Source organism: Sebastes fasciatus, chromosome 1, assembly GCF_043250625.1.
Source record: "Sebastes fasciatus isolate fSebFas1 chromosome 1, fSebFas1.pri, whole genome shotgun sequence".
NCBI lineage: Eukaryota > Metazoa > Chordata > Actinopteri > Perciformes > Sebastidae > Sebastes > Sebastes fasciatus.
Genome location: NC_133795.1, coordinates 30,450,486 through 30,563,318, shown reverse-complemented (window position 1 = coordinate 30,563,318; position 112,833 = coordinate 30,450,486). Strand labels below are relative to the sequence as shown.

The window sequence follows — 112,833 nt, the reverse complement described above, 5'->3', positions numbered from 1 at the left end:
TGGCATATATGCCATGTGTGTGCGCTAATGTAAACACCCAAAATTATATTGTTTTTAACTGTTTACCTGAGGACAGGTGGAGGGAAAGGAGAGAGTGTAAGAGGAGTTTCTTGCCAGGCTATCCTGCCATGATACAGCAGGGGACGAGTCTGACTGACAACTTAACCCTCCCCAGAGGATTTGTGGGATTGCGAGTGGAGTGACGGATTAGGGTTTTAGCAGCACACAGAAAACAGTGGGTCTGTGGGTCAGTGTGTTAGTATATCAGTGAGTCAGTAGGCTTTTATTTTTCCCAGAGTAGGTCAGCTATCTGTTTTCCATTAGCGGGTCCAATGCTTTTACTTCCTGGTGTCAAAGAGTACTCACCTGCTCAAATGTTAACACAAATTGTCCTCTAAGAGCCACACCTGCAGCCTTTTCCCAAGTTGTTCTCGTAACAAAAACAAAAGGCCTCTTTTCTTCATGGACCTTGTTAGCAGGGCTCTGAGATTTATTATTATTTATTCACGTTTTTTACCAGATACGGTGACTCGCTTACATGTCATCATTCAGTCTTAGACATTTGGAGTTGCCAGATGTTTACAAGCACATGTGTTATCCTGCAACCATTCACACAGATTGCACCAGCAGGACCCAGGGAGCAGAGATCAGTTAAATAGTCACGTCATCCTCACCACAAAAACTATATTTACCCACTTACCTTTGGGGGTATGGAACCAGGCAGACAGTCTTGGTTTTATTTGCCCAAGTTTTTGTTTTAACATACCACTCACTGAAACATCTTCCGCCACCCAAATACATGAAATGGAAATGGAAATGTTCATGTGTCACCCAAAGCATTAAAATAATAGTTTAAGAAGTTAACATCAGTGTCATTCTCTGAATAATCTACAGGCATCACTGTGGAGCTGGTTTTCACTACTTTTTGCTTCTGCTTCTAGTTCCCAGTGAAAACCAGTAGGACTATTTCTCTGATCGATTAAAACTGTACTACATCAAAGTGTGGGAAAAGTATCCCTGACATTGTTTCTGGAAAGATATCTTGAGTTTTGCATTTTTTGAGTCATTTTTTAAAAAGGAGTCATATACAACATTCAGAACATTAATTAACATTAATATAACTGCAAACAAGTAAAGATATAGTGGAGTCCTGAGCGTCCTGAGCAGAGAATGAAGTCGCTCTCCCTCTGTGTGTGTTGTAATCAGAGCATCTCAGTTGTTGTTTTTTTGCCAAGGTAATCGACGCCACTCTGCACTGCACTCATATGGCGGTTACCGCTGATGACGGTGTCCTAACCCACTTGGAGGTACACTGTTGTTGCGGAAACAGCCACCCTCAGGTTTGACCTCAGGTTAACCAACACATTCTCATTCAAACTCGTCACATACTGCCGCTTTGTCACGTGCCTTGGCGTCACTTTAGGATTAGGCAACAAAACCACGTAGTTAGGTTTAGGAAAAAAACAACATGGTTGGGCTTAAAACTACTACGTTTGTACAGTGCATCTCATACTGGCACTAAAGGATGCCTTTTGTGGCGATATCTAACGCCGACGGCCGCAACAAAGCATCGGTATTTGACGCCCTTGGAAAGAGAACGGGCTAGGTAAACACTGTTAGCTCGGCACAGACTCTGAGTCACGTTTTTAGCACCACAAACAAAATTCCATACACTTCCATTGTATTGGGGTGGTGACAGGAACCCCAGGAAGAATATCTAAAAAAAAACAACAACAAAAAAACAAGCAAATAAAACTCAAACTATCTGCATTACTAGAAACCACCAGCTGTAAGTGAGAAAATTACTTTTTATAGGTTTATTCTGTCCCAGTTCCGGGGCCGCCTCCTTCGAGGTCAAAATTTCCTATCCAAATACATCACAACAGGTCTTGCCATTAAAACGTCTCTCTCAAATTGCTGCTAAGAAATGTGTCCTTCATTCACCCAACAAAAGTGTCTGTTGCAGCCCTCGCTAACCCCAAATCTGCTGTGTGCTGGGCACTTTATTTATAGGTGACCTCTGAACTGGAACACAGTGAGGGTGCGTAGTATCGAGCAGTCTCAAGTAACTTATTAACTCCTATAGGCTACAGTTCTTTCAGAGTTATTCAAGAACTACAAACAGTCAAACAGTCAAAGTTAGCGACTAGCTGGTGAACACAGTGCATTTAGCAACTAAAGAGCCAGATAAGCAATCATTAATTAGCAGTTAGTTTCCGATTAATTCCTTACCTGTTCTTTCGTAACTACTCAGGATTGTACGTAGCATGTAGTCAAGTATTACCGTTATTTTGTTCGGAACTCATCTTTTTCCATTAGAAAAGCGAAGATGATGCTAATTCACATTTTTAGAACAGTTCACCATCCCCCCCAGAAGGGGGTACCCAATACCTGGACTGTAATAAACTTAGAGGTCTCAATTTCTAGCAGTAGGCTAGTTAATGAATGGAGAGAACTATATCTGACTTTTACAGACTCCCTATTAAACAGTGCCTTTGGATATGAGAAAACCCAAATGCTAAAATTACCTTAAAGCTATTATCTCTAAAGAGTTTCTCATGCTTGTATTTGGTAGGCATGACTGGTAGGCCTATTGATAAATGTGTTTTGTAGTGAGTTTTTAAGATGTATTGTACTGATTAGTGTGTCTGTGGTGGGTCAAGATAGACCACTGCTATTTGGATGAAAGGCTGTAACTTCCAAGTATAAGCCCTTTTCACAGCAGACATTTTGACATTAATTATGGTCCTGTTCCATGTTGGTGGGCCAGGTTCCTGGTATTGTGCATGCTGGTTGACTGGAATGGCTCTGACACAATACAGTAAATAGAATGGGACAATAATTCATTTTATCAATTACACTTGTGTTTACCCTAGAGATGCACCGTTCTGGCTTTTTCAAACCAAATACCAATACTGATACCTGGGCTTTGGGTATCGGCCGATATCGAGTACCAATCCGATACCAGTGTTTAAAGGGACTATTTGTAACTTTCAGAAATGCTTGTTAACAGCGACACCTCAACGAAAGTCAGCGTCGGATTCGCGCTTGCTCGCTCTAAATATACTGAACGAGCATCGCTCAAAACAGTGATGCGACACACGTCAGCTAAAACCACAATATCACTCTATATTTCAGCTGCTTGGCAGTAATGTTAGCTGACCAGACGAAGGTCTCTCCATGAACATGATTTAGATCTGATCTTAGTGTTGGCTTTTCCTGCCTAAGTGCAGGCTGAGGCAGCGGGGCTCTGCAGCGTATCTCCCTGCTCTCTCCGCCCGCAGCCGGAGAGAGCAGAGGAGACACCGGCACCCAGTCGGTAACGAGAAGACAACGTAACTCTCTGCACAGCTCCGTCACTTCACAAGACATGGAAAACCTCTGTTGGTCTGGAGGAGATGCAGCAGTTATTTCTGCACAAACGTCCCCTGTGCATTCACTAAATATTCTCAGAGCTAAACTAACTCTTCTACAGTGTGTAGTGAGCGCGCGTTCACGTCTAGAGGTGGAGCGAGCTGATCGAGAATGCGCGCGCTGTCTGAGTGAAGGCGAGCAGGCAGAGGAGGAGGGTACAGCGGCTACACGCGAACGCGCATATGCGAGCGCGCATGTGTGCCGACCCGCTACATTTATACGCTTACAAAATTACAAACAGTCCCTTTAATTATTAAGCTGTATGTCTCACTGTGCGGAGGTAACTGGGATCATTCTTTTATGTGTAAGGCACATCAGGCTTGACCTAAACATTGCTTCCTTAACTTTGTAAAACAAAATATAACAAATAAATGCATAGATATAAATTTAGTGAATTGTTATTTATTATTAAAATAATAAATTGTACACAAAAACGAATAGGAATTACAATTCAGGTGTAAACCTTTTTAATGCAGCAACAAATTGGTCTAAACTTAAACATGCATTTAAATTGCAGTATATAATGTACAGTATATGGTATATAAATATAGAATTGAATAGAATAGATATCCGATCCAGCTATTATAGTCAGTATCGGCCCGATATCTGATCCGGTATCGGTGCATCCCTGGTTTACCCTGCTATGACATCAAAATCTAAATGGCTGCTGTGAAAAGGGCATATTCGTAGTGATGTGGAGCTAATATTGCTGAATAAAAGATAACAAACCCACACTATATATTTTTATGTGTGTTACTTGCGTTTCTGCCCAGCTGCAACCATCTTAACAAAACTTATCACAACACACAATCATTTTGTTTTCAAACTCATCCTTTAATCAGCTGAGAGTAGACAAGAGGGGGTTTTGATGTAGAACGGAGGTCTAATGTAGATGGGATACAGCTGTAATGTATGAGGTGTCCCCTCACATTATTTCCAGCCTGATATCAAACTAATTGTCTCAACATGATACACCTTACACCTATGTTTACATTTCATGTCTGCATATACGTGCTCTTTTAGAGTGTCAGACGTTGAGGTATTGTTCCAGTTGAATTTCCACACTCTTTATGAAAAAAAGATTTTATAATCTGAACTTGACATGTGATATCAATTAGATTACTATTGAGTGTAAGATTTACTGAACCCTAGAGCTTCTAGCTGGTGTACACTTTAAACACAAAGATCCAAGAGCCATTTATTGAGTGAGGGGAATGGTTGATTTTTTTCCTTGTACAATAAACAAACATAAATCAATAATTGCCATGCATACAATTACTAAGAATAATAAACAAAAAATTCATAATTTAGCTTACATTATTAATTTCTTGTGATCAATTCTTTTTTTATCAAAAAAGGTATAGAGAAGATACGTTACATATCATTAATTTTACCCCTTTATATGTCCCCCTCCCCCCATACACATGTACATATCATTCCAGGCAACCACCCTTTTTCCCGTAGACATCCAAATAAAAACAAATAAAGCAAAAAATGAATGTCGATCACGCTGTGTCTTATCTTAACTAAATTGTAAGCCGCCTTCCACGCTCTGAGAGTCTTACAGCTGGCCCCGTGCATTCGGGCCACGGACTCCTCCATCAAGACAATTTCTAGTAATGAGTTAGCCCACTGTTGCCTATAGTCAAGGAATGTGGTGGTTAGCTTACATTATTAAAGGGACTGTTTGTAACTTTTTAAGCGTATAAATGTAGCAGGTCGGCACACATGCGCGTTCGCATATGCGCGCTCGCATGTGGCCGGACCCTCTTCTCCGCTGCCTGCTCTCCTTCACTCAGACAGCGCGCGCGTCCTCGCTGTCTCACTCCACCTCTAAACGTGAACGCGCACTCACTACACACTGCAGAAGAGTTAGTTTAGCTCTGAGAATATCTAGTGAATGTAGAGTGGACGTTTGTGCAGAAATAAATGCTGCAGCTCCTCCAGACCAAAAGAGGTTTTCCGTGTCTTGTGAAGTGACGGGGCTCCTCAACGAGTTACGTTATCGTCTCGTTACCGACCGGGTGCCGGTGTCTTCGGCTGCCGGCTGCGGTCGGGAGGCGATAACGTAACTCGTTGAGGAGCCCCGCTGCTGAAGCCTGCGCTGAGCAGGAAAAGCCAACACTAGGATCAGCATTGATTCATGGAGAGACCTTCGTCTGGTCTGCTAACATTACTGCCAAGCAGCTGAAATATAGAGTGATATTGTGGTTTTAGCTGACGTCTGTCACTGTTTTGAGCGATGCTCGTTCATGTCTATGTAGAGCGAGCAAGCGCGAGCTCGACCCTGACTTTCGTTGATTTCAAGGCCACTTTTTAAAGAAGGAATACTTTAAGTCATCATCAGGATCCTAAAGAAAACATTAGTAAATATACCGGATTACAAAATATACAACCACTTTCTCCTCTAAATTTTGTTTGCCTTAATTACTGGTTTCGAATTTATCTCAAAGGAAACACCGCTCCATTATGATCTATCATAATCTGTTTGGAAGTCAGGTACACACATTAAATTACGATGTGTAGCATGTATAACTCTAAGGACATAAACATAGTGATAAGTCATCTAAAAAAATGGCAGAATAATTTCAAACAAACTTACATGTGTGGCAGCATAGTCTCAGACAAACGATTTGAAGTGGACACACCCAGCCCTTATACAGTATATAACCTCCGCTTCTCTGATCTCATCCCCTGTGCATTGACGGATGAATATCTCCACGTCTGGTCTCGCAGAATTGGCATTCAAGCTTTTTGAACACTTGACTCTGAATGATATAATTTAACATAGTCTGTGTTGATTGGTGATAAAACACCTGCATTAAGGTCCTTCAGTTTTTGTGGCAGAGGTGTTGCCCTCTTCGAAAATCAGGTCATGAGTGCGGATGAGGACAGTTAAGGCTAAGAAAATAGGTGATATGTCATGATTGAGTCCACGTACCAGTGATTCACAACAACAGAACTAACCCAGAGTCTATGTGGTTTTCCTGTTGTTCTAAGTATTGTTAATTATGACAGCATCCAGTAAGAAGAATAACCACATTGTACTGAACATACTGTATTTAAGCATGTCACTGCTGAGTTATCAATGATAGATTTGACCGCCAGTGACTTGGACAGGAATATGTATAAACAGTCTACCTGATCAGATTATAGTCCATTTTGAAGGTTGTAACATCAGCACTGCTGTTGGCTGTAGAAGAGGCGGTGGCAAATTTTAGCAGGAAAGGACATTTTGATTTGATGTACTGGTTTGAAAGTTCAAATCAGGCATTTTGGCTATTGATCTTTTGGACATTCACTGTGAGATGGTTTCAAAAACATGGAACAGTGGTTTTACTTATATGCTCGAGTTTGTGTATTCATTCTCTTCAACACATATAAATCGTTATAGGTCAATCATGGATCACCATATAATGTATGTGATGCGTGGTTGTGTTCTATTAATAGAATAAAAAAAAGTAGGAGGACACACATTCTATACAGTTCTTAAGCTTGCCAAATCAAACATTGTTTGTTTATAATAATGTATTATTTACTTATTGTCTCGGCTTTAGATCGTGATCTAAATGCAGAATAGATGCAAATGCGTGATGTGAAAATGACAACATGCCAATGAATGTGACATTTGTTTACACACCAAACACAGACGGTCCATAAAGCCACTTCTACTATTTGTATGAGCAAACATGCCCTTTGCCTTACAGACGGTGCCAATGCAGGTGAAGTGTTTCTTGTGTTGGCTAAAATTGGAAATATGCTTTATGAATAATACTGCTGACTCATGTTTTATCCTTTATGCACTTGCAATGTATATTCATACAGCTTGGGGGAAAAGAAACATGGGGGGTTCTAAAATCTTTTTAAAATCGAAATGTATGCTCACTGTTAAACCGAAAGGTAGAGCCAGCCAATACATCGTATAGCCACAACTGTTGAGGGACTAAGGAGAGTATTTGTGTCTACAGATTTGATCAAGTTGTATAAATGTTTATACTGACCATTATTGTTTCTGCTCTAAGGCGCAGTTGGTTGTCATTGTGACTAAAGAGGAGAGATCATGATAATAAGAATATATAATGAAAATAACCACGTTGATTTAAAATATTCATTTATTTATTAAAAATATATTTTAAATGTAATCATATCATTTCAGCACATTGTGACACACATTTTTGCATTTAACTGATTTTAAATTAGTTTGTTATGCATAAAATATAGTATGATATAAAAATAAAGAAAATAATTACAACTTTAAATTCACACAAAATTCAAATCCTGGCTCCATTTCCACCAGTTACAGTATACAGAAATTTGTGTGCTCTGCAAACACATGCAATACAGCGCATTCAAACACAACTAGAGCTTTAGAAAATAAGATGATTGACATTTGCTTTCTGTAGGCCTACGACATCAGCTACACGTTCCAGGTAGTGCCCACCTGAGTTAGAAGTAGTCGACCCTTCAAGCAAAATTAGCTCTAAAAATACAGTAGGGTGATAAAGTGCTTAATAAGTTATGATGGTACACGTACACAACTGCACAATACAGTTTACCAACACAGTAAAGACAAACCCATGAAACATCTTTCAGAAAGCAGAACGTATCTTTGGCTTTTACACCGCTTGGTGTAAACAAATAGACAAGGCATGGGTCTCAAATCTATACTACAGACATATTTGGTACTAGCAGTGTCATCCTTTTTTAGTTGGTATACAAGATTGTACTACATACAATCGTCCTCACATATAATTTCACAAGGCGTGTGCTCACAGATGTTTGAATCTTTGCCAATTTCAAATTTGAAAATCTCATAAAAAGTAGTTTTCCAATCATTTATTACTATGCTTCTTTGTTTTGCGAGCTGCACCATCTTTCCCTCATCTGTGAGTAAATCCTCCATTTCTGTTATGTGTTGCGTTGTGTGCCCATCACACTTTAATTTTTTTAGTATGGATGCTGCCATTTTAAATATAGTTCAGTTGATCATTTATCAGGTATGAACATAGCACATACTCACTTATAAATTATAGCCAGGACTATAAATTGTGCAGTTGGGATACGAGGAAGATGTTTTTTTCCAAGTCCCCAAAAATGATTATCAGATTGCCTTTAGCTTGGAAAGCTACATTTACATCATAAATTCTAATTTTACAACATCCAAGAAAACTTTAGACTTTGAGAGATATAAACGCCAACGTGCAACACTGCATGCTCATTGACCCACCTGCCTCACAGACCTTCACACAACCTGACACTGAAGCAATAGCTACATGTTTGCTCACGCCGCTGAGGAACGACCTTGAGTTCATATGCTGTTAGAGACATAGTTACCCAACTGATGAGCCGACTTGTGTAAATAATACAGTCGAGATGCTGATCAAACATATTTCAAGCTGCGTGCAGCATCAGCTGTGCTCAGACTGAACTCAGGGCACATTGTACCTGTCCAAACCCTCTCAGGTCAATCACAAAACTGCTGTGTGTAATTTAAGAAAAGGTCATATAGTGAATACAATAAAAGTCCATATGAACATTGTGTCACAGGTCGACATAAAAAGACTGCATTAGTCAGCAATAATACTCAACTGGTTCTCTTTGGTATTTAGCCCAAGATGACTTTATAGTTGCACTTTGTCATCATGAGTTGAAGAAGAAGGCACACTTTAAATCAAGGATCTCTTTCATTGTTTTAAAAGCCTTGCTTTAAAATGGCATTATTTAGTTAGGCTAAGAAAAGGTGCAGAAAAGTCATAAAAAAATATATCTGCTCCGTAAATTAAAGTATTTCGAGTATATATTGAATGTGAACACAGTGACTATTACATAAAAAAGCGGTCAACTCTGCTCCTAATTTCCGGAGAGCCAAAAAACATTTTACCTTGGACTGAATCCCAGCAGCAATTGTGAAATACAAATAAATAACCTACATATGACGAAAATGAAAATAGATTGCATTTAAATCTGAAACGTACGCTACAGTGAAGGCTTTACATTAATCTCTTTGTATGTTTTGTGTGACGTATGACGTAGTCTGCCATATGTTAAGGTTGCTTAGTTTCTATCCTCTCTTTAATTAATGCCTCTGACATTTGGATTAAAAAGAAATGCGTCTGTATTCAGACTCAGTGTATAATCTCATTTAGATTCACTCAGTTGGCTCTAGGCACTCAACATTTTCTCTCCAATCAGCTCATTACTTTACTGCATATTTCAAGACTTTAAAATTAAATTAACAAAATATGATGAGTGACAAACTGTGATTTCGTAAAATAGAATACAAAAAAATATCTTTGTGTCTACTATTTCCCTCATGTAATATTAATTTTGAAACAATGTTAACAATATAGTCATTGTTTCTGTGTGTGCAAACTGCTAAATGTCTATTTCAACACATTTGTGTGTCTAATTTGGGACAAAGCAAACTTGTTACTTCTACTTTTTAAGTAGAAGTAACAAGTAACAAGTGTTAATTCTACTTTTTAAGTAGAAGTAACAACATATTTAGAGTTGGTTGTCCCAATTTAGACATAAAAATACTCACATTTTCATCTCCTCTGTTCATGTGTTATCTTTCTGTCTGTCTACACACAAACTTAACTCTTTAAAGTGTTAAAACAAATCAATGTCTTTCAATTCTCTGTCCTTTTATGTGCATCCACAGGACTCCACTATCATATCAGGGACGTCCGTTTTGACAATGCTGTGCTGGGAGTTGAAGTACACCATGGAGAGTGGCCTGCGCTCAGTGGGAACACAACATGAAGATGCAGCTGTGTTGATGCCGTTGACTTTCAGCTGGCTGAAGACAGTGGCGTGGAAAGAGGATGCTATGCCCGGAGAGCCAGCCAGATGCTGTGGGCACTGACCCATGCAGTAGTTCATATGATACCCCTCAGGTGCAATGATCCAGTCGTGCCACTGGATATCCTTGAATTTGATGTAGAAGTCTTTCTTGCAGCACACGCTCACGTTGTCGCCGCAACTCAACGAGCGCTTCCTGAGCGTGTGTTTGGAGCGGTCGTCGCGGAGACGCACCTGTGCCACCAGGAAGGGCTGGTTGGGGGAGTCAGAGGAGCCAGCTCCGAGGGAGCAAAGGTTCTTCCCGTCCTCATCGCAGTTCACCTCCAGCCGCAGCCGGCGCTGGCCTCCATCCAGGAAGGCCTGCAGGGTGCGAGTGATAGGGAAGGTGTGCCAGTTACTCTCCTGGACCTCCAGCATCTTCTCCATCACCAGGGTGCGGTTGGAGGAGCCGGACACCCCGCCTTCTGTAGAGAGGAAAACCCGGGCCGAGAGGCGGGAGTCTCGGTGAGGGTCCTCAGAGGAGCGGGCGTAGATCCACAGAGAAGACTGGAGCACCTGGATGCTTTGGCCACGTTCCTGCAGGAACTGGAAGGTAAGACCGAGGCTGGTTGCATCACCACCCTCGGTTTCATCATCTATGGAGCAATGACAAGAACAACACAGACAGTTAATATTTGGGAAATTTGGAGTCACCTTTGTCACACAAGCACACTGGGGAATCATTTCAATATAAGTTCAGAACAAGGCAAGTTTATTAATACAGCACATTTCATACACAAAGGCAATTCAAAGTGCTTTACATATATAAAAGCAAGATAAAATAGCACAAAGTGCATAACATAAAAACGAATAAAAGAATATAAAAGTACAAGTTAAAAGAAAAAAATCAAAAGGATAATAAAACAAGCCCTGCAGAGATGTACTTATGATTAAATCTAAAAGGTGATGAGAGATACTGTAAACCTAAGTTGTACATTCTATGGAACAGTACAGCAACCTAAAGTAGTTAACAAGGTACACTGAGTCCCTGACCTAATTTCTGTCCATTTTACGCACTGACTGTGCGTAAAGCTCACATCATGCACTGTTTAAGGTGCCATACAGGGAACAAAAACAGCTTTACAGTGTAAAAATGTGAATACCAAACTTACTTAGATCTGCAAAGCTCACTATTTCATAGCCTTGATCTTTGGTAGTAGGTATGCTGTTTTCTAGTTCAAGAGTGCCATCCTGTCTGACGCGCCCTGAGTGGAGTTTGCGCAGCGCAGTGAGGAGCGCCGCCCGAGGAACCGTGTGAGTGATGTTTGGTCTCTCCTTCAGGTGCAGCTTGTCCAAAAGTTGGCGCTTGACGATTTCTATCATCAGCCTTTCCTCTGCGTCTTTCTCCATCGGCGGCAAGCCACAGGACGCGCAGCCCGGAGAGCCACTGACCCAGAGACCCTGAAACACCACGGGGGCCAAAAACAGAAATAAAAAAGACGGCTTCATCTTCGACTCTGAAGTAAAATAAATGCACTTTTGTGCTAAAGCAACAAATAAAAACTCTTCAAATCCTTCTTTTCACGAGTTGTTCTTTGGAAGGAACAAGTTTCCCCAAGTGTTGTCAGAGGTCCTGTACTGTTGACAGCTGGACAACGTGAAGACAAGAGTTGAGAGAAAGGAATGGTGTTTTCACGCTCCCGATGGTGAAGATATCTGGGGTAATCCACCGAAAGTGGTGACACGTTGGAGGGATGCACCAATGAGCGCATCGGGGCAAACGAGGAAATTACTGGCAGAGCATCAGTGCGCACATGCTCTCACACACAACACAACACACTCACACAACACAACACAACACAACACGTACACAACACGCACCACACGATTACATACACAGAGAAGAGATGACTATAGTGGCGCACGGAGTCATTAAACCGTATGACAGTGACACGCCTACAGGACCTCGCTCGTTGCTTTGCATTAACAAGGACGTCTTTGATACATTTCATGATAAACCGGGTATAATAATATTGTCATCCAAGTTGATCGCAACAAGTAGTTTCTGAGCAGGATAGGCAGCATGCCAACACTGCCGATCAAAGTTGAAATGCAATGCCCTTTAACCCAGTTACAGAATATACAGGAGCCACACAAGAGACACCAAACTATTGTAGCTCCAAAACGTGCAAAAGTGCTGGAGGCTGCGAGGCGGGAGACTGGTATTTGAAACACGTTCCGTCATGTTCCCTTCAAGGTGGCATAATATATTATAGGCTACTGTAAAACGATGCCTCCTGTGTGTGTGTGTGTGTGTGTGTGTGTGTGTGTGTGTTTGTGTGTGTGTGTGTGTGTGTGTGTGTGTGTGAGAGAGAGAAGAAGAAGAGGGCCAATGTCTCCCTCTACAGTTGCCCGTACAAGTCTTGTCTGTTCAGGTTCTCACGGTTTGTGCGTAAAATAGTATCCAAAATAGACCAGTTCACCCAAGTTGCACAGCCTTTGATGGGCTTTAATGTAGGCTTTTACCACTATGAGTTTGCTGAAATGACATGGTTGCCCTTGATATACAGCATGCTAAAGGTTTACAGCACACAGACTGACATACAAATGTCCCATTTATACCTGTTATTATTTTTATAAATCCTTTGTCTCCCGAGCCATCAAACTGTACAACACCTCTCTAGGGTGGGGACAAAGGAGGACGGTCTGCAGGACGGATAATAATGCACTATACTCACTTTTAACTGTCTCTTCTGCACTATATTCACTTTTTTAATAGTCGTGTATCACAGCTGTTACCCTGCACTATATTCAGTTTTAACAGTTTTCTTCATCTCCTTGTATTTTTATATCTGGTATATTTTTTTGTACTTTGTACTTTGCACTGCTAACTTTTTTTTTACTGTCTTTTTGCTAACATGCTTTGCACTATGGAACTGTGATGCTGGAAACTTGAATTTCCCTCGGGATTAATAAAGTTACTATCTATTTATCTATCTATCTATCTATCTATCTATCTATTAATAATATAAATAAAAATATACATAATATCATAGTAAGTGTTCTGAAGCCATATGTTCAACAATACAATACGTTATAGACTACCATTTCACAAACTTAGGTAAAAAGACCTCTACAGCTATGCACCCTAGGAACAAATAATTCCTTTCGAAATCAATTAAAAGCAAGCTATGCCTTCGGAAATGGAAACATATAAGACAAGCTGCATCGACAATCAAATTTTTGCAGATCTTGTCCTGAAAGTGTACCATTAAAATATACAAGTTATACCAGTTGTAGGTTATTTATAGTGCATATACTGTAGGTTGTATGTTTGCCTTAGGGTTGAATATGAGGTTGAGCAGACAAGGTCTTACTGTGGCAGAGAAGTACTTGCCTGCCGACATGTGGGGAACTTTTAGAACTACAACAAACTTGTATTGGTGCCTTTGAATAATGTGTAAAATACAAGTGTACAAATTAAAGGTATAGAAAAATGCATTTCACTCAACAGCCACCTAAGGTTGAAAATAAGGTTGTATTTTTGATATTCTATATTCATTAGACCTGGTGAGATATTCTGTAGAAAAAAATGTGCCTTCATAAAATGCTGCAGTGGATTAACATTCATAATGCCAATAAACCTTCATTCCAATCAATGAGGAGTATTGTCATAACTGGAGACAAAAATGTCACCTTAATATATATATATATATATATATATTAAGGTGACATTTTTGCACTGTCAATATATAGTGCTATATATATAAAATATATATAATATTAATATATAAAAAAATATATATATATATATATTAATATATATATATTAAGGTGACATTTTTGCACTGTCAATATATAGAGCTATATATATATACACACATAGCCCTATATATTGACAGTTTATATATATATATTAAGGTGACATTTTTGCACTGTCAATATACAGGGCTATATATATAATATTAATATATGTAAATATATATATATATATTAAGGTGACATTTTTTTACTGTCAATGATAGAGCTATATATATGTAGATGTATACATATATATACACACATAGCCCTATATATTGACAGTTTATATATATATATATATATATATATTAAGGTGACATCTCTGCACTGTCAATATATAGGGCTATATATAATATTAATATATGTATAAATATATTGATATATATAATATTAATATATATATATTAAGGTGACATTTTTGCACTGTCAATATATAGGGCTATATATGTAATATTAATATATATAAATACATTAATATATATATAATATTAATATATATTAATATATATTCAGGTGACATTTTTGCACTGTCAATATATAGAGCTATATATACATATGTATCTATATATAGCCCTATATATTGACAGTTTATATACATAGCTCTATATATTGACAGTTTTTATATTTAGAGTCCAGAGTAACATTAGAGAATAGGTAAACAACTATAAACGTTAGAGAATAGGTAAACACAACTTTGCTGGATCGTCTGAACGTCTCTCTGTGAATGTGAATAGTGAATGTGCAGTACGCCGCTGACGTAAACTGTCGGTTGAGGGGAGAAAAGTGACGCTAACACACACACACACGCGCCAGAGCCGAGAAGAAGAAGGGGGAATAGCGTTTTGTTTCTTTTTTCTTTAATTTGTTCTCCTTTTATTCTTTGGGCGTTTTGTAGTTGTAATTTCGCTGTATTCTCGCTGTAAGGAATTCAACTGCCCTGCTCCTCTGAGCTAGTGCTATCTATCTATACCTATACAGTTAACGTCCCCATGCCGCTGTCCCCTCAAGCGGCGCTGTTTTGACAGTCCGGGTCTCAGTGAACCAACTGAAGCTAACAGCTAGCAGCTAGCTGCAGCTACATCACATACTAGCATCGGTAAGTCATTCTGTTGGCTAACCGCAGATAACACCTCATAGTTAGAGAGCTGACAGTGCTGGTGCAGGTTCATAACAAGGCTCGCATCACTGTAAACACATATGTTACTGTGTTAGGCGAACTGGTTGTCATATAAACGTTAACGTAGCGTTGCTAGCATACATTAGCTAGCGAGCTAACATTAGCTAGGTGCTGTAGGTGGCTAATTATACTCACCGCAGCTAAGCTAAGCTAACGCCGTGAGCTAGCTATTGTTAGCGTTGATTTTCAGTCAACTGGCTCTCACCATATACTGCCATCTGTTCTCTACAGACACACAACCTGAAGGATTCTTCTTCCCACGGACTCAAGACACACACAACGGTGAGCTGAACCTTTATGATCACTTTAATCGATGATCCATGATTTCTAAGTCAAGACACATAACAGTGGCGTTTAAAGCACCATCTTTAAAGTCCGCGTTTGTCCATGCCTGACACGAGATGGCCATGTTCACATTTTATCCTTCTAATCTTAGTAGGGAGAGACGATACTGAAACTGTGTGAATGAAGTGATTAGCTCATTATCTGGTTGAATTAGAAGGAAATGATTGGGAATTGTTTGTGTTGCAGTCACGCTTAAAGAAGCCCACCTTAGCTGGTGACAACAATGTGTTATTTAAGCCAGTACACCCCCATGGTGTGTGTATGTTTGTGTCCATTGATGGTCAGAAACGACAGCAAACAAGGTGTAGATGTGATGAAACCCGATGTTGAGCTGATTTTAGGAAGCATTAGAAATAAACTACTACTGTACAGACTGCACTACTGGCCTGACACGAGATGGCCATGTTCACATTTATCCTTCTAATCTTAGCTGGTGAGACCTTACTGAAACTGTGTGAATGAAGTGATTGGCTAATTTATCTGGTTGAATTAGAATGAAATGATTGGAAAATTGTTTGTAGCTGTTCGCTGCAGTCACGCTTAAAGAAGCCCACCTTAGCTGGTGACAACAATGTTGTCTATTGCCATTACACCCCCATGGTGTGTATATGTTTGTGTCCATTGATGGTCAGAAACGACAGCAAACAAGGTGTAGATGTAAACCCATAGTTTATATTAATTATTGAATGTTGAGCTGATTTAGAAAGCATTAGAAAACAAACGACTACTGTGCAGACTACACTACTGGGCTGTGTTTATTGCACTATTGCATTGTAGTTTACATTGTGTTCTTAAACTTTCTTATCCATCCTCCAAACTATAAGGCAATATTTATTGTCTAAGGCCTTGGCTCAGTGAGCCATAATTCTCCTTTGACTTATTGAGATAACACAGAAACAAGCCTGTCATTCATTTTGAGTTCTAATCCATAGTTTGTAAAACACACATTTGCAAATAAGAAGTGAGGGTTGATGAGAAAACCATGACAAATGGCCATTGGTCTTTATGTCTTGGCTTTAGATCCACATTTTGATACTCAAGCTGTAAATAGATGGCAAGACTGTTGTGTCAAACTAGGTGGGATCACAGCACAGACTGTCAGAGCTGTGATTCAAACATCTGCTCTGGGAAAACAGCATGTGTGTCTGAAAAACATAAATATTCATTACAATTGGCCTGTCATGTGATGCAGTGAGTGAAGTGGCAAGTGGCAGGCAAGGGCTGCCAATATACTCACATTTGATGTTGAGATTGTCTTGAAAATGTCACAATTTGTCGGTTCCTTTGTAGACTGATCTGAGTGAGATTAAGGACTAAGGTTAAGGAGGTACCCTTCCTGAGCAATGTCAAATTGTTGGTGTTAAGGGTAATATCATTGAGAAAAGGCTTATCCATAGTAAGATCTGATGGAGGTGAGTCATTGAATCAACAGTCTGCTGTTGCTAAGGCCAGCAATGAGAAAGATGGCGTATCCCGCCTCCATGTCAACATGTTTCCCCTTCCCTGCAACTTGCAAATCTTTGTGTTACTATTTATCACATTGTGAGGCATCAATTGTTGAAAATAATCTTTTGTGTTAAGTGTATGAATTGATGAAGAGATTTCATGAGTGTGCTTTTTCATTTTTTTTTGGTTTGCAGCATACATGACTATAAACAATACTTTATTCATACACCAGTAGAACATGTGAGTTTATGTGTCGGATGTAACCGACTTGCTTTTACTGTATTCACTTCCTACAATCAAATATTTATACAAGCCAAGATGGTCGATGCAAAAGCGATTTTAATACTGTATTTTACATGGGGATGTAATTGAAATGGGCAGCTATTATCCGATAAAACATGATCCGTTTTTTTATTTGTCGGCGAGATATCCATATCTTCTTCTGTCTCTGAATCTCTGTTTGCAGCAGCATAAGCAGAAGAGTGGCTTTTTCTAGAGAGATTTGAAGAGCTATTTATAGATCTCTGCCAGAGCACCAAGCGTGGTGCTGTTGCTGCTGCTCCCATCTCTCTTCTCTTAACCACTCCTGTTTCTGTTTCTCTGTCTCTCTCCATCTTTATTTGTTATCTCTTCTTTTCCTGTTCTCTTTGTTTTCTGAGCTCCCTTTTCTCTTGATGTCTTCCTTTGTCACTGTTTCTCAATCCTGTTTCCATATCTTTCCTTCATTGCTTGCTTTGATGTAAATTATTGATCAGGGCAGAAGGGAGGCGACTGGTTGCATGGCCGTAAGCCTGGCCTCAGACTGGGTATAGCTGCCTGACAGAATTAAGTGTAATTGCTGCAAAGCTGGAGGGTTTTCGCATTATAGTTAAAAGGGAAAGATAACAGAAAATTTGTCACATGTTAAAGTTCACCATTGGATTATAGGATCCAAGCAGGGGTTGAGAAAGTGTCGGTTTTGTTAATAAATCAACTAACACTTTTAGAATTAATATCTATTGACATAATGCAAGAGTTGCTTTATTGTTTTGGGTCAAAATAAGCCTCGTTCAACTCATTCTAAAACATAAATTAGTAAGAAACTGGTTATGTCCAAACATCATATTTAGTGAAGTCCTGTTTTGGCCTTTTTGTTTGTCTGCTGTATAAATAATAACCATTTTCCTAGTGTTTCCTTCAAACTCTACCTCAGTTATACGCTGCGTGTAGAGACTGCAACATCTTGTGATTGTGTTCACGAATGGTTTATCTGTGGTATCTTTGGCAACTGATCCTTGCGCCGCTCCTCCCCTTTCTCCTTCCTGCTTTCTAAGCCCTTCGCTGTCTTCTCTTACTGTCCTTTGAAAGAGGCTACCTGACTGCCCAAATGCAGAAGAAGCTGCTGGACTTGGTTTGAAGCAATAGGTGGCATTAGTGCATAGTGGGGGTGGAACGGTTCACAAAATTCACGGTTTGGTTCATATTACGGTTTTATGGTTGCGGTTTTTGGTTTGGTTCGGTACATTTATGTTACAGCGAGGAGGTCATGTTCTGATTTCAACATGCATTCATTTATTTGGCAAAAAATAAGTTAACAAATGTTTGCCTTAACAAAAGTATGGCTTACATAAGGAACATAAACACTTCTTCATTGTCAAATCTTAATTGAAAGAATAGCTCTTCAACAGTAATTAATGCAAACAAAAAATGCAGCTTTGTTATTTTCATATAAATATGATGTAATTATAGACTAAGGCCATCAAGATAAATTGAAGCATAAGCTCAACCAGAACTATACTAAGAATAAAAAAAAGAACAGTTTAACATATGTCTCAATTCCCTGATTATCAGCTCTTAATTGAAAGATTAGTTTTTCCACTCAAAGTTCAGTATTTGGAAAGGAATACGGTTGGATTTCTGTGCCACTGTGTTATTTAAAAATTATTAATAAATATAAAACACATCACGGGGATTGTGCTGCTGGAATTACTGTGTTGCTTAAGTGTATAGCGCGGCTCAAGTAAAGTTACGTTAATCATATGCTGAAATCCAGTGTCCTCCACGATTGCATAAGGCTGCATATCTTTCGCTATAAACCTCCCCAATGCTTTAGTTATGTTTTTTACCCTATCTGAGTCTGCTTGTAGAGGCTGTTTAAATGCTGCGGGGAGAAGGAGTTGCTCTTTCCTACCCGATTCTCTCCTCCTTGCGCTATCAACAGACACACCGGGGTGATGTCTCCATAAATGGTTCATCATATTAGAAGTATTGCCGCTAGCATAAACCACACGTGTTGCAGAGTGCTTACACAGTCGCCGTTTTATCCACCACTTTTTCCCCATCATTTTCATAGGTAGCACTAAATCCGTAATGCTCCCATACAGCAGAGCGAAACGATGCTGGTGGATCCTGTACTTTATCTTGTCCACTTGCCATTTCCTTAACTGACTGAGAGCCGCACTCTGCACTTCATCTGACCCAACTGAGAAGGAAGCTGGGTCACGCTTCATCAACGCGTCATATCTACAACACATGCGCAGTAAATCTGGTCTGCCCTCGGCGAAATTTAGCCAATAGCAACGCACGACCGCAGCTTCAGTTACACTGCGCATGTGTTATACCCCATACCTCAAGACCCATGTCCGCCCGTGTCCCAGCCTCCTTCCGTAGGCCTTGATTTCTAGTGTGACAATAAACGGGAGCCTAACTTACCCGAACGGTTTGGATTTTTTACCTGAACCATTCCATCCCTAGTGCATACCATCCCCTTTATCCCAGTCATGAGGCCAACCTGAGACAAACCTTTTTCCAGGGCCCTGCTAGGATTGCAGTCATTGGTTGGTTTCTCGTCTTAACTTGGCTAGGTAAGATAGGTCAGTTGTGTGCTAAACGTCCATCCATCCATTTTCTGTACAGAACTCTAATGTCTTGCAGGATCCACAAATCTTGACTGTCAATTTGAACCAAAGACCTTCTTGCTGAAAGGGGACCGTGCTAACCACTGAGCCACAATGCTGCTCCTAGGCTATGCTAAATGTATATAATTTAAAGTGATATATACTGTACAGGGCTGTCAAGTGATTAACATATTTAATCGCGATTGCCCATAGTTAATCACAATTAAGTGTAAATTAATCGCACATTTTTTATCTGTTCAAAATGTACCATATAGGGAGATTTGTCATGTATTTAATACTCTTATCAACATGGGAGTGGACAAATATGCTTGCTTTATGCAAATGTATATATTTATTATTGGAAATCAATTAACAACACAAAACAATGACAAATATTGTCCAGAAACATGCTAAAATCATGAAAATATGCTCAAATCATAACATAGCAAACTCAAACCCAACAGGCAACAGCTGTCAGTGTGTCAGTGTGCTGACTTGACAATGCTTGCCCCAAACTTCATTTGATTATCATAAAGTGGGCCTTACTGTGAAGGGGAGATTCGTGGGTACCCATAGCACCCATTTTCATTCACATATCTTGAGGTCAGAGGTTCATGGACCCCTTTGAAAATGGCCATTTTTGAGCTTTACCTAACCTCCTTCTCGACAAGCTAGATAGTTGGTACCAATGGATTTCTTATGTTTTTAGTTTCATATGATGCCAGTATCTTCACTCTAGCTTTAAAACTGAGCCTGCTACAATCTATAAATTGCAAATTGCGTTAACGCGTTAAAGTGGTTAGTGGCGTTAAAACAAATTTGCGTTAACGCGTTACTAAGGTGCATTTATTGGGATGTAGGCCTGTTTCTGCCTCAAATTGTAGTGCTTTAGAGCAGTGTAGTGCCCTTGCAAATAAAGATGGGAAGATTGACATGCTCAATTATCCAGTATTAGTATTAGGTCCCAGCACCCGGAAACAGGATTGTGAGAAAACAAGATTTTAGTGAAACTGCAAGAGCTGAAAGCTTAAAGTATTTGCACCATGTGCACGTCTTTACTTTTTTAAACAGGCTTATGCATCTACCAGGCATTCATACCAGAGATGTGCTGTCACAGATAATGGATTTAAAACAATGAATATGATAAGGTTCAACTCCTGTTCTATTTCTATAATTTTGATGTTCGCCTAAACTGCAGCACGCAGTGTGAGTGTACTTCTCCATCTAATCTTCAGCTCATGGTGGCTCCTTATTCTTTTACTGCTCCTTTTATATTTAAAAGTGATCTGCGACAAACTTTTTTTTAAAATTGTCTATATTTTAATATGGACAGAAGAGCTTGTAGTTGCTAATGGCATTGACTAAGGCTACAGGAAGCTGTAGCTGCTAGGGATGTTAATAATCAACCGTTTAACCGTTAACCAACATTAAGAATTTTGACCGATTAATGCTGTCAATTAACCGGTTAAAAGGAATATTAAAAAGTTAAATAAAAAACTCAGATGAGCGGTTTGTCACTTCAAGGAGAATAGCTGGTCTACCTTAACAGCCCATCTTAAGTGAGTCTCAGCCGTTGTTGTTGCTGGCTTTGGGGCTAACCCCCTTCACTTAAATCAGCAGGTGGCTGGCAGGCAAGACACAGGATCTTGGCCTGGGTCTTGAGGAGTTGTAACATTTATTTACCAACAAATAAACTGTACACACATTTCACTGCTACGTTCACGGCTATAACATTACTGACAACTTCGGGTGAACTGGGAACTCAGTTGATAAATGATGGATTTAACCTGTTTGTGCATCAGCTTATCGTTGCAGCTGGGCGGCTTGTTAGACACTACAACCACAGCACTCATGCGTGCAAGCATTAATTTTGTCGGTTAACGGTTAATGATTGGTTAACAAAGGTCGGGGGTCGGCTATCAGTCAGAAAAAAAATTCTAAATTAGCATCACTAGTAGCTGCTTCACAGTAAAAGCTTTGCGTTGGTTGGTTGCTGGAAAGCTTTATTCTGCACCAAAAGTGAAAAAGTTGATGTACAAGAGTAGCCTTGAGTGTGGGAAAAAATTCAGCATTTCTGAAGCATCAACCAACATCAATGCTGGAAAAGGGAACAGTGACGTGTTCTGTTTCGGCATGTCCACCTGTGCTGAGGTGCACCTAGAAAAATAACTGTTTTGCTGCAGTTTGTGCTCTTCTGATGTGTTTTGGACTTGTGCACCAGTTCATCCCTAAGTATAACTGTTGGTCTGGTTACCTTACACACCAAAGATTTTCTTCGTTATCATACTGTGCAGTGTTGAGATGGTTTAGTAGTCATCCTGGTTACAGTTATAGCCAAAATATTCACAACTACTGATTTAACAGTAAAAGACTAGCTTGGTCACTGCTACTTAAATGTAATTCAAAGCTGGAACAACGTCTAACTTTGCCACACTGGGTTCAAATTTTGCCCTCCGGTGCCCAATAAAGCCTGGTTACATGTTGTCAACTCAAGAACTCAACCATCTATGGGAAAGACATCCCTAGACTTATGCTACCTTACCTAGAGTTCCCTGCTTACGCTTCCTTTGATGCTGAACTTTTGACTGCCTCTTTTCCACTGCGTCTTTGAGCTGCCGTTTGCAGTGAGGGGGCTGCAGGGAGAAGATGCAAATATGTTGTCTTGTGGGATTAAGTTTTTTCCGAGCTAATGAGGTGGTTTCATTATTTTCCCCCACCATGTTTCCTTCAAAACCCCCGTTTCTTTTATTATTTATTTTTTGGACATTGCAGCAGTGCTCAGTTTCACCAGCAGCTGTCAGTACTTTGAGCTCATTCAGTTTTTCCAGACACAGGCTACAGATAACGACTTCATGTATTCCCATGAAATGGAGATTGATGAATGGTGACTAGAGTGTGCCTGGACTGTATCCTCTGCCTACCTGTGGATGTAGATTTATGTCCTTTCTTGCAAAAAAAGAGTACCAAACCTTCAATAGGAGTTGTGAAAGAATAAATGTATTTACTGTAACCTCTCAGCATCTTGCTGTTGTATCAAGTGACGTACGGACTGATCCAAGTAGCCCTTTAAACAGCTGGACTTCTTGCTAGCCCTGGTTTGACTGTCATTGCAATTATATTGTTACACAGAGGCAGAGAGCAAAGAAGATATGTAAGAGAGAGAGAGAGAATCCACACGAAAGGGAGGGTTGGAGGAGAAGGGAGCGGTGCAAACTGTGCGCATGATAGCATAAGAGCAGTAGGGAGAGAGGGAGCCAGCCAGCAAGCAAGGCTTTCTGTTTCCCTGTAGTGCGTGCGCTTCATTCAGAAAAAGAGAGGAGGCAGTCAAAAAAAGAGTTGCCTGTCCATTTTCACGAAACTCATTAACAAAATAGCGGTTGGTACCTACAGACAGGGAGGAAGAGAGCAAGCGTGAAGACGAAGAAGGTAGAATGAGCTTCAGAGAGTGACAGAGGTAAATACCCCTGAAACTCTGATATTTACATGCTGCAGGAAATGGAATTCATTCATCTGTACTACTTAGCAAGAAATAACTAATGTTAGCGTTGTCTTGGTCCAGAGCTGCTGCTGCTGCTGCTTCTCCTGCGATAATGTGCTTTTATCTGTGAGACACCTGATCCGACTTGGCTGGAGATCCACAGAGCTGAACTCTAAATACAGTAAGCATGTGCTGTGTGTGTGTGTGTGTTAATAATTTGTAGGTGTGATGTAGCTTTTCATGTGCCTTTCACAACTCTTGATATTGGGTTTAACATGCAGCCATTGCCGCTGTTATAATTGCCTCTTATCTTGGCACTTTTCATTGTTGCTCTTTGTAAAGTTCCTCCAGCAATTTTATTTAATGATACCTTAATAACAATGCAAAAATGAAGCTTGCTAGAAGATAGTTTGATATGCTATGCATACCGTTTCAACTTCTATGAGTGCAACTCATTTTATCGGTGTGTTTAAGTGCAACTCATTTTATCCGTGTGTTTAAACTGGAAGGAGAATCCTGATTAGTTTTACGTAAATGGATTTTACACATTACGGGCAGAAAGATGCTAGTGGTCAGTTTATGTTCGTATATGTTTGTACAGACGCACAAAAAATGTGTTTAGTGTGGCAAATGCTGAGGTAATGAGGAATTCCCTTCCACTGTGTCCCTGTGTGGGAGGAGGGTGGAAGTGGCCTGGTGGGGGTGGAGAGTCACTGAGAAGTAGGCGTCACTCTGCAACACTGTCATACTGAGGAGGGAGGGAGGGGTGCAGTTAAAAAGGACATCCTATGGGCTTACATAAGGCTGCATGTGGGAAGTCCTGTGTTATGAGACCCTGAAGTTTATCCCTCCATGATCCTCTTGGCTTGAAGGCGCAGTAATGGGTTATGATCGTGGCTGTTTATGAATGCATCAGAAATTAGAACTCTGCTTTTGATCTCTAAAGACAATATACATTTACACAGTCACTGCTTTCCCCCTTTATTTGTCGAACACAATGTGCAGGAATAGAGAGAGAATAGAGAGGAGGTGAGAGAGAGGCAGCACAAGCGTGAGAGAAAGCACAACAGCAGAGCCCTCTTGAATAAAAAATCTGCCGCTATTAATAGCAAGCTGTCCTCATGGCCTCAGCACTGTTTCAGGTTTAGAAGACTTGACTTTTCCTTCTCTTTTTCTGTTCTGATGGTTTATAGCCCAGCAAAATCATACTCGCAATCCTTCTCATTGCTTCTTCCTTTTATTCTTTTTTCGTTCACTCGGCCCAGATCTGTCTTGTGCTGGATATGGGCTATTTATGTAATGATTCCCCATTTGTGTACATGTGTGCGGGTGCATGTCTTTCAGCATTACAATAAATCAAAATGCATCAGTGTCCTAAGCGATGCAACCTAATTCAACCAGGTTGATGTTGGCTCATAAAATGACAATGATCCCATGATTCTACCCTCTTGTCAATTAGAAATGCAAAAGACAGACAACAACCACAGCAACCCCCAAATTAGATAGAAGCTGCCTATTTGGTGTCAGGTTGCTGGAGCTAATGCTGTTTTCTTCCTGATGTCTGCTAGTCTACATGTTAGCCCCCTTTCTTGTACTAGAATATATTTGGATAGCTGAGTGGCTAAAGCCAGCTGCTTAGCCCTGACTGACATAATGTTGTCCATCTTAACTCGCATTAAGAAATTGTGTGTGTGCATCCTTGTCTGTGCATATGACCATTACCTGTGTTGTTTGTTTGTTTGTTTGTGACTTCGGAGTTCTGTTCCCCAGGTAGCTGGTGCTCCTGCTGCCTCACTCCTGAATACTAATTGCCAATGCGTGGGAAAAACACTTGAGTATGAAAGAGAGTAAGCACGAGAGGCAGAGGAAGAGAAAAAAATCAATAGCAACCCCTGGAGTAACTGCTGCTGTAATTGCCTTTAAGTCAGAAGGTTCACACTTTCTCATCTGGAGCTTTTAAAAAGAAATCCTCACATTTTTTGTTTAGATTAACAAACAGAGGAAGAATTGGTGACAAAATGACAACCTCCATACTCTCTTTCATAGAGAGCCCATCCCCTTGTCCCCTCTCATAACCTCTTTCCACCATATTATAAAATGCTTTGCTTCGTCAACATCCACTATGAAGTTATTATGGTGTTTCTAATGTATGTTTGTGTGTGTGTGTTGAATGTTTATGTAAATCCCAGTGCCTTTATTTTGTTAATGCAATACCATCAGTTTACTTTCATCAGAATTAGAAGTTTACAGCAATGCAAATGGATGAAGTGGACACAAAGCAGATGTGACATATAGGTACCAAACTAATAATAGTAGCTTGCAGGATTATGTGTTTATTAAACCATTAAAGGAGCAATATATGGTGCTGACAGCGAGCGGCTAAATTGGTTAACAGCAGTCCAAATTCAAAACATTGGAGCCGTAGCCTGTCCACTGTTTTCGCAATTTGACGGTTACCTTGTAGACACGACTGCGTTAACCTCTGGCCAGCAGCAGTAGTCAGAATCACCTCGCCGGCTGTGTGTCTCAAATACTCTCTGCCTTGATAACCCAGCTGCACACGGACCACAGAGAGATGTGTCGAGGCTTTTCAAGTCGGGTAGAATCTAATTTTATGTTATCTCTGTTGATCCAGTCCGCTTGCTTGCTTCCATGGCTGCAGAAGGCTGTGTCTGTATGCCAATTTGTTTCATATGTGGCAAAGGCGTGACGAAATGGGCAGTGGATGGGATCACACTGATCCAAAACAAAAACAGATGTTCCGGACTGCACGGGAAATTTCAAAGGAGAACATACTGGCTGTTGCATTGTTGTCGGAGAAGCAAGTATTTCAATTTATCATGTTTCCTTAGTCTCTGATGACATGTAATGGTCATTTTATGATTGAGTAAAGAAAAAGGTAACGCCTGCACACTACTCCATGCCACAATAATTTTGTTGATTACGTTTCAATACTGCTTGGATCTTCGTCAGGTCAAAATGTTTAACATTATATCATGAAATATTGTGGCTTGGAGTAGTGTGCAGGCGTTACCTTTTTCTTTACTGACACTGTTCTGATAGCCTCGCACCTATGTGCAAATAATTAATCTTCATTTTATGATTTATTACAGTAAATATATAACATTTGTCCTTTTAAAGGGACTGTTTGTAACTTTCTAAGCGTATAAATGTAGCGGGTCGGCACACATGAGCGCTCGCATATGCGCGCGGGCATATGCGCGCGGGCATATGCGCGCTCGCGTGTGGCCGCTGTCTCGTCTCCTCTGCCTGCTCGCCTTCACTCAGACAGCGCGCGCGTTCTCGAGGTTTCCCGTGTCTTGGGAAGTAACGGGGCTCCGCAGAGAGAAACGTTACCGTCTCGTTACCGACCGGTTGCCGGTGTCTTCCTGCTCTCTCCGGCTGCGGGCGGAGGGAGACGAGTTCCTCGCTGGGGAGCCCCGCTGCTGAAGCCTGCGGTGAGGCAGGAGAAGCAAACACAGTATCAGCATTGATTCATGGAGAGACCTTCGTCTGGTCAGCTAACATTACTGCCAAGCAGCTGAAATATAGAGTGATATTGTGCTTTTAGCTGACGTGTGTTGTCTCACTGTTTTGAGCGATGCTCGTTTATGTCCATTTAGAGCGAGCACAAGCACAAGCCCGACGTTGACTTTCGTTGATTTCACGGCCACAGGTATCGCTGTTAAGAAGCATTTCTGAAAGTTACTTAAGTACACTTTAAAAAAAAAATATATATATAGGGAAAGCTTCTACCTTAGCGTCTGCATTCGGGCCGATGTGATAAAGCGCAAATGACACTGTGTTGTAAACAAGGCCAGTTCAATCTTGTATCAGTTTGTCTCTCTTGAAATTCAACAAGTGGACATGTCTCTTTGCCACTCTCATCTGAACGTAAGGCTGTACTTTACCAGAACAAGTTTAGGAGTGGTTGTATCTGATGTAATAATTAGCATGTTGTGACGATAGATGGAGAGGTTGATGGAAAAAGAGCAAGAAAGACGGGAAGAAGGTGGGGACAGATAAATTGCTATCCTTAGGCAAGCGGAGGTATTGGGAGTGGTTGGGTTTTACAGGTAAACAGATGGCATAGCGCAGCAAGGCGCTGACCTGCCACCGCTGTCAGGTCAGCTACATGATCTAGTGACTTGCTGCCATGTGCAGTTTCTCTAATTAACGCTACCTCCCAATCTGTGCTGAGTTGCCAGTGTCATAAACAATCACTCTCACACACATGAAATGGGTGAGTAGAGAGCAAATCATATGATGAATTTAACAATTGCAACCAATTTCAAATACAAAGAGTTAAGACTTTCTCAATTTAACATGTGTAGTGTACGTTGTAGGAAGCATTTTCAATTGCTGAAGCCCAATAATCCTGGTAAAGGAAAGAGTCCTTTATTATTTGAAGATCTGAATCAAACCTGTCCCGCATAAGAGTGTTGTAGGCTCTTGAAATTTTCTTCCAAACAAATAGAAGGTTGACGACTAGTCTGGATAAGGATATGCACAGCTGTATTCAAATATAGTCATAGCCCTACTTAGTTGAGCTCACACGTCTATCAAACAGTCTGTACAGTATGCATGTCATTTTGTGTCCACAGCTCCTACAGCCAACATCAGGCCTGTCATCATCCCCCTATTTTTCTATTTTAGTACAGCGTCGTCATGGTTGGAACATTGCAGTCGCCCATTGCCTGGTGGTGTAATGGTAATGAAAAAAGGACAGAGGCCATGTTTTATCGGTCTGTGCTGACTTACTGTTATGGTCGCCGCTGTTTCTGCTTTTAATGTACTCTGTGATACGTGTGATAGAGACATCTGGTATGGGGTGTGAGTTTGGTTTGCAGACCCTGACCTGCGGGTCTTTGGCCTATGGATTTGAGAGGACTATATTTAGCTGGCTAGGTGCCTGGGGAACGAAGGAGGGAGGAGAAACACTGAAGAGCGGTTGAAGGGGGATGCTGGGTGGTAGACTGAGCTAAGTGTTGGTTGGCTGGATGTTGGCTGGATGGAGGTCTAAATGGCTGGCATGTTGCCTTCCTGCTGGCCATTCTGGAGTGCACAAGCCACATTGTAAGAGACCACACTTTCTGCTGGCCCAACAGACAGCCTGGCTGTTTTGACTGGCTGGATGCCTGACTTCCAGGTTAGGCTGGCTGGCTGGCTGGCTGGCTTGCAGCTCTTGATTCTCCATCACTGTTTTGGCATGGCAGCCCAGCCAGCCAGCTGTCATTTAGTGTGACTGTGGCAAATGGAGGTGTTTGCGCAGATCGTAGAGGACATTTGTCACCATCTGGACACATCCAGCTGTTGGCCAGTGCATTATTTAACATTTACTCAGGTTACAGCTAAGAGCATCTTTTTCACCATGTAAATGGAAGTTCCACTCTGTCTCTTAGGGGGTGTTCACACCGAAAATAGCATAACTTTAGAAAATAACGCAAGGAGCTGTGCTGTTGTGGGTGTGTTGCTACATGAACTAGTGAAAAGGTGACATACGATCCAGGATGTCCAGTTTGAGGAAATCATCCATCAGTTTCAAGGCTATTTGGATGCCAGACCTGCACAGTGGTTTATAATACCACAATCTATCTGGAATGTACTAAATTGTCCAACACCATGATAATTGGGTAATGGATGACATCGCATTGCTTTGTGGCTATAGTTGAGCCAGATACAACTTTTTGCCATTCAACCTTGTGTTTTTTAGGTCTTCACACTGCCAATTCGGGGTGTATTGAGCTAGATTACAAGGCGAGCTGGGTACTGCGTATGCTACCAGTTTTTACCAGTTACTGGGCCACTTTTTTTTTTTCAAAATATTGTGCACATAAAGCTTTGATGCTCTAATTGCTTTAGGTCATTTTTAAAGCAAGTTTTGTTTGACAGTTGATTAGGGTTGGGTACCGAAACCCGGTGCCAATATGGTATCTACTGGACCGAATGGAATTGCAGATCTCTTTGCCACTTAAATGACAGAAGCATCACATTCACCGCACGTCACTTGCCATTGCCAATTAATTAGGGCTTTACCGAAGATTTCGAAACTTAGAAGCTTCATTCATAAAGTTGACATTCTAATTCATGATTTGAATAACTTACAGAAACATTGCGTGCCGTAGTCCACCATCTCTCTCTCACTCAGACAGCAAGTGCGGCGATGCTCCTCGTCTCTGTAATTGTCCGTTAGTTCTCTTAATTTATTGAAAAAAGATAGTGTAGTCATTTCCTAAATTCACGACATGTTTTATCCTGCTTTAATCCATATTTGTTAGCGTTTAGCCTTTCAAAAACAACATTTTCTCTGCAGTCAAATAACTGTTTCCGGATTGCCGCACACACAGGGGTTGAGAGGGTTTTCCCCTGTGCAGGACATGCAGTTAGTCAGGAGAAGTGTCGTATTTTACCAGAGGATGCAAAAAACCCAAACGATACCCAACCATGCAGTTGATCATCTTCTTTTATGGTAAACATCAATAAATGATTTTAACTTCAAACAAATTGATTATTTAACTGTATCAAGAAATGTAAAACCTAATACTGTTTAAACAAAGTCATTTCTATATGTAACCTCTGATCAGGGATCCACAGAGTAATCTTTCATTCTCAATTTAAAATGGGCACTATCTTGGCATTAGCATTGAAAAAATAAATAAAAAATCAGTTAATTTTGATTAAATCAGATCAGATGGTGAGTAAAAAGAGTGATTGCTACTTTTGATTGCACTTATTTCAACACCAACAGAGAAAATGTACTTAACAGAATTGGATCATGTCAGAGGAGATGGTAAAATGACCATGGGTTATGTTGCTCCCCTTGCTCCATGCATTTTAAGAGTTATGATTGAAGTAGAGAACAGTTTAATAGTGTATGCAGGGGAACCCTTGGTTGTGCGTAATGGCATCCGAGTCCACTGATCCAGCCCTCTAAAGCTATAGATACTGCATCAGTCTGTTCTTCGAGTGCTGTCGTCATGTCATTTTTTTTCCTTTTTCTTTTCCCCCCAGTTGGTCATCCATCACACTTGACTATGCCACAGCATGTGCGTCAATCATGGGAATTGATTTAGCCTGTATTGATCTACAGTCTACAGTATTGAAGAGTGGGCAGTTCACAGCAGTGTCCTAGTGTGGCTAATTATTTCGTTAACAGAGCTTTGAAATTTACATTTCTACTACAACCTTATGAGTTTCCGAATTTTATGAATTGATCTATTTTGATGAGGCCAGGAATAATAAGGGGCTTAAAGTATTCAAATGCTTTCCTTATATTCTCAGTTTGTTTTTTTGCAGATGCTGCCAGTGTTTGTCGCTGTTTCCAAAATGTTTTGGTTTTTAAAATGGAAGTGAAAGGCATTGCTTTAATAAAAATAACAACTTGCACTACATTTCTTAGTTAGTCTTTCCACTGTTCAAAAATCTCCATCATCAAGTCTGGTTTGGTTCAAATAAACCTTTAATTCACAGAGTTAAATGTGGTAATATGCTGGCTCTACACACTTTTTTTCCCCGCTGTCTCTCTCTCTGCCCGCTGAGAGGTGCTCGTCCATTAAATTATCAAAATAAAATTACAAAAATCACCCAAAAAAAACAACTGGCGATACTGCCCAAGCGACTGCTAACAGCTAACTAGCTCTCCTGCTAACAAGAGAAGACATGCTCCGTTGTAGTCAGCGCTGGGTTCAGCTTGTGATTTACTAAGCGATACATATATAGGCTACATACATGCATACAATGGTCTTACGATTACTTATTAAGCATGCAAATCAAGAGAGGAACGATTCGTAACCCATAGCGGAAACAAGAGTCCAAACTGAAGCAGTTGATAACTTGCGGCCCCTACTGGCCATTTAAGAGTAGTGAGGATTCAGCAGTCACTGACGGTATAAAGCAGTCAATAAAATATCTTTCCAAAAGGTGTGAATCAATGATTATTTGATCACTCAAATGAGCACAAAAAATACTAAGCTGATGGGCCCAGCAATATGCGAGATTAGTCGTGGACAGACAGACAGACAGACACAGAGATGCATGCACGCATCACCGACATTATGATAATAATGCACTTCCTCTGCCTAGTCTGCAGATATGTAGCCTATAGATACGATATATTTTAATAAAATACAGTTGTACCAACAGAATACAGAAGACCACAAAAAACGTTTCCATGCAGTGAGGCAGACAAACTCTAGCGTCTGCCGGTCTATTCACATAGGAGCACCGTGAGACCTCGCGGATCCCAGCGGGACGTCAGTTGAATAGGCGATCCTTCAGTGTGGCCCAGGACACATTTGCGTACACACTGCTAAAAGAATGTGGCCATCAATCGCGAACTGGCGGTCCTCAATGCGTCCTGAGTGCATTCACACCTGTACTTAGAGCTGACCACTTGTGATTGGGTCACCCAGGACGCATGTTAATGCCAATTCATCCTACGAACATCTGTAATTAAATCGGCAGCATAGTGAAATTTTGTAAAGCTTTTTGAGAATTGATCACTGTTTTGCGGTCAGAGTGATGTGTTCAATCGCTGGGCATTGGATTTTGTTGTAACAACTTGTGTGCAGAGTTTAACGGATCAGACTTACTGATTTCAAGCTTGCCAGGAACTCCAGTTGCATCTCTTATCTTCCTCCAGACTCTTTTAGCTCCTTTCACTTTTTATTCATGAAATCATAAAATTAAGGATAATGGCAAATTATCTGTTCAAGTTGAAGCTGTTTTTGTTGACTTTATAGTAATTTGTGGTGCCTTTTACATTTTGCTGTGTTGTATTGTGCAACAGAAAGACAAGACTCGCCATATTTACAATGTAGCGTAAAGGAGTAGGATTTCTCTGGGTGTGATCTGAGAGCAAACAGGAGACTGGGCGTGGAGTGATCACAAAATGCTTTAAGGGGGAGCAGAAACTGCTGCTGCTCCACTCGGCTCTTGAACTGGATAGGACAGAAAATAATGGATATTGGGTGAGAGAGACACAGCCAGAAACATTTAGAGACTAGACTTAAGAGGTCAGTGGAAGTTGTACAGTGAGATTTATTGGCTGTACCATACCTGGGGCCAAGTCATTGGCCTTACAAATGTGTGACCTGGAGGAAGTTGCCTAACTGGGTGATAAAATATGCATCATGAGCTAGAGGCGGCACTCGTCAGCTAAAGACCACCAGCTAAACAGAGAGAGAGACAGCTTGAGACATCCAGAGGGCCGAGGAGGGATAGTGCCAATAAAGTTGTGTGGTTTCCCTCTCTCAGGGCTCTGCCAGGCCAGGGCTTTCCTTATTAATACAGCCTATCCACCATGGAGGCTGGTCATATGGAAGAGTTTGTTAGAGTTCTACAGCAGGTAGTGTGATGCTGTAGTAAACTCTTATTTTAATCTTTCTACAGCTTTTAAGTATTGGCGGAGACAGTACAGAATTGGTTTCATTTGGAATCATATACATGTTATTAGTCTGTCTTGGTTGCGATACTGCTCCCAAACATGCTATTTTACTTGCCATCAGAGCCATTGCTTCAAGTCTGCAAAAAGGCATTTGGTGTGTTGAATTGAAATGGAAACCACACCCAACTATCTCTAACTGGTACTGTGCCGGTCAACCGATTTGCCATTGCTTATACCAAATACAAATCAATCAAGATTTCTGCATTTCGTCCATTGCTTTCTTCTTGTAGACCGGAGTTATCAGTACTTTATAGAGTGTTGGCACTTCATTTGATGCATTGAAACAAAATTATTAGGGATGCATTGATTCATCGGTCAAACATCGGTATCGGCCGATATTCGCCTTATTGATTGCCATCGGCCTATTGGCAAATAAGATGACTTTTGACGATGGTAGTGGCCGATGTTTATCTGTTGTGTTGCATCAATTTGCGTCGGCTAAATGTTTGGTCTCTGGCAACAGTAACCAGCTGCTGATTCAGAAAAGAAGCCACTGACTCTCCATCCGCTCCCGTTCCCCTATTATATCAATCACTGATCATGACGTCGTTCAAAATTGAAAAATGCTTAAATGGGTCGCCAAATATACTTTGGTGGCCGTTAATATATGAGCAAGTAAGTAAGAGCAACCAGAGCAAGTAAAGTCTGTGTGGGACTGTGACACACTGCTTATGTTTCTAATCACATTTACATTTACTGTACATTTAATTTATGTTTCACAAAACTAATATTTTTGTGGGGCTGTGTAAGTGATGAAACATTCTTCTCATTGAGTAGGTATATAGTAGCTAAAAAGGCGTTTGAAGCAGTTATTTGAAAAAAAGAGAAGAATCTTTTTCACGTGAAAGAAGGTTAATATTAAAGGTTGTTTAAAAAAAAATTAAAAAAAATTGTATGAATTGCTCATTCAAAGACAGTGTAATAAAATGCTGAATGATTTGAAAACATATCAATTATTTTTATAATGGAGAGGTCTTTGTTTCCCTGGCACAAAAGGGGAAAAAATAACAGCATAAACGAAAACATCGGCTATCGGCCAAATTGTTATTTTAAACATCGGTATCAGTATCAGCCCAGAATTTTACAATCGGTGCATCCCTAGAAATTATATTGTTTTAATCGATTGACTTAAAATTGCTTTTTTGTTTTTAGCTTTTTCATCATGGCAACCAACAACACCTAAATGAAATACCAAAAAATGCAACTAATATGGATAAAATAAATATTACAAATGTATTACATCATTATCTCTGTCATTATGTAAATATATAGTCATAGTTGCATGTTTAAATGTTTAACACATGTTTATCCCACTCAACACAGACCAGCGCAGGTTGTTTGCCCGATAGTGTTTGTCCATCATGCTGCAGTCAACAAAATAAGGTTGGGGCATACCTGAGCATGTATCACTGCTTCTGGGAGACTTCCCCTCTCAGCATGCACTGCTGGCGTAGCATCTTCAGTGGTTAAGCTGCAGTCCATTATTATTATGCTTCCAATAAAGTTTTAGGGTTAACCTCAAGCGTTAAGACGGGTGCCCTGTGGTTTACCGACCCATATCCTGCTAGCTGAAAAGCTAGCTGAGTTGAGTAAAGCTGGGTGGGTACTTAGGAATGATACTCTCTGATGCATGCAGACCTCATCCATCACATATACAGTATATGGGCAGTATCTCTCTATCCGCTGAGGCCTACTTTCTTATTCCGGAGGTCTGTTCTTGTGTCTGTGAGCTCAATCTGTTTAGTTCAAGGTTCAGCTTCAGCAGACCTGATAGTTAGTCACTGCTCTCATCAGGACGGAGTGGAACAGAACTGTCTGCAGTCAGTGTGTGAGGGGAGTCATCGTCAATCTGCACATTTTAAATAACTGTGCGAATGACTCACATTCTGATCACTATGTAAGCCCCATTAAGTCTGTGTGCCTGTGTGTACATCTGCAAGCCTCGTTTGGTTGCATGTGTGTGTATGTTTGTTGTGTCTGTGTGATCGAGCTGTGTTGTTCAGGCTATAAGTAACCCATGAAGCTGCCGTGTGTGTCTGTGTGCTGTTTTATTTGTGTTTATCCAGTGATAAATACACCGGGCCTTGTAATTGGGGAAAGGAGGGGGGTCGTGAGAGAGAAAGGGAGAGAAAAATATGGGGGTGTTGAGGGATATGGCTGCTTTTCTCTTGGTGACAGAGCCTGTTGCCATGGAGCTGGTCCTCCCATTGGTGGAAGTCTGGTCCAATCGCTTAACAGCACAGATTGTTTCATCATTGAGAAGTTTTTCCTCTCTTCCTGTCTCACTAGCAGCCACCCCTTGCTCCTCCATCTTTCTCTCCTCTCTCTTCCAGCCTCTTCCACTGCTCCCTCCTTCTCACAGGAAAAGAAGCTGATAAATTACATAAGGTTTATAATGAGTGCAGAAGCTGCCACCCAATTTAATTTTTACACAGTTATTCATTTTACATCAGCAGCTCAAGTTGAGCAGGCAGAATCTTTCATAAATCTCCCCACTGCACTTGAGAAGACAAGATAACCCCACAATTCCACATTTAATTATTTATGTATTTATTGGACATCTGGCCATCTTTTGGACTGTTTATTAGTAGCTTGTGGTTCAGTATCGTTGTGTTATGTTTTAAGTTAGATGTTCGTGTTCGTCTTTAGCAGTGTAGAAATTATATTTGATGCTCTGCTCTCTCGGTTTTAGTGTCAGTCAGATCATTCAGCACAAAGCTTTTAAACTGTTTCAGCTCTGAAGCTAAAGATTTTGTTGTACTCAAACAGAGCACTATTTTATTTTAACATTTTCCCATATCAGCTGTTCACGTTCAGTCTAAGTTTAAAGAAATAATCTTGAAGATTTATATTTAAATAAATCTGTTAAGTCACCATCTATCGCCGAATGAGGTGACACAATGGTGATTTAACTGGCGAAACACAAGTTGACTTCATCATGAAGTAGTCACAGGAAATACAGCATGTTTGTCAGAGATGTGCTCATACGTTTCTTGGAAATAAGTCATTCAGTAGGAAAAAAGCATTCCGAAAAATGATTTAACAACTAAAGAAATGTTAGTCATTCTCTCTCTCTCTCTCTCTCTCTCTCTCTCTCTCTCTCTCTCTCTCTCTCTCTCTCTCTCTCTCTCTCTCTCTCTCTCTCTCTCTCTCTCTCTCTCTCTCTCTCTCTCTCTCTCTCTCTCTCTCTCTCTCTCTCTCTCAAACACATTGACAACAGACCCATCTGTGAACAACCCCTCCTCTCAATGCACACTCTGAATCAATCCCCCCTCTCCCCCCTAACGCAAATGCAATCTAGTTCTGTGGGAAACACTGTGAATGAAGTATTCTTTGTTACTATTGCATCTTCCCTGAAATATTGGAACATGACTACATTAGTAAAGAGTAATTTTTTTAATGTGGAGATTTACATTTATTTGGGTCTTTTCTTTGATCATGTAAAGGTGTATTATTTTTTGTATGTTTTATTAATGTTCCTTACAGCTTCAATATGACGAGGCAATGATGAAATGAAATGAGCTGCATCCGCGCTCACAAACATAGTGTGAAGAGTGTTTACTGTTAATTAGTTTTTAAACTTATTTTGTTGTTTAAGCCTTAATGACCATCATGGGCTCCGAGCAGTGAAACTACTGATACATTTTCACATCAGTTTCATCATTCACCAAATCTGATGGCAAATTCTGCTGCCTGTTTTACAATATCCAACAGTGCACAAGCATTGGATGACAGAACATCAAGTTGTGACTGTCCTTTAGTAGGGAGAATTTTTATAAAACAGTCACTATATCCTGACAGTAGTGTATGAGACAGGTAATCTGAAAAAAAAATCAAATTTCTCTGTGTCCTCCGGTGCTCCTAATGGCATCTGCAAGATTTCACAGACTGGAGGAAAACAAACAATCAGAGCCGAGCTGGACCCTAACGTCTCTGATTCAAGTTTGCAAGTGATTGACAGCTGCTCAAACGGTCAAACTAGATAAAATTGGTCAAATATGAATCAATATTGTGTTACTGTAATGCCTATGTCTCTCCTCAGATGTTTTCAGAAACATCTTGTAGTGTACTGTTTAGCTGTAAAATGAGAAAGTTTGTGACCCGGCAGCCATGTTGAGATCAGTTGAGGAAATACCAAGCACCGCCCACCAGCCGGAGCAAACTTTCCCATTTTACAGCTAAACAGTACACTACAAGATTCTTCTGACAACATTTGAGGAGAGAAATAAGCATTACAGTAACAGAACATTGATTCATATTTGATCAGCGCTGCCTAGTTTGACCGTTGGATCAAAGTTTGGATGGATCTGATGACCATGAAACATAGAACGGGGGTATTTTGAAATAAAAGTTCTATAGTTGGAGAAAAATAATATTGAAATAATACATAGTTGATTTTTTTTTTCATATTTAGTTACTTTCTACATTAATTTATTTGATTGTTTCATTATTTTTTCATTATTTTCTTCTTTAATTTTGGCCCATGGGGAATTCCATAATTCCATATTTCTCTCCTTCACCCACATTCCAGCCCTTTTTCCTTCATCATTAATGCATGCAAGATCAGGATCCCCTCTCTCTCCACTGGCATTCGTTCCTTATGCAGAAGGGAGACTGTCGTTCACTTGGCCAAACACCTCTTTCTCTCCATCACCCACTTTCTCGTGGTGTTTTTATCCTCCAGTCTCAAATTTTTCTCTTCATACACCTTCTGTAAGTTCCCCCACACGCAGCAGAGAACTATACATAGGTTATAACTAGTGAGAGCAGCAGAGAGAGGGAGACTTGGAGAGAGCTACAGAAAGGTAGGTAGGTAACTAGGGAGGGATGGGAGGGAAGGAGGGAGAGAATGAGTCATACCATAGCGCGTCCCACAGGACTGAGTGGGTTGGCTGAGTGGAGGAGGATGGCGTCAGCAGTAGGCCTGACAATTTAAGAAGACACATTAAAAGAGGAAGAAGGAGAGAGAGAGACAGAGAGTTAACACTTAGAAGTGGGTGGATGGAGAGAGAGATATTGATGGGAGGGGTTGACGTGGAGGGGGCGGAAGGCAGGAAGGGGTATCCTCATTGCGCTGAGAGAGAAACGACAGAGGGGTTGGCAGGGAGACGGACAAAGAGAGACGTATATGGAAAAAGATAAATCCTTTCTTCCGCTGCGTATGACCATTCATGTCCCCCTCATCTGTGTTTTTTCTTCCACATCTTTGATGCTGTTGTAGGCTAAGTTTCCCGGCTCTGTTTTTCTGACCGTAGTCACATTTATATAGCTTATGGCAGAAAATATGTACAGTATTTTGGACTGTCTTATGTGTGTGTTGGCCAGGGATGCATGTATCCATATTTTCACTGTGTAAAGCACAGATCGTTTTAGTGCGAATGTGCCTGGACCGTTCCTCTATGGTCCCTAGCGCTCTGCCAACCCCCTCGTCCCTCCCTGTGTGAGATTGTGCAACTGACGCAAAGGGGAATCCTCTCTGACACAGACAAACACTGGTACGCACACACTTGGAGGGCTGTGCTGATATATAATATGTGCAGGCACTGAGCTTGCACAAACTCTGCCATTACTACACACACACATCAGCCTCCACTCTGCGAAGACATAACCTTGCTGCCTTTTGTGAAATGGGTTCTCTCTGACGTCAAACGGGCGAGGTGCGCGGCTGAACACAGAGGAGCCGAATTGGGTCGAACTGCTTGTGTATGTCTCTCCCACTGCTGTCTGTGGGTTTGTACGTGCTTGCTCACTCCTGTTTGCAGCGTTCTGCGGTTCCATTCACCTTCATCTTTCATTCAGCCTCTGCAGAGAAAATGGAGAGGCATGTCTGCTACGCTATGCTTTTCCATTATGAAATTTGAAATAATGCAATGAATGAAGGAAATAGCTGATCATAGCAGTAGCTCGCAATCATTACCCACACAGAATTGTAGGAATAGACAATGCAACTTGCACTCTGGCTGTCATTAATGAGAAATAAGCAGAGGACAGAAGAGATGGATAAGGTAGATTCATCTGTCCATCTGTACTGTCTCTGTACTGTAACTCTATCTGTATTGTTGTTCTTTTGTAGGTTTTTTTTCCCAGAAGATTGTTTTCCCTTTCATTGTGTGTGCGTGTGAGTTAAAATAGATGATTGATAGAAAATAAGAACAGAAGCCCATTATAAATTCCCTGAGACCAAGGTGTCATCTCATAATTGCTGATGTTGTCTTAATGAAAGTTAAAAAACCCAAAGGTATTCACTTTATATTTAAGAGTTAGAGAAAAGCTGCAAATTGCTCACAATGAAGAATCTGCAACCTACATCTGTTTGGCATTTTTATTTAAGAAATAAAAACTATTAATTGATTATTCAAATTTAATTTCAGTGTACAATGTAGGTTCACTTTCAGCCAAATGTACCTGTAAAATCACAACTTTTGTAATTAAAATATTGATGCTCTTTGGTGACATCTGGTATCAAACCGTGGCTCCATGTGCATGCTGTCTGTCAGTGAGTTATCTGATAAGATAATCAGTTAAAAGACTTGATATAGACAAGCTCTCCACTTTTACCAGCTACTATGCAATAGAATTCCTCTCATTTCTCTTGCTTGCCCCGCTGCTAACTATTGCTGAGACCCTGACCCAGTTTGACCCGGGGCAGCTAAATTTGACAGTGAGCTCATACCTGCACGGAATATTTAGTCCTGCTAGCCTACTGTCTGAAGTGGTGATACACATTCTGTGCGACTTAACACAAACACACATATACTCACAGCGTTGACCAGAGAGATAGCCCTCTCTCTTTCACTCACTGCCTCTCACTCTGTTGGCAGTCTTTGGTGTGGTAACCTGACCCAGTGGGCAGGGCAGTGTATGACTGATATGTGTCTCAGCTGGTTGCCTGTCGTCAAGAAGGGCCTATATGAGAGGCTGCAATGTTTGATAATGTGTTTGAAGCAGGTCAGAGTGTCCTGCACTGTATTATGACAGCTGATGAGGATGATGGTTATTTTTTTTGTGGGTGGTGGTGCATGTCTGCCTGTGTGGCATCATATATGTGCTTACCTGTGTGGGTGTTATGGGGTTTTGTGAGACGGTTTCTCCTGTCATTTTGTATTAAGCCATCTTTTTTTTAAAGGATGTGTAAAGTTGTTACTGTGTTTATAGAAATTTAACCAAAGTTAATTTCATGCTCACAATGTCCTCAGTAAACAGTTCATTAATCTTTTTTAACCAAAGCTAAGCAAATGAAGGATTTCTTATTTTCGTTTGTAAAGCAAATGGATTTAGTTTTGTATATTCACAAAGTTAGTTTGATGTGTGGGGCTAAGTTACTCTGTTAGACACCTGCAACTGTGATGCTGTCTCATAGTTGAAAGAAGAAATGTAAAAATGGTTGTTGGTATTTAGGGGTGTAAAGGTACTCAAAATTCCCGGTTGCGTATGCACCTTGGTTTTGGGGTCACGGTTTGGTACATTTCCAGGAGGAGAAAGACCATGACAAGGAAGATAGAATCGCGACACGAGGCCGCGGACATTTGTGTCACGTTTCAGAACCGTTACACCCTTATTGGTAATATCATTTCATTGTTCAACCAGCTTTGTGATTATTGTGATTATTATAGTGACATTCAGAGAAGGGAGACCTCGACAGACCTTTGAGAGTTAAAAAGGATGCATGCTGATTTTTGGAGAGAGTAGCAGAACAATTCAATGAACTAGACTAGATTAATAATGAGCTGTCGTGAGACTAGCTTGAAAAATTACCACAGGTACTTTAAAAGTGGTGGATTTTACATGTGGCCTTTGTGTGAGCTTTTTGTAAAAGTGGTCGGGAACACAAAGTTCCTTTATCGGGTTCGAACTGGCCTGTTCTGAAGACATTTAATAGGTTATCAACATGCCTGATGAAAGCATCCCTATCCTGCTGTATTACACCAGCATGTTGATGTGGTTTTATGAGGCCAATATGATGTGGATAAACTCTTTTGCTATGATGTAACTGGCCATAGTCCTGTGTGAATCATGTCTGCAGCCCCAAGTGATGATGCTGACAGTTGGCAGAGAGATGCCAACATCAGGCCGACCGACACAGTGACTGAACTGGGACACAACAGGCAGTGCTTCTGCCGGTATTGTAGATGTTGAGTCTGCAGTGTGCAGCCTGTATTATGATACATTGTAGTTAAGTTCTCATGCCCATATAACACTTTGTGTTACCACTACATACGAATAAGGATGTTGTTTATTAGAACTAGTTACAGCTAATAGTGGTGGGGCAAGGAAAGTTATGACAATACTATGCTAACATGGACATACTTTTGTGTTGAGATAATTATTAGGGATGTGACAATGAGGACATTTTCCTGCATGGAAAGGTTTCTACCCGGCGCTGCTCCGCCGCGCACACCGGCTGTGACCGCTCTGTCCTCGGTACGGCGATTACCACATTCACGTTATGGCATTATAGCATTGGGTTTAAATCTGAAATATTGCCAAATTAGGCGCTTTTGCTTTTCGCTTCGAAACCAAATCTCTGCCATCGTCTTGTCTGTCTCTCATTCCGTATGTGTGAAATCTGACTACTACTGGCTCTCCTCATTAGCTGTGCTCAGAGCTGCGATTTAAATTTTTGTTGATGCAAACATAGCACTTCCTGTTACTGCTTGTGTTTAATCTGTCATTTGAATGTAATGTGTTAAATGGCATGTATATGTGTGTGTGTTTTAAGGTGCCGTTGCTGTTTGTCCAATAATGGTAGGTCAAAGGCAACTACAGGACTCATTTCTTCACTGCTCATCTCAAGAGGCTTTATCAGTTCAGCAGCACTAATTTGACTCTTTACGACTTTATATCCCATGACCTGAATGACTGAGAGCCCACATTGTTATTTGTATCAGTCTTAAGATTTCCAGCAGCAATAGCACATCCTGGTTTTTCCTTTCCATCCTGCCCTGTTCTCTCTGCATCCCTCTCAGTCTGTGCACACCGCAATCCACATATTTATTTTTAATATCATTCTTCTCCCTGCTCTTCTCACTGGTACTCGCTCAACACAAATGGCAGCAGTTGAGAATGACGTTACCATCTCCTTGGCAACACTGTGGGCAGGTTTGTGTGTGTGTGTCGAGGGAAGCGGGGTGGGGGGATGTCGAGGAGAGGGAGCTGAGGAAAAATAAGAGGGGTATGGGTGGAGGAAGAGAGAATAGGTAAAGCTGGGTTATTCATAAGCACCCCATTTCTGGCTCTGATTCACAATTTGTCCTGCAGCCCCTCCCTGCTGTTGCTATGCTATTGGTCCGCTCAGCTGTCAGATTGACACTTGAGATGAATGATTATCTTTGCTTTCTAATCCAAAACCATTCATTCTTTCTGGTGCAAGAATACACCGTATGTGTGCGTGTGAGCGAGCAGAAGGAGGAGGTTATTTTGAAGAGGCTGGTTGAGGCATTTGCATCTGCCTACAGTCGATCGTGTGACTGTGTTCTCTGCTGCTGTATGGCAGGCTTATATAAGCAGAGTGGGGATGGGGCATGTGGATGTCCTGGTCAGTGTTATGCTGCTGCTGATGCTGCTGCTGATGACGCCTTTGCTGTTGCATTGCCTGGGTCTCCCCACACTGGGAATCCCTGCCTAGTTTGTTCACTCATCTCATCTATCCTGCAGCACAGCACGGCAAAGCACAGCAGCACAGGCAGGGACATGCATGAATGGCACTCATCCATGCTGCATGCATGCAATCTGGCAATCACGCTTCTGAATTTGTGCTCGCTTGCGCTTCATCTCGCTATCGCATGCGCATATGGGATTTCATGCATACTTTTCTTTCTTTCAACAGGCATGTGGAATGTATGTTGCTGTTGACCCTGTGATACCAGAGGATATACTGTAGGCTTGTAGGACAGATGGATTGTCATCTGTGTCTGTGTTTGTGCATGGGTGTAATGCCTAAGACATCAGAGGTACTGCTTTAGAGCCAGAATTCACCCCAAAGCTGTTTGTGGTTCTGTGTCATGTTTTTCCATGCTGGGAAAATGGGTTTAATGATGTGTAAATTAGAGGAAGTAAGTGAGGGCAAGAGCGGATACCAGTCATGATAAGGACGGGATTATTGCTGAAATAACTAGGGACGTCACAATAACAGGAATTTAGTAGTCAAATAGCAATACCAGTGAACACATCATGATGATGTTAGAATTGACCTTCGCCCAATATATTACCATTACCAATAGAGCCTGAAAGCATCACAATATAAATCAATGGCACCTCGCGTGTTGAAATCGGCAGGACGAGAGCTAGTTAACATTAGCTGTTAACAGCCGGTAAGCAGCACAGTTCTGTATCTATAGAGGGTTTAAATGGGAAAAGTGCGTGTCAACTCGTTGTTGGAGAGAAGACAGAGCGAGAACGCGCAGCTGGTACAGGTGAATCGATAGTGCGGAAAATATAGGGCTGGTCTCGACCAAAGCAATTCTTATTCGAATAACACGATTTATCAACTAATCGATTAGTTGATTTAATCGACAGATCTGTAAAACAGAGTTCCTCCACAAGGTATCACACAAAAGCACCACTTTAAATCTCGTGTTTACCAGAAATATGCTTATAAGTTTCTTGGAAATGAGTCATTCGGCATGAAAAAAGCATCAAAAACGCTGCTTTTTGAACTTCTTCTCAGAAAACGCATATTTCCCATTCATAAAGAGTGTTGCCCACACTATAGAGATCCGCAGCCCTGTGTGCCAATAGGCTCTGAGCTTTCAGCTGCTTTGTCGCCCTCCCTGCTAGAATCAGCAGCAGCAGCAGCAGCAGCAGTGATGAGTCACTCGGTGTGTGAAACATGACGTCATTCGTGTCTTCCTCTTCTGTTTTTGGTGTCCAGGGCTCCTGACTGGAGGACAGACCATGCTGCTGCACTGAGCCGGAGGGAGAGAAAAGAGAGAGGCCCCAGAGGACCGCTGAGGTGGTGGCTGGCCTGTTGGTGTGCCCCTCCCCTTTGTCTGGCCGGCTAGCTGCTGCCTCTTCAGTTCACCTGATCGCTGTAAATATTGCTGCCTTTTTTTCGTTGTGCATGTTTATATTCTCGTTATATTGTTCGACTAAAGACGTGTCTGTTGGAGTGGGTTTGTAATCATGTTGGGTAAACTAAACCTCTAAATATTTTTTTTAATACAACAATGATTTTATTTTGTAACTGATTCTCATGAATGGAATGGAAATGTTCTGGCTTTAGCTAAAATGCCTTGGCACATAAAAGATGACAGTAAAAGTGAAAAAACAGTATTGTTGTTTTTTTTCCATTCAAGTACCTTATTCAGTTCACATTTCCTTACTGGCGCCAACCTGCTGTTAATGTCTCAAACTGGATGAAAAAAACAGTTAGTTTCATCCATCGGAGTTGAGTTGTCACTAGGGGCATTGTAAGCAGTATAAATGTCACGTTGGTAGAGATTTGGCTTTACCGTTTGTTCTTACATTATAAATAAAATATGTTCCTTGCGGTCCTTCTCCCCGAAATGCGGCAACCTATTCTGAATATGTAATAAAACAAAACAGTTGAAGAGATTAGAGATGCACGACATCCGATATTTTCTAACTCATTTTCTAACTCATTTTAGGCAATTTCCAATACCAATATGAAGTATGCACATATTTTTCCACCTAATTGCAGAGAACATCAGATCTCTCCTAAAGTGGAATTAACATATTATTGTGCTAACTATTATCGTGACGGACCACTGGCAGATGCAGACAGAAAATATAATGCTTTTCAAAATGCAAAATTACAAAACAACTGCAATAGTTCTCTTCATTTTGAATTACTGGTATGTTTTAAGGTTGTGATGTCGCTGGAGGAGTAGTACAGGGCGCACTTTCACACATACACACATGCCTTTTTTCTTTTTCGGGTGCAGGTGGGGGGAAACAAATAATGCTACACACACAGTGACAGACCTGTTAAATGTCAGGCGCACCGGTGGACCAAGGAAAATTTTTGTCTCACGTCTCTGGAGCCCTGTAAAACATGCCATATTTATTTGTATGAAACATATCGGCCTGTCGTATCGGAGGAAATTCTGGCCAATGCCGATGTTTCATTTTAAAGTCTTTATCTGCCGATACCGATGACCTGCCAATATCATTGTGCATCCCTAGAAGGGATTAATGATTATGCTGCAGTCATTTAACTCATAACTTTGTTAATTTTTTTCCATCTATGTGTTGTTTTCTCTCAGCCCCACCCCGAAGGCTAAGGCTTGCTATGGACTGCGCTTCGCCCCCTGCTGCAGCCCAGCCCAGTATACTACCTTAGTGGTTCCCCTAATCTTCCTGTGTGTGGTTCCCATCCAGACTCACAGTACGGAGTCCAGCACAGATCTGGTACCACCTACAGGTAAATAGTATAGGTGTACATTCTCACACAAATACTGTACGTGCCTGTCTCTTTCTCTCTGCTTTCTCTCTGGTCATTTATCGTCAGAATTTGTACCGCCATTTGGTGTTTAAAACTGTCGGAGCGTTGAATTCCACTCTCTTTTCTCTTGCCTCTTTTCTATCAGCCACTCCTGGGTTCTCCACCCAACCCCCTCCCCAACTCCCACCCTCTCCCCCTCCCCTAAGAAGATGTCAGTGAGCGTGACAACAGACATCCAGCAGGAGGGAGAGAGTGGGCCACTCATCGAGCCCTGCAGTCGAGGCAAGACCTCCCCTCAACCACAGGGCACCAAGGAAGGGACAGGAGATGGCCTGGAGCCGGAGGATAGCTCCCCACAGGATGCACAGGTAGGAAGAAGTGACAATACAAAAGTACTAGTAGGAATTTTTAGACCATCACATTGTGTATTACAACGATGGATTTGTTTAATAATTGCATAAAACCAATTCAAGGCAGGAAATTAGAGTGTGTTTACATGCTCTGCAATAACCTGGCTACAGTAAAACCAGCATTTGTATTCAGCTGGTCCATAACAATGTGTCTCTCCTCCTACCGTCTCTTCATCTACCATATTTTTTAGACATATTTAAAGTGTTTTAGAGAGGACAGGCTCTTTTTTTCTTACATTTGTCTGAATTTTACACACAACCGTTTAGTTAGAAACTGACTTATTTAGACTTGTTTCAGTTTTAGCCAGATTTTGGATTTGATTATTTTGGATACAAGGACACACTCGTAGAGAAATCTCTGTCAGCCCACCGCACAGCCGTCACAGGGATGCTTTCACTGTCTGAAAATCTGTCAAATGCACATGCATCTATTAAAAGCCCTGTTACACACCCAGTTTGCAAATCAGGTTTCTCCAGCAGAAATCAATCCAAGTTTCATGTTCTTTAAATGAACACAGAGACTTTGCATTTAAAAGTGTATGTATTTGCATCCCTATTCTATACACCTGGTCACTGATCTGAGCACACTAGGTGCATGCAAATCTTTGGAAGGACTTCTAAAAATACATTTATCATGCAAAACACATGAGGTTTTGCAAATATACACAGCTGTATTACCGTAGCAAAAACTAACATTTACCTCTGTACTATATTGTTCCACAGCCTTCTCTTTATGTCATACAAATTCATTTTTGGATTAATTTAACATGAAATGTTTTACTATTCAGTGGTACATCGTGAGCGTGGGAAATTTCTGAACCACAGTGTGTGCTGGTAGCAGTCTCTTTACAAATGTGTGTCCGTATCTAATCTGCATTACAGAGTTTAATCCATAGCTATTGAAATCTTACGTGAATTTAATGTTCACCTTATTAGTAAGATTAGTAAAATAACACATTTGTCTTGCAGAAACGGGCTCCTAATCATAGCCATGGCAGGAAAAGGGCCAAGGTAAGTCATTTGTTTTAAGCTATTTTTTTTGTTTTCCCTTTTCTTTAACTACAAAACCAGTTACTTTCTAAAAGTCACTCAAATAACTTCATAATCCTGCTCCTTGAAATAACCTCCTGCTGGTTTGTTGTATAAGAGGACCTTCCATTATTAACATGCTAATCCTCTCAGCTACAGTGGACCACCTTCTTCTTATCATTGGCTTCAAATCTTTAAGTCCCATGATCTCCAAACATTACAACATACCTAACCATCAATTTTACAGATATCTACAAATAAGAAGTTATGTAAAAAGTAAACAAATAAAAGACATACGAAATATTCACCCCCTGTTGAAATATATTATAAGCAATAATAATGGCAAACTCAAATATACAATGGGTAATGTATATAAAATCTTACAAGTGAAAGAAGAAACGATGAATATAAAGATAAAATGGGAAGAAGAGTTGGGAACACAAATAACGGATGAAGAATGGAAACAGATGTTTAGTGAAATACATAAAACAACCAGTTCCTTGTTCTGGAGAGAATTCGCTTGGAAAATAAATACGAGATATTTCTTGACACCTGAAATAACTTCCAATTAGTGCTGGAGAAACTGTGGTGAAAGTAATGCAAATCATTTACACATTTTCTACACATGAAGTTTATTGAATTTGTTTTGGTCAGAAGTTTTTAAGTTTATGGAAGACATTTTAAAAAAAAACTATTTAAAGGCAGAGCATGTCATACTCGGGGAAACCTCCAATTGGTCTAGGTAAAGATGAACGTTACTTATTTAGACTACTCAGAATCACAGCACTGAAGCAAATAACCAAAGGTTTGGAAAAAAAACTAAACCCCCAGATGTTATAAAATGGAAAAGTTTGATTCGAGAAGTAAAAGTTATGGAAAAGGGAACTCAAAATAAGGAATATGGAGGATGTTTTTGAGAAGAGATGGACTCTGACAGAAGGAAAAAATATAGCTACATAGGTACACATGGGTTAGCATGCATGCACATATACCGTACATGGGCTTGGAAGTGACCTTACATGTGAAGACGGACGCACGTGTAGGCCCATATAAATTATATTGCTATATCTCTGGTTCGCCAAATAAATTAATAAATCGTCTTCCTCCTTTTTTGAAAGTCCTACTGTTGGTCTTATCTCTCTGGCTCTAGCTCTGAACAAGCTGCATTCAGATACAGCGTGAAGTTGATTTGTGTCTTGCTTGAACTTGTTGACTAGTGTTGCAGTCTGCGTCTTTCGGCCACAAACTGCCAATGGAAGAACTCTCTGACCGACTGTATGGACATCAGCTGTGTCTGTGTGCATTCACAGTGATACAACACTTCACTTGTTTCGTGCCGCGTAGTTTGGATATGCGTCAAAGTCTTGCCTTTGACATTGTATGCATTCTTACCACCTCTAAATATCACTCCACACTGCATAATGTAGCTGAACAGCAGCATTCACCATATTTTGTTAACTAAGCTGTTTTTTGTTGAATTATTGTTTTATCTATTTTTTAACTCTTATGACAGCCCTGGGCATAACACTCCATAATAAAAAAATATGAATTTCTAAAAAATGTGTGCATCGGAGGAGTAAATGAAGGAGACCTTTATACGGTCATAATTGTTATTCACACTTTAATTGTAGGTGTACGGAGCTATGAACCCTGTATAATTACATCATTAGCTCATTGATTATTGTCTTAAGTTGTCACTTGATCTTAAATGAAGCTGAAGCTGAATGACACTGTAGCTCTCCTAAACTGAATTTACCTTACTCATAACTTGAAGATATACGTATATTGTTTTTAGGCCTGTGCATCTTTAAAGGTGTCAAGACAGTGGTTGGTCATACTTGGACATGAGAGTTCAACCCTATCTCTGTGTGTTTTGGGAGTGGCTTTCTAATGTGACATTGCATGCTTGCCTTAATAATGCATCCTGTAAAGGGGATAAGATCAAGTTGGTGCTTTTAACAGTGAAAACTTTCTTGAAGTTGGATCACCCTAGTTTCATTTCCCTCTTGGTTTTGGAACATAATCTGCAAAGTGACAGCGTCCTTATCAGCTATGTTGTATTGAGGCACTTTGTGTTCTCCATGTACGACTTCAGCTGCTCCTCCATTCCTCAGGGAACCCTATCATCACACATTATTCAGGCTTTTATGTTTTACACTCTTACAAGTATTTATATACATTTTAGCTCTTTGTTATGGTATGAAAGCACAATGTAAAAACAGAACATGCAATACACAGTCAGCTAACCTCTGAAATTAATTATTTCCTCTTCCTATCAAAATATCAGGTGAAAGGAACTTTGTTATTTCATCATGTAACCTGGAGCATTCAGTTATAAAACAGATGATTTAAGGTTCGTTATTTTCATTGCTTATTTTCAATCCAAAAAAGCCGAATTCGAATTTTAGAAAAAAATGTGAAAGTGATTTTCAAAAAAATCAATAATACAAAAAAATCGTGAAAAGACTGATTGTATTAATGCTCTTTGCGATGCAAGCACCCTGTAGTTTAGATCAGCATTTAATATTATTCTTTACTTCAAGATACTCTGGTGCTTAATCAGCACCTCCCAAATTTTGTTCTTAACTTCATGTTACTACTAGCAGTTGTTTTTGAGCTGTGCTTGTTGTAAGAGGACCTTGTTCACTATAAATGACAATGATTAATGTCATGTTATAGCAGGGAACATTTAGGGCGCTTTCACAAGCCAGAACTTAGTCCGTTTTAATCAAACTCTGGTGTGGTTTGTTTCGGCGGTTGTGAGCGCAGTAATCTAAGTCTGATGAGGACCAAAATAACTGGTTCAAGATCGCTTGCAAGAGGTGATCTCAGATTGTTTCCAAGTGAACCAAAACACAGGCTGCCTGTGTGGGCATTTGTTGAGATGGAAACAGGTAAATGACAGGTTAACATGAGTGAGAGAGGACTGACCAGAGGCCTGTACTACGAAGCGAGTTCAACATACCCAGGGTATCTTCTCGTTATCTGGCTTAACTAACCCTAACAAACAAGATCCCGCTAAGCGGTCCTACGAAGGTGGTTATCAACTCGGTAAATCAACCCAGGGTTTCTCCATCTGGCTATGATGTTTGCAGTTTATGACAAATCAATGGACAAGTATACAGACTTGCAAGCCTGACCGGCAGACTGGCACTTTTTACAAAGGAAGAGACAAATATATAATATATTAGACAAATATGAGGAAGTTAAACACATAATCCAAGCTAAAAGTAACACAGTTGAAGCTGCCAAATGCAGGAAGGACAGCTGGCAAAAGAAAAACTCCAAATGTGTGAATGCGTAAATTAACAGACTTTAACTAGTCGTCTAGATATAAATAGCTTTAAGAAATGTAATGGATGGATGGATGGATTACAACTCATTATGCCCATTAACATAAACATGATGTGTATGACTATTTGAACCTTTTTTCAACTGTGTCCCCGTCTCCGGCGGTGTGAAACGGACTCAAGAGCAAGTAAAAAAATAAATATAAAGATATAATTCAAAGCGGTAAACACCCACAGCATACAGCCAGCTGTCCTTCTTGCATTTGTCAGTTTAAACTGTGTTGTTTTTTGCCTGGATTATAACTTAAACTTCTTCATATTTGTGTAACATTATCATACTATCCCCGCACCGAGCTCTGATTGGTCAGTAGGCGGTGCTTTTATACGAGCTGATCTCTTATCTGGAACATAACCTGTTCTGGAGCAGGTTAGCTGATCAGCATAACTTACCATGGTGATCTACCCCGGTAAGAAGTGATCCACCTTCGTAGGACGTAAAACCCAGGGTTAACCCTGAAGTTAGCTCGCTAACGCCAAATCCTGCTTCGTAGTACAGGCATCTGGACTTCTGCAGAAGTCCAATGTTTGCTTGACATCTGGGCCGAAGAGACCATACAGAATATGTTAAATATTATCCACAAAAATAGTGAGATAAACTGAAGGAAAAGGAATTATTTCAGATTCATTATCAGTAATAGAGATAAAACTGTTTTATATCTGAGATCAGTGCCGAGTCAAAGTGAAAACACTTCGAAAGCAATATATCAAAGTCCGCGATTTCCTGCATAGAAGTGGCAGCTCTCAAGACGTAAAAGATAAATACGCTCCTTTGTATCCTACACGCCTCTCAGCTAATTATTTTTTAAACCAAAATTATCAATTTCACTCTGATTCGAACTAGACAAACGGACTATGGCTTGTGAAAGCGCCCTTAAACTGATCTGCTACATTTAATATTCCTAAAAAACAAACTTGATTTGTCCTACAGCTAATATATGTGTGATTCTATTTCAGTCTAATGCCAAACTGAAGCTGGTACGGAGTCTGGCAGTGTGCGAGGAGTCCTCTGGTCCGTTCTCCAATGATGGACTTCCAGAATCGGTACTGTTCCCGTCTCTAACCCCCAGCCCCTCACCCTAACTTTGTCCATACCCTGCAGTCAGCCTAGCCAGCTATTCCTTGTGTATTCAACTACAATTTGTTTAGGATTAGCAATGCTTAGTAGACTAAACAAAATTAGAATTCAAAATTTTACCATCTTTTCTCATAGCAATGGAATGTGGTTTTCCAGGATATCATCCAGCTTCACATCAGCTGTCCATCAGACAAGGAAGAGGAGAAGTCCTCAAAGGACGAGTATGAAAATGAAGAGAAGGAGAAGAAGGACAAGGCTCCGCGAAAGATGTTGTCACGTGGTAAGACGCAACTTTGGAGATAAAATACATGTTGTAGCCTGTTTTGGTACCGTGTTTTTATTCTTACACAGGTTGAGATTAAAAGCTCTGTCAAATATGTGATAATAAGTTGAGCTAGTTTTTTTAAAATGTAATTCTTCCTACACAAATACAATGAATGCTATAAAACAGTGTCTGTTAAAATGTCCCATATTAGTCATTTTTAAAAGGTTTTGTGGTGTCTGTTGCATGTAAATGTGATGTCCACTGTATTATTAATACCCAAACTAATATGATGTCAAGCTAATTTCTCTGGAAGATAATGGGATCCCTCCCTCTTCTCTTTCTAATTACCTACCTCACTCCCTCTCTCTGCAGAGGCCCTCAGGTGTCATTAGACTCTGAGAGCAGCAGAGATGAAATGGCTAGCCCAACTGTCTAGTGTAGTGGAAAATAGTGGAAATGATCCCCTGAAGAGTGTGTGTGTGTGTGTGTGTGTGAAAGCATAGAAGAACAGCGAGCTGGTGTCTCATGCTATCTGCGTCTTATGTTTATCCTCTCTGAACAACCTGGAATGTCGTTGCCGGTGTGTTGGGATGCCATTTTAGGAGCTATGCTTAGCAGCGTTTTGACTTTGCTCTTTCTATCTCCCCTGCACTTTACGGAAGTGTCACTCGCTTTCTAATACTGTACCTAAACAGTCGCTCAACATTTTCTTCCTCTTGCCTGCCTATTTACTATTTCCTTGTCTCTCTGTTAGACTCCAGTCAGGAATACACTGACTCCACGGGCATCGACGTCCATGAGTTTCTGGTCAACACACTGAAAAACAATCCCAGGTATGAGATCGCCACCAAAGGTTTACTAATATCCACACCTGTAACAACAGGAAAGTATGAAAAATAACTAGATGAGAGCGAGCCGGTCATTTATATTAATTCATTAGGTCCTTAACATATCTGTTTATACATGGCAAAAAGAAAATATAATTTGATCCAGCCGACTACTGAGATGCACTGACTAGCAAAACACCTGCTAATTCTTGAAGCACCATGTAATGCAGTGTTAAAGGGAAACAATCACAAATGGTAACATTATGTCCCCGTTCAGACCTGGTATAAACATGTGTCCTCAGTGATCGGATCACAAGCGGACAGCTCTAAGTACAGGTGTTAATGCACTCAAGACGCATTGAGGACACATTGAGATCGGATCTTTCAGACCACATTCAGAGGTAGTGTGGGCCACATATGACCACATTCTTTTAGCAGTGTGTACGCGAATGTGTCCTGGGCCACATTGAGGACCGCCTACTCAATTGATGTCCTGCTGGGCTCCGCGGGATCACTGCGCTCCTCAGGTGAATAAACAGGCAGACAGGGGCGCTTGTCAGCATGGAAACAGCCTCTGTGCTCTACTGTATCCTGTCAGTACAACTGTATTTTATTAAAATATATCTTGTTTATAGGCTACATATCTACGGACTATCAGATTAGGCACGCAAAGTGCATTGTTATCATACTGTCGGAGATGTGTTGCTGTTTTTGTTCCGTTGCTTTGCACGGACCTGACACCCGACCGTCCATCGGTCCGCATGTTCGCTCTCCTCCCAGCTCTCTGGAGCTATGTGCCCAGCTGTTGTCTGGCAAAAGCAGCGGTGCCGGCAGCGCGGAGGTCCCAGGGACCGCCGGTACAATAACCTTTTATTTTGATCTTAATACAATTTACCAAAATTCACAAATATGTACAGTAGGATATTACTACTGACATTCCTGTAATATTACTTCACAACGTCTGCTGTATTAGCCGTGTGTTTACTACATGTTTATTTGCATATAGAGCGGGGAAGTGAGATCCGATCACAAGTGGCCACTGAAGACGCATGTGGAGACGCATTCTAATGCCAGGTGTGAACAGACGTACTTAGAGCTGTCCACTTGTGATCGGATCGCTGAGGACGCATGTTAATACCGGGTCTGAACAGGGCCTATGTTTAACTGTCTTGGGGCTAATACTGTGTTAGCAGGAGGGTTCCTGCATTTGCTGCTGAGTAATAATATTGTCTGAAAAGCGAAAGTCCTCCATTCTCTGCAGGAGTCTGTAGATGAACTGTTGATATAAAATGCTTTTTATCCCGCAAAAATGGCAACACGATTGCATCCAGTTGTTTGAAGAAGATTTGATAAAACTGCAGTTTGAAAAATAGTTTTGGAAGGATCAACATTGTAATAGAAGTGATACAAGTATTTATTGGCATACATCATACCTTTGATCTTTGGTTGGTATGCTCGCCGCTCTCTAGTCACTGACACGCTCCCCCCTCTGATCTCTCTCCCCCTTTGGCCCAACAGGGATCGAATGATGCTGCTCAAACTAGAACAAGATATCCTGGAGTTCATTAATGACGACAAGTAAGCCACGTTCTTCATAACTGCTCTCTTGTATTTAAATTTAGCCCTTCTACGTCCATTCCTTTTTATTTATAGATTGCTGTGGTATTGAGATAAATATGGCAAGTTGTAGTTGATTTTTAAGGGGCTGACAGTGTTTCTGGCTAAGGGCTCTGTGCTCCCCTGTAACCAGAATAGTGTTATTTTAGTAAGTATTGTGATTTAAAATCTGTCTGAAAGCAGTGAATCATCTTGTGCTCAATAGAGCCAAATGAATCGTCCCCAAAGTGGGACATCGTGCCTGTTAAGCAGCCCAAAAAAACCAACTTTAAATCTTTTCTAGTGAGGATAATTCTTGTGGGAAACAAGAGAACAGAAGGTAGTAAAGGAGTTACAAAAAATACATAATTGGAGTATCCACCACTGTTCTTTAGAAAATATCTAGAATACATTTTTGTATGAAAATGGATGTTGTTTCAGACTGCCTGGTGTTTTGTACAATCCCTTAGAATGCAAATCCATTTGTCATTTGTTCATAGAACAAACATAAGAGGGTCATGTTCTCAAAAATATTTTAAATGCTGAAAAGAAATGTGCACATTATGAGAATAAACATTCAAGAATTCAACAAAAAAGAAAAAAGCAGTGATTTAGCGAATAATTGCAGTGCGGTGTTGAAGTGACATGTGCTACTTTGTCTTTTGTGTCCCCTGCAGTAACCAGTATAAGAAGTTTCCTCAGATGACGTCTTATCACCGCATGCTGCTGCACCGTGTGGCTGCCTACTTCGGCATGGACCACAATGTGGATCAGACAGGCAAGGCTGTCATCATCAACAAGACCGGCAACACGCGCATGTGAGTGTAGTTCCTAACTTTGGTCCTGACTTCAGCAGCTGCAATCTTAATGGCTTTTTTTCTATATCTTTCTATAGGTATGTATAGAATGTACATACATTATTCAACCATTAAAACAGTTAAAGAAACATCATACTTTATTCAGACTTTTCCTTTTTGCCAGGGTTATAATGTGTCAATAGGGGTTTAGTTAGGGACTATTATAAGCCAATTAAATCCAGAAGTAATGTAAACGGCCTCAAGGGAACACACAATAACAAACCCATGTGGCTGAGATTGCTGTGACAACCACAACATGAAGGTAACAGAAGAATCCCTCAGCTATAAACTTTTAAGTTTGAGCGTGATGACGAACAATCTGAACCAAAAATTTGACAGAGCAGCAACATGTAAGCAAATGGAAAGTTTGTTTCTGCTGAAAGCTGACGCAGTATCAATACACATAAGATATGAAAGCAGCTTAAGCCCTACATTCACCTGCTGTAATCGATTCTAACAACCCAAAGAAGGACAAAAACAGAGAGAGAAGAACCTCTTGATTTAGCAACCAGCAAGTTGTTAAATGTTATACCCCACCGTACTTAATGTTCCTCTAATGCAGTCAAATGTTATGTTTTGTCTGGTTTTGTTGTAGTAGGTTAAAAAGCATGCCTTTTGTCCTCTACTTTTTCTACAGCCCAGAACAAAGGTTCTCCGAACACATCAAGGATGAACGTAACATGGATTTCCAGAAGAAATTTATCCTTAAGAGAGATGATGCCAGCATGGACAAGGATGATAATCAGGTAGGCTGCATTTAATACACATGTAGACAATTTGGAAATACTAACAAATACAAAAGCAACAACAGCTGTTATTAGTTTACAAAACATAAGAAAAGACACAAATAAGTAACAGGGGACAGCGTATGAAAAATAAAAAACGAAAAAAAATATATATGAAAAAAAAAAAAAATTAAATAAAGAAGAAGAAGAAAATCAGAGGGTGAAAAGAAGAGCAAGGGGGAGAGAAGAAAAAAAAATGTGGAGCTTTGCAGAACGGGTTTGGTTTAGTGTTATTAATTCTTTCTGTTCATACATACCCATATACACATTAATTTGATCCCAGCCACCTAATTACATTGATATTTGAGTTGTGGCATTGGCTCACAGGCGGCAGATGAGATCTGAGAAGTTGTTGAATATATTTTAACTGTTCAAGTTCCATCCAACCATGATATTTGTTAACTATATCCAACTATAGAAGGAGAGGGAAACGGTAGTCGGGGTGTGATGAAATAGGACTGTTAATTACTTTTTCCAGATCAGATGAAAGAAGACAATGTCTGCTTTTGATGCAATCTGAGCTGTGAATCAAACACTCACAGATGTCCGGTGGTGAGCCCCCAGACTATCTTGGGACTCTGGAAGTAGGAGTAGTTGTGCTGCAGCATCATCTTGACCCAGCCATGTGTTAGTAATTAAAAATAACTCTTTCATTATTTCAAATAAGATACAGAACTTAACAGAGGCATCTTCATTGATCTATCAATTGTAGCTGTGTGTAAGAGCATGCAGAGTTTGAACAGTGATTACTGTACATTATTGTAGTTACACAGGTGGGTGTGAAACAGCATCCATTCCAACAGAGATGAAAATTGGCACATGAGTAGAGATAAAGAGATTTTTATCTGTAAGACTTGGGGTGGTACTAATAATAACTAATACTGGAGGAAGCACAGTCCCCACTTTAAGGTTGTTTTTAAGTCCAAACCATTACACTGTCTGTCCACCGTCCTCTGGTCCAGCCACATGTATTTTTAGATATTATGCTGATTGGACATCTCAGGCTTCCTGTTTGCAAAATGGTTTTGTTTTTTGTGAAATGTTGATGATAAAGTTAGAATTGGAGATGGTGTGATAACACGTTCCAATACCACCAACACTGAGAGCGTACTAAGCTATTAATAGGCCATTCGTATGCAGTAACTTGCATGTTCCTGGTACTGTTTCTCAAAATGACACACAGTCTTGTGATGCATTTAACATCTCCTCCATTGCTGCTGATTCCCTGCATTTGAGCCACAAAACTGTTTGGTCTGGAGCTGTGCTTTTTGTGATGCAAAACTTGACTGTGCAGTCAGATTTAGTAATGACACAAGAAACACATTTAAACTCTGTATGTCAGCGACAGAACTCACATCATTTTTCATTCATGTTTAGTTAATACCTTTACTTATACAAACATGTAACAGTAGTTTGTGAGGTTTTCAGTTAAGCATCAAAACCAAGTTCGACCACAGTTCGATCATTATAACAGAGAATAATAAACTTGTTTGTTGCTGTCTGGACCAAGTTTCTCACCCTTTTTCATTCCTTCCAGCAATGTTTTTTTGAAGCATTGACACTTTTCTTTGGCGCCTATTGCTTGTGCATATTTGCCATTTTCCTTTGTTCTATCACATTTGTGGTGTTAAACCTTCCCACGCTGATTCCGCTCCTCAAAACACTCATTTTGCACAGTTTCCATTCTGTTGTTTTGTTTTGACGGCAAGCAGCTGCTCTCCCTCGCATGCTACTGTTATCATGTGACTTGTTGCTACTTATCTTAACAGCAGGTCGCACAAAGTGGTGCAATATATGTATTTACTTAAACCTTAAGCATATATTTTTGAATAGGGCGTATTAAATTGTAACTGTAATTTTTCCAATTTGATTGTTTTCGCAAATGTTAGATCCGTGTGCCGCTGCAGGACGGTCGACGTAGCAAGTCCATTGAAGAGCGAGAGGAAGAGTATCAGCGGGTACGAGACCGGATCTTTGCCCGAGAAGTAAGTATTGAACCTGGGCAGTGTGACAAACACTGGGAAAGACAGATTAACATTAAATCACAATCATTAGCTGTTACCTCCAGTTCCTTTTAACTAGTGAGAAGTTAGCATTTCTTAATTGGACAAGAATAATAATTGTTTGTTTAATAACTGTTGTAGTGAGATGTGGTAATTAGGGCTGTCAATCAATTAAAATATTTAATCATGAATAATCGCATGAATGTCCATGATTAATCGCAAATTAATTGCATATTTTTAAATCAGTTCAAAATGTACCTTAAAGGGAGATTTGTCAAGTATTTAATGCTTTTATCAATGCGGGAGTGGGCAAATATGCTTGTTTTATGCAAATGTATGTTCTGTAAATGTTTATTTTTGGAAATCAATTAACAACACAAAACAATGCTGTTAGATTTTAATAGTTTGTAGAGGCCTGAAGAGGTTAAACTATACAGTAATCTTATTTCCCATGCTGGTAACCATCCTGTGGGAACCACTGCTTTAAGCAACATGTCAAATCCTAAATACATACGATGTCAAACTTGAAAACTCAAGAAAGGTTGATATGCAAAAAGTGTTGATCTTAAGTACTCCTGGCTGAATGAAGCATTTCATAATGTGCAGGTGTCCTTTTTTCTACAGTCCTCTCAAAATGGATACATCAATGACAACAGGTAAGATGATCTATCCTACTGGAGACTCTAATGTGTGCAATTTATAAGACTCCATCTTTACCACCTTTCCCCTTAAAGCTACAGTTTGCTCGTTAGGTTTTAGTTATGAAAGGTGGAGGGCTGTTAGACTCATAATCATAACACATTTTTAATTTTATATATTGATTCTTTGTACAAATCTGACCGCTTACATAAATGTAGCCCCCACAAAAGGTTTTGTTCTTTTCATTGCCAGGCAAATGATCAATATGCATTTGCTGATGTTTTTCTCCTGTGCCAGATTTTCAAGGGTTGTTTTACACTAGACTGAGGGACACACACTGTCTTTGAGAAAGATTTGTAGGTAGTGGAACAAATGTTTTCTAGAAATACGTTAGCTCACAAAGCAGTTACAGTCAGCCTCCACATCTAGGCACCCTGGCCATTGAGGTTGAAAGAGTAGGACGTAATATGCTGAGAGAGAGAGAAAGAGGAAGCGTGGGCTTTTCAACAGTCAAAGTTTCTGCCTTGTGTGCGTTTTTTTTTTCTTCGCAGGGGTTTAAAGTTCTGCACTGTGCCTACCTCTGCCTCCCACCCCTCCTAATCTAACCCTCCCCTATACCCCCTTTCTGTTCTTCAATCCAGTCCTGTAACCCCAGCATTTTCTCCTAATGTTAACCCCAACAGACTTTCCACTGAGGGCTACTGCTCTAGCTCTCAAAAGAGGAGGCAGATCTTTAGGTATTGGGGTGCTGCTGACTATGACTTGTGTGTTGCCATGCCCATTCTTTGAAAGTGGTTTGGTGATGATAGTGGTGACTTGTGGTGGTTTTTATATCTCTGCTTGGCGTAGTCGGCTGATTGATGGCTATTCCAGCACTGCACCGTGGGGCTTCCCATGGCCCATGCATGGCTGCTTTGTGGTTTCACTGGGGACTGATTGACCTACTTACCTTTCCACCCATCCACCGTCAACTACATTTCTTATATAAAGTAACTGCATCGCTTCCACAGTAATCTGTATGTTTTGTGGTTGACTTAGTCTTGTAGTTTTTGTTAACATGTCACCTGTTGCATAATAGTACATCAATATATGTAAGTAGTACATACAAGCAATAGTGCTGTGGAACTGACAAAAAGAAAATAAGAAACGTGAGACTTTGAGCAAAACATGATAACACAGTTTTTATTTTAGAGTGCAAAAGGGCTGCAGCTAACAGTTATTTCTCTCGTTGAAAATCCTGATTGTTGATTCATCATTTGGTGTATAAAATATCAGACAATAGGGAAAAATGTTCATCACAATTTCCCAGAGACCAAGTTGCTTTTTGTTTTTGTCCGACCAGCATCAAATCCCAAAGATATTCAGTTAACTGTTGTAGAGGATTTACAAAAAAAGGGAAAAAAATTCACAATAATTTAAAGGCAGGGTTGACGATGTTATCCAGTATACACTATTTTTTATATTGGTTGAAATGGTCTTCACACCCCGACAGCGATCCATTACTTATGAGCTCTGAAAAAGGACCGGAAAAGAGCCGTCACCTGTAGCTGCTGTAATCCTGTAAAAACGTCTACCAATCACTGCCTCGAGGTCCGCTTGGAAAGAACCAATCAGATGCCTCCCTGCCTCTCTGCAACGTGTTATTTAGAGATTTTAGATTCATCCTTTTTTTACCCTCTTTACTTTAGCTTTTTCATATAAATAAATCATTTTCTTGTGTAGTTCTAAGACTTCACTTTGTCTTCAACCGAACCATCCCAATTATTTGTTGATTCCTTTGTTATCACATTTGTGCTGCTTGCAGAAATTTCGATACAGGTTGACGTGTAATATAGTAATACGGCATTAATAATTTATGTTTGAAGATCTGAATCTCATTATAGGCTTTTTACATTTCACCTAAAATGAGCTTATATCCCAAGCCCAACATTCACATAAAGTAGATTAGGTGTTCCTTTATCCTTTACATGCTGTTAAACTAAGAACGCCATAAAACCGCAGACTTCACGTAAATGAACCAAAACAAGAAGCTCTTTTGTGAGGCATGGGTTAATTTAGCCGTGTAATAAAGACAGAGTGATGGAGGCACATAACAGCGACAGCCTAGCTTCCCCTGTTCGTGCGTGTGATGGGGGAATGCTGTCGTGAGGAGAGAGCGGAGATGAAAGATCATGTGATCAACGGCAGAATCCCTCCTCCTCCTCTTCCTCCTCCCGCTCATCCTGCACTCATCTTTGTCTGCAGAGCGAAGCGAACAAGTGTGCGCCTCCCTTTCTACAGAGAACGGCAGAGCACCCACCCTTCCTTAAAATAGGCTGTGCAGAGAGAGGACTCAAAATAGATCCTCCATTAATTACAGTCTCTCTGAAATATTTATCAGCCACAGCCACCTTCAAACACCACTCACTATCGCTCGGGTTTTACAACCCCGTACCACATCCCTGTTCTCGTCATGGAGATTCCCACAATCAGCCTTATATGTTTTGAATTCATTTTACTCTTGTTCTCTGCACACTGACATACTCCGTTCATATCCCTCTTCCAGTTCTAAGAGGGTGAAAAAAGCTGGTTTTTTTTTTACTCTTCTGTCCTTAATGCAGTTGTAGGTCTCTGTTCACCTGCAGGGCTTTCTATCTACATTCAACTTAATGCTACACCACCAGTATGTGTAACATATTTTTCTTTTTTTTTATTTCATTTTGTATTTGCAAGCAATAGTAGGCTATAATACTATTTCTAATGCTGACATGTCAATGGCAGACCCAACCATTCACTTGTGATGGAGGGGTTTCCCCTGAGTGGTGGTTACGCTTACAGTGTGATCATTGGTTTTCTTGGCAGCTACCCTTATCCAGGGTGACAGCATCACAACAACACAATGAGTGTGTATAGTTTAAAGAACCATAGTGGTGAACCAGTGGTAGCAAGTGGTTATTTTGTCGATAGTGTGTGTGTGAGTCTGAGTGTTGATGTACATCTGGTATTAATTTACAGGTGTACGTGTGTCTTGTTTCTATGTCATTTCTTGTCTCCAATACAACGTATTTTAAGCGCATGTATTACTGTTTATCTGTATTCAAAATGTATAACATGTATGTATGCAAGTGCTCATTCTGTAAAGTCCGTTCTGTGAACGTTGTCTCCAGTCTTTGATGGTTTGTGTGTGGATTTCATGGAAGTTTGTCTCATCTGGTGTCACTGTAATATCCTGTTACACCCCAGTGTTGATTGTCTGGAGCATCTTCTCTCCCTGCATGTATGTTCTCCTATGTGGATGGGTTTGTATGCGTGTTTGTGCGTGTGAATGCGTGCGTGGTCGTATGTTTAAAATTGTAAATAATATTGTTTGGTGGTTTGTTGCCTGATTTTTGTATTGCGGTTTCACTAAACCAACCAATATGCATCTGTGTTGAATGCCCCATCCTGAATACAGCCTGTCACATTGACTGTCCTTTCTACCTGTTGATGACCTTACTGTGCTCTTCTGCTTCTGCCCTCCCCTCTATCCTATTTTGTCTTTGACTGCCCTTCTATTTCTGTTTCCACCTTCATTCTTCTATGCCTCAAATTCACCTATGTGCACACCTTCCCTTTTCTATATATATTCCTCACCCTGCCCATGTACATGTTTGTCTCTCTCCTCCTCTGACTTCAACTCCGCTCCCTGTACACATCTCTCACCTGCTACCTCTTAACTCTCCTGTTCACTTCACCTCTTCTTCTTCCCCACTTCCTGCGTCCATCCCCTTTTTTATCCCCTTCATTTCATCTCTTTGTCTTTGTCTCTCTCCTCGTCCCCCCTATTCTGTCTTCTCTCAGAGGGAACCGTGAGAGCTCCAGCCGGGCGTCTAGCAGTCGTCAAAGCAGCACAGATAGTGACATGAAGTGCCTGGAGCCACGGCCCTGGAGCAGCACCGACTCAGACAGCTCCAACCGAACCCTGCGGCCGCCCGTCACTAAGGCTAGCAGCTTCTCTGGCATCTCCATCCTCACCAGAGGGGATAGCCTTGGCAGCAACAAAGGCTCACAGGGAAGCTGTAAAGGCTCTCGCTCTGGTAAGGACTGTAGTGGAAAGTCTAGGACAAAGGAGAGACATTAGGTCTTTCTAGTGTATGTCATTAAGGCTAGCATTGGCTAACCTGTTAATGAAACACAAGTTTTTACTATCCATTGTAATTATTGCCATTTAAAGGGTGGGCCCATTATTTTTTTATATCATTCTGAAGATTGACAGTGGTGTTCCTTATGTATTCAAATCCGAACATTCAAATTTTGGTCAAAGTATGTATGTTTTAGAGTGAAAATGCACTTTTTCCCACGTGACCTGACGTAGGTTTCTGCATGATGAAGCTGCTACATATACAGTGTATATATACATCCTTATAGTCAGTGTATTAATGTTACATACTGTAACTTAGATGGTAGCTGGCATACTCCCAGTCTGCAGAAGCAGACAGGAGTACTGGCACGGAAGCTAAGGAATGTGCTGCAGTGTGGACGCCACGTTAGTTCGGATCTGAAAGTCACACAATAAAACTAACTAACCGATCAATGCAGCAGTACACCAGCAACTCCTGTGTGAAAAAAATGACTCTTTTTTTGGAATGGAGTCTGGTCTGGTCTTGAATACAGCTATGTTGCGGCTTCAGTTCTCTGTTAGAAAGGGCTGTCTGATGGCGAGGTAAAGCAGTGAAAATATTCTAAATATAGCGTACACTTAAACTGATGTTGATTTCTTTTTTAGGTGGCTAAAATACGTTTTTCTGCTGCTCCCAGCCACAGACAACCCTCTGACGGGGATTTGAAGCCATTATTTCGCGGTCTTCAAGACCAGACCAGACTCCATTCACAAAATATTTTTACCTCGCAGAACGCAGGAGTATATATAGAACCCCACTTAAAAAAATCCAAACTAACCCCTTCAGTTATTTCCACCGAAGGGGTTTCAATTTCTAACATTGACTCAGCTAGTGCTAGCGTTCATATTATTCATAACCTAATTGATTAGCTTACTTTGGTAACCTACGTCACTGCTTTTTGGCTGATAGGGCGTTTCCATTTGAAAAAGATGGAACAGTACGCATATGGACTCGTCCTTTAAATGAAGCAAGCACAGCATTAACTCTCTCCTGTCAGGCTCTTGGAGGCAGTTAGAATGATTTTAACTAGCGGTCATCATTTTCTTTTTGAGCTTTCTTATGAAATTCCATGATACAGTTACTTTTGGCCGCTTGACAGATGATTCAGTCCATTCTATTTCTGCAGAAAAGACGCCGGGAGACGTGTTTGACTCATTGACTCATGAATTTATTTCCTCCGTTACACAAGCCGCCGGAAACTCCTATGGGGTTAAACTGGACTAACTAAACACTTACAGAAACTTGCTAGCATAGCAACATTAAAGCTACAAACAAAGCTGGTGGTAAACCAGTAATCTCTCCATTCAAAAAGAAAATCTGATGTTTTGAATATGCAATTGTCTACTTCTTGAATATAATGCAACCCCCACTCCTTCATATGTAACCTCCAGGAAAAAATGTCATCATATATTCGGTCTAATATGGTATTGTGTTTGTGAACTGATTATTTAACGTTCCTTGCAGGTTTAATCAAATAGGAATCATTTGACCTTTTTATTAACCCCAGGCACAAAACATTTAAACTAGAGAGAGGCATACCTCTAGCTGGAATGATAACTTGAGTTTGCCCTCTAGTGGTCCAGAAAAACTTACATTGTGTTGTAAAGAAGAGGATATTACAAAAAGAAACACAGACACATGAATAAAACCCCTCAGTATTTTCTTTTTTGTATGACCAAATTATTTTGATAAGAAAGTTTTTGTGGGTTTCATGTCTTCTTCTGCATCACTAGGCCTGCCTCTAGTCAGCCCTGATGTGTGTCCCCTACCTGCAGCCTCCCAGTCTAGCCGTAGCCTACTTCCCTGCCCATCACAACAGCCACAGCCCCTGGTTCCGCCTCAGACTGCCCTGCTGCCCACCCCACAGCAGCACCCCATGGGAAACCACATGATTGCTCAGGTATGTACCTCCACTACCTGCATTTATGCATGTAACCATATCAGTAAAAATGAAGACACTCTTTCAAGTTACAGAGAATGAATCTGGTGGTCAATAGAACATCTTTAGTGATCATGTGATCCACCGTCCTACTCTAAATGGGTTGTGCCTGAGGCTGAATCTGGTTACATGTAAGGAGAAGGTACTTTGAGCAACAATATAAAGTTAATGACAACATATCTAATGACAACCATTTCCTCTCTTATTTCTCTCTGAGTAGTAGTAGTAATTACATTTCACTTTGTAAACACAGATTTATTTAGTTGTTAATATTTAGAAAGTAAATGTGATTGCCATTTCTATCCATCTGTTTGTTCATTTGTTCATTAACAACTTTTCCTCTGTGTTCTAACCCACGTCTATCCTATTTATTTCATTTCTCTTTATTCCCTTCTATCCGCTTGCTTCTGACACCCTCCCTCTCACTGGCTTGCTCCACTCTCTCTCTCTCTCTGTGCTCTGCCTCTTTATTTCCTCCCTCTTTCTGGTGGTGTGTTTAGCCGGTGGCATCTCTGCAGCCCTCTCAGCCTGTCTCCTACTCCAGCCCTTCCTGCCCCCAGGTTCTCCTGCCAGTTTCTCCTCCCCAGCAGTACACAATGGTACTGACACCTCTTGTAGCTTCATTTCTATATATTCATTTAGTTAAAGACTGAATTCCTGACTCCCTCACACTTTGCATTTAGCTATTGCTTTATTCTGCTAGAAACTCTTGCACTCTCATACCCTGTTTTCATTCACAATAGTTAGGTATTTAACCACAGTCATGAGAGAATAATGTCTTTGCTGCTCTGGACTTTCATTCAGGTTGTCGCTTTGACTCAGGCTGTGTGAGAAATAGCTTTGGTCCACCTAGCATTTTATATTGAAGTACCTTTTTTGGGAAGCAAATTTATGGTCATTACTTTTGTCAGTAGTTTACATTTCTTTAATAAAGACTAAGGCAGTCAAAGTTAACGCCTCTAATTTCTTTAACGCATTAACACAACTTGCGATTTTTAGGTTGTAGCTGGCTCAGTTTTAAAGCTAGACTGAAGATACTGTTATCATATGTAACTAAAAAAAACAAGGAATCCATTGGTAACAACCATGTCATACTAACTTGTCGGGAAGGAGGCTAAATAACGCTTACGCTACATTTTGGTTACGAAAAACTGGTATGGCTATTTTCAAAGGGGTCCCTTGACCTCTGACCTCAGGATATATGAATGAAAATGGGTTTTATTGATACCCACAAGTCTCCCCTTTACAGACATGCACACTTTATGATAATCACATGCAGTTGTGGGCAAGTCATAGTCAAATCAGCACACTGACACACTGACAGCTGTTATTGCCTGCTGGGCTGCAGTTTTCCATGTTATGATTTGTTTGATTTTTGTCACCCAATTTGATGAAATGCTACAGTTGACTAATTTGTAGTATTCGCTTCGCAAATATATCCATTGCACTGCTCTCATTCTAATCAGCAAAGTGAACGTTCTGCCACATGAGCAGCGACTGGTTGAGACAGATGTGAAGACCCAACAACTGCAGAACTGCGTCCTTTGTTTTAGCTCGCAATCCAGCTTTTCTTATTGCACTGGATGCAAAGAGATGAAATTGGTATCGATCCTCTCATCTGACACTTTGTAAGATGGTAGACGGGGTATTTTCCAAAATGTCAAAGTTTTCCTTTAACACTCATATCTAATGTACTCTCACACTGTTGCTAATGTGGCGTTATGGCTTTAGTAATCACTCTCAATCACACAGACCTCAGACCTTTCACCACAACTTCAAAATTCACAAGAGGCACTGACATAGTGATACCAGCAGCAAACATGTCTGCAGCCCATTTGAGGTCATGACCTGTAACTTTATCTACAGATATATATTGTATAAAGCTACATATATATATAGCTTTAGATCATGACCTATAGCTTTATATATCTGTAGACGATGCATGCAATGACTTGCTATTATGCACTTAATGCCTACTGCTGTTTCAGAATACTGTCTTTGAGTATAATTTTCAGGTATTTATTATATCATGCATGTTGTATTAAATACTGCAATCTAGATTCATACTAATCATTTTGTACTGGTATTTAGTGTAGTGGCAATCAAAACCCACCAGTGACATCATTCCCATTCCTCCCAGGGAGAAGAGCTGGCGCCTCAATTCACCCAGATGACGCTGAGTCGACAGGGCTCCAGTGAGAACCCTGAGCCTCCACCCATGTATCAGGCTCCTCCCACGGTGCTCACCCAGCACCCCCCTCCTCAGACCGGCTACATCATGGCTACCACGGGTCAGCCTATGCCGCCTCCATCTGGCTACCAGCCCGCCACTGGACACCCCCATCCCCCACCTCCACCACCTCCTCCATCCCAGCCCGTAATGCAGGCCCCGCCGCCCCCACAAGGTTACATGCAGCCCCCTCCACCTCAACAGGTACGTCATTCTCCACAGGTTGTTATATAAAGGCATCAGGGTTAACATCCAGTTATGTTTGAATGTCCTTAGAGTTTCAGACAGAAGCAGTATTTCTCAGAAAGTGACAGTACTATACTAGTGAAATATTTTATTATGGTTTTGGGACCTCACCTGCCCGACACTCTGGTATTCTCTTGTGTGTCAAACACCCACCATTTAGCATTTTATTGGCTTTAACATATGATAAGTGTATTTTTGTATTATCATTATAATAGTAATTGGCCCCAGGTCTACAAGACATGCTGTAATACTGTACCCTTTGTTTATATTGCAAGTAAGGCTTGCAGAATTCACAGGGATTCATATCCAGGGAGGAATAGATACATGAGAAGCAACACAAAAATGCACGGAATTTGATTATGTCTCCTTGATCTAGGGCCGCCGTACTGGACAATTTAAATTTATTTGGAAGGGATAAATTTAATATTAATTTAAGTTACTTCTTTTGGATGCTGTTCACTTCACTGTGCAGAATGATGCATGTGCAGAAGGCGCAAGACCACTCTTTCCTCTAGCTTGCTGGTCCCCACATCCAAAAGTTTGAGAACCACATGCTTTAGAGCATTCACTTCACTGCATTTTGTAAATAGAGGAGTTGCATTACCGCTGTGGAAAAACCAGGAAGAACTGATGACATTATGCCTATACTTTCTGGCGATAGAGGACTTGAGCGTTTTTGATTTTCTGGAGGGAACTGCTATGTGTACTGGAAGAGTTCAAGTAGTTTATTCCACCACAGTTATGCATGTGTGAAATAGTTAATTTCTCCTTTGGGTTTGAATTATTTTCAAACACGCTGACACTATCTCCGTTTCGTATCAGACTGTTCCTGCTTCCTTGAGATTTTTGCACTGTGGAGGATCGTGTTCCTTACACCTCATATTAATGAGTGTTAATGTAAAGATATGCTGATGAAAGAGAAGGGTACACCATGTGATCATCGCTGCACCCTGTTAACATACAGACACGGAGAGATGAAACTTGACTGCTTTCTTTTATGTAGTATGAGTGATATAACCTATGGTGGTTTTCCATTAAGGAACTTTACAGCCAGAATAAGAGTAATTCTTGATTCATCTCTTAGCAATGTATAACCAGGGAACTCCAATGTTGGTTAAACAAGGGATACACAACAGCCCAAGTCAGTCATCTCCCTTTACAGTTAAGGTGTACAGGGAACTACTTATAGTTGTTGGAATAAGACATCTTGTTTTCTGGTGCTAAAAATAAGATAATTAAGTGACAGCAATTACAGTTAAACAACGTCACACTGAGTAATAGTTTCCTGGTACAAGGAAATAATAACTGGTTTAATTGGCAAGCCTGCTCTACCCACAGCAAATACCATGTGTCTACTTAATGTTTCCACATACAAAATTACTGGAAAATATGTAATCACAACCTGTGTTGTTCCACCTGTCAATGAATGACAAAAATAGAAGCTCATGCATCTTGATTCAAATGCAGTAGTTGTCCCATCATACCCCTTTGTCTCTAGTCTTTCTCCCCCCTGTCAAAATGGTAATGCTTTATTTTAAACATCTGTCATTTCTGAATAATTACTACTGTTTCCTGGAAAGAACTCTATAATTTGGTACTAATTACTGGGAAAGTACACATGTCCATGAAAGAACCCCAAGAAAATATTCCTTCATTATTATTTTTATTTTTTGAAACTTAATTCTTCAGATGTGTTGAATTGGTTCAAGGTTCTTTATTTGTCATATTTCAATTCCAGCAAAGCAGCCATTGGCAATGATAATCTTTGGTCTAAGGTTCCTTCAACAATGTTCATAAAAATATGTACTGTATATATAAAAGGGGAAATCACACAAGTAAAAGTAAAAGAAAAATGATAATCTAAGGAATAAAATAGTGCAGTTAAAATAAATATAGACACAAGTAAATATAAAATAGTAATGTCAATTTGTAATTTAGTTGATAACAGTATTTCAGATGGGAAAACTGAATGTAAACCGTTTGTAGTATATGTACAATGAGAAGTAATATATGTGCATAGAGGTGTAAACAGGAATGTAGTATGTATAGAGGAGAATAATATGTATCTATATACACACAGAGGTCTAACAATTCGTAAAACAGTTTATAAAAGTAAAGTGACAATTGAAAGTGAAGTTGTGAAATTGCAATGTGCCTGTAGACAGTTATGCTTTTGCATGCTTTGGCTGACCTGCTGGGCACTGACAGACTAGGTTGCACTAGCTTAGCCATTAATTGGAATTGTACCAATGTAACACTGTCTCTACTTTACTTATAATTCTTTTCAAATTACGTAGTCCATTCCAAGAAACTTCCTAGGAAATTACAAACCCGTATCATAACACGATACTGTAAAATTATGTGATTCATAAATGCCATAAATATCACAAGTTGAAAAGATCTTTCTTTTATAAACTCAAAGAGTTTAGGCGTCTGACATAACAGCGATGTGATTACTGTGAAGTAGCAGGATTCACCCAGTGGGGGAGTTTGGTCCTCGCACCCAAAGCGCCGTGTGTCACCTCCACAAGCTCGGTCTCAGTCAGCCAGCTCGCCTGTCACATTCGTCCGATTGCAGAGGCGGTGACAATAATGAGTTCTCTCACTCTCTGTCACTCACACTCTTTCTTCCTTCCCTCCCTCAGGCTTCTGCTTGAATCCATAAAGTAGTTATTATAATTCATTTGAGCAGAGAGAACTAAATTGACCTGGCTATTAAACACCCTGTGGGAGACATTAGGCCCTGTAATGTGGCTCTGGGGCTAAGTTGTAGAGGAAGATAGTCTGTTTAGTAGAGTTTTTAATAGCTGAAGTGACTAAATTACTTTTTTTAAATTGGCATTAGTGTTGTGTTCATAAGAAGGGAATCTGGGGTCAGTAGTATCTCCTTAAAGCAGCTTGTCAATTAGAGCATACAGACACTAATGAAGTACACTATCACAAGACCATTTACTGGAATCAAGAGCACATTTTACAGTACTCCGACAGCAGTGCAAACCAATAGTTGTCGTGCTTTTGTGTGTTTTTTCCACATTTGCTTGCTTATGGGACTTTGTATTATTGAATCAATCTTTATGTGTACCCACTATGTGCGATCTTACAAATAGTTTTGATATGTTACGTAGTGTAAAACATATTTTTTTAGTATTTTTCTTTAAGTAATCCATCTTTTAGCTTTCATTTTCTGCACTTTTATTTTGTAGCTCCAAGCTCTGACCTATATAGACAGCATCTTTTCATGCCTTTTATCACCCTACACACCGTCCTATATTATCCTCACTCTTAGATTTCCATACTTGTATAAACAGCATTGGCTGGGAAAGGAAGATGCTCTGTGTTGCTCAATGTGTGGGTGGTCGACAGTATAACAGGAGTGCAAATATTGACACCGCTGCAGCCTGTAGATGGGCTGAATGTTGTCATGTATGCAGATGAATGTGGAGGCAGGAACTATCGATCCTCCTAACATTCAACTTCCTCTCCGTTTGTCCATTTGATGTCTCGTTTGGAAATTCTGTATGCTACATTTAGCCCAGTTGTATAAGCCGCAAGTTGTTCAAGCTTCAACGTTCAACACTTAGACCTCTGTAACTGTTATACATCGTTAGATGCTTTCTATTGAACATTCTTCTTTGTGCACATCACTGTTGAACACTGACCAGGAAGCACAGAATTGATTTCTATAGGCATTGTCTTAAATCTGCTATAATCAATTTTCTTAACAATGGTTAACTAATGCTCGTAGTTATGAAGCCGCAGATAATTGTGGTGCCACAAAGCAACTTTCAAGTCATTGTTTCGAATTTCCAGTCCAATACTTTACTGTTTTGATTCACTGTCACCGGTCTCATATGTCTGTCGACTGTCCTGCACCAAACAGTAGACATACAAGGTCTGTGACTAGCTGGTGAACATAGTGACGCATTTAGCAGTTAGAGCAGCCATTTCCCTGAAAAGTTAATGAAGACCAAAAACAGAGCTAATAGAGGAGGGAATATTGAATTTGAAATCATCAATCAGGTGGACAGACATGTGATTCCAAATAAATGCTAATGTTGCTTTTTATCTGCTGGTTGTGTAAATATGAAACTTGATAACAAGTTTGCCATATCAACTCAAAGGGTGATTTCATGTCAGGGTTGCTCTCAGAGCTTGTTTCCGCTGCCCCCAAGTGGCCAAGAAGTGAGCTATTGCAGGCTTAATGTGCTTAAACTGAGCTACGATAGTAAAGGTATTTCACAATTGACAATAATACTGTACATAAAAAAAGTAATGATGTGTTCTCAATGCCATGAAAATATAGGAGGGAGCTCCTTGTTATTGTCTCTGTGCCATGTGTCAGCAAGGTTGAAGACTGCTAATCTTTGATTCATCAACAGTTATTCTTAACAATAACAAGAGGCAAAATAAAATGAATAGGATCCCTTCAGCGAAAGTAATATAGTAATATAACGAGTAAAGTAACTAATTACTTTGATGCCAAGTAAAGTAATATTACTTTTTAAAGGAGTAATACGTAAAAAGTAACTTATTACACTTCCTGAGTAACTTGCACAAAACTGCACTTCACTAGAGCAAATCATTTTTCCCATTTTCATGTTGTGGTGTTTTGTAGCATTTTTTTTTTTTTTTCCAAAAGAAATTGGCTTCACATGTATTTTTCAGGAAAGTCAGCTTTGATTGTTAATATTTTACCCAACAGAATAATCACTAAATGTTTGTGTTGTTGTTTTTCTCTTCAGATACAGGTGTCATACTACCCTCCTGGTCAGTATCCCAGCTCAGGCCAGCAGTACCGTGTGCCCCAGCCCATCTCCCACCAGGTGTCTTATCCTGCCCAGCGCACACAACCCATGCCTCAGCCCACACAGCAGTCAGGTCAGTACATTGTGTTAGGCTGTACTGTCAAAAGCTCTACCTCAATTCTACATAGATGAATGGATAACTACATAAAGACATATATATATTTGTCTACTTTTGTCTTTGATATTTATATTGAGGATGTTATCACTGGAAATCCGAATAGAGCTATGAAAATAGAATAGATTGTTTTTATTAAGAGCGCCATCCAAATTGTATCCTGAACAAATCAATACACAGGTACTGTCTACTTGTAATATTTAACCCTGTTAAGCTGTTCCCTCAGCAAAAATTGCAAAATCATACTTGGGTCTAAGTCTACCAGGTGAAAGGTTGATTTTAAACAACCTTGTCCCTGCATTGTTCTGCCAAGTCAAATATGCTCGGACCAAAATAGACTCTTCCCTTTTTTATCATGCAAAACCCTGACAGCGTTATCCCTCAATCTCTCTTTGGTCTTTGGGGTCTGTCAGGGACAGGTTGGCTGTGTGTTTGTACAGTAAGTGACAGACAGACATTGTTGTCAACCTGAATGGACTTTGGCTCATAACGGAGGCATGCCAGATTTATCACTGCGGTCAGTGTGACCTAAATATATATATGAGTGTTTCTTGATATGGTGAAGATTTATATTTAACATATACCATGGTCTGGGTGAATACTCGATTCTGATCGGCTGCAGGGTGCCTCCCTGATAATGGACAGCTACTAAGTGGTTCCAGCGAAACAGTCTGTTCACCGTTCTAAATGAATGCGCTTCCTACAAAAAAATCTGAATATTTTATTTACAACACTGAGTGTGACGTTAATCCTTCAGTGCCTCATCCTCTGAACACCACAGGATGATGTCTGTAATACACAAGCTGCAAGAAGTAAGTTACCCTGCCCCTCTGAACCGACTGATACTTTGTGTTACATAAACAATTATCTCCCATTTGCTATTCAACTCGCTACTTCAGGCTGCGTCCAACAGTTCACACGGCCTCTCATTTGCTCGTAAAACTCTTGATATTGATTTTGGGACAATTACATGGCTGGATAGATAGCTAGTGAACTAGCATAACATTAGCTTTAGCCAAACGGTTCTATGAGCTGAGCGGACTAAAAAAGATCTCCCGTTACTAAGTCGTAGCTAAGGTTTGTCCTATTTACTGGAGTAGTGAACAACATTTTCTTTGCTTAAGAACCTTATGGGATGCTAATAATTGTTTCAGACATTAGCAAACCCTTAGGTGTTAACGGGAAAATTGAGTTATGGCTTGTGAACAACTTACGATTTTGGTTGCAAAACGCATGAAAATACAAATTAATGATCTTAATTTTTGTTCTTTTTCAAGTGACCATGGTATAAACGGGATAATACCCAACAAGGTGTCCATTATCAGGAATTAATGCACTTTGCGGAGGCAACCGGTTCTAGCCTCCACATCGTCCATTAATTCCTGATAATGGACACCTCGTAGGGCATTATCCCCTACGTACTAAACTTTTAATTTAATTGGTATGAAGTCTGTTGGCTTCTGAGTACTTCTGCAAATACTTTTGAGATGTGAAACTCTTTATTTTGTGTAAATAAAGTGCTACTAACATCCTCTTTTTTCATGAAAACAAGGTATACAGCATATAAACCTAAAAAAAGTATAAAGGTGTCCGGAGAAATGTGTTGTTTTTTTGTGTGCCATCATCCAAGTTGCCTCAATTTTGAGATAACTCTCAGCACCATAAACCTGCAAACTGATTTGTTCTGTATTTGTTGAAGTCAACTCTACTTCTGTCCCGTTGTAGTCTACTGTGATTTTTCCCTCAAAGGCCCAACTACTTGCCTCTCTTTCTCCTCTCTTATACTTCACTCTTCCTTTATCACACTACTCTAATTTCTCTACAATTGTTTGTCTGTTGTCATCAGGTCTCCAGACCATGATGCCCAACCAGCAGCCGAGCTACCAGGGCATGATAGGTGTGCAGCAGCCCCAAAACCCTGGTCTGCTCAATTCCCAGAGGGCAGGCATGGGAGGACAAATGCAAAGCATAATGGTTCAGTACCCACAGATGCCATCATATCAGGTATGGACAGTTTTAAGTCAACTGTAGGACAAAATGAATAAAGGATACAAAAATAACACTTTTATTGTTTTTGGTAAGAAGATGAGCCTTTCCACCAGTGTCCATTTACATGTGACTAATCTTACCAAGTTAAACAGCTCCACCTGGTGCACACTTAAAACAACAGTTGATGTTGAAGAGTCAGACAAAGCTAAATGACTGAAAAATGTAAAAACGGATGCAGTCTTTATTGAATATGTAAAATGACATCATGACAGGTCTTGAGTTAATCCCTCTCTGTTAGTCTTATCTTCTCTTTTTTCAAAACTTGTCTTAGCTTTTAGCAGTCAGAAGAAGAACCACCAAGTAATTATTCCTAAATGATGTGTTTTCTCTTGACCCTTTAAACTTTTCTAGGTACCAGTGGGAAATGAAAATCAGCAGGTGGTGCAGCAGCAGTACCAGCAGCAGGTGATGGTGCCAGTCAGCCAGTCTGTCCAGGGGCCCATGCCTGTCTACTATAGTGTTATCACACCCACACAGCAGAATAGCACAAGGTATGTCTGAATATATCATATTCATTCGTTGGCAATCACAGTTAAGAAATGTGTACGTGTGTAGCAGAGTTGTGTACAGATGTGATATTACATTGAAATTTGACACCTTGGTAAACATAAATGACATTTAGTATATATATTTTTTAATCTACTTGGGCCTCATTACAGAAAAAATCTTATCTCAGTTTAGGATGACATTTCAGATTTTTGATATTACAGAAACATGTTTCCTATCTGCATTTATGAAGAATTCCTATCTTATCTTAGGATAGGAATTTAGCTATTACAAAACCGTCCTAACTTAGGGAATTCCCATGTTAGGAAACCTAAGTTAGGACGGCATCAACCCTATCCTCAAAGTTCAAAAGTTTCAAAATAACTGCCAAAAATGGCAGCACTACTGTTGTTAGGTCTGTATGGCAATGACAACGAAGATGGGGAACATAAACACCGAAATATGATTATTGAAAGGCTACTCAAACTGTATTAATGGGTATATATCGACTGCCAAGACGATTCATATTGAATTTGATCAACGTGCTACGTCCGGCTCGGGAGAGGCTTACAAGGAGGCATGGGGCTCTACCAGTGCTTTTTTTTTTTTTGCTAAGGGTGACTTATTATGGCTGGTCCATCTCGAGTAGCCTACCGGTACTTTCTAAACATAGATAGAAGCATGACAGGACGAGTGCCGATTGAAGAATCAAATTTACAGTTATAGTTAGGATTTCATAAGTTAAGATAAGTCTGAGATAAGATGGGACACGGCCATGAGTTCAGGAATTGCTTCTGTAATTGGAAGATGGGATATTTCCTATCTTTGAAACTTAAAGGTCCCATATTGTACAAAATTAAATTTTTTATTATAAAGCAGGTTTAAGTGCTATATAAATACTGTGAAAGTATCGAAACATTCAATCCATGTAGAAATACACACAGCCCGTATTCAGAAACTGTGCCTTTTAAACGAGCAGTTAGGATTTCTGTACAGTTGTGATGTCACCAAGCTGTAGCCTAGCAACGCAATTCTGTTGAAATGCGCTAAAATGGAGCGTTTCAGACAGAGTGTAAGTACAGGCATACTCAGGCAGACAGTATGAGGGAAATAAATTTTTTTTTTTTTAATTACAGCATGTAAATATGCTTTAATAGAAACATAAAATGCAAGTATGAACCTGAAAATTAGCATAATATGGGACCTATAGATGGGTAGGACAAGCAGTTAGGATATTTGTCTGTAATGAGGCCCCAGGACATGTTGTGTGGTGATCTATCCTCCTGTATGTGTGTGTGGTGATCTATCCTCCTGTATGTGTGTGTGGTGATCTATCCTCCTGTATGTGTGTGCGGTGATCTATCCTCCTGTATGTGTGTGTGGTGATCTATCCTCCTGTATGTGTGTGTGTGGTGATCTATCCTCCTGTATGTGTGTGCGGTGATCTATCCTCCTGTATGTGTGTGCGGTGATCTATCCTCCTGTATGTGTGTGTGGTGATCTATCCTCCTGTATGTGTGTGTGGTGATCTATCCTCCTGTATGTGTGTGTGAATTACCTTTCCCCATGCATTTATTTTATCCCTCTTTGTTTGTGTCTAATCCTGCAGCCCGGCTGTAGGTTACCTGCAGCCCCCCAGCTCTGAGCAGTATCAAATCACACAGTCGCCGTCCCCTTGCAACCCTCAACAGTTGCAGCAGCAATATTCAGGTGAGATTTGACAGTGTCAAGAGGCTGTAAAGTGGCCATTAGTTAAACATTTTGTGACCACTAGATGAACATGATTTTAGCTTTTTTTTTAAGATTATAATTGAATTAATTTGATCTAATTTGTGAGCTTTATTCTCCCAAAATGAATGCTTTGAGTAGGGGTGTTGCGATATACCGGTATTGACGATAACCATGATATTTAAAAAATTAAATATTGATATAATGTAATAATACACATAATAATAGTGTGTAAATAGCATTCTCTTTTTTTCGTAATAATTTATTGGGAGTAACATCAGGTGTACAGAAATGTACAAATAGAGCAGAAATGTAGATGATTGTTCCTCCATATTTTGGTATTTTTCCATCAAAGCCCTCTCACCCAACCCAATTTTTTTTTTTTTAAAAAGAATTAAAAAATTAAAAAAATAAGATAAAAAAATAAAAATAAACAATAATAATTAAAGTACACATTGACAGTAATAATAATCATAGGATAAATGCCACACTACAGATAAAATGGGCTGATAAACTTTACCGTGTACAAATTAACTGTTAAATAGCTGCCTCTTAAATTATCATAGTTATGGTTACAGACTCTCTCTCCACCTCCCTACTTTTGTATTTTGAGTGTAATTTATTTGCCAAAAAAGAGGCAAAACGCACAGATGAAGATGAATTTGACTGTTAGCATTATTATTATTTCTTTCAATTTTTCTATAGATATTGCAATAATATCATTATCGTGAATTCTTTTAGCCACGATAATTGCGTGGTGAAAATCTGCCATCTGGTGATATCCAAATTGCAGTTGTCCTCAATCAGGTGAAAGGTATTCAGGGTAAAGTTCGGACAGAGGTACACAGGGTTCGAATGTTGAACTTGTAAATTGATAAGAAAGGGAATGTTTGTTGAAATTACGGAAAACCTAAACATCAGGAAGGCCTTGTGCTCCCTGTTTGAAATTAAGTAAATGTTGATCGTATGATGGTCACTTTATCCTTTCAACCTCTGCTCTAGTTTGTGCCATTTACTCAGCTGTATGTCTATTTGTTGAAAAACTAATTTGATTGGTCAGTTTCTCAGCCCCATTTATGGCAGTAATTTGCTCTAAAAGTTATATTTCAGGCTCTTTTTTCAAACTTTCCCCCTGCCCTGAGACTAAATTCAACAATAGGCCTAAGCCTTGGGTCCTATAGAGACCTGTCAGTGATGTTCTAAGTCCACAGTCACTAATAAATGTCATAGTATATCACCCGTTTATCTACATGTGTGCCTGTCTCTCTGTATGCTCTCTCAGGAGTACCGCCTCCTGGGCCTGGGGTGATGGTCATGCAGCTCAGCGTCCCCAATGGACCACAGCCTTCCCAGAACCCTCCTCTGGTCCAGTGGAACCCATGCAAGTACTACAGCATAGAGCAGAGGCCCAGCAAGCCAGGAGAGCTCTACAAACCAGACAACACTCCACAGGTACACACAAATACACATGAAGATCTTCTCGACCAGTGGGTGACGTTATTTGTAAATAAATGTGAATGATCTCATGGGTCCAGAACATAGACTGTAAATAGAGGTGGACGACGCGTGTCCACTTCCTCCCACTATACAAAAGTGAAGCCAAAATATCCCGGATACGGGAGCTGCCATCTGGAGATTTTGACGTAATCTGGAGCCAGAGTCTGTGCAGTAGTGATCGGGGGGGGTGGAGCCGCGGTATTGAGGTCCCGCCCACACACCCGCCCGAGCACGACCACAGCTTGCTAGCGTGAGCCAACTAGCTGCTACGTTAGCACCACGTTAGCTGTTTGGCTAGAAAGACACAACAACTAACCATAATATACCTATAACTACATTTATGATCAAATTGACACATGTTCTATTACACAGACGGATGGAAAGTTAGATTTAGATCTCCTCTCTCGTACAATTCCCGAGCCTCCGGTTGCGTGACTAAATCGCTCAGAGCAGCTGTCAGTCATGACGTCTCACCCCTTTTTATAGCATCAAATAAAACCAAACTTATCAGAAAGATTAACAATTGAACATACATCAGCGTACCTAAAATGACAGAAACCATCTTTGGGAAAAATTTATTTGACGTGTACTTTGACTTTTTTTGACACCAGGGGGCGATCGAGATGTTATGTCGTCCGTCTTTATACACAGTCTATGGTCCAGCCCGTAACTCCCAAATCCAGTCATTCACGTACATGTTCTCATTCATTAGCAGCCCCTTAGTGGTCAACAGGAGCTCTCATGTGTCACAGTATTTTATATTTTTCCTCTTCTTTTCTTCCTCTTTGTGTCCAGGCCAGTACTCAGCTGACGAGTCCCCTGGCCTCCCCCACTCAGTCACCCACCCCGTCTCCCTCCGGCAGCGTCAGCAGCGTCTGTCCAGGCCTGGGACCATTACCCCTCATTTCCCAGTTTCCCCGGCCAGGAGGACCAGCTCAAGGTATAAATGAACAAGAAGGGTGAAGGTTGAAATACATACACAGATATCTTACACACAGCAGTACTGGATAATAAGAGAAACCCTGCAATAAACGTGTTTACAGATATCAGTTATATATATATATATATATATTTATAACGGTTATCGCGACCCTTAGAAGTGATGGCCAAAACTACAAAAATAAGAAAAAACACGATTTCTCCTTTTAGGTCACAGGCAAACAAACACGAACTTACACGTTACAGCTGTGTGCTTGAATCCCTGCTTAGACTTGTGCCACAGTGACTTTCTAAACCTGGTGAGGTGGCTTTTGGCCCTGACCCAAAAGCCTCAGCAGGTTCACACGACCGCCACTCTGTCACCCAGTCCAACCTCTGACCCACTAATGGTTTTACCTCGTCCCTGCCCTCTGACCCATATTTACACAGTCACAATACATTTACTGAACGATGGACCCGCCGTTTGGAACGTGTGATTACACATACAAATAGGTTCTTACATCAGTCTACGATCAATGTGATGTCACCATGAGGCAGGTCGTAGTAATGAGCCACATTAAGCCCTTTGACTCACTTCTAATGGCTTTGGATGCTTTGCAGGTTTTTCTTATTACTCTCCCAAGTTGTGTTGAAAGGAAATCTTGAATGTGAAATCTTTACCAATTCTATAAACCCTCATTAAATCCATCTCCCTTTTGACAGCTCCTTGTAAGTGTATTCATTGTTGTAACACTGTTCTTATGCTGCCCCTCTTGGCCAGGTCTCTCTTGAAAAAGAGAAAGTGTGGTGATACGGATCACCTGACCTCTCTACTGGAGCAATAAAACTCTAAATTGAAGTATTTTCAGGATTGATTTCAACTTGTGATTTCTGTTGTTTAGGTGATGGACGCTACTCTCTGTTGGGGCAGCCTCTCCAGTACAGTCTGTGTCCTCCTCCTCTCATGCATGCCCAGTCCTCCTACAGCTCCCATCAGGTCAGTACCGCCAGGCCTTTGTACTAATGTAACTAAACGCTTTAACATGTTAAGGCTGTGATATTGACTGGTCTTGATATTCTTTTAAACAGGCCCTCCAGTCAGCTGATATGCATTAAGAAATTGTCAGCCTTTGATAATTCATACTGCTCTTATTGACGAGACATTTCGAGCATATATTGCTCCTGTAATGTTTATTTCTGGCTTAAATAGAGCCGTCATGATATCCATCAATGTTTTACTAACTAGTAACCACAGAATATCTTGGTTCTGTGAATGAAGATATATCTTTTTTTAAGTTGGGGAACAGTGTGCCCGACCTGCCTCCAAGCGGGTCGTGAAGACGTCACGCCAACCCGTGATGCCCCCCCAAACAAGTCTCTGTGTGTTCAGTTCTCAGTACTTTTGAAGCTTCTAACCGAATCTGTGTGGTTTGAGGTTTATTCTCTCTCCTTTTACTGTTTCGCGTTCAGCTGCAAGTAACAGGAGACGTGTCAAGTTGCTGCTGATGAAAACCCAACATTTCCTTATTTTGCTGCTTCATAATAAAAGCATTTAAAAAAACAAAATAACAGGGGACTTTTATTGTGAAGAATTTATAGGAAATTAAACGTTTATCTCCAGATTAGCGGTGTTTTGTTAGCGGCTATTCTTAATAAAAACAAAAACAAGTCTACTTATGCTGTAGAGAGGAAGAAAACAAGCAGCAAAAATAACGGGGGACTTAATTGTGAAGAATACAGGAAATTAAATGTGTTTATCCACCGTTTTACAGCAGCTCCTTTGACCTTTACACACACACAGACACACACCTTCAAGGGGGTAGCCCTGTTGTCGGGCTGACATGTCGAGTCAAACTGAAGCGAGCTAAGCCAGCACGTGTGTATGGCAGTTACCAAAGACTTGAGTTGAAGAAGGCTCCCACTGATTGCTTCTACACTCATCTAGTGTCTTGTCGTGGAACTGTAATAATAAGCCTCATAATATCTGTGTTGTTGTGTTCAGGGCCAAGGAGTAATGAAACACGGGGCGCGGGGGAAAAAACAAACACTCAAATCTGCATCAACAGATCTCGGCACCACCGATGTTGGTAAGTTAGAGATGCATCATCACAGACCAGAATATCATCTACCAGTGTTATCATTACATTTTCTGCAGGTGTTATAATTACACTCCCTCCCATGTGATCTTGTGTTTTCAAAGAACTACCTGAGAATTTGATGATAAGAGGAACAGTCTGTTCTCATCTGAGCACCTTGGCTGTTGTTGCTGTATGTGTGTAAAGTAGATACTAGAGGGCAGTAGAGCGTGTGTTGAGATTAGATCCAATTAGTCAGCCTATGTTGCTGATTGCCTTGCATTGTTTTATCCACAAACTGCTCCATCTGGTGTGGAACGCCGTTAAATACACCTCGAGTTGCTGAGACTACTGTAATGTGCTCGCAGCACTGCATTCAAGTGCAGTTATGCACCCGTTAAAAAATACGCCATATGAGTATCCTGCTGGCCTCAGAACCATAATTCCCCCAAGCACTGCACATTGCAAAAAGTCTTTAGCTAAAAACAGACGAGCAAACACACAAAGCATGTCTCTGGAGCAGATGCTTCGAGTCTGTAAAGATGCAGCTTGAACAACCAGGCTCACTAACATCTTCTGTCTCTCTCTCGGGCTCTACTCGTCTCTTTCTTTGTCCAGTGGTGAGTCGAGTACTCGAGGTAACGGACCTGCCAGAGGGGATTTCACGTCCAGAGGCTGAAAAGCTCTTCAACCAGGTGTCGATGTGCGGTGCCAAGATCCAGTGGCTGAAGGAGCCCCAGGGAGGCCGAGGAGGAGGCTGCGGCCCCTGTCTTGCCGGGCCAGGAGGCACCGCGGGGCTCGGGGCCAGCCTGGGAGCGAAGGGCGACGGCAACGACCCGGCTCACCTCTACACAGTGGTGGCAGTGTTCCCCAGCACCATGGCTGCCCAGAGTGCTTCCTTCAAACTTAACAACAGCGGGGCCAGCCTCTTCAAACTGAGGGCCGCCAAAAAGAACTATGACCTGCGTGTTCTGGAGAGAGCCAGTTCTCAGTGAAAAGGAAAAAGAGAGAGGGGGAGGAAAGAAAGAAAGTGAAAGGGACAGAAAGAAAGAGAGACTCTTGGTGGAGTGGTGGAAAAAGGAAGGAGGACTGAGGCGGACTGCTCATTAGTGTACAATTTAAAAACAAAACTTAAAAAATAAAAAAAAAGAGTTAAAAACGATGTGTCAAATGTATAAAAGGGAAGAAGGTGTGAATCATGAGGTGGCTGGTGTTTGGTTGCAAATATGATTTTGTTGTTTGTTTTTATTCATTGTTTTTGTTTTGTATTTATAAAGCAGAAGAGCACACAAGACACGCGAGCGAGCATGTGTTTCACTGTTGCCGTGGAATGTGTGCTGCCATTATACAAAAACACATGCAATGACACACACACACACACGTATACACACAACAGGAGACACCTACAGACACACAAACGCAGGCAACAGGGTCACGTAGCACATAACAAAAACACACTGGACAGTCGACCTCAGTCAAACCTTCTCCTCTTCCTCCTCCTCCCTCCGCTCTCCAACCCTTCCTCCTATTCCTCCTTTTTCTGCCAACGCTTTCTCTCCTTACTCAACTCTCCGTCACCCAGTCGTCTCTTAATCTCGCATATTTATAAATTTTCATACGCACAGTTGCGCACTCTCTCTGCTTTCCCCCACCGACCGCTCTCTTTTCTTGCCATGTCTCATACTGCCTCTGCTCCTCTGTCCCTCTCATGTACTCTCTCACTGCGCTCTCTCCTCTCTTGCTTTCTGTTTGCCTTACTGCTGTTGTGGGTTTCTGTATTGCGCTGTTTTTTTTCTTTCTCAGAAGTTGTTTTTTTTGGGATTCAATATATTTATATAAGTGATGTAAGGAATAAAAGAAATCTATATATTCAGTGATTTTTCTTTCTTTCCCCTGAGTGAAAAAGTTTAGGTCTTCCTTTATCCTTTACTCCTTCCCTCTTCATCCCCCCCTCTCCTCTTTCCTACATTTGTTTCCTCCTTACTGCCCTCTACCTCACTTCTTTGGTCCTCTCCTCTCTCCCACAACTGTCCCACATCCCCCCCGCTCCACCCCGCTCCACCCCGACGCCCCATTGTGTTTGCGTTTTTCGTTGACAGCTGTGCAGAACGTATCAGAAGAAGTAGTTAAAGTGCACAATGATTGCATATGTCTACTGTAAATTTTATTTAATCTGTTATTTTTTGTTTGTTTTTAAAAATATAAAAGTCGAGAAAAAATCTATCAAAACATCTTCTGTGTCTTGTGGTTCATTGTTTGACTTTATTGAAGCTGGCTCTGAAGTCTGAGCTACACGGAGCCGTACTCCACCTTGTGTGTGTATATACACAGCGTAGTAAGGTGTTGGGCCAACACGACCCGCCACAACAGCTCCAATGCTCCTTGGCATCGGTTCTACAAGTCTCTAACTTTAACCTTGAAGTTATTCCTTCATTTAGTGTTTTGATGGTGATGATGGTGGAGAACGCTGTCTTGCATTTCAGTCCAAAATCTCCCACAGGTGTTTACTTGGGTTGAGATCGGGTGATTGCGAAGGTTATAGCATCTGATTCACGTCTTTTTCATACTCCTCAAACAGGAGGAGGGCTACAAAGTTTGAAAATGAAAATAATCTGTTGGTGTGTAGTTAGAAAGAAGTGAAGTTAACTGTAGCCTGCTCCTCATCTCTCCTTTAGGCTGGCGGCTCCAGGCTTCATTAGCCGCTAGTAGCAAAACACCCAAATCTGCTCCGTTATGGACGTCCTTGCTGAAATATGCAGCCGTTTCCAGACCCACTATTATTCCCTAAGCTTTGTCTGTCTGCTGCTGTTTTGCTTTGCCTGTCAGACTTCCTGCTGGTGTATTTCCTGATGCTGTTGTCTGTTAGCAACCTGCCCAAAGCTTGTGTGCCAGACTGCATGTCATCGTAATGCTTGTTGTCACATGTAATGCTTGTTGTATATTAAATGTTTGGATGATGGATGGATAGATGGGTGGAAGAGCTCCGTCTACAGACGGATATCCGCAAAAGTGAATTATTTCTTCCGTCATAGTCCGTTTATTTTAACGCAGAAACACAGAAAAAGATTTTACGGGTAATGCGGAACCCCACAAGCTCGTTCTACCCAGAGACTTTTAGACGTATGCTGTTAGCAACAGGTGTTGAGGTTAGCACAACAAGCTGCATGGCGTAAGAGTCGGCCACACTGTGGTGAAGGCAGATGGACGCCCACCCACAGCCTGGTTCTGCCCAAGCTGTGGGTGGGCAGAACCAGGCTGTGGGTGGCCAGCCATTGCCTGGTTCTGCTCAAGGTTTCTATCTGTTAAAGGGGAGTTTTTTCTTGCCACTGTCACACCTAGTGCATACTCATGGGGGATCTCTTGTTGGGTCTCTGTAAATTATAGAGTATGATCTAGACCTGCTCTATATGAAAAGCGCCTTGAGATAACTTCTGTTATGATTTGACGCTATATAAAAATAAATTTAATTGAATTCGACAGATTAGTCTCGGCAGAGCAAATGAGTTTAAAACCCTCACGCATTGCGAGGGCTTAAGGGAAGCCTTCTTTATCCCCGCAAGCCATTCCTGGAGTTGCGGGGCTAGATTCGTGGCCACAATGCGGTGTCCTGGGCCCACCTCGGCTCCCAAATAACCAACCGTGTCTTTCAGATCGACCAGGTGTATAGGCGTTCCATCTATCTCCCAGGGTTGACAGTCATTCACCATGCCCTTGTCGAGGAATAACCTGTGTCCTGCCGCCGGCTGCTTGACACCAGAAGCGAGAGCCGGCTCGGAGCTGTACTGTGTATCAGCTTGTTGGTCTCAGTGATGATCCCTGTAGGGATTGTACTCGGTGCAACATTCACATCTTCTAGCAGATCTTCTGAAGGTACTTGGCAACTCAGCCTTGGTATTCGTCGGGGGCTCCAGGGTTCCAGGTTGGTTACGATCTTCCTTCCTAGATCAGCTGCCTTTGTGCTGAGGCTATCTGTTGAGGCTTGGTACCCAATCTCGGATTGTGGGGGTGATGGTGACATCCCCCAGTTGACCTGTTGTCCTGGCTCCCCCTTGCCGTAGCATTGTTGTAGTATTTCATCAATCTCTAGTTGTGATAGTATTTTCCGGTTACGGATATTTGGAACACTGAGCTAACGTGTTTCTTTGTTAGTCTGTAGGTCCCCAATTCTCTGCATATATGCCGTCTCTGACATTTTTCAGACTTTTTTCTATGGACATTTTTTTTTCACATCTTTCAGTCTTTTTTGTCAGACATTTTTCAGACTTTTTTTCTTCCGATATATTTTTTGGACATTTTTCAGACTACTTTCTGACTTTTTTTGCTATGGAAATTTTTTTTCTGACTTTATTCCTTCCGACATTTTTTTTTCATGTCTTTCAGACTTTTTTCAGACTTTTTTTTAAGTTTATTTTTTACGACATTTTATTTTGACATCTTTCAGACTTTTTTTCCAGACTTTTTTTCTATGGACATTTTTTTTTTACATCTTTCAGACTTTTTCCCAGATATTTTTCAGACTTTTTTGTCAGACAATTTTCTTTCGACATTTTCTTTCCAGAATTTTTCAGACTTTATTTCTTCCAACATTTTTTTTTTTACATCTTTCAGACTTTTTTTCTTCCGATATATTTTTTTGACATCTTTCAGACTTTTTTCCCAGACATTTTCAGACTTTTTTGTCATAAATTTTTTCTTCCGACATTTTTTTTGACATCTTTTAGACTTTTTTGTCAGACATTTTTCAGACTTATTTTTCAGACTATTTTTCTTCCGACAGTTTTTATTTACATGTTTCAGACTTTTTTTCTTCCGACACTTTTTTTTGACATTTTTCAGACATTTTTTCCCAGATATTTTTCAGACTTTTTTGTCAGACATTTTTCTTTCGACATTTTTTTCCAGAATTTTTCAGACTTTATTTCTTCCGACATTTTTTTTTACATCTTTCAGACTTTTTTTCTTCCGATATATTTTTTTTACATCTTTCAGACTTTATTTCTTCCGATATATTTTTTTTACATCTTTCAGACTTTTTTCTATGGATATTTTTTCTATGGACTTTTTTTTCTCCAGACTGTTTTCTGACTTTATTTCTTCCAACATTTCTTTTTCATGTCTTTCAGACTTTTTTGTCAGACATTTTTCAGACTTTTTTTCTATGGACATTTTTTTTGACATCTTTCAAACGTTTTTCTTCCGACATTTTTTTTTACATCTTTCAGACTTTTTTTCTATGGACATTTTCTTTGACATCTTTCAGACTTTTTTTCTTCCCACATTTTTTTGGACATTTTTCAGACTATTTTTTCAGACATTTTTTCCCAAAATTTTTTCAGACTTTATTTCTTCCAACATTTCTTTTTACATCTTTCAAACTTTTTAGTCAGACATTTTTCAGACTTTTTTTTCACTCTTTTTCTACTGACATTTTTTTCTATGGACTTTTTTCCCCCAACTTTTTTCGGGACTTTATTTCTTCCGACATTTTTCTTTGATATCTTTCAGACTTTTTTGTCAGACATTTTTCAGACTTTTTTTTCCCCGACATTTGTTTTTGACATCTTTCAGACTTTTTTTTTCAGACTTGTTTCCGACTTTATTTCTTCCGACATTTTTTTGACTTTTTCCGACTTTATTTCTTCCGACCATTTTTTTTACGTCTTTCCGACTTTTTTCTGACTTTATTTCTTCCGACATTTTTTTTTTATATCTTTGAGACTTTTTTGTCAGACATTTTTCCGACTTTTTTTCTATGGACATTTTTTTCTATGGACTTTTTTCCCCGACTTTTTTCTGACTTTATTTCTTCGGACATTTTTTTTTTTATTTTTCAGACTTTTTTATCAGACATTTTTCAGACTTTTTTTCTATGGACATTTTCTTCTATGGACTTTTTTTCCCACTTTTTTTTCAGATCTTTTATTTAAGACTTTTTTTGTCCGACATTTTTCATATCTTTTTTTTCATACTATTTTTTTCAGACATTTCTCAGATCTCTTTTTCGGACATTTTTCATATCTTTTTTTTCAGACTTTTTTTGTCCGACATTTTTCATATCTTTTTTTTCAGACACCCTCTTTTTCAGACTTTTTTCGTCCAACATTTTTCATATTTTTTTTCATACTATTTTTTTCATACATTTTTCAGATCTTTTTTTTCAGACTTTTTTTGTCCAACATTTTTCAGATCTTTTTTTTCAGACTCTTTTGTCGCTCAATATACAGAGAAACACACACAGCCCGTATTCAGAAATTGTGTGTTTGAAACATGCCGTTAGGATTTCCATCTATTTGTCACAAATATACAATATTTAGACCATTACACGGTTTTAAACGTAAACATTCTAAATGTTTGTCTGTAAAACATTTATTTCCTGTTGCAGTGTATGTGAATAACATCAGCTGACAGGAAGTAACGTGGACCCACACCATTGCCTAGCAACGCAATTCCGTTGAAATGCACTAAAACGGAGCGTTTCAGACAGGTGAATACAGGTATATTCAGGCAGAAAGTATGAGGAAAATGTGTTTTTTTTGCATTACAGCATCTAAACATGTTCAAGTAGAAACACAAAATACAAGTATGAACCTGAAAATTAGCACAATATGGGACCTTTAATAGAAAATTGTATTTCTTCCCTGTCCAATGATGTAAACATACCAAGCAGTATCTGACGAGGAGTTTCAGGTATGGAGATTGTCCTCTCAATGTCAACTGCTGTGGCACATTCCTGGGAGAAAGAAAGTGAAATACAAAGTGTACTCTTGGTAAGATGAGTCATTATATATACAGTATATATACATAAATAAAAACATAAGGAGTTGTTTCCATTAGCTGCTTTACCTCTGCTCTCTCAGCCCCATTTATACCATCCCGAATGTAGATCCCTTCTAGTTTTTGACGTTTGGTCTCTACTGTGTTTTCATTCTCGTCTGGTGGGAGGCTAGGCTGGAATATGGCACAGCCATATATGTCAGTAGGTCCTCTCTTTTCTCCATGGCTGGCTGAACGGTGCTGTCGAAAGCCGCTGGTGCAGTTCAGGTTTTCGATACGATTTTTTACTTGGATTAGGAGTGATGCATATCCATTTCCCAGAACTTGACCATTGTGAAGTTGATCGGCGAAACTGTTTGGGTACTGATGAACAATTTTTTTTGCAAACTGTGAGGCACTGCGAGCGTGTTGGGTTTGGCTCATACTTCCTCATCTCATCTGCTATCACTCTCACCATCTGCCTTCGTGAGGTAGGTGAAGGCCTCCTACCATCTGAGATGTCTGAACGAAGGTCCACAGGCATGGCGTTCCATGGTACCTCAAACGATTCTGACCATGATTTGATCTGGGAGGAGGGCTGGCTCTCTTCAGTACCACTAGATTCCGAGCAGGAGAGCAAAGATGTGCCTGATGGACTGGAAAATGGTGTAGAGTGGCTGCAGACTGCAGTGATAGGGGACGGCAGGACTTGGAGGTCCAAGGTGATTATCTCCGTCTCTAAAATATGAAAACAAATATGACATAGGACAACCAGACAAGACACAGGAGTGAATTACAAAATAAAACAGGAAACTGGAATGAGGTTACGCTCTGAGATGATTCACATTTCTTTGGTTCCGTGAGGATAGGTTCGGTAGTTTCAGATATTATTTGTGGGACAACAAAGGAGGGAAGTAAAACCAGACAAGACACAGGAGTGAATTACAAAATAAAACAGGAAACTGGAATGAGGTTACGCTCTGAGATGATTCACATTTCTTTGGTTGCATGAGGACAGGTTCGGTAGTTTCAGATATTATTTGTGGGACAACAAAGGAGGGAAGTAAAACCAGACAAGACACAGGAGTGAATTACAAAATAAAACAGGAAACTGGAATGAGGTTACGCTCTGAGATGATTCACATTTCTTTGGTTCCGTGAGGACAGGTTCGGTAGTTTCAGATATTATTTGTGGGACAACAAAGGAGGGAAGTAAAACCAGACAAGACACAGGAGTGAATTACAAAATAAAACAGGAAACTGGAATGAGGTTACGCTCTGAGATGATTCACATTTCTTTGGTTCCGTGAGGATAGGTTCGGTAGTTTCAGATATTATTTGTGGGACAACAAAGGAGGGAAGTAAAACCAGACAAGACACAGGAGTGAATTACAAAATAAAACAGGAAACTGGAATGAGGTTACGCTCTGAGATGATTCACATTTCTTTGGTTCCGTGAGGACAGGTTCGGTAGTTTCAGATATTATTTGTGGGACAACAAAGGAGGGAAGTAAAACCAGACAAGACACAGGAGTGAATTACAAAATAAAACAGGAAACTGGAATGAGGTTACGCTCTGAGATGATTCACATTTCTTTGGTTCCGTGAGGATAGGTTCGGTAGTTTCAGATATTATTTGTGGGACAACAAAGGAGGGAAGTAAAACCAGACAAGACACAGGAGTGAATTACAAAATAAAACAGGAAACTGGAATGAGGTTACGCTCTGAGATGATTCACATTTCTTTGGTTCCGTGAGGATAGGTTCGGTAGTTTCAGATATTATTTTTGGGACAACAAAGGAGGGAAGTAAAACCAGACAAGACACAGGAGTGAATTACAAAATAAAACAGGAAACTGGAATGAGGTTACGCTCTGAGATGATTCACATTTCTTTGGTTCCGTGAGGACAGGTTCGGTAGTTTCAGATATTATTTGTGGGACAACAAAGGAGGGAAGTAAAACCAGACAAGACACAGGAGTGAATTACAAAATAAAACAGAAAACTGGAATGAGGTTACGCTCTGAGATGATTCACATTTCTTTGGTTGCATGAGGACAGGTTCGGTAGTTTCAGATATTATTTGTGGGACAACAAAGGAGGGAAGTAAAACCAGACAAGACACAGGAGTGAATTACAAAATAAAACAGGAAACTGGAATGAGGTTACGCTCTGAGATGATTCACATTTCTTTGGTTCCGTGAGGATAGGTTCGGTAGTTTCAGATATTATTTGTGGGACAACAAAGGAGGGAAGTAAAACCAGACAAGACACAGGAGTGAATTACAAAATAAAACAGGAAACTGGAATGAGGTTACGCTCTGAGATGATTCACATTTCTTTGGTTCCGTGAGGATAGGTTCGGTAGTTTCAGATATTATTTGTGGGACAACAAAGGAGGGAAGTAAAACCAGACAAGACACAGGAGTGAATTACAAAATAAAACAGGAAACTGGAATGAGGTTACGCTCTGAGATGATTCACATTTCTTTGGTTCCGTGAGGATAGGTTCGGTAGTTTCAGATATTATTTGTGGGACAACAAAGGAGGGAAGTAAAACCAGACAAGACACAGGAGTGAATTACAAAATAAAACAGGAAACTGGAATGAGGTTACACTCTGAGATGATTCACATTTCTTTGGTTCCGTGAGGACAGGTTCGGTAGTTTCAGATATTATTTGTGGGACAACAAAGGAGGGAAGTAAAACCAGACAAGACACAGGAGGAGTGAATTACAAAATAAAACAGGAAACTGGAATGAGGATATAAAAGAAACCAAACACAAACCAAAATCACAAACATAACTAATAAGAAAGACTGGCACAGCCAGAACATGACACACGGAGGTTACGCTCTGAGATGATTCACATTTCTTTGGTTCTGTGAGGATCGGTTCGGTAGTTTCAGAGGTTATTTGTTGGACAAACGTGTCTGCTCTTTGGCAGCCCACACAGTTCGGAGCACGCATCCAGACATTTGGCAGCATGAGACACCATGTCTTGAAGAGACGTGTTGGAAATGCAGCCACCGACAAAAACGGCAGGCTCTGATGGCCAAACAGATCTGTTGATGGCCACAGATACAACGGAGTGTACCTTCTTTGCAACTTCCCTCTCGACCACTTCTGCCAGCCTTATAGCACTATCACATTTGTCTTGTGGGACATGAAAAGCCTCAGCAAACCCTAACCCTAACAAAAATCAGTAGTCTATCTTATATTCACGTTAGCTAGCAACACGACATGACTAATGACACTGCTAATGTGGACTGTGATGACCGTCCCACATCTTACGTTAGAGGTGTGGTGGAAGGAAATGAAGTCTCCATATTAGTGGACTCTGGAGCTCATGTATCATGTATCATGCTCATGTAGCTCAAAGAAGGTACACTCCGTTGAATCTGTGGCCATCAACAGCTCTGTTTGGCCATCAGAGCCTGCCGTTTTTGCATGGTGTCTCATGCTGCCAAATGTCTGGATGCGTGCTCCGAACTGTGTGGGCTGCCAAAGAGCACTAAGTTTGTCCCACAAATAACCTCTGAAACTACCGAACCGATCCTCACGGAACCAAAGAAATGTGAATCATCTCAGAGCGTAATCTCTGTGAGAGACATCCTGGTCAAATGGTCCAACGACACACCAGAATCCAGAGAAAATGCAGATTCTGCAGCATCTGAAATTGTCAGGTCTATAATGCAAAGTGGCAAGACACCTCATTTTGCCACGAAGTCAATATGTAACATCCTGAGAAACTTTTTCACCTCAAAAGACAAAGCCAGCGACAACCAAAAAGTTTGTAAAAAGGGCTTTATGAACTTCGCCCAAAGACAATTTGAAAAATTGAAAGCACAGCTGAAGAGCGCATTGACGGCTGACTTCCTTGTGAGTCTGACATCGGATTCATTGTCCTCTCAGGGTAGCCTAGAGGACTCTGATTTTGAAGTCCTTCTTCCAGGAAGTATTCCAGAGTCTCCCACACCCAGATTTGAACCTAGACGTTTGACCAGTAAGCCGACATTAATCAGTGTGACAAAGCAGTCGTCTTCTCAATTTGATTTTGATTCCATCAAAACTGATGTCGACAGCTTGTTTGATCAATTACACCTGCAAGAGAACCCTGCAACAAATGGCCGCAAAACACCGGATGTCCTCATGTCCACTAATGAGATGAGGAAGTTCTCAAAGGAACTGATTGATAAATTTTACGACCATCTGATGGCTGGCCCGACATATCAGATTCCCATGGTTCAAACGGGAACAAGTCTCTCTAACTCTGTCATCTCTGAGTACAGGAGGGAGGCGGATGCCACTGAGCCCCTCCTCTCTCCTGAAGTTCGATATGTCATGATAGAGGACGCAGTGAGAAAGTTCTTGCAGCAGGTAGTATACTGGTTGCAGAAGGAGCCATCAAAAACAATTGACAGCGACAAAGTATCTGGTGCACTAACTGACCTCCAAAAGTTATTCACACCACCGCCGACCCCACTCCGAGACACCCGAAAGCTAACCTCGACACAGCTGACCACACCCCCAGAAAAAAAGGACATTATCAAGCAGGAGTCCCCTGAAGTCATTGACAGTCGCACTACAACACCTTGTCAGTCATGTTCAACAGCAGCGATGAACATCCTCATCACTGCTCTGCTCTTGAGGATCTTGAAAAAAGTCCCTCAGGAAAACGGAAGGGTCAAGGGGCAGGGAAATTTCAAAGACGTCATCAAACGTCTGTTGGAAGAGGCGCAAGATGAAATCAACATCCCTGAAGGTGCTGTCAGAAAAACCACAAACAAACTGGCAAAGCTCATCAAGGCCGTGAGCAAAGATCTTGAAAAGGAGTTTGGTTCTCCAGACAAGCTACTGGAGGCTGCAGCAGCATCAGGCAGTACATTTGAGGATACTCTTGTGATGTGTCTGAAATTCCATCTCGCTAATCAACCTCCAAAGAGGTTCACAGTTGCCAAGTTTTTTTCATGTGTGGAAAAATGTTTTAGTTGGCCCTTCAAGTGCTGCCTGGCTCAATGTTATGATGACTAAATGTGATATTTTATGGGGTTAATCCGGGTGATCCGGTTTCTTCCCACATTTTAAATCATTATATAAAAGCAAGGGCACAGTATTCAGTGTTGAATACTGTGCCCTCGCAGCGATGGTCAGGGTTGGACTCCGGGTGCTCCGGTTTCTTCCCACATTTCCAATCATGACATAAAACAACAAAAAATATTAAATAAATAAAACTTTAAAAAAATTAATTTTGGTTGTTTTCCTCTGCTGTCAGATGCTGACAAAAGTATAGCTCATCATTATGGATTTCCCATGTTTTTATGAGCCTGTTCAAACTGCTATAGGCTACTAAAAATAAAATAAAATGTGTAAGAAAGTGAAAATATTAAACAATGATAGGCTAATTAGGCCTAAATAAATGTATAAGTATCTGCTTGGAAAAATTCTGACCCTTGGATAAATGTAGATGCCGACCCCTGGTATAAATACTAAACTCAACAAACAATGTTGTTGAATGTGTGCATTAAGTGCATGTCTCATTTTCAGCTTGTTATGGCCGTAGCCGGCACCCACTCAATAACTCTAATAGTGTTGTTTTATGTATGCCAAGTGTAGTGTGAGCCTGCCAGTATTGCTGGAGTGTGATGGAAAGAGACTCTCAACTCAGGAGAGATGCTGGACAGTGCTGGCGAGCTAGCCAGATGTATGGTGGACTGAGATAGCTGGAAGCTACGCTTGAAAACCCGTCTGAGGACGACCCAATGATATCAATTCCAATAGTTGTATTATCACTCTTTTACATCCACTACTATTGATTTTTGTTATTAATCCTACTTGTATTAGTTATTACAGCTGCTGTGCTATTCCGGGTTTCTTCCCACTAAACAGGGAGTCACATGTCGATGTGTGCTTGAGCAAGACACTTGACCCCAAACTGCTCCCGAAGGCATAGCCATCGGTGTATGAATGAGTATTTAGATTAGAACCTGATGGGCAAAGTTGGCACCTTGCATGGCAGCCTCTGCCATCAGTGTGTGAATGGGTGAATGCTGACATGTAATGTAAATCACTTTGAGTGGAAGTGCTATATAAATGCAAGTCCATTTACCATTTAAAAGCAGTAATGAGGTAATTCCTCTCCCATAATGGTGTCTGCTAATCCATGTGAAATAAGGCAGTTATCACTGTAAACAATTGCTGTTAATTTACAGCAGGATTTCAACAGTATTAACCTGTTATTGCTAAAAGCAGTGCTTTACTGTTAATACAAAAGAAAACCTGTTAAATTACGCTCATAGGCCGTTTTTTAACTGAACTATAATGCATTCTTAAAAAACAGCACTTTACTGCTGATCAGCTGTCTAAAGTATCATCAGTAACAGTTTCATGCAGTATTTTTTTTAATTCTGGGACCTGATCTGCACATGTGAGGCTTGTACATTGTACATGATTGTAAAATCAGTGAAATAGCTTTATTGTTCTTCACTCACATGTTGTTCTGGTTTGCATTCTGTGCTTGTAGCCAGCTAGAGACAGACATTTTGGGAAAAGTGTCAACAAGTCTATTAAAGCCTTTTTCCTAACAAGTGCCTTTAAATGTATTTAGTGTGACTATTCCTGTCTGTAACCTGCTAAGTCTATTCATCTAGGCAAAAATAATGTTTATTAAAATGTATGTAAAAAACACAACCTAAATAGTGCATTAAAACAAATCAGTAAGATAATGTAAAAGAAAGGTGAAAAACAGCTTTATAATGTATCTTTAAACAGTAAATTAACTGTAAAATACTGTGAAATTAATACAAAAAAAACAGTTCAAACAGTATTTTTCATTAATAGTATAAAACTGTAAATTTCAGCGACAGTATAATAATGTTAATTTTACAGTTACATAAAGGCAACCCTGCTGCCAGTTCATTACTGTTATTTTACTGGGAAATTCTTAACAGTGTAGTGTCAGACCATAGTCTACTGTTTCAAAGGCTTGTCCAACTTGCCAAATAAAACGTTTTATTAGGAAGCATCTTGTTGATAAGTTCAACTTCACTGATAAAGAATACTGGCACAAAACAGTGAATATCATGGATATAAAATGTTTTCAGTCTCAGCCTTTTAAACCAAAAGGAAAAAACTAGTTATATTGTCCTGTTGTTGTGCCTCTGCAGCTTGTTCCCTGGCTGTCTGTGAACTGAGGCGATGGAGAGCCCGTCGTCCACAGTGAGGCGGCGAGCCTGGATCAACAGCAGCCGACAGTGGCCCACTCTGGAGGAGCTGGACCCTGAGGGGCCACTGGGCAACCTCCCCTCTGCCTCCATAGTAGACGACGATGTCTTTTCTGACGGTAGGTCCAAACTTAGTGAGTGTGAGGGGTCTGTCCAGTATCTAGTTTGTATAACAAACATAAGTTGGTGCAAAGTCTCATCACGTCAGTGATGTTTGTAGTTTGTTTGCATTACTGAATGTGTGTCATGATAGAAGGATTCAGCAGCTAGCTAGCAGCTAGCTACAATTTCACACACAAAGACAAGGCTAATTTTAATTTCTACATGCATATAAAGTTAATGTGTGGACACATGTTTTTTGCCAGTTAATTCATGAAGCGTAATGCTGTCTTGAAAGCTTAAACCTTTTCACCTCTACACCTCTATGGATGTCACTTCAACAGTTGAAGTAACATTAAGACTTAAGCGCAGTGTAGATTCAAGATTAAGGCACGGTTATTTTCAAGATAATAGTTGGATCAGCAAGGGACTGTTTGTAACTTCTTACACGTATAACGCTCGCGTGTGGCTACACTGTTCAGACTCAGACTCCAACACAAACTACACGGAAGCACCAAAACCGCAAAGTTATATCTAGTGAAGCCCGTCTGTTAAAAAGTGTTGGCCGCGGTCCGCGGTCAGAGGCCGCGGTCGGAGACCGTAGCTTTGGTCGCCAGGGCTGGAGTCTCTGCTCTACTCTGCTCCTCTGCCTGCCTGCTTGCCTTCACTCACACACCGCACTCGTTCTCGCTATTTCCTTCCACTCACGTGCATGTGCGCACACTACACACTGTAGAAGAGTCCCTTTAAGTGCTGAAAAATATTTGTTTTGCTGTAATATACTGCTTCTTCAAATTTGTGTAAGTGTGTGTTAATTACATTGGCATGAGTCTTCTTGATGACATGTTGATAGCACAGTAAAGGCCATAGTAAAGTAAAGGCCATAATACCCCCACAGCAGAAGCTGTGGATGTATTAGTTGAACTATTGTTGTTTGTTATTGTATTTTTTGGATAATTTCAATCGGACTGTTCAGTTGTGTTTAGGTTGATTTTTGACATGTTTCTCTGACATTACAGATGCACTGGACTATTTTACCGCTGCCGTACCGATCATAGTAAGTACTTGCCTATTCATCATATGACACAATTCATAGGTTAATTTTTCAGACATCTCTAACACTGAAATAGGTAACTGTCAGGGGAACTGGCAAAGCAGTTTTCTTTCTTGCTTTGCAGTCTTACAACTGTAGCTTACTGTTCGCTTGCAGTGATGTTTTCTTGTCAGATCTGTGGACATCAGTCTAGCACCTCAGTAACCTATGTGAGACATATGAAAATTCACAGCAACATACCCAATTTAGTACTGCAGTGTTGTATGCCTAATTGCAAAAGGACCTTTCGAAAATGTGCTGGTCTGAAAGCACATATATACAGAAATCATAAGGGATGTGTGATTGAGTCCGGAGTGAGTGTGTCAGTGGACCTGACATGCCATGTTGACTTCTGCAGTGCCAAATGTGATTCCTTGACTGAGTTTTATTCTCACCTTAAAGGGCACATCAAAGAAGGACGAGCAGTTGCATGTCCTTTTAATCAATGTGAGAAGACATTTACTGTGGTATCTACATTTACTTGTCATTTGTCCAGAACACATAAAAAAACTCCAGAGGGGAATCTAATAGAGTCGACCATCGCCCCAGCAGGTGTAAGTGGAACTAGTGGCACTCATAATAATGGTGATTTGCTGTGTGACATGCAGCTTGATGACGCTGACAATACTGAGCATTTGGAGGTTAGCCCTGAAAATATTGATGATGCATTGTTTTTGAGGAATCTCTCTCTTTTATCTTAACCCTCCTGTTACCTTCAAATTTACTAACATATTTTATCCTTGGGGTCAATTTGACCCCAGCAATTTAAAACTCCAGAAAATGATTATAATTAAAATTGTTACCCAAGTTTATGTGTCAGGTACTTTATGTTTGTTTGTTGACTACCTAAATAGCCCTTTAAATAAAACAAAATTTGTCACCTCAAGTATATGCTTTTCGATTGACGGTGTTATGAAGAGCTCAAATGCTGATTTTACGTCTTGGACATGGCTGACAGCGTATCTGGTGGGGCCTGGAACCATTTTGATGACATTAGCAGCACTAAGTCTACCCTGTTGTTCAAGTGGGGAGACGGACCATAATAACTTTCCATTTTTTGGAAGGTAGTGTGTTAGCTGGTGGTTGAGAGACAACAGGAGGGTCAACACTGAGGGTCTCATTCTCATCAGAGGAGGATGCCTCATAATCAGGGTCCTCCTCAACATCATCCTCTGTCTCAGACACGTTCTCCTCTATGTCACTTTCATGGTCAAAGAGATGTGACAACACCTCATTGGCAGAAAACCTTTCCTTAGAAGTCATTTTCAGTTGAGAGAGAGCAGAAAGAGAGAGCACACAGAGCACCAAGAGAAATGGTTTAGAAGGCTGCTGTGCAAGCTTTTATATGTTTGCTCCACCCCTATGTTGTGTGAAGTATCAATATCTTCACGGGAACCATATTTTGCCGCCCCCGCAGCGTGGGAAATATCAAAGTTCTCGCGAGAATGATGTTTCCCCTCCCCCATGTCGTGTGAACTATCAGTGGGACACACACAGGTGCACTCTCATTCATACACACGGACACATGGGTACGGGGAGGGGGGGCTAGGAGTAGGCAGAGGAGAACAGGTGGGCTTTGTGGCGGGACTGGAATAGGGGGAGGGAATCAGACTGTCACTACTACAGTTATGGTGATGTTAGGTTAGGGCCCTAAAGCTTTTTGAAGATTATAAAATTGCATGTTATAGTGACCTCAATATCATCCAAAACAACCAAAACAAATGTGTGTAAAATGTTGATATTTCTTATATGTTTTATACAGCTAAAACAGCCTGGGGTCAAATTGCCCCCAAAGAACACCGAAACGTACAGCATGTGTACAGGACATTGAAAACATATCATCATGTTAATTTTATGTTTACCCAGTTGTCCCCATTAAATTAGGAAAAGTCATTAAATATGAAGCAAAAAAATGATGTCAATCATTTATTTTTCAGCCGTTAAACATTGAATGGGGTCAAATTGACCCCAAAGATAATAGGAGGGTTAAACAATGCTTTAACTATAGTTGTCATCAATTTTCCTTTTTAAAGAAATTATTTTTAAAATCCCACTGGGCTCCACTCATTGCATTTCAATAATTTCAATGTCTTAATCTGAAATAAACTACATCAGTTATACTCACATCTACCTGCAAGATGAAGACATCTCTCCTCTCTTTGAAGCACCCTGCTTGCTCATGTGAGCACCCTCCCTACTCAATAGTATTCTCTCCATCATCTCTACCTGACCTGATCTGACTCAAAAGATTACCAACTACACAGCCTTTATGTGTTCTTGACAAGTGTGATGAAAAAGTGGATATCACAGTAAACATTTAACCACAATTTGTGAATGGACATAAGACTGCTTTCCCCTCTTTAATGTGAGTCTTCAAGTGAGAAAATAATTTAGACAAACTGTCACATTTGACAGTACAGAAATCGATGTGGCATGATAAAACGTCTAACGTTAATGTCCTTATGCCAGAACATCCTTCCCTCAAGCTTGACTCCCTCTGATCTGGGTGATCTCTATATACATGGCATTTTAAAGCTGTAACTTTGCCAAATGAACGGTAACAATCGCGGAAAGCACATTTAAATTTGATGTGTGGGGTGTTTTGGTGAACTTTCATATGCCTAACAAAGGCATATTTAGTACCACATGCATGGCGGCAAAATTGACAGTTGAACATTCTGGAAACACAAGATAGATACTGCCTCGTCTCCCTTTTAGATTGCTGCTACCTATTAGTAATTATATTGAGAATTTAAATGCTGACTAAGCTAAAAACCAGCTAGCTAACGTGAATATAAGATAGACTACTGATTTTTGTTACCTGTGATACTAATGAGTATTGGAATATAGACGAAGCTAAGAACAGCAAACGACCTAACGTTAGCTAGCTAATGTACATACATGGAGGAACATGCACTGTGTTAGCAAAGGTACTGTAACAGACTCTCCCACACTTGTTAATGGGTTAAACTGTATTTGGGCGAAAAAGATGTTTTGGTCCTTTTCTGTTGCCGTAGGGCAGGAAGCCGAGTGGGGGAGCTTCCGCTACGGGTCGGTTGTTGTATTACAGGAGAATTGAATAAAGCTGGCGGCCGTTGCTGCTCACTGCTCATTCACTACGGCGTTTGTTATTTTTATATTATATCAGTTAGACGAACTCTAGGCACACGGCTACATTGGTGGCAGCGGTGGGATTCGAACCCATGCCTCCGAGGAGACTGGAGATCCTTTCAAACCCAGCATGGCGCGGCTTGCCAGAAGTTCGCCTGGCAGGGAAGTTTGAGTCGACCTGCCCGCTCATTTTGCTGGTGACGGGAGCCAGAGTTTCCTCGGCTGGGTCAGACAGTTGGAGGTGGCTGTCGGCGCGACGTCGGATGGCGGCGACTGTAGTGAGGAGCTGGTGAGGATTCTTCCTACTCGCCTCTGCAAGTCGGCCTTTCTGCTGTGGGACAGCCTTTCCGCGGCAGTCAAAAATAATTATGCTGCTGTTAAAGAGAAGCTCGGAGCAGCGTTTGGACAGAGACAATTCATGGACCGCTTCAGAGCCAGCCTCTCTGCTCGTGTGCGCTCTCCAGGAGAGAGTTTGGAGGTGTACGCCGCTGACGTGAGCCGGCTGGTGGCGGAGGCGTTCCCAGACTACGGAGACGTCTCACAGAGGGAGGAGAAGTTTCGGCGCTTTCTCACCGGCCTGGACCCGGTGTTGAGAGCCAAGTGCCTGGAGCAGGGTGCCACTGACCTGGACGAGGCATTGACTGTCGCTGAGCGCTGTGAGAATGCCAGGGCGGCCCTGCAGAGAGACTGTGCGAGCACATTCGCAGGTGCTTCCCTGGGGGAGAATACAGCCGTGCAGTCCGTGTCTGCTACTGATGGGCTTCAGAGGGCCATTGGTAAATTAACTGAGGACATGTATGCTATGAGAATGAACATGAAAGAGATATATAATGAGAATCAGAGGCTTAGGGCCAGGAACACTGACAGGACGTAGCGTGGATTCCGCTCACCCTCAGGGGGACGCTGTGGCTGTACCTGTGGGGAGTTTGGATGTCAGGCGAGGGGGTCCTATGATGGATACCGGGGCCGCTCTCCATATCGTGGGCAGTTTCCGATGAGAGGGCCTCACCTGCCTCATGGAATCCCTGGACCAGGGCAGGTCCCCTGCCAATAAGCCGCCTGGGCGCAGGAGCCCTAGCCCGGGGTGGCGGTCCCGGCGTGAGGAGGAGCCAGGGAAGCGTGGTGTGCGTTTCCTGCCACAGCAGCCGAATGATGACAGCGGCCATCAGGGAAACGGTCAGTAGCTGGTGTCGAGGCCCAGACATCAGCCTTCCTGACTGAGGGCCCCTTGCAACACGACATGACTAATGACACTGCTAATGTGGACTGTGATGACCGTCCCACATTCTTCTCTGATATGTAAATACTTTGTTTGAGCTTTTCTCTCACTCTCTTTCTGGATTAGGGTGTTCCTATAGCTTGTAAATGTGTAAATAGTTTGTTTGATATTCTCCCTCACTTTGTATATTTTATTTTATTTGTATTAACTTTTTTACTTGATTTCTCCTTCACTGCAACCGACACAACCACTAAGCTTAATGCAAAGGAGTGCGCAATGGTGTCACAAGTATGTAAATGGCTACCTGGATACATCAAAGAGCAGTACAGTAGATGAGTAGCATCTCACATCCTGCATCAAGAATTCCTGATATCTAGCGGAGGCTACATTTTTTTAGAAAGGTTTTCAAATATCAGTTGGAAATGCCAATACCATACAAAAACAATAAAGCGGCAAGTGGCCACTTGATAATTCGTCAAATGGTCAATTTGGTATTCAGCCTAAAGCTTCTTGCATTGTGTTTCAGGTCCAATGATTTCCGACTAGCGCTGGATGGTAAGCATCAAGGGTCAGGTGGTGTGTGAAGGGGCATTGTCTGCGTTGGGGCTTGCTGTTGTCTTCACATCCTACTACAACTTCAACCTCCAATATCAGGATCACGCTGCCTGCACACTTGAATTCATACAGAGGTGAGTTTGAATTCCATATAGTCATTTGTGTCAGATGTCTGGGCCTTACAGCTATCCTTGCATCTATCTATGTGTGATAGACATACGATCAGAGAGTAGGGTATGGAGAGTTCATTCCAAAATAAGCTTAAATGATCACTTGGACGTTTGAGTGTGTATGTGTGGTTCTAAAATATATACAAGAAACATAAAAACAGTATTAGCCTTCAATAATATAATTTCATATATAAATTAATAACCCATTGTTATTAGTCTTGAATAATTAAATTAAATAGATAATTATCAAAGAATCATGAAGTTACCAAAAACACTCAATGTTATATGCATATTCCAAAAGTGTGACACTCATAAAACATCAGTCAAGTAAGCTATATTAGCAAGAAGTATTTCACCATGTCCATGTGTATCTACTCTAATATGCATTGCAAACATAAAGCATGAAAAAGTACGATTTGGGGACTTATAATAAATCAGGTATTATTTATACTAACAATATTTAGCGGTCTAATATAAGGTAAGAGGTGGTTTGATTCACATTTGTGTCTTTTTGTTTTACCTTGCTATGCCTTGTAGAAGCTGTGTCAGGATCAACCCAGAGAGAGGGACAAAGGCACGACAGGGAAAGGTGACCAGCAAGAAGAGCGGGAAAATGGTTCATAAGAAAGTGACATCCCTGAATCCTCATGTTTGCACCCTCCTGCGGAAGCTCATGGATTTTGAGTGGGACTTTGTGTGAGTTTAACAATCACATCCCTGACTCTGTCTGTAGAGTTAAAATGCACACACACAAACCCTCCATATCTCACTCAATTACTGAAAATCAGTTAGTGCACCAGATACTTTGTCGCTATCAATTGTTTTTGATGGCTCCTTCTGCAACCAGTATACTACCTGCTGCAAGAACTTTCTCACTGCGTCCTCTATCATGACATATCGAACTTCAGGAGAGAGGTGGGGCTCAGTGGCATCCGCCTCCCTCCTGTACTCAGAGATGACAGAGTTAGAGAGACTTGTTCCCGTTTGAACCATGGGAATCTGATATGTCGGGCCAGCCGTCAGATGGTCGTAAAATTTATCAATCAGTTCCTTTGAGAACTTCCTCATCTCATAAGTGGACATGAGGACATCCGGTGTTTTGCGGCCGTTTGTTGCAGGGTTCTCTTGCAGGTGTAATTGATCAAACAAGCTGTCGACATCAGTTTTGATGGAATCAAAATCAAATTGAGAAGACGACTGCTTTGTCACACTGATTAATGTCGGCTTACTGGTCAAACGTCTAGGTTCAGATCTGGGTGTGAAGACTCTGGAACACTTCCTGGAAGAAGGACTTCAAAATCAGAGTCCTCTAGGCCAGCCATTCTCAACCAGTGAGAATGGCTGGCAGAGCGCCATCTAGTGTGCCGCGGAGGCAGTGGTACTAGATTATTTTTGTATTATTATTTAGCAAAGTGAACAGGTAAAACCTAAAGGAGGTAAGATGCCAGCTGCCGTAAAACCAAAGCCTATCGAAGGAGGCTGAGACACGGGCGGACACGGGTCTTGTATTGGGTAGAACACATGCGCAGTGTAACTGGAGCTGCGGTCGTGCGTTGCGATCGGCTCAATTTCGGCGAGTGCAGAGCAGATATTACTGCGCATGTGCGGTACCCCGAAGGCGCGTTGATTAAGTGTGACCCAACCTCCTTCAATAGGCCTTGTGTAAAAACACCAAACATCATCAGGTAGAGACAAACGTGTTTGCCACTGTTAGCTAGCTAATGTTCTCGGATGCAGTGAGACAAAATGGATCGGTTTTTAAAGCGAAAAAGTGATGTGGGAGACAACCCTGCGCCAGTAAAAGCTCCGAAGCGTGTGGTGAGGAAATATGAGAAGTGCACACATTTCTGGAAGAGCAGCACTCCCCTCTTGCTGATGGTAACTTTTGTGCAAAACTGGCCTACTTATCAGATATATTTGACCACAAATCAGCTCAATATATCAATGCAAGGCAGAAACAGCAGTGTTTTTGGTTTCAGACAAAATTGAGGGCTTCAAGAAAAAACTTATTCTGTGGAACAGAAGAGTCAAGGAGGGACGATTTGACGTGTTTTCACTCCTAAGTGAAACTTTGGAAGCCACTCCTCATGTCAACATATCCAGTGTTATAACCCAGCATTTGACTCAGTTGTCAGGAAAGTTTACAGACTACTTCCCAGAAGATGCACGAGATGGAAACCTTTGGATTTTGGACCCTTTCTCTGTGGATCCTGCTTCAGAAGACATAGCTCTCTCCACTGTGTTGGAAAATGAACTGAGGGAACTATCAGCAGACAGCAGCCTGAAGCTTCAGCTCACACAAGTTGACCTTGCTTCATTCTGGATACTGGCTGCCAGTCAATATCCCTCTCTGTCAAAACGGGCAATCAAATTTCTGTTGCCTTTCACCACCACCTATTTATGTGAGTCAGGGTTTTCCATTGTGACTGTTGTGACAGGGTCAAAAATGACTTGTGCATGTTTTATGGTTGATTTTATTCTATTTTGCATGTTTTATGGTTTTTATTCTATTGTGTGTGTTTTATCCCTGCATGTTGGTTGTTTGGATTGCTTTTAATACGTAAATTGAAGTGTTTTTAAGAAGTCATGAACTGGAAAGAGACCCATGGACAGCCACACCCCCAATCAAAGACACTGATTAGGAGAGGAGCGGCAGGTGTGGCGGAGAGCCTGCAATTAGCAGGATGCAGCACAGGTGGAGAGGACACAAAAGGAGAGAACGGCTCGCAGCAGAGCAGCAGAAAAGCCCTCCTGCTACTACCTACCAGCCCAGTGACCTGAGAGTTCCTGTGAGACTACATGCAGCAGACCGTGTCCGCCAACGCAGATTCACTCAAAAAACGTAAGTACCCTTTGGTACATTTACGTGGCGGACACACTGAAACAGACCAGGATAGCTTTTAGCTGGAGTTGTGATAGCAAAGTAGTGGAGAACACACTACTGGTCCTGGTCTCTGTTATTTCACAGTTTCGGACGGTGCTGGAGAGACGGCCGAGACGGGCAGACAGCTGTTGGAGTACGGGAGGAGCTAAGACGCGGACACGGGAGGATCGCTGGATTGTACTGGAGTGGAGTGGACTGAACTGGATTAAAGAGCCGGATTGGACTGGACTTTTTATAGGGTTTTTAACCTTGTTGCTAGTAACATTTTATTCCTTTTAGCTTTTAGATCATTCATTTTTAGACCCATGCTATTTTAATTGCAATAAATCTGGTTTTAATTTGATTTAAACTTCTGCCTGTGTTTTTAACTCTGCTCACCTGATGTAAAAGAACCTGAATTTATTAGAGTCCTAGGCTCCAAGTATTTCCTAGGTGGCGTTGTCGGCTCTAAGCAAAAACATTAATTGTTAAAATCTAACTGGTACTTTAAGTTGCGGCCTTGCCATTGGCTGTTGGGCCCGGGCCACACTGTCACAAAATCAAAGGCAAGGAACAAACTGAAAGCAACTTTGAATGCTACTCTGCGTGTCAGCCTCTCACCCATCCCACCACAACTTGATCTCATTATTTCCCAGAGGCAAGCCCAAGTGTCTCACTGAGGGTAAGCAGAATATGTATTTTGGTCATTACAGCTGACAGTGGCATAACACATATCTACAGCCCAGTTTATTATTTGTTGTATAAACATGTTAGGTTTTTTAATCATTTATTTGGGAAGGTGGTCCTCGGAAATGTTTTGACAATCACAAGTGTGCCTTCAGTTGCAAAAGGTTGAGAACCCCTGCTCTAGGCTACCCTGAGAGGACAATGAGTCCGATGTCAGACTCACAAGGAAGTCAGCCGTCGATGCGCACTTCAGCTGTGCTTTCAATTTTTCAAATTGTCTCTGGGCGAAGTTCATAAAGCCCTTTTTACAAACTTTTTGGTTGTCGCTGGCTTTGTCTTTTGAAGGTGCGGACTGTGAGGTGAAAAAGTTTCTCAGAATGTTACATATTGACCTCGTGGCAAAATGAGGTCTCTTGCCACTTTGCATTATAGACCTGACAATTTCAGATGCTGCAGAATCTGCATTTTCTCTGGATTCTGGTGTGTCATTGGACCATTTGACCAGGATGTCTCTCACAGAGATTACGCTCTGAGATGATTCACATTTCTTTGGTTCCGTGAGGATCGGTTCGGTAGTTTCAGAGGTTATTTGTGGGACAAACTTAGTGGTCTTTGGCAGCCCACACAGTTCGGCGCACGCATCCAGACATTTGGCAGCATGAGACACCACGTCTTGAAGAGACGTGTTGGAAATGCAGCCATCGACAAAAACGGCAGGCTCTGATGGCCAAACAGAGCTGTTGATGGCCACAGTTCTATCTAAGATGGCGCTAACTACGGCTGCCTCGGCGAGTTGGTGCGCTCTGTTTTTCTTGTTTTTTTGTGTTTCTTTAGTTTTTGGTGGAAGTTCACGGATTGTCTTCTCTAGAGAAGACATCCTTAACCTCAGGGAATCCACCCCAGCAGATCTTTTTCCCAACTTTCTGGCCCCTTCAGCGGATTTAATACACATTTTGCTGGGAGCTGTGGCCCTCGGCCGAGCGGCCGGAGAGGAAAGCGCTCTGGAGTGCTGGTTCGCTTCAGACAGAGGACTAAAAACTCCTCTGCCTGCGATATTCCTCTCCAACGTGCGCTCACAGTGCAACAAAGTGGACGAGTTGCTGCTGATGGTCAGTATCAACAGAGACTTTTCCCTCGCTTCTGTCTTGTGTTTTACTGAGTCGTGGTTGTGTGGAACTATACCGGACTCTGCGCTGCAGCTGCCCGGCTTCCAGCTGTTCCGAGCCGACCGCGACCCGGAGTCATCACACAAGTCAAAAGGAGGGGGAATATGTTTCTATATTAACGACGGCTGGTGCAAGGACGTGACAGTGCTTCTGCGGACATGTTCTCCAGATCTGGAATCCTTTTTTATCAATTGCAAACCATTTTATTCCCCCCGTGAATTCTCCTCCTTCATTCTGGTCGGTGTTTACATCCCGCCGCAGGCTCACGTGGAGCTCGCGCAGCGGCAGCTTGCCGACCAGATACGGGAGGTGGAGAGGAAAAACCCGGACTCTCTTGTTATCGTTCTTGGGGAACTTATCACAGGAGCTCCCAAAATATAAACAGTTTATTAAATGTCCGACCAGAGAGGAGAACACACTGGACAAATGCTACTGTAACATCAGTAAAGCATATCACGCCGTTCCCCGCGCTGCGCTGGGAAACTCCGACCACGTCTTGGTCCACCTCATCCCCTCTTACAGGCAGAGGGTCAAACTGTCTAGACCGGTTGTGAGGAGCACCAAGAAGTGGAGCAGCGAGGCGGTGAAGGATCTGCGTGAGTGCCTGGACTGCACGGACTGGGAGATGTTTAGGACCGCCACTGACAGTCTGGACGAATATGCAGAGGCTGTGACGTCATATATCAGCTTCTGTGAGGACAGCTGTATACCGACGCGTACCAGGGTTCACTATAACAATGAGAAGCCCTGGTTCACAGCCAAACTCAAACAGCTTCGTTTGGTTATGGAAGAGGCATTTAGGAGTGGTGACAGGGAAGGCTTTAAAGAGGCTAAATACACGTTTGGCAAGGCGGTGAGGGAGGCCAAACGGCAGTATTCTGAGAAACTGGAAGAGCAATTCTCAGCCAATGATTCTGCCTCAGTCTGGAAAGGGCTGAGACAGATCACAAACTATAAGCCCAAACCGTCCCACTCCACGAATGACCTCCGACTGGCAAATGAGCTGAATGAGTTCTACTGTAGATTCGACAGACGAAGTGCCAGTCCTGACTACATCTCCTCTCCCCCCAGCCATCAGCCATCAGCAGCTAACACCAGCACCCCCCAGCTTTCTCCACAAGCACCCAGCCTGTGCACAGCCCTCCCCCCCTTCACACCTCTGTCCATCCAAGAGGGGGAGGTAAACAGAGGACAAAACCCCACCAAAGCAGCCGGCCCAGACTCTGTCTCACTCTGTCTCCAGTGTTTATGTGGCCCGGGCCCAACAGCCAATGGCAAGGCTGCAACTTAAAGTACCAGTTAGATTTTAACAATTAATGTTTTTTGCTTAGAGCCGACAACGCCACCTAGGAAATACTTGGAGCCTAGGACTCTGATAAATTCAGGTTCTTTTACATCAGGTGAGCAGAGTTAAAAACACAGGCAGAAGTTTAAATCAAATTAAAACCAGATTTATTGCAATTAAAATAGCATGGGTCTAAAAATGAATGATTAATCTAAAAGCTAAAAGGAATAAAATGTTACTAACAACAAGGTTAAAAACCCTATAAAAAGTCCAGTCCAATCTAGTCCAATCCGGCTCTTTAATCCAGTTCAGTCCAGTCCAATCCAGCGATCCTCCCGTGTCCGCGTCTTAGCTCCTCCCGTACTCCAACAGCCGTCTGCCCGTCTCGGCCGTCTCTCCAGCACCGTCCGAAACTGTGAAATAACAGAGACCAGGACCAGTAGTGTGTTCTCCACTACTTTGCTATCACAACTCCAGCTAAAAGCTATCCTGGTCTGTTTCAGTGTGTCCGCCACGTAAATGTACCAAAGGGTACTTACGTTTTTTGAGTGAATCTGCGTTGGCGGACACGGTCTGCTGCATGTAGTCTCACAGGAACTCTCAGGTCACTGGGCTGGTAGGTAGTAGCAGGAGGGCTTTTCTGCTGCACTGCTGTCTCTGGACTGTCTCTGACTGAAGATCTCCTCCTCTGCTGCGAGCCGTTCTCTCCTTTTGTGTCCTCTCCACCTGTGCTGCATCCTGCTAATTGCAGGCTCTCCGCCACACCTGCCGCTCCTCTCCTAATCAGTGTCTTTGATTGGGGGTGTGGCTGTCCATGGGTCTCATTCCAGTTCATGACTTCTTAAAAACACACTTCATTCTACATATTAAAAGCAACCAACAAGCAGGAATAAAATATACAAAATAGAATAAAAACCATAAAACATGCAAAATAGAATAAAAACAACCATAAAACATAAATCATGCCTATGTCATTTTTGACCCTGTCACATTTACAGGGATTTTCAACACCTCCCTGGAAATCTCCAGGGTGCCGGCCTGCTTCAAAGCCTCCACCATCATCCCGGTCCCCAAGAAGCCAAGGATCACAGGTCTTCAGGACTACAGACCCGTCGCTCTGACCTCTGTGATTATGAAGACCTTTGAACGCCTTGTGCTCCACCACCTAAAGACTATCACCAACCCCCTGCTGGAACCACTGCAGTTCACCTACAGAACCAACAGATCTGTAGACGACGCAGTAAATTTAGCCCTCCACCACATCCTCCAGCACCTGGACTCCCCTGGCTCCTATGCCAGGATCCTGTTTGTGGACTTCAGCTCTGCATTCAACACCATCAGCCCAGCTCTGCTACAGGACAAGCTTTCCCTGCTGAGCGTGCCTGACTCCATCTGCAGGTGGATCACAGACTTTCTAACTGATAGGAGTCAGCACGTAAGGCTGGGGAAGCAAGTCTCCGACACCCAGACCATCAGCACCGGTGCCCCCCAAGGCTGCGTTCTCTCCCCACTGCTCTTCTCCCTGTACACCAACGGCTGCACCTCCAGACACCAATCTGTCAAGCACCTTAAGTTTGCAGACGACACCACCCTCATCGGCCTCATCTCCGAGGGTGATGAGTCTGCCTACAGATGGGAGGTTGACCATCTGGCATCCTGGTGCAGCCAGAACCACATGGAGCTGAATGCTCTGAAGACAGTGGAGATGGCAGTGGACTTCAGGAGAAACTCAGCCCCGCTCCCCCCCCTCATCCTGCGCGGCTCCCCAGTCAATACGGTGGAATCGTTCCGTTTCCTGGGCACGACCATCGCCCAGGACCTCAACTGGGAGCTAAACATTAGCTCCCTCACCAGTAAGGCCCAGCAGAGGATGTACTTCCTGCGGCAGTTGAAGAAATTCAACCTGCCACAGACCATGATGGTGCACTTTTACTCGGCCATCATCGAGTCCATCCTCACCTCCTCCATCACCGCCTGGTTCGCCGCTGCCACCGCCAGAGACAAGGCCAGGCTGCAGCGGGTCATTCGTGCTGCAGAGAAGGCGATCGGCTGCAACCTTCCCTCCCTCCAGGAGGGTAGGGAAGATTGTGGCCGACCCCTCCCATCCTGAACACCATCTCTTTCAGACTCTTGAAGGAACTGGCCTTCTACCTCCGAGAGGTCAAGGCCCAGTTACGTGCTGGTTAATCTTGTGTGACAAAGAGATTTTCCAAACAGACGGGTTAAAGCATAATAATACAATTTATTCCGAACAATCAATGTTGCATAAGTAAAATAAAAGAGTATACAGATATCTGGATCCAGTCTACATGTCCCTGACAACATACAGTGCATGGGTCAGTTCGCGAAGTCTGAACCCCGAGCTATCCCTGATCCAGCCTATTCATGGTTTACACAATATTAATATTCATGAGCTTATGGCACGTGATGTTTCTGCTGCATGTCTTCTTCGTTATCTCCTTCTGACTCCTTCCTCTTCTTGACCTTGCAAAAGAAAACAGCACCTGCCACCTCCCTTTCCTCGCAATCACTCCATTCACAACAAATCCAACAGTCAGGTTATTGCAGGTCATTGTAAGCACTTTTGCACATAATAAATCCAACACTCTGCCATCTGGCAGGAGGTTAAGGTCCATCAGGACCAAAACCTCACGCCACAAAAACAGTTTTTTCCCCATGGCAGTGGGGCTCTCCAACAGCCCATCCGCCCCCGTGACTGTCTCTCCCTCACACACACACTACTGCCCCCGCCCCCCTGCCGACACCGACTCTCCCCCTCTCTCAATATTTGCACTATCTTTATATCATGTTTATAGCTTATTTGTAAATTGTACATTTTTATTATTTTATTCTAACGTTTTTATGTATTCTTTTGTTATTATACTGTTTGTCTTGCACCAACAAAGCCAAAGAAAATTCCTAGTGTATACCTCTTACACCTGGCAATAAACACCTTTCTGATTCTGATTCTGATTAAGTTCGGCTTACTGGTCAAACGTCTAGGTTCAAATCTGGGTGTGGGAGACTCTGGAACACTTCCTGGAAGAAGGACTTCAAAATCAGAGTCCTCTAGGCTACCCTGAGAGGACAATGAATCCGATGTCAGACTCACAAGGAAGTCAGCCGTCAATGCGCTCTTCGGCTGTGCTTTCAATTTTTCAAATTGTCTTTGGGCGAAGTTCATAAAGGCCTTTTTACGAACTTTTTGGTTGTCGCTGGCTTTGTCTTTTGAAGGTGCGGACTGTGGGGTGAAAAAGTTTCTCAGGATGTTACATATTGACCTCGTGGCAAAATGAGGTCTCTTGCCACTTTGCATTATAGACCTGACAATTTCAGATGCTGCAGAATCTGCATTTTCTCTGGATTCTGGTGTGTCATTGGACCATTTGACCAGGATGTCTCTCACAGAGATTACGCTCTGAGATGATTCACATTTCTTTGGTTCCGTGAGGATCGGTTCGGTAGTTTCAGAGGTTATTTGTGGGACAAACTTAGTGGTCTTTGGCAGCCCACACAGTTCGGAGCATGCATCCAGACATTTGGCAGCATGAGACACCATGTCTTGAAGAGACGTGTTGGAAATGCAGCTGTCACAAGGAGATACAGTTGTTTTAATCACTTGATCCAATATCGCATGTTTATTTATTATTATGGGTTTTATCATGTATTTCTTATATTGTTTTTATTGATGTGGTGTTGCATGTTTGCCGGTTTTATTATTGCATGTGTTTTATATTTCATATCTGGTTTTACTGTGTTTTTAACTGGATTGGACTTTAGATCAAGGTGATTAACAGATGAGAGACACCTGTGACTAGTTGACTGACACACCCCTGCCAGCCCCGGATTGGCACAGAGACACTGTGCCCCTTTTTAAATTGATTGTGGACAGGTGTGCAGGAGGGAGGAACAAAGGAAGGAACACAGGAAAGAACAAAGGTCGAGGGACCAGCAGGAACGAGGAAGCGGAGCCCCAAAAGCGAGTTTGGGGACCGCGGCAGCTTCACCGGTACGTTTGACCGCAGGAACACGGCCGACTGAGTGAAAGGACAGCCAGGACGCGGTAACAGACGAACCGCTGCAGGACGAGACAGACAGAGGCGGCTTCACCGGTACTGTCTGCTCCAGGAACACGGCCGACAGGGCGGCCAGGACGAGAGACCGGACGAACCGCTGCAGGGCCGGAGCCGAGGAGCCGACGGCCTCGGGACCCCACTGCCCCCCTTGACATCTTAAGCCTTAAATACTCCTCTTTCTTGAACTATTTATTGCCTGCTGTGTACTTGGACTTTGCACCCCCATTTTAAGGTTTCAATTGACACTGTTTTAACTGGTTTTATTTATCTGTTTTAATGGTGACAATTTTAGCAGTTTAAATAAAGCTTTTAAACTGATTATATCTTATCGGCTCTTTCTTAACAGTGGAAACACCTTTTAATTGCTGGTATCCAAAATAAGAACCTCACACTTTTGTGACACAGCCACCGACAAAAACGGCAGGCTCTGATGGCCAAACAGAGCTGTCTCTGTACGAGTCCCAGGTCTGTGCACCTATCATGCTCCACTGTACTGGAGAGATTCTCTGAAAATACTTCGCTGCTACGAGCAGAAGAGTCTCATTACAAGCGACACGGTGAGTGTTGTCCATCTTGGGTTTGGGTTGGTTTGTTTGTGGAGAATTCATCTTTCCAAAGGCTTTCCAAAGGTTCGTCTTACTTGCTTCTCTGGTTCTCTGTGGATCCTGAGTGTGGTCTATAGGTTAACTTATCAAGAGTGGGTCCTATAGGTTAACTTATCAAGTGAAAACTAACTACGTATTAAAGCCATAAAAGGAAAAACAAATATGACTCAACAAAGGAAAGAATAGAAATAGAACGAATCAAACAATGTTGCAAAGACGTTCTTTGTGTGTGCGCTGCGTTCCATCAAACTGGCGCATGCGCAGACACACATTTGGTCAACACTCAATTTGAATCCAAATGTTTTCTCATATACTGATTATATATATTCCACGTTAAATAAAGTGTTCATGTATTTTCTTGTATGATCAATAAATTGTGCTTTTGGGCCTTGCTGGGGATTCAAAGTTGAACTGGCTGTCACGTCAATATCAATTTCGTGAATGAAATGTGCTTTTAAATGCGCCTTAAGCACCGTTGTAGATGAGTGGAAGCCGGTAAAGTCGGACCACCTGTGTGCACCGGCATTATAATAAACTCACACAGGAGTTCACCCGTTCAGAATTTCGGAATATAGACTATATGTCCAGTTTGATGCTTTATTTCGCCTGACGAAACATGTTCTAAAGGATAACAGATGCGCCCACGGTTTATCGTGCTGCCCAAATAACTGTCATTTTCCTTCAGTATTTCAGTGTATTTAGGGGTTGTTAATGAAAGAGCATGCAAAGAAAAAATCTACACATTTACATAAAATGTACTGAGCACAATACCGATCATGTGTATGCCTTAAGCTTGGATTTATCTTAATACATAGTAATTTATTAAAATATTCAAATTAAAATTGTTCTGAATTTTAAAAGAATTGTAAATAGCTCTATATTTTCGCACTTGTATTTATATTTATAAATACTTTCTTTCATCTGTCGGTGTTACTGCAATTTTTAAGATTTCAACAGCGTGTGTGTGGAGCCGCTGATGACAATAATGAATAAATAGCCTAATAGAATAATAGATGAGAGATGAGGCTATTTTCTGAGCCGCTATAGATTATTGCTCTGTGTTTTAAACTTCCTCTTAATGAATGGCTGTGAAAGTTCGTTTTTTTATAAGCCCAAAACTGCTATCTGGTTAGAAAAAAAAATGCAATTTCGATGAATAGAAAACATCATAAATCACTTATACTGATTATGACTCTAACGAGAATACACCTGTTGTTGTTTTTTTAAATATAGATGTATTACAGTCTGTGATGATTGTATCGGTCTAATGTCATCCAGGAATAAGAGTTTCTCCACACATTCAGTAATGCAAACAAACTATAGACATCACTGACGTGATGAGACTTTGCACCAACTTATGTTTGTTATACAAACTGTAGATACTGGACAGACCCCCCACACTCGCTAAGTTTGGACCTACCGTCAGAAAAGACATCGTAGTCTACTATAGAGGCAGAGGGGAGGTTGCACAGTGGCCCCTCAGGGACTCCAGCCCTGGCGACCAAAGCTACGGTCTCCGACCGCGGCCTCTGACCGCGGACAACACTCTTTAACAGACGGGCTTCACTAGATATAACTTTGCAGTTTTGGTGCTTCCGTGTAGTTTGTGTTGGAGTCTGAGTCTGAACAGTGTAGCCACACGCGAGCGCACATGGGACACAGACCCGCAATGATTTATACGTGTAAGAAGTTACAAAC

General features: G+C 41.2%; 2 protein-coding genes and 1 long non-coding RNA gene across 24 annotated transcripts; 1 reads left to right on the top strand and 2 right to left on the bottom strand.

The window, feature by feature from the left end:
* Window positions 1–9,268: 9,268 nt before the first annotated feature.
* On the bottom strand, window positions 9,269–12,010 carry LOC141771922 (inhibin beta B chain). Its single transcript, XM_074642424.1, has 2 exons — window positions 11,370–12,010; window positions 9,269–10,853 (listed from the first exon to the last, which is right to left on the bottom strand). Exons 1-2 carry the CDS (start codon window positions 11,704–11,706, stop codon window positions 10,063–10,065), a joined length of 1,128 nt encoding a protein of 375 aa, XP_074498525.1. The 5' UTR covers window positions 11,707–12,010; the 3' UTR covers window positions 9,269–10,062.
* A 2,733-nt stretch (window positions 12,011–14,743) lies between these two features.
* Window positions 14,744–82,462, top strand: r3hdm2 (R3H domain containing 2). Of its 22 annotated transcripts, XM_074642449.1 has the most exons (29): window positions 14,744–15,094; window positions 15,407–15,457; window positions 41,485–41,510; window positions 43,636–43,794; window positions 44,990–45,147; window positions 45,314–45,536; window positions 46,548–46,589; window positions 50,912–50,998; window positions 51,168–51,312; window positions 52,052–52,130; window positions 53,643–53,702; window positions 54,398–54,538; window positions 55,215–55,323; window positions 57,252–57,347; window positions 57,972–58,021; window positions 58,688–58,741; window positions 61,824–62,059; window positions 63,877–64,043; window positions 64,583–64,681; window positions 66,223–66,516; window positions 71,301–71,436; window positions 73,325–73,482; window positions 73,879–74,018; window positions 75,623–75,723; window positions 77,024–77,193; window positions 78,034–78,178; window positions 79,059–79,153; window positions 80,159–80,243; window positions 80,850–82,462. In XM_074642449.1, exons 6-29 carry the CDS (start codon window positions 45,378–45,380, stop codon window positions 81,224–81,226), a joined length of 3,225 nt encoding a protein of 1,074 aa, XP_074498550.1. In that variant the 5' UTR covers window positions 14,744–15,094; window positions 15,407–15,457; window positions 41,485–41,510; window positions 43,636–43,794; window positions 44,990–45,147; window positions 45,314–45,377; the 3' UTR covers window positions 81,227–82,462. The 22 variants fall into 22 exon arrangements, with proteins under 22 accessions (XP_074498550.1, XP_074498579.1, XP_074498601.1 ...); XM_074642478.1 differs by lacking the exon at window positions 41,485–41,510 and having other exon boundaries at window positions 57,990–58,021; XM_074642500.1 differs by lacking the exon at window positions 41,485–41,510 and having other exon boundaries at window positions 63,919–64,043.
* Window positions 82,463–86,577: 4,115 nt separating this feature from the next.
* Window positions 86,578–87,753, bottom strand: LOC141777506 (uncharacterized). Its single transcript, XR_012595910.1, has 2 exons — window positions 87,075–87,753; window positions 86,578–86,961 (listed from the first exon to the last, which is right to left on the bottom strand). It is a non-coding gene; the product is annotated as an uncharacterized LOC141777506 (long non-coding RNA).
* Between the last annotated feature and the right edge of the window lie 25,080 nt (window positions 87,754–112,833).

What these genes read in the sequence shown, in the direction of transcription:
- r3hdm2 (XM_074642438.1), top strand. Translation starts at nt 45,378, where the DNA reads ATGTCAGTGAGCGTGACAACAGACATCCAGCAGGAGGGAGAGAGTGGG. An exon ending in GCGAAAGATGTTGTCACGTG is followed by an intron (nt 51,313 to 52,051) that starts GTAAGACGCAAC and finishes TCTCTCTGTTAG; the next exon opens with ACTCCAGTCAGGAATACACT. An exon ending in ACACTGAAAAACAATCCCAG is followed by an intron (nt 52,131 to 53,642) that starts GTATGAGATCGC and finishes TTGGCCCAACAG; the next exon opens with GGATCGAATGATGCTGCTCA.
- LOC141771922 (XM_074642424.1), bottom strand. Translation starts at nt 11,706, where the DNA reads ATGAAGCCGTCTTTTTTATTTCTGTTTTTGGCCCCCGTGGTGTTTCAG. An exon ending in AGTGAGCTTTGCAGATCTAA is followed by an intron (nt 10,854 to 11,369) that starts GTAAGTTTGGTA and finishes ATTGCTCCATAG; the next exon opens with ATGATGAAACCGAGGGTGGT.